The 144,179-nt window shown below is 43.9% G+C and overlaps 1 protein-coding gene across 1 annotated transcript; it reads left to right on the top strand.

Moving 5' to 3' along the window:
* The first annotated feature begins 34,223 nt into the window (after positions 1 to 34,223).
* Myocd (myocardin) lies at positions 34,224 to 141,267 on the top strand. Its single transcript, XM_045131503.1, has 14 exons — positions 34,224 to 34,308; positions 79,895 to 79,960; positions 88,514 to 88,569; positions 89,981 to 90,056; positions 94,030 to 94,191; positions 112,217 to 112,398; positions 116,230 to 116,355; positions 122,859 to 123,118; positions 124,151 to 124,304; positions 132,536 to 133,432; positions 135,476 to 135,619; positions 136,646 to 136,774; positions 138,155 to 138,212; positions 140,651 to 141,267. Exons 1-14 carry the CDS (start codon positions 34,254 to 34,256, stop codon positions 141,220 to 141,222), a joined length of 2,937 nt encoding a protein of 978 aa, XP_044987438.1. The 5' UTR covers positions 34,224 to 34,253; the 3' UTR covers positions 141,223 to 141,267.
* The last annotated feature ends 2,912 nt before the right edge of the window (positions 141,268 to 144,179 follow it).

Raw genomic sequence — 144,179 nt, 5'->3', positions numbered from 1 at the left:
ATTATAGAGGAAGTGGCAGTTTAAATATTAATGCTTCTGTCACTACTAGCCTGAGAATCATGTTCAGAGAGATGGCTGTAGACACTGAGGAGACTCAAAGCTCACAAAGCAAAACTTCAGTGGCTGCTGAGAGGTTTCCACTAATGGAGACTTCTAACATGTCCTCCAAAGCTCAGCGAATTTTGTGATGAGGGGTTGGGAAGAATGTAAGCACCATAGGGTTGGGAAAGTGTTCTGTGAGGCATTGTCCTACACACAAGGACGTACTGGTGAATTTATGATCCCTCATTGGTTATCAATAACCCCATTGAGAGCACTCAATGGAATGGGGGTGGGAAATAGGGGATATAAAAGGATAACCTCATAGTAGTAATATGACCAATTTGCAATGTGTTGTTGTTGTATTAAAGTTTCCAAAAAATAAAAAAAAAATCTCTAAAAACTTCTCCATAAGAAAATAGCCCAATGAAAAACCAGATGAAAGATTTGAGGAGATACCTGGCCAAAGAAGATATACTTATATCCAATAGGTATATGTCAAGAAACCTGGAGTCGTGCCATTGTAGAATTCCAAATATGAGAAGTACTATATTCTCTTATAGAGATAGGTACCAAATGACAAAATCTGAAGCATTGACACCACTTCTTGTGGGGATATGGAGTAAAAGGGGCCCTGGCTCACTGATACTGAAAATACACAACCAGCAGTCATATGGGCACAGCTGGGAAGTTGTTATTTGTTGTTGTTGTTCAAATGAACATGCTTTTAAAAACTATTTTATTAGAGAGAAAAGAAAAGGAAGATAGATAGAGATAATGGGCACACCAAGGCCTCCAGCCTCTGCAAATGAACTCCAGAAGTGAGTGCCACTTTGTGCATCTGGCTTACCTCGGTACTAGGGAATCAAATATGGGTCCTTAGGCTTTTTAGACAAATGCCTTAACCATTTAGCCATCTCTACAACCCCCAACAACCCCCTTTTTTTAATTAGTCCCCAACCACACTTTTAATGAATACTCCAGTAACTGCTCCTTGACGTCATCACTACCAAATTGTTTTTGTTTTGAAAATCCAGGTCTATATAAATGCCTACATACAAATATTTAGAGAAGTTTATTTTCATAATTATGAACATATGGAAAAAGCAAAGTTTTTCTTCAGTAGGTGAGCTGGTAAACTGACTGCTATATCTATATCCCTGAATGTCCAAACTTTCAAAAATGAGTTATGGGGCAGGAGAAATTGCTTACTGGTTAAGGCACTCGTCTGTGAAGCCTTCAACTCTCCAGGTCCCACGTAATCCAGATGCACAAGGTGATGCAAGCACCCAAGGTCTCCAATGCACAAGGTGGCACATGTTCTGGAGTTTGATTGCGGTGGCTAGAGGCCCTGGTGCACCAATTCTCTCTCTCTCTCTTTTTCACAAAAAAAATGTTGGGTTTGCCTCAAAAAATGACTTACTAATCCATGGAAATAATTATTGAAGACATGTTGTCAAATTAAGGAAGCCTGTCTAAAAGGTGACTTACTGTGTTGGCACAAATTACAACTTTAATGTCAAAGGGAATAAGACATACTTTCTCTTCAACTTCCCTTTGACTGAACTTAGCTGAGACTTGGGAATGGTCTGTCAAGATCTAGTATTTCTATTTCATAGGTAAAGAAATGAAGACCCAGGGTAGTAGAATAACTTCTTCAAACTTTTCAACATCATGGTAGAGCTTCTACATGACCTGCTTATTATAAAAGGCTATTTCTATGACTCACAATGGCTTGACACCAGAGCCTGTATTTTATCACCCTAGAACCCTCAGTGCCTAGCAAACAGCAAGTTCTGGTAAGCATCTGTTGAAGAAAGGACTTCCCCAGGCATGATGCTACCACACATGTATGCGAACAAACCCAGTCTTATGAATCACTTTCTTATCTCACATAGCATGACCTCAGAAAATCTCTATGATCACAAACTGAGCCAAGTGTAAGTCAGAGACACAAATATTTATTTAGCCATATTAAAGCCAATATTTTGGTACAAATGTTCTCACTTAACTGTACCTCATCAATCACTTAGAAATCAATTGTTTTGCCCAGTTTTAAACATAGTTGAGGGCCCTGCCTGAATTATAATTCTTATTGTGAAACTGAAGGAGGCTCAATGGTCTTTTTGGTTTAGTGGCATAAGTTTGATATCATTGGGGGTAGCAGACTGAGAAGTTGAACCCAGTTGGACTTTCTTTGGAATTACAAATGCTAATTTCAGAATTTCATCTGTGAATAGGACTACATCTAACATGTCATGTGTCTCTAAGATAGTGTACTTTGGACAAAAGCAGTACTTTGCAGTTTTTAAAGAGTTCTTTATTTCTTATATGAAAATGTCTGTCTCACTTTCTTCATCTTTGAACCTTATCCCTTGACCCCTGGCCTGCATTCTCATCTGCATGTGATTCTTCACCTCCTTCCTACCACTCATTCACTCCCTGACCTGACTGTGGACAAGACTCTCTGGGCAGGTGTGAGAAGACAGGCAGGGAGGCCCAGCCCTCTGGAGCTCTGAAGCAGGACTGACCAGCCCTTCGGCATGAGTTCTCAGCACCCTCAATTAAGTATGAACGTGGCAACCAGGGAGTGGTTTCACTCTCTGTCAGCACTACGGTGTAAAGAGCTGGAAAGCCCCTACTTGACGTTCCAGAAGGAAGGGAAAGGGAAAAGTCAACTATGAAAAGATACAGGATCACCAGCGAGGTCTGTTCACTTACTAAGGCTACTGTAACAAGACGCTGCAGGCTGATGGCTCAAAAAGCAGAAATTTTGTTTTTCTTTTAACAGTTGCAATGGATGAAAGCACGGGAACCACGTGATGGCAGGGTTGGGTTCTTGGGAGGCCTTCTGAACTTCAGTCACTTCCTGCTCTGTCCTTTAAGCATCTCACCTCTGGGCATGTGCAATCTCATCGCCTTTCGGTGTGTTCAAGTTTCTTCTCCTCATAAATACACCAGTAATACTGGATTGGGGGAGCCCTTAATAAAAAATTGTCTTAAGAGACACAGTTTAACAAAATCACCTCATTAAAAGCCCTGTGTCCACAATAGTCAATTCTGGTGAACAAGGGCTTCAGTGAACATGAGTTTGGGAAGGACACAATTTGATTCTTATCAAAGCAGAAGTGTAATGCTATGACTTCATCTTTATCAAAAATTTTCTAAGACATATTCAACACTGAACCCAAGAATATGGAAATCTGGGTACTGTGTTTAAGAGCAGTCACTTGCTGGCAGAGGTTTAACAGCTGCCAGGCAGCAGGGAAGAAGCCACAACTCATACTGTTTGTCAGGCTACAGTGCACAGAGATCCCCACCACCATAAACTCGAAGTTACTAATGTGTTTCTGACTATCACCACAGAGATAATTGAAAGGTGTGGATCTAATGGTGTCCTGGCCAGACCCCCCACCCACAGTATCTCCGCCAGTTTAAAAGCCTTCCCTAAAAGAAATCCACCCTCTAGCCTTCAGACTATAACTACAAGTCTAAACTTTTCCCTCCTCTTTCTATCTGGACTTGGCATACTTTAGTGTTGGTATTCAAAATCCTTCCTAGGTCCTGCTACAGTTTGGGCTGGATTTGTCCTCCAAGGCTCGCAAGTTGAATGTTAAGTGTGTTGGCACAAACGTGCAGGGAAACTTTAGGACTCGGGGGTCCAGTGGGAAGCCGTTAGGTCATTTGTGGGCACCACTTTTGGAAAAAAAAGTGTAGCTTCCTTTCTGGGCAATGTGATTTCTCTCTCTTGCATGTGCTTCTGACATATGCCATGTGCCCCTCTCCACAGCCATACCGATACTGGCATCATTCTTTTGTCTCAGTACTGGGAACATTACTTACCTATAAGAATGATAGTGGGTGAAGCAGTAAGCATATGAAAATATCACTCACCCTCAAAGGGGAGCAGATCTGATCAGTGCAAGGAAATGCCCTATATTTCAATAATGGGACATATAATTGTTCATTGGAACAATTGCAGGTGACCTAATCCCTATAACATGTTTGCAGACCATCTAGAGGATTCTTTTATTAACCTTGCCCTGTAAAGGAAAGAAAGTGATATCCGAAAATATTTACTAGCAATTTTAAAGTGACAAGTACCTTTTAAAATGAAATGAAAGTAGTTCCAAGTAAATGGATCTAAAAAGGGAATAATTTAATTACAGTACAAGATGATTTCCCATAACTCAGAGTGCAGTGTTAAAGAGATGAGAAGAAGAGAGAATGCTCCAGATGTAGCAGTTATGCATATCGAGAATCCCCAGGAGATCAAAATTTTCAAAAGAACAATAGTCAAAGAAAGAAAGAAAATTATTCTTGAGCCAAAAAAGAAAAAGAAAGAAAGAAAAGAAGAAAAGAAAAAAGATATGAGCCTTTGGTTTAAAAGCATTCCCAAGAACCAAACACATATTACTGAGACACTACATGGCATATCTTATTTGCTTTTCTTTTAAATAAGATTTTACTTTGTGGGGGTGGGGGGGTTCTTATGAACATTCAGGTATTTTTAAAACTTAAAAAAAAATCCTAGTGCTATACCCTGCGATGCTGGGAATCTTGGAATCAAATCTACAAATCTCAAGTGAAAAAAAAAAAAAAAACAGTGATGAGAGGGATGTTGGTGGCATGAGCACCTGCAGACCAGACCAGAGGGAGACCACGCACAGACACCAACAACCAGCAAAATCCGGGGAGGTAATGCATGATTGAAGAGGGTGAATGATATGAACAATAACATTTAGGCTAGAGTTACACTTCATACATTTAAAAATGTTTGGAGCCGGGCATGGTAGTGCTCGCCTTTAGTCCCAGTACTTGGGAGGAAGAGGAAGGTGGATCGCCGTCAGTTCGAGATCACCCTGAGACTACATAGTGAGTTCCAGGCCAGCCTGGACTAGAGTGAGACCCTACCTTGAAAAATCAAAACAAAAAAATGTTTGGAGACAAATGCTAATGTAATAACAATTCTTACTCAAAATACTGTATGTTGGAAAAATAAAAATAAAATTTTGAGCCTAGTTATTTTCTCCTTGGACTAATATGCTTGATCCTTTCAACAAAGACTTGAGAGATATTATTAACCAATTCCTTGAAGCCTTCTCTCTCCTCCCACTCCCTGTCCACTCCCTTTGCTACCACTTAAGTACCAACCCTTCATGATGTCGCTGCTGGATTGCAAAGACATTTTCCTGACTGCTCTCCCAATTTCCAATGTTATGTACTTCAATCTACCCTTCCCAGACTAATCTCAGAGAGCACTATTTTTAGTATGCCATTTCTTGGCTCAAAATACATATACAAGATGAAATCCAAAGCTGCCAGCATGCTGTTTATATCCTCTGAAGTCTGTCTTGGTCCCACCTTTATTTACAGACATAGCCCTGTAATGCTTCTAACAATGAACTCTCCAGTCCAATAAAAATCGACCTCAGTTAGCCCTGAAACTTAGTTTAATCAGATCTACATCTGCGTCTCTCTTTGCTCACACTTGAAAGCTCCTTTCTCTCATTTACACCCTCCTCTCCTCTGTTCCACCTCCAGTTCTAGCAACCTGCTCGTGTCTCCATCTGGAATGTTGTCGAGCCCAGTCCATGAAGAATCCCCCTCCTAACTGTCCCAAGAATCAGTGTTACGCATGGTTACTTAATAAACAAGTCTCACCTTGAGTCATTGCCTGTTAGCCATAAGATTCAACAATGCAGGTTCTCATATCAACCACTATTTGACATTGTACTAAAGAAAAACTACCAGTGGCAGAATGGATCAAGAGGTGTTTACTTTTCCAGTGACCATAAAGGATGGGAAATAAACATATTAGGTTTCCAAAACCTGGAGTAAGTGTCTCACCCACTCATATTAGTATACATGGCCACATACTAACATATCTGTATTATTTAAATGTATTATTTAAATGTATTATTGCCTTCCGTATCCAGCACTGTATACTTTGTCCCCTCACACTCGGCTCTGTGCTCTGCTGCACCAAGTTCATTACATGTGATGTTTTATCTCCCGTAGGATGCCTTGCCAGCACTGCACACTCTCAACAGTGGGTGAGTGTGGCCATGAATGGACAATGTGTGCACACATTGCTGAGTGTAGTTATGCTAAATGCAAGCTAAAAAAGAGTATGACCTAACAGTGAATTAGATCGGAGGCCTCGGAGTTACAGGAATGTATTTGTAGTACGTGGTGGAGCAGGAAGGAAGAAAGAGATTTGAGAAGTGTGATATGGGCAAAGGTGTCACCTCTCTGTGATCTGAGTGTTTTGAGTCATATCTGAGTGAAGCAAATGAGTACCTAGGATTATAATTAATACATTATTTTACACTCATGTATCAAAATTATTTTCTTCTCACTTAAATAGCTCAGCGGGTCCTTGCCCTGGGTGGATCTAAAATTATTGTTTTACTGATTTGGAGACTGAGTTCATGCTGTAACGAAATGTGCCTCTGTTCTTGGGAATTCTCCTGCCTGTAAAGTTGACATGGGTAAGCTGCTGGGCCAGAAGAGATGCAGGCCTCTGCCTCTCCGTGCTGCAGCGTCAGGAATTGGGAGAGTCTGGAGCTGGCTGGACACAGCCCTTGAAAACACGAAGCGCTTCCATCTCCTTGGCACAGATCTCGGAGGACAGCAGTGGAATTGTCGACAATCAAAGGAGACACCAAGGGCCCTGTGTGAGCTTGATCAGATGAAGCTCCTCACCGCAGACATCCGTCCCTTGACAGAGCCCATGCCTGACAGAACTGAACTGAATGATGGGAGAACCTCTTAAGCTGTTCATTCATTCAACCAGCAAACATCAAAACTGACTTTTGAAGCGCTGGGCTCAGGGTAAGATATCCGAGCATGTGCAACATAGGTGTAAGCTATTCACGGTGCTCCCTGAAATTAGGACTTTTATATTTTAAAATGTTCTGTATGTATATTTGTGGCTTGATTCCCACAATCGCTTGGTGTAACAGCTAGAGCATGCGTGTGTGTGCGTTTGTCTGTGTATGTGTGTGTGTGTGTGTGTGTGTGTGTGTGTGTGTGTGTGTATGTGTAAATCTTGTCATTTTTAAAGTTGGCCAAAGTTCACACATTATCTCCATGTCATACATCCTTTCTTAATGGAGTTCTGACTTCATACAATAAAGAAATAAATAATATTGTTCTTGCCTTGCTTCTTCCCATTATTTCAAAGGAGTGGTAAGATGTGATGCTGTGGGCTAGGTTTCCAATTTCACGCCCCTTGCTGAGGATGAACTGCACTTTTGACCCTAGTCTAGTCAGGACTCCTCCACAGCATCAGGGCCTCTGTACCTCCTGATTCTCAACAGAAACGACTGAAACCCCGCAGGAGTTAACGATTCTTCTCAGGGGCTTACAGACTGACAGGCAGGCTTGTGGTCACAGTGAGGGTGGCCACACCTCCACTCAGCCAACAAGGTACTCAGAGTCTTCATCTTCAGTCCTCGGACTCAGCTCTGGAGGCCGGAAGTCCAGTGCCAAGGTACATTCCTTATAGACGGTGCCTCCCATGAGCCCTCACTGGGAGAAGAGTGGGGTACACCTTATGGTACCCGTTCCTTTTTGCAGATGATAAACAGAGGCCCAAAGACATGAGGAGAAATGTACAAGTTCAAAGAGCATAAAGGTATCCCAAACTCAGGTCTCTTGCCTATAAACCCAATGCTCATTGCAGGATTGTGCATGTGGGGAGACAGCGGTTCAGTGGGCTGGATGGAATTTCAAAGTAAACCTAAATATATCCCCCATAGTGTGTTAGAAGCACCACCAATCTCCCCATTCCAAACACAAAAATCAGGGAATCAGGTCAAAGAGACCCAGCTGAACTGAACATCCGAAAGTTCAAATATACATTGTAGTGCAAAGTGGGGTGTGGTTGCCTGTACCTGTGACCCTACCCCTGAGGAGAAAAAAGCAGGACTGTGAATCTGAGGTCAACCTGGGCTCCAGAGTTAGACCTTGTCTCAAAAAAAAAAAAAAAAAAAAAAAAGAAAGTATGGCAGCATAGTTCAATGGAGGAGCGCCTGCTTAGCACACCCCGTACGAGGCCCTGGGTCTGAAGCACAGAAATATTGGTGCACAGTTAAATTACCAGTGGAAAATGATAAGGAGACTTTTATGTCCCCAAGTGTTCCATTTAACCCTCTGCTCTTGTCCGTTGCTAGATCCCAACACAAACTCCAGATGGAATGGATAGTGTGTCTGGGGTCAGCAGTGGGGTATGTTATGACAGGAAGCTGGCCTCCTGCCAGACTAGGCCTTCCCTCTGTCCTCCTGAGTGACCCGAGTCTACTTCGGCTGGCTGAATTATTTAAATGGTGTACATTGCTAGTCAATAGACACAACATATCGAAAGTTTTACAATCAAATATTTATGCTGCTAGAAAACATTTTACATTATCTTTAAACAGCCATGTCATCTATTTATTTTCATTCTCTGATCTTTCTGTTTTGTATCAGAATTGGATAATTTAGCCTATTTACTCAGAAGTAAATATTATGATGAAAGCATTGGGCATCTCAAGTCGACTTAGTCAATTGTAGAAGCTTTTTTTGTTTGTTTTGTTTTGTTTTGGTTAGTGTCAATTGCACAACAGCTGCCACATGGTGATAAGTTAATTTCTCCTGGATCTTTGTTGTATGAAGATTAAATACTTCATGGCTAGACCTTGTCTCTACCTGCCTGGATCCTGACTAAGCAGCCCCCTGATTAAGCAGCTCTGTCCTTCTTTCTGGCCATCAGTTCCTTTTCTGAGCTGGAGCAAACCTCTCCAGGACAAAGACGTAGCCTTTGCATGTGACGCCAGCCAGTAGAACACAGTGAACACCGACACACGGGTGTCAGGTAAGTTTGCAAGTGATGCTCTGAGACGCTGCCCAGCAGCCAGGCATCAGCAGGGCTTGGGCTTGGGTTCTTCCTCCTTTTGTGCCAGGTCCTTCTGACTCCCTCCTGTGTCTACCTAATGGCCCTGTGTCACTGCTTTATTGGGTATCCACAGCTGCCCACCATGCTTAGCAGTTAAGGTGCTTGCTACAAAGTCAAAGGATAGTGGTTCGATTCCTCAAGACCCAAGTAAGCCAGATGCACAAGGTGGAGCATGCATCTGGAGTTTGTTTGCAATGGCTAGAAGCCCTGGCATGCCCATTCTCTCTCTCTCTCTCTCTCTCTCTCTCTCTCTCTCTCTCACACACACACACACACACACACACACACATACACACACACACTACCTCTTTCCCTCTCTCAAATAAATAAAAATAATTTTTTTAAATGAGCTTGCAGCTTCAGCCTCTAGCAGGCAGACTCTCACTACAGGGGACATGTCACTGAGGGTGGATCTGAGTCCAGCCCAAAAGTATAGAGAGAAGTTTGAGCTCTGGCTAGGTTCATGCTACCTGTTGGTGTTGGATTTGCTTGCTTCAGTTGTTTCTCTGTGCTTGGATGTATGGAAGCAGCTTCTTCTGCCATTGATGGAGCTTCCCCCGGATCTTGAAATAAATCTTTTCCTCCCATAAACTGGTTGGAATGTTCATCCCAGGAATGTGGAATTGACTATAAGACCTATCAAGTATTCTTCTCTAAACCATTTCCAAGGAGGACTCTTAAAAACACAAATAAGGGGCCAGCGAGCCAGAAAATACCATTCCATGGTGGGCCTCAGTCCCTAATCTCTGATTTATAGTACTGGCTGTAGCCTGGACATGGTTGCCTTCTAGGCTGGAAGCCTGGTCCTCAGTGGTGTGATATGAGAGCTGACAGTACCTTTAAGAGGTAAGGCTTAGTGAGAGGTCCTGAAGTCATTGGGAGCACTGTTCTCTGAAGGGACTGTGCCACTCCAGCCTCGCTATGGTTTCATCTTTGCTCCCAAAAATGCCCCTGCAATTATCAGCTGTCATGAGATCCTCCCCAGAGCTGAGACCATGTTGGCATCATGCCCTGGATCCCCAGAGCAGTGAACTAAGTAATCTCTTTGCTTTATAAACTTAGCCTGCCTTAACAATTGCATTAAAGTATTTAAAAGGTGACTAACATAGGCAGAAGACCTAGTTTCTGCCTCTTGCCCCTTCAATTATTTCTGTTATGTTCTCTGTTCCTCAGACTCCCTTCTACCACTCATATCCAGTAGTCCAAAGCTCCAGATATGCTGATAATTGGAGTCTGCCTTCAGTGTTATCCCTCACTTGGAAGGACAGAAAGCATACAGTTCCTTCCTTTGCCTAACAAAGGCTCCAGTAAACTTGGGGAAAGTGGTAAATGAGTTTCAGGTGAGTGGCACATGTGTTGGAATCTATACCCCTTTCCCAGTAGCTCGAGAAATCTACTAACCTCGGTGAATGTCAGCTCTTCCTCTACAATAGGAGGATGACAGCCAGATCAGAGGGTTGATATGAAGAAAGAGGAAGACAAAAATTCCTCCTACTATGTGCAATCCTAAAAGAGTGCCCACAAATCATCGACAGTTAACAAGCATCAGTACTATTTATTGAATAGATGTGTTGACTCATTTAAAAACCTCTTCTGTCTTGATTTCCCTGTGTCTTTCTAATAATGAGTATTAACCCTTAGTGGTTCATAGCTACAATAACATACATAAGAGGTGAGAAAGAGAGAGAGATAGAAATATGAGAAAATCCATGTTACAGATGAAATTGTCATTATGATAAAATACATATTCAACAACTAGACAGTGAGGAAGAAAGACCTCTTTCTACAAAAGAAAAAGAACAAAAAACAAGAAACAAATGATTCTGGAACTTGCCGGTTAGAAAGTGCTTCCTGGGTCACGGAAACTCTGGTTCAGCCCCATGTGAGCCCATGGAAAGTTCTGCCCATCTTCCCAGGCCTCAGTTTTTGCGCCTGTAAAATGAGATAGTCCAGCCGGATTCCCTCACCCACTTCGCAAGCATGCACTGAGCAAGTGCAGCGTGCGAGGCTCAGCTTCAGGAAAGAGGTTAGAGAGGCACAGGAAAGAGGCGAGGTTCTGGCTCACATTCCAGTACTGGAGCCAGAAAAAGGAAGACCCAACTAGGTAAATGCCGAGATAGCTCCATATCATCACAAGAGGCTTGAAGGATATCGGGGAAGCAAGTATAAAGTGGGGGGACAGAGTAGGCTCCTTGAGGTAGAAAGGCCGAGGAAGGCCGTTCTGTGAAGCAGAGTTTGGGTGGGCAAGGACCTGGAGCGCTGCAGCCAGCAGTCAGGCAAGCAAGCGGCCACAGGGTGTGTGTGAGGGGCAGCAAGCAGGTGGCAGTGGGCAGGATTGGTGCAAGGCTAGTGGTATAGGCGGGCACTACACTGGGACGTTCAGGTAGATGAAAATGAGGCCAATAGATGAGATTTGCATAAAAGGAATGTTCATAAATATATGAGTGGTGGAGAGACCCCACAGAACACCAATACACTCACAGGTTCAGAGCAGCATTATACTTGACCATGCCAAGCACAGCAGGAAGAGGAAACCATGACAACCAGAACTCCCAAGGAAGAGCTAAATCACTATGAGGATGCGGCTGAGCTGGAGACCACAGTCTCTGCCTCCCTCCAATTCCTTCCATAATCCCCCATTATTTGGGCATACCCAGAAATCAAAGGGAAAATTGCCCATTTACGGAGTCATATTGGTTACCTTTTCCCAGCAGCCCTTGGGGCAGAGAGCTGCCTGGAAGAAGAATGGGGAAGAACACAAGGAAACCTTATAGAAGATACATCGGCCATGGTAGGAATTTGGTTTCAGTCTAAGGTACTGGGTAGAGCTCTAAGCAAGCACTGAGATACTTCTGTTGCAAAGGTCACTGTGGCCACTGTGGGTAGAACTAACTGATTTTGGAAGGATAAGGTGAGAAATAACAGATGACTTATGAAGTGATTATAGTGCCCATGTCACAAATGTATACTGAAATTTGTGACATAGCATGATGGCTACCAAAGAATGGAAATAAATGAATTTAGGATATGCATCCGGAAGACATTTTTTTTCTGCCACTGCCATGAGCTAAAAGAAAGTGTGACAGAAAAATAAGAACATACATATGCCATCCAGTGCAGACTTTGGAAATGTTGGGCTAAGGCCAATTCATGGTGATTTTACAGTACAAAGTGCATTAAGATAAATTTATCAGCTTGATGTTGTTTTTATTTATAAGAAGGAGACAGAAAATAAAAGAATTTTCCAAGCCTGGCATGTAGAAAAAAAAATGATTTGTCCAGTTGACCCAATAAATAACAAAGAGTAAAGTCTTCTAGTTTTATGGTTGGTGTTATCATAAAGAACATGCCGTGCTTATTAAAGGGGTTTCATTTTTGTGTGATGTTGAAGTGAGCTATCATCTTTAATAAACAGATAGCAGCTCATAGTCATGAATGTCTGTAGCATTCTTGCTCTTCCCTCCCTCCCTCCTTTGTCAAAATGCTTCTGCTGTGTCCCCAGACATGGTGTCGTTTCCAGCTAGAGAGCTGAGAAGCTATTTCTGAATTCTACCAGTGCCTCTTCAAGGATCAACCTGTACTCACAGGGGAGCAGCTTAATGGCTGGCATTACCAAACCAGCCCCCAGCCGTAACTCACTCCTGGGAAGCTCCATAGCCCCTGAAGAAATGTGTGCAGACCATTACATCCAATACTCTCACAGAGACAGGCCTACCATTAGAATATGGTCACAAAGCAAAGAAAATGAGAGAGGCCTGTGTGGTCACCCTGCACATATAAGGCTTAATGAACATTGTTTAAGAATGTGGTATTTGGGGGGACCTGGAGAGATGGCTTAGCAATTAAGGCATTTGTCTACAAAGCCTATGGACCCAGGTTCCATCCTCCAATACCCATATAAAGCCAGATGCACAATGTGGCACATTCATCCGGAATTCATTTACAGTGGCTAGAAGCCCTGGCTTGTCCATCTGTTCTCTCTCTCTCTCTCTCTCTCTTTCATTCTCACTGTTTCTTTCTCTTTGGCAAATAAATACATGAAATATTTTTTTTAAAAAAATAATGTGGTAGGGCTGGAGGTATGGCTTAGCAGTTAAGGTGTTTGCCTGCAAAGCCGAAGAACCCTCAATTCCCCAGGATGCACATTAGCCAGATGCACAATGGGTCTCACATGTCTGTCTCCAGCCCTGGTGTGCCCATTCTCCCTCTCTCTCTTTCTCTCTCTCTCCCCTCTTTCTCTGTCAAATAAATAAAAATAAATTAAAAAAAAAAAAAGAATGTGGTCATTTGAAAACTTATTCCCAGCTTGTAGAAATTTGGGACACAGAACCTTTCTAGAGATGATGCATCACAGGGGTGGACCTTGAGGTTTACTTGTCCAGCTCTACTGGGCATTTAGTAGCTCAGTCACTGTTGATACTACCTCCCAGCTCATGTGACAAGATGCAATGCCCAGCCTCTGCTCTGCCATGCTTTCTCTGCTATGATGAAACTTCTCTTTGAAGTTTGAAATTGAAATAAGCTCTTTTCCTCCAATCATCTGCTTTGGGTGGGGTGCTTTGTCCCAGCAACAAGAAGGTAACTTCTACAAACAATATTGGTACCAAGAAGTGAGATCATTGCTACAATGAACCAGACCATGTGGATTTTGGTCTTTGGTAACTTTTTCAGAAAGAACTTTGGACTAGAAAATCCCAGCTCAATGGGACTTTCTGGTGATAAATGCAGAAAGAACTGAGGACTGTGAAGGCTCAGCAAATGAGGTTTCATATGGAAAAGAACTTTGTTGGAACTGGGCTAGAGACGGTTTTGTGATGTTGTCTGTGTTATGTTCATGCCTGATAACTTGATCAAGTTGAATTTAAAAAATAGTAGACTGGTGTGTTTGGAAGAGGAAATGTACAGAGGAGAGGCATATGAAAAGTATGAGCATGTTCAGATCCTGGGCACAGAGACTATGGCCTTCAGGTGTGATTGTTTAAGAGAATTCCACCATTAATTGCTGGGCTATCTGATCTGCACTGGAACAGTAGGTGTGCTGATTCTTTTCTAAGAGTGAGGCATGAAAGAAGAATGCTGAAGGAGTATCTTGCTCCTCAGAGTTGCCTTTTATTCCCAGTAGATGTACAAATTTACTAGGTCCTCCTAGTATTGGTTTTGGAAGTATGACAAATGCAGGAATTATGATCAGGGAGGACAACCACAAACAGTGTGAAAACAGGCTTGAGGCCCCTGCAAGGAGATCGCTGAGGCCATTGTATGAGGTTGTGAGGGCGAACCCTGGGTTGTAATGGAGACCACTGGGTGTTGGAAATGCCATAACTATAGGATTGCCACCAATACTGTAAGGGCAAAGTTGTCAAGAAGTCTCCTGGAGTCCCAGAGACTAGAAATGGACCTGTAGGAGTTGATGTTTGCCCGGCTATTGTCAATCTTGTGTCAGTTTTCATTTCCTGGGCTCCAGTCCTCCCTATTGAAGTGGGAGTATTTATCCTGGGCCATTATGCATTGAAAGTATATTTTGTGTTTTAATTTTACTAGGCTCACACTTAAGAGGAAGTCCTGAGCTTTGAGGTAAGACTTTGGACTTTCAAACAGTGCTGGGAATGGTAGAGACTATGATGACTTCTAAAGTTGGACTGAATGCATTTCGTATGAAGGTCATCAGTCTCTGGAGACCAGGGGTAGAATATGGTGGTTTGAATGAAATAGGCTCACGTGTTTTGAATACCTGTCCCCAGCTGGTAATCCTCCGGTGGAGGCTTACTGGAGAATATTTGTCCCTGGGGATGGACCTTGCAGGCTATTTGTCCAGCCCTACTGGGTGTTAATTAGTTCACTCACTCTTGCTGCTACCACCAAGCTGACATGACAAGATGTGATGCCCAGCCTCTGCTCCACCACGTTTCATTTACTGTGATAAAACTTCTCCTCCAGACCGCAAGACAGAAGTAACTTGTTGCTCTCACCAGTTGCTTCTGGTTAGGTGTTTTGTCCCAGTAAAGGAAAAGTAACTGGTATAAGAGAGTGGAGCATTTTGGCAAAATTTATAGAAGGACCACAACTGGTATTATCTTTCAAAACAAAGGAAGACTACGTACTTCAGACATCACTGGGGCCAGATGCCAGCCCTGGAGCTCACCAACCTCGTGGCTTTGCTCACCTTCTACAACCTCTCTGGGCAGAGCTGCCCCAAGAAGGCTTAGTGGCTGTGACCAATAGTGTTTGCAGGGCTCCTGTCTGAAGAAGGCATAGCTCAGTCTTGCATGATCACACAGAGCAAACAGCACAAGGGCACCACCCCTGCAATCACATTGGGTCAAGGGGCCTGTTGCAGTCTGGGTCGCATTGCTATTAGAAATCACCCAACCAAGAGCAGCTTCTGGGAAAAAGAGATTTATTTTGGCTTACAGGCTCGAGGGGAAACTCCACGATGGCAGGGGAAAACGATGGCATGAGCAGAGGGTGGACATCACCCCCTGGCCAACATAAGGTGGACCACAGCAACAGGAGGGTGTGCCAAACACTGGCAAGGGGAAACTGGCTATAAAGCCCTTAAGCCCGCCCCCAACAATACACTCCCTCCAGGAGGCATTAATTCCCAAATATCCATCAGCTGGGAACCTAGCATTCAGAACACCTAAGTTTATGGGAGACACCTGAATCAAACCACCACATTCCGCCTCTGGCCCCCATAAACTGATATCCATACATGATGTAAAATACAATACATTCAGTCTGACTTTAAGAGTCCCCATAGTTTTTATCAATCCCAATGATGTTCATACATCCCCATAGTTCAAGATCTTTTAACTGAGCCATAATACCAAAATATAACCTCAAAAAACCCATAATGGCACAGAATAAATATTCACACTGCAAAAGATGGCATTGGGCATAGCAAAGAAACATTCAACCAATACAAGATTTAAAACAACCAGGGCAAATATCAAACTCTGTAGCTTCAAGTCCAGCAACTCTAGCCAGTGACAAATCTTCAAGTCTGATAATTCTAACCAGGAACAAGTCTCTGGCATTCCAATTCCGCCCTTCCAGCTAGGCTACTTACAGTCCTGGAAAACTTCATCAGGGCCGGCAGCTCCTCAGCAGCCATCTCATGGTCCCGGCATCTCCACTGGGTCTCCACTGCAAGCCACGATTCATCTTCATGGCCCCATGGGGTCTCTATGCAGGCAACCAGCAAACCCGCTTCACACTGCCCATAGCCATTTCCAAAACACAAGACCGTGTTGCAAACTCAATGACACTCTTTCCAGCATTTCTTATACTCCACGATACCAGGTAGGGTGCCAATTTGTTAATCCAGGGGGGAGTAAAGCAGACTTTGAAGAACAGGACACTCCTTGAGCACTCAGGCCCCTTCTAAAGAGTTGACATTCTTTCCATTGCCCCAGCGCAGGTCAGCTAGCCCAGTCTCAAAGGTTGTAATCTCTCAGTTGCAGCTGAACAGGCAACAGTTCACCCAAAGATTTTTCTCTCTGTGCCATATCCCTCTGCACATACCAGTTCATTTCTACGCTAAGCAACCCTGCACAACTTCTCAGGACACGGGCACAAGAACAAGCTTCTCACACAAACTGCTAGCCCAGTCCAGGCACAGCTCTTTCTCACCCTCATAAGCCAAACCTCACAGTCCATAGTTCTTACTGCATTCAGGTCTTAGAGCTCAGACCAGAATAGTCCATTAAGGTGTACTTACAGCACTGCAAGGCACCTCTTAGGCCAAGGTTTCAACTCCTTCCACTTTCCTCTTGAAAATCAGCTACAAAAGGCTGAAGCCACATAGTCAGGTGTTTAGCAGCAATCCCACTCCTTGGTACCACTTTACTGTTGCAGTCTGGGTCGCATTGCTATTAGAAATCACCCAACCAAGAGCAGCTTCTGGGAAAAAGAGATTTATTTTGGCTTACAGGCTCGAGGGGAAGCTCCACGATGGCAGGGGAAAACGATGGCATGAGCAGAGGATGGACATCACCCCCTGGCCAACATAAGGTGGACCACAGCAACAGGAGGGTGTGCCAAACACTGGCAAGGGGAAACTGGCTATAAAGCCCTTAAGCCCGCCCCCAACAATACACTCCCTCCAGGAGGCATTAATTCCCAAATATCCATCAGCTGGGAACCTAGCATTCAGAACACCTAAGTTTATGGGGGACACCTGAATCAAACCACCGCAGGGCCCAACAGCCCATCAGACGCCCATCCTGGCATCATCTGGGCATCTAGTCAACTCAATACAGGGCAGAGCATGGACAGCATCCCAAGGGAGAAGCACAAACCAGGAAGCAGAGTCTGTCATATCCACCTAGTCTCAGCACTAGTGGCAGGGGTCACCTCCGAACTCAGGCCCCACAAGACTTGGAAAATATCAGTAGAGGAGCTTTAAGGCTCTGGGATGTCCCTAAGACATGGTGTCAGGATGGAGGCCCTGTTGGCTCCCCTATCTTCAGGCAAAAGAACAAAAATTCTACCTACGTCCCAAATTGTGAGTATTAAATTAGATAACACAATTATTCAAGTTCCTAGCACACAAGGATCATTAATTTAATGTCAACTACTGCTTATACACATATGTATATATGTAAAACACCACACACCAACATGTGTATTATAGATCAAATTCAGAATTAAAAAAAAAAAATATTCTGCAGAGTCAAAAATGGGACCCTAGGTCTCCTATATAGTAGGCAATCTCTTTACCACTGAGCTATACTTCCTCGTTTCATTTTGATGACAGATGTGACTATCACCATTTAATACCTGGCTCTGCTCACTGGCAAGGATGGTCTTCCAAACTGTTGATCAGCAAGACTAAATTCAAAAGAGAGACAGAGATGCTGAGAATAAAACATTTTATTAGTGATTCTAAGTCCATATACTCCTACCCCAGAAAAATATTAGTATGCAGGATTTTTCTTTAAGATAGGCTGGTAACATTGCCAAAGCACTTGGCTATCCACCAAAGTGAAAGAGTAAAACCCTATTGCTAAAGACATCACAGAGACCATGTGGTAACTGAGAGGAAAGACAGTCCTCTCCTGACAAAATTTCATGGCACTGGAAAGTTCTATGGAAGATACTGGTGATAATGGTCGCCAGTAACATGAATAAGTAAGGGACCCTTACTTATGGGGGTTTGAATGGATATCCTTCAACAGATTCAGGGGTTTTATTCAAGCTTGTAACTTGGCTGGAAGGGGTGTTACTGGGCAAGGTGATCTGAATTCCAGGATAAGATATGTAAAATGCCTGAGTTCTGCCTGGAGTTCCCAAAATGTGCTTGCTTGCTCTTGGTGGTGGTTGCTTTTCTCTCTCAGCACAGATCTGTGAGGGCAGGGGTCCTGGGGCAACCTCTTCTGCCATTGTGGAACATCCCCTAGCTCTGCAAGCTTCAAACAAATTCCCTTCCTCCCGTAACCTGTGCTTAGTTTGGAAGTTCATCCCAGAAACTGGCTACTACACTATGCGATCAACCAGTGAAACAAGAAGAACATGTCTGTGCAATAGTGGCACACAGTTTTTGTGGTTAACAAACTGCCTTCCAACTGGACATGAGGTTCGCTCAGTGGGATGGAACTCACAACTGGTACTGGGTACCAAGTCAGAATACCATGACCAGGAAACTTGCAAACCCAAGAGAGAAGCCCCCATTGCTTTCTATGAAAGTACAGTGGGTATACACATCAAAATGTCTCTCAAGTTCTTATGAATCCCCCCTTCTTCACCAAAGATGCTTTCTCTCTCTCTCTGTCTGTCTGTCTATCTCTCAGAAACTCTTTTGTTTTACAGATAGCCAAAAATACTAGGGATATCCAAGATCTATCAATACAAAAGAAAAAACAGCTGACTGCTCACCATGAGATGTGCCACCTCTATCACATTTACTGTGGCTCAGGAGAAATTGCGGAGGAAGCTGCAACAAGGGCATTGCTCCCAATCCTAACCTGACAAACAGCTCCGGGGAAATGGCAACAAACACTATGGTGAATCAAAACACAAAGCAAAAATACAGAGGCTACAAGAAACTCAACATTCAAACTGCTAACTGACCTGCTGAGGCTCAGTATTATTGCAAATGAGGGGCAGAAAAATTGCAAGAGCCATGAGGTGGGTAGAAATATCCTGAGGCAGAGCCCCACGCTCAGAGTCTTACTGAGACCCTAATTATCCCACAGTGAATACCAATAACCCTACTGAGGAGGCCCTGCAGAAAATGGGAACCAGGGGAGAGAGGTACAAGACTATAACTTATGTAAATATAATAAAAATAGGGCAACAAAAATTTCCAGAGTCAATGCCTCAAAACTGAATGGCATTGCTTTAGTTATTATGACTAACTTGAGTGACTCACTACATATTTACATTTTCAGTGGAATCATTATGGAATTTTAAAAGGGTGGCTGGAGAAATGGCTTAGTGGTTAAGGCACTTGCCTACAAGGCCTAACAATCGGGGTTTGATTCCATAGTACCCACATAAAGCCAGATGCACAAAGTTGTGTGTGCATCTGGAGTTCATTTTCAATGGCTGGAGACCCTGGTATACCCATCCATATTCATTCTCTCTCTCTCTCTCCCCCTCCTTCCTATATCTCTCTGCTTGCAAATAAATAAATAAAAATTTAAAAATGAAATAAAAAGCTTTTTAGTCCCAAGTATAGCATTCCTGACAATGCCCCTGCCACACCTATTGTAACCTACTGTATCCCCACAGTGGTTATGAGGCACAACACTTTTGTATTCTGTAAGGACAGCCTGGCCTGATGTCTTAGAGACTGTCTAAAAGACTGCTCTTGAATTGCTCTGGCTTTTTTTTTTTTAACCATGGATAATAGTTATTTCCCAAAGGCTCTCTGTCTATAGACCCTAATATGTAGCTGTTTGCAGAGCACTTTAAGAGTCCCAAGGTCAAGGCTCCTCTTTGCACTTTAGCTCCACCTGTAAAGGAGTTGGTTGACAGACGTGGATTCTAGCATTACTGTGTTGGGGACTCTGGCTCCAGAACCCATGTCCCTGAACACAACTAGCCTTTGTGACAGTATCGTCTCTGCACAAGATAAGGAAGCACACCAGCAACTGCTTGATGTCTCAGTGACCCTCCTTCCAAACACAGCCCTGCTGAAGTCATGCAAGTTTTAATGGGTCTTCCAGAATTCTCCTCTGACTGTATTAAACAACTTTTCTGTCAAACACATGGATATATCCTAGACTCTTGTCTTGAAAGCCTTATATACACACTTACTGATCTGTAGTTTTAAATGATAATGTAACAAAATCTTTTTTTCCTTCCACTGAATGGGTCAGTACCAAGGTCAGTTCATAATAAAGAATTTTCCAGAAAAAAAAAAATACAGGAATTGGCAATGTACTCTTAAGAAAAGGCTACATGAGCCAGGAAACAAGCTAGAGATGTTTAATCTTCCTGACATGAGTACTGACCACCCAAGGGGATAAAGGAAACACCTGTCCATAGTGGGCAGCCATTCTGTGGGGCAGTGGACATGAGAGAGGAGACCTGTGGAGGACTCTTAGCGACCTTCCAAGTGAGAAGTAACTGTTCTTGTTGAAAGGGAAGTCACAGGGGCACTGGAGACCCCAGTGGTGGCCTTACTTGTGACTAGGGGCCATGGGATAACTGGTTAAGTCCTGCCTCTGCATCAGACTGTTCCACAGCAAAAAGTTACATCTCTTACAAGGTTTGCCATGAAGTTAACACCACAAAGGTAACAATACACAAAAGGCCTTGAAAGAGAGGGAAAATATTATTTTGGTTAAGAAAAGTATGATGAAATGCAATTATGAGATAGGAAATTCCTCATGGAGAGAGACACATGATGGCAGAAGTTTCAGGGCCTCCTGTAGGTTCCAGTGGGAAAGATGCCACCCAAAGAATTCCTGTAAAGTTAGTGCAGCATCTAAACCATATTCATAACAAGCAATTTTGCTGCAGAAGCATTCTCTGGATATAAACATCCCTTGGCTACTTGTTGAATTGAGTGACTTTTTAAAAAGTTCCCCCTGAGTAAACACTGGGTTCCCAAGACCAGCTTCCTGAGGGTATCTTGGTAAACAAGCCTCCCACCATGAATTTTCTTTGCTGTTATCATAGCTGGCTTTAATAGCACTTGGAATTTTTCCTTTTCAGACAGTTGCACTTGGAATGCACTAATTTTTTAATGGTCAGCTGTAGGATTGAATAAATGTGTTTTAACTCCCTGAATGGGCCATGCTGTTTTCAGAGAGAAGCAAATACCCATCTCAGAGAGTATCCGCTGGACCTGACAGCTCCCATACTCACAGCATCACAGCCCCTGGAAGAGGGGTGTAGTGAGGAAGGCGCTTGGCACACCTTGAGAGGTTGTGTCCACATGCCATCCCCTGGTCTTCTCCTGGTCACCATGGGCAGTGCTTGGCTGTTCTTCAGCCATAATAGGTGTCTAGGGTCAATGAGATGAGGCACACATGATTTGTAAGGTCACCTGACACAGGTCAGGGATTTATGGGCCTGCAGTCTGTTTTGTGGGGAGTGAGGGAAACGGCTGGAGGACGGCACACAGGGAGGAGTCGGGAGACAAAATGTGACCCGTTGCACACACAAAAAGTCTAAGAGAGAAAGCAGACTCTCTCACACTTTATGAACCACAAGTTCTTCCTTTATCTCTGGAAAGTGCAGGATGTTATACCAGGGCCTGAGTGTGGTGAGTCGCAGCAACACCAGCGCCCCCCCCCCCCCAAGCATCAACCAAGCCACCTTAGCTGGGCAATGCTTTCTAAGACCCTATTGCTGAAGACACCATATGCTGCTGACACAGAGCATGGAGAGACCTGGCTGGAATTCAGAAGAAAGCCAGTCTCCAGACAACTACCTGGTTAGCTGGAAAGTGCTACATGAGTTACTGAGGGAAAGTGGCCAAAAACTGTTTGAGTAACCAGATGTCTATGCTATTCAGAAGCAAACAGCCTGACAGGATGTACACAGCAGTGCAACAGCGACACAAAGCCTCAGTGGGTAAGCAATAGCTTTCTGATTGGTGAAGAGATCCACTCCGTGTAAAGGAACCCACATCTGGAATTGGGAACCAGATCAGAAGCCTACAGAGACAAAGATTATGCTCTCCAGTGTCAAGATCTCACTAGTCGTTGGCAATGCTTCCTGAAAGCATTGATAATACTTTGGTAGACTCAAAGAGAAGTCACACTATCATAAGCCACAAGCTTATGATCTATTTGCAGAAGGGGGCAGGAAATATTCAATATATAGTAATGAAAATGCAAATATATCAGAGGATAGTTTACATGAATAATATACAAAATTAAAATAAGATTAAGAGAAAAATAGATAGAAAATGAGTTGCCGATATCAGTGGAAGTCATATTGCTGCCCCCTAATAGCCCACAAACTAGTGAGGCATTTTCATGTTGGCAAAGATGTAGCTGGGAATGGTGGTACAAGCCTGATATCCAGCTACTTGGAAGGCTGAAGTGGGAAGACTGGTAGTCAGAGGCAAGCCTGGATTACCTACTGAGACCTTGTCTCAAGAAAAATATCATATAGTCTTTGACCTACACAGTGACATAAATATAAACAAGATTGAGGAGCAAAGGAAGATGCAATGGACTCTGCCAGAGGCTGTCAGGAGTAAGTTCCTGAACCAGACAAAGCCTGATATGGCTTCTGGTGAGGGAAGGTGGGCTTTCTGAGTCAGGGTCTCACACTAGCCCAGGGTGACCTGAAATTAAACCTATAGTCCTATCTGGCCTTGAACTCATGTCAATCATCCTACCTCAGCCTCCTGACTACTAAGATTACAGATGAAAGTCTCCATTGTTTCTGAATCATACATGGAGTCTCTAGACAGAGAGGGGAAGGAAGGCATTCTAGGACAGAGACACCTTGGGGTGGGGGGACAAAGAGAAAGGTTCTGCAGTGTTTTCAAAACTTTTTTTCTATTGCAGGTGTGTAAAGAGTGAAGTGGAGTGGAGAGGACAGGAAATAAAGTAGAAGGCAACGGGGACGAGGGAAGGAGCTTTCCACCGAGCAATTTTGTGTACTACTCAGAGGCCATGGGCACTAGAACAGGTTAGACAGAAGGCACGGTGCCCAGCTGACGATTCAGAAATATGACTTAGATGACGAGCGAGAAGATGGATTAGTGCAAGGAAGGGTGTCACCCGGGTGACCCTTGTAACAAACCAGACAAAAAGGGACTGGGAGATGGCCCTGCAGGTAAAGTGCTTGCTGAGCTAGCATGAAGACCTAAACTGAGACCCCGCAGCATGCAGGCAAATGCCAGGTGGCCATGGTGGCCTGTCTATGAGCCCGGTGCATAGGAGACGGGGGGGGGGGTGTCCCATGGGGAAATCTGGCTAGCTAGACTAGCAGAATTAGGGAATTCTGGATTCAGTGAGTTCTGTCTGGAAAAAGTAAAGATAAGAGTGATAGAGTGAGACAGATATCAACCTCTGGCCTCCACATGTAAGTGCACATATGAACAGTCTCACCCAGACACGGAAACATGCCTGCACATGTGAACGCATACACACTCACACCACACATGCTTGTACAGCTACACACATGAGAACATGCATACAATCATATCATGCATGCATGTATGTCTACATGCATGTGAACACACTCACACCACACATACATGTATGCCTGCACACATACGAACATGCATATACTCACAACGCACACACACACCCAGCAAACTAAATTAAAACAAACAGGGAAAAAGTCAACACGGGCTTGAGAAAGAGGCACCAGGAATAAATGGTAAGTAAGAGGGCCATCCACGAGGGATTTTTGGAGAGAAAGGATAGGACACAGATAGAGAGAATGCAGGGATGTGCATGAACCATCTGTTGCCCAAGCCAGAAACCAAGCACATTCTCTCCCATCCATTGGAAGGGCTGGAAATTGCAGGGAGGAAATACAGAGAACAGTAAGCTTATAGGGGATCCGAGTGGGAAGAAGTGGTGAATTTGGTTTTCTACCTGCGGTTTTCAAATAGTTTGGGGAAATGAAAATGGGAAACGTGTTTAGGCATGGTCCAGAGTAGGACTTCTTGAAATTTTATACTTTTAACCACATTTCATACAGAAATTTTATCTGACCCCAGCTATATAAAGTAAATACAGTGAGTCTATAAATCAAACATTTATTGGTAATACCTCATAAAGACATTAACATAAAAATTTCTTTGGTATACATTTAATTTTATCAATTATAAAGGTGGGAACAAATTTGCATATTAATGAGATAGAGGTACTTATTTTACATAATTAAATAAATCTTAGCTAATTATTTACAACTGAAGACTATACATCTTCAATGCTTTTTAGATTTGATTGACATTGTGATTTTATAATCACCAATGCTAAAAATGCTGCTCTGAATTAGTGACAAACAGAGATTTAAGACCATTTCATAAAATTTTGAAAATTCTGTCCTAATCCCAAGCCAAAAATTTCACTGAACAATTCTTCTATGAGCCAGTAACTCAAACAGCAACTTTTTAAAAATCAAACATTCTGGGCTGGAGAGATGGCTTAGTGGTTAAGCACTTGCCTGTGAAGTCTAAGGACACTGGTTGGAGGCTTGATTCCCCAAGACCCACGTTAGCCAGATGCAGAAGGGGGCACATGCGTCTGGAGTTCGTTTGCAGTGGCTGGAGTCCCTGGCGCGCTCATTCTCTCTCTCTATCTGCCTCTTTCTCTCTCTGTCTGTTGCTCTCAAATAAATACATAAAAACAAATAAAAAATTGTTTAAAAATCAAACATTCTAACATGATACAATCCAAAGATATACTGATTTGATATTTACATGCTATGAAATGATATTAGAAAATAAAGTGCTTACTGTAACTCAAATCATGTTTCTATAAAAGCAGAAAGTTTGTAAATACACTGAAACACTGAAGCTCGTAATATACAGTAGTTTCAGAGCTGAGCCAAGGTGTTTGCGGCACTGTTTGCTGGTGCTGTGTGGGCTGGCAGTGTGAACAGTGCAAAGCTGGCTTGTGTGTGCACAGCACAATGCAACATGGTGCAGAGCCTCCAGAAACGCTTTGGATTCATTACTCATTCAATTTTGAGTTGATCTTTGGTTGCTGCATGTATAGAAACCTTTTACAGTTATCAAATTTTGGTGAACCCCCACCCATATTCAGTCATGCCCCACCATATGAGGTCAAAGCACAATTTAAGATGCTGTGGTCTAGAGTTCAGGAGGAAAAACCCCACGTGGATATAGAGCTATGGGAAGACTATTAAGAGGAAGGAAGCAGTCAACAAAGTTCAATCCCCAGGAGATTCTACAGCGAGAAGCTCTCATACGTGTCCATTGGATGACTGGGCGATCTTTAGTCACTGTGACAGTTACCATTGATTGTCAGCTTGGCTCCATTTGTTATCACCTAGGAAACACACCTCTGGGTGTGTCTTTGAGGGTATGTCCAGATAAGTGTAACTGGGGAGGGAAGACCCATCCTGAATGCTGACAGCTGCATTCTACAGGCTGAAGGACCAGGACTGAATATAACAAAGAAAACAAGATGGCCGGCAGCATTTGCCCACTCCCCTTCTCTCTCTCTCTCTTCCTCTCTCTCTCTCTCATTCTTTCTCCTTCCTGACTGTGGATGTGGTGTGATCAGCGGCCATGTTCCTATCACCATAACTTCCCGGCCATGATGGAATGTATACACTCAAACCGAAAGCCAAAATAACTCCTGCCTTAAGTTCCTTTTGTGAGGTATGTTATCATAGCAACTAGGAAAGTGACTAATGTAGACATCTTGACAGTCTACAAGTACAGAATAGAGAAGAAGAATTCGTGCTATAGAAATCATACTTAGCCATAGTGATTTCACCTGCACAGTGTGCTTCCTCATCCAGGGCAGCGGAGGCTGAGGGGTGAGTCTTTGGGGATACGTCCTGCACTAAATGGCACTCTCATACCAGGACTCCAGTGAAAGTAGCTTGAGCAATGCTCCTATGCCCTACAACCTAAAAGCAAAGCAGGATCTGCCAGAGGTCTCTCTGCTGGTGCCTGCTCTACAGTCCTCTCTCCTCCTTACAGCCACACCAGGACAGAAAAACAGAGAAGACAACACACAAGGCCATGACCTCTCAACCAACTGCCGCTGCCCCACGGCTTTACTGTGACTAGTCAAATTGCATCCCCCGTGCTTGGACAAGGGCTGGGATAGAGGTGCAGTGAGAGATGAAGGGTTTTAGCAGGCAGGGGAAGAAAGCTTTGTGACAGATACTTTTAACTGAAACTACTTTGTGTTTTAACATTTGTTTAAATGTAAGTCTTTGTTTAAATTAGACCAAACTCTTTTTATATTCAATTTCATGAAAGGAAGGTTATATTAACAGTGTGGCTGACGCAAGTTCCAACTGAGATGTCATGCCATGAGCCAGTACTGTGTAGTAATGACATCGGTTTCGGGTTGGTTGGACTCTGTGGGTGAGCCCTCATGGTGTTCTAATCCCACTGTAGACTGGGCCCATGTTTTCCATCTTTCCATCCTTGATGGTATTTCTAGATGCGAAGTAAATAAGTGGCTGAGGCTGCATTCCTTAAATAAGTGACTTTGTAGCACATGCTTTGTCCTCCCCACTACAGTCTGGATAAAGGCTCTTGGGGATCAGAGGTTGTTTCATAGACAAGGCTGCAAGGTGGCATGTGGTTCTCACTCTATTCAGCTTGACTTCACAAAGCGCACGTGCTCATGTTGTTTGGCCCCTGGGATGAACCTGTCACACAGTTAAGGCAGCTTCAGTCTGGAGGCCTCCTCTCCCTGAATGGGCTCTGTGGGAGCTGGAAGTTTTAGCCCAGGCGTGTCTAACCCATGGCACCCTTCATGCTTGCAGCCAGGGGTTGCTATGAATGTGAAAGGCACCAAGTATAAAATCATAGACTTACTTTAAACATAATAAGGAGTTGGGGGGAAATAGCTTAGTTGTTGATGCGCTTGCCTCCCAAGCATAAGGATCTGAGTTCCGTCCCGCAAATCTCCATAAAAATGCCAGTTGTTGGGGGACATGCCTGTCGTCCCAGTGCTGAGGAGGTACGGACAGGAGGATCTCTGTGACTTACCAGTGTAGCCTAGTTAGTGAGTTCCAAGCCAATGACAGACTCTGTCTCAAAAAAATAAAAATAGACAGCATGCCTGAGGAACACCTGAGGTAGTCATCCGGCATGTGCACATGCTCACACACACACACACACACACACACACACACACACACATGTGCATACATGCAAACATCAAAAAGAAAACATGAGGTTTTCTCGGGGGTCTTTCCTTGTAACTGTTTGCATGGTGCTCAAGCATGAACCCTGTAGATGACAACATGGCGCCTCAAGGACAAGAGGGAGGGAAGCCCAAATGCAGTTAGCCCGCAACCTGGCAGCTGTGCTGCACTCCCTGCAAAGGCGCAGCTGCGTCTCCCTGGCTGCAGCCAGTTGGGCCCTTAGATGACATTCTATAAGAAGTATCACTCTTGGGCTGGAGAGATGGCTTAGCGGTTAAGCGCTTGCCTGCGAAGCCTAAGGACCCTGGTTTGAGGCTCGGTTCCCCAGGTCCCACTTTAGCCAGATGCACAAGGGGGCACACGCGTCTGGAGTTCGTTTGCAGAGGCTGGAAGCCCTGCCGCGCCCATTCTCTCTCTCTCCCTCTATCTGTCTTTCTCTCTATGTCTGTCGCTCTCAAATAAATAAAATAAAATAAAAGAAGTATCACTCTTGTTGAACACCGTATTTACCATTTCATACTCATCTTTTTATGAGAGAGAGAATTGGTGCACCAAGGCCTCAGCCACTGCAATCCAACTCCACATGCACGTGCCCCCCCCCCCCGTGCACATGTGTGACTCTGTGTCACTTTATGCACGTGGCTTACATGGGACCTGGCTTCACAGGCAAGCACCTTAACTGCTAAGCATATCTCCAGCCCACTAAAGCATTCTGCTTTTGTTTTCTGATAGCTAGTCACATTTTCAAAACATGACATTATACTCTGGATTTCCAGTTTTCTGAAAAATGGCGGGGCATGACATGAGGGTCTTTAATCCCTCCCATTTGGCATCAAGTCACCTGAATCAGGTTTATTGCTCCACCTAGACAGGCCGTCTGCCGCCCAGTTTGTTGCATACCACCTCTACTCATACATTTTCTCTCATGTCTGTCTCTCTCAACTCATCAGTTTTAAGGCCTGCCTGCCTGCCTGGGCACTTGCTGAAGCAACATGCAGATCCTGAAGTGAGTTTTCAGAGTAGATGAAAGAGGGCTGAATGGTCCTCTGGAGTTGCCAGCCCATTACATCTGTGAAAAATGTTTAAAGTAAGTCTATGATGCCAAGGACAGGGCTGGCTTCAAGAAGACAGAGACTGTGGGGACACAAGGGAACTATGCTAAGAAAAGGCCTATTGCATGGGGGAACTGAAGAAGCCACGTCTGCAAGGTGAAACATCCCTCTGCACTCCATCCTGTGCCCCTCCTCACTCAGTGTTTTGGAAAGGAAGTCTCTAAGGGATCAGAGTTCCAGCTAACTTCCCTAGCTGTGCTTTGGATTAGGCCTATAGAGACAACCACACCCATGCCAGCTGCAGGCAGAGGACACAGCTATGGAAGACAGAATTCCAAGCTGATGCCTCGCACGGACGGAACTGGCGAAATTGGCAGGTGGCACTGCTCGGATTCTGTGACATTACTGGGCAAAGATAAGGATTTTGCAGGTATAAAGTTTCCAAAGGTCATCACTTTAAGATAATCAAAGGGGAGATGAAGGCTGGAGAGATGGCTCAGTGGCTGAGGCCCTTGCCTGCAAAGCCTAATGGCCTGAGTTTGATTCCCCAGTGCCCAAGTAAAGCCAGATATGCATTCATGTGCAGCAGCTGGAGGCCCTGGTATGCCCATTCCCTTTCCTTCTCTCTCTTTCTCCCTCTCCCTCCCTCTCCCCTCTCCCTCTCTCTCTTGGATGTGGCGGCATATGCCTTAATCCCAACACATGGGAGGCAGAGTTGGGAGGGTCACTGTGGGTTCAAGGTCAGCCTGAGACTACACAGTGAATTCCAGGTCAGCCTGCGGTAGAGTGAGACCCTACCTGAGGAAAAACGAAAAAGGTGAGTTAATCAGGATGGGTCGGACATAATCATATGAGTCCTTAATGGGGGCTTTTTTTAAAGTCTAGGAAGATTTTATTATACCTTAGAACTTTCAGAAGGAGCACTTTAAGAGAAGGAGAGCTTAAGGGAAGGAAGGAAGGAAGACATAGTTCTTTCCTAAGGCAAAAGGGGGTTCGACAAAGCCACCTGAAGACTCAGGTTGAGATTTTTCTTCTAGCCAATCTAGTCAGGTGTCAGAGTTCAGGATTTCTGGGAAAGGACAATCCTCCCCCAAATCTTAATTGTCTAGAAAGGGCCTTCTCCAAAGAGGGTGGAAGGACTCCCTTCTGACATTCCCGAGCTGAAATGAAATGAAATGACCTGGATATTCCCCTACAGACCCTGGGACAATTCCCTTATTTAGCCAAGAAAAATCTATTCACTTTGGGGTCCTGCCATCCCTAAACTGCCACAACCCCACCCCCTCTGAAGAAGTAACCCTTATAGCTGTTAGGGCATTGGGGTGACAACTGATCTGGATTCATTGAGCTTAGTGGGTTCCTCAGATGTGGTAGTGGGAATAACTCTTCAGTGAGTCTATCTGAGGAACTCCAAAAGTGTATTGGGCTAGTGAGGGAAGGCAGTCCTTGAGGAAAATGTTGGAGAGAAAGAACAAAACAAGAGGAACCAAGGGGGAAGTGAGTACTGAGTAAATTAGGTCTCTTTAAAGTTCCCATTTCAGTAGGTAGACTTTTAAGTCTTATAGGGCAATGAGGGTGCCCAGGTAGATGGGGTTAGATGGTCAAGGATCATCTGAGTATGGGCTGACAGTGGGTGAGAGGAGATAAGGAGAAAACATTAGCCAAGCATAAAAGCTCTAAAAACTAACAGATTTACTATTAGCAGAACTGATGGCATAATTCTCTTCTACCATAAAGATCCAGAAAACCATTTCTAAAGCTGTTCCCCAAATGGCACGGTGGTGTCTATCATGGTCTATACCTGTTCTTGTAAAGCGTTTAAAGCAGAGGAGATGTTAACTGACTTATCAGGAAAATCTGTGTAGCATTTAATCTTGACAATGACACCGGTGTTGCTGTGCCTCACCATGAGCGCATCAAAAGTCGCATTGCCTGGTACACTTGTTCTTTTTATCATTTGGCTTAAACGGGGCTTTGTCTTCTTGGAAGGTTGGTATGCTCCTGATGGCCTTGAAGAAGAAACCTACTGAGACGTCTAAATGCAAAGAACAGAATCTGTCACCAAACACAGATCCTGCCATGAGGACCCAGTCTCACCAGCATCCTCAGGGCAGCCCTCAGCTGAAAGTGCAAATGTGACCACACAAGCCCGGGAGACAGCAAACATGCCTGCAGTTTTAACTGAGGAGCATTCACATGCCGCTTAGCCATGAGGATTCATTCTAATATATGTATCCCTAGAGGGTTGTTGCCTATGTGCAAACATCACAGCATTTACATAAACATGTGTAGATAGTCAATCACTCAACACAGCCTTCTGATGCAAATAAGAGACACGGTAAACACAAAATGTATGAGACGACAACATGGATGGCATGGAATATTGTTTTACAGAAAACTTTTCCTTTTTCTATTTATCCTTTCTTTTCCTTTCCTTTCCTCTTTCTTTCTTTCTTTCTTTCTCTTCCTTTCTTTTTCTTTATCTTTTTTTTTTTTTTTTAGACAAGCTCATTTTGTAGCCCAAGCTGGCCTAAATGTGTGATCCTCCTTCCTGAGCCTCCAGAATGCTGGAATTAGAGTACTCTACCATCCCACATGCCTCTGACACTAAAATTATTTGGGTTGTGACAAAGGTTGGTGCCGTAGAGGCAAGAGCAGCGGTCAAGACAAGCTAGTCCATAAGCCAAGTTTCACTCATTGTCTGGTTTTGCAAGGTACCTCAGGCTAGTCTTGAACTCAAAATCTTCCTGCTTCAGCCTCCTGAGCATTGGGATCACAGAAATGGGCCTCCATGTCTGGATTAAATAAAATAAAACAATAGGCCATACCAAAGGGGATGGATTGCAGTTTAACACGGCATCTGGGAAGTGCTGCGGAGGGTCCGACTGAAGACCAAGCCTGGTGGCAGCCATTGTTACAATCGCTCCCATAGCAGAGCTATCTGGGTTTCCATTCTCCTGGGGAACATCCTCTCCAAATTCTTATGAAATCATAAAAATTCTTGGCCATAAAGGGTGAAGGATGAGCTTCTATATGAACATATTTGTATCCATAGAGATGACAAGCCATAGGGTCTAGAAATCCCAGAGGACAGATGTCAGCAGCTCTGCACTATGATGGGAAAACTGAGAAGAACTGTTTGCCAGGATTTTTCAAATTCATAAAGGAGGGAGGGCGGGAGGGTGGGTGGAAAAGAGAGAGAGAGGACTCCTGAGTGGGCATGGTGCCGTTCACTTGTCATCTCAGCACTCCAGAAGCTGAGGCAGGAAGGTCAAGTGTTCCAGGGCAACCTGAGTTACACAAGGAAACCTCAATTCAATAAACAATAACAAAATTAAACAAGGAAACTAAACTGAACAGGAAACTGTGCTCCCCTCCACCAGCACTCGGTGTGTGCCCTCCCCCATTCTCCTGGCCTACAGAGGGAGAGCACCTGATTCCTCTCAGCACAGTTCTTGGCCACACAGACCTTCCACTGAATACAGGCTTCAACTCATGTCATCACAACTGACAATGTTCACTGGAAAAAAAATACCACCCCCAGGTTGTCATGGTGTCCTTTCAGTCCCAAGCCCTTAGAACAAAGATCTGTTCTGGTATTTTCTTTGATTCTTTCTCTTTCATGTGCTCAGAATATCTTTCTCCATGGGATAATTTTGCAATGTTCCTTAGATGACTAACTGCCTCTCTGGAATATCTCCCTCCACACTCATCTCAAGGCTGTTGAGTTTTTCCAGGCACCTGAAACCTACCTCTACTTTATATTAAGATCAGGAGGCTGGAGTTTGACTGAGGACAAGGCGATGCTGGGAAGAAAAGTTAGTCTGTCGTGAGACACCAGAAGTAACACATTCTTGTTCACATCCCAATTCCTGGCTTCTGTGATTTGTATTACATTATATGGCCAGGCTGGGGTGAGGGGGGGTGGAGTATTGAGGTAGCAGATGAAATTAAGACTGATGATCAGCTGGACTGACAAGACAGTTCATTCTTACACTAAGGTTAGCTGGAAAAGAGACACAGAGGGTGGGAGCCGACAACGCCAGATGACAAAGATGTAAGGAGAACTTGACCAGCTCATGCTGATTTGAAAGACAGAAGGAAAGGCCAGAAGCCAGAGAGCATGAGCGTCCTCTCCTAGCCAGAAAGGGAAAGGAAATGGACTCTCCCCTGGTGCTTCCAGAAAGGAAGGAAGCCCTGTCAACACCTTGATTTTAACTCTTGGAGGCCTATTTAGAACTCCCAGCCTCCGAAACTGCAAGATAATTCATTTTGCTTCAAGTCACCAACACGGTGGAGATCTGTTCCACAGAACAGTTACACGCTGTGTGTGCGAATGGTGCGTTGTCACCGCGAAGCTTCCCCAGGCTGAGGGGACAGCCTGTCATCAGACCAGGCCTGCCACTGTGCTAGGACACTTTGCCTAGAGGAACCTGAATAAGATAGGTGACCCCCTCCTCCCTGACAAGTAGGGACAAAAAAAGCTATGATGGAAACTTTGTTCACACCAACACCCTGGTGAGAAACACGGAGGGAAGAAAAAGAAGGTCTGGTGGCCCTCAGGTGTCCATGGGACCAGAAGCCCCAGACTGGTATCTACATTGTTACCGAGTGACTGACTTCATCCGTCAAGGATTCAGACAGAGAGCTGTGCCACAAAGGCGACTGTGTGTGGAATGACACCTGGGAGCCCACGTGCATATAGGATTGCAAATAAATGCAAAGCGCATATGTATGCAATTATAGTTTTATGTTCTATGGGGGTCAGCCACTAAGCCTGTTTCTTGAGGTGGGGACCTTGCTGCGTCTGTTCACGAGAGGGTAGCCCCTGGCGCACACGCACAAAGGAGTAATCCGGAGTTTAGAGCGCAGCGGATTTCCTGGGAGCAGCTTCTGCGAGTCCCACCTCAGTGCAAGCCCCGGCGCGAGCTCCTTGGCCAGCCCGAGCCCTTGGCCACCCGGCTGGAACCTCCACACAAACGTCTCCAATGTCTTCGCCAAAGAGCATCTCTCTCACAACGACGAAAGGCTTTCTCACTGTCTCCACATCCGATATAACGGGTGGCGAGGAGTCTCGCGGAGAAGGAAAGCGGGCGCGCCCCGCGACCCGTCCCCGGGGCTGCAGCGGAGGGACCGTGCAGCGGGCGCGCATCCCTGCCGCGAGCCCGGGCGGCGGGCTTGGCTGGAGATGCTTGCGTGCGTACGGCTCGGGGCTTTCTCTCTCGGGGTACGGACTGACCGACCGATGGACGGACGGACGCCCGGGGCCAGCGTGCACATCCCACCCGGGCCGCCCCGCGGGGCTCCCGCCGCCGCCGCCGCCGCCGCCGCGCCACCTGCCAGTTCCTGGGCGTCAGCGCGCCTGGGCTCGATCCCCGCGCGCCCGATCGCCCGATCGCGCGTCCGGGATCCCCGGCCCAGCCCTCCGCGCCTGGCCCGCGGCGACGAGTTCAGACAGCCCGGCAGCCGAGCTCCCCCGGGCGGCTCCGGGTCCCCGGGCCCCGCTCGCCGCTCCTGATTGGCTGAGCGCCTGTCAGTAGTAAAAAGTATCAGATAGCAAACTTGAGACCTTCATAAAGGCGTGCTTGGTGATTCTCTCGGCGACCGGCCGGCAAGCCTATGACATCAGCCAGGAACGCCTAGGATGCCTCGGCTCGCGGTCATCCTCGGAGGAGCAGCAGCAGCAGGAGGAGGAGGAGGGTCCTGCCTGCTGCGAGTTAATTAGCCCCGCACCAGTTGCGAGGGAGGGAGGGAGGCGCCAGTTTTCTGGGGACACTGGAGGCCGCCAGTCCGTCCTCCTGCCCAGGGGAGCTCCCAGAGAGTTGGATGAATTCTGGGTTGATAGCTGCTGTCATCTGTGCTCCCGGGGAGCCGGGTCCTGTTGGAAGAGAAAACAGGGGCGTCTGGTACCGGACCAGCGGCTTCCTGATCTCATCATGACACTTCTGGGATCTGAGCATTCTTTGCTGATTAGAAGCAAGTTCCGATCAGGTAGAGTAAGGCGGTCAGCATCCCTTCTCAAAACCTTTCCTCCTGTGCCGTTCTCCATGCTATGACTGCTTCCCAATACCGCCCGGGGCCCGCTGGGGCCGCCTCAACTGGGTTCCACCAAAGCGAAGAATGTTATATGACTTTGGGTGTCTTTCAGTGCCTTCCCTTTCACATGCCTGAGTTGAGTGTGGTTTTGTCTTACATATAGGCCAATGCTCTCGTTTTACTATATTTTTCTCTGTCTGCGAGTAGAAATTCTGGAGGGGAATATCCAAAATGAGCACCTTTGAAAACTGAGCAGAGAAGGGATTTGTCGTTGGGAACAGAGGCGTGCCAGTTACAATGTTGAGAAGATGGACCTGGGTTTGCGGGTACTGGGTACAAGGGTCACTTCAAATGTAGCTAATCCAAACAAATGTATTTCCCAAAAAAAAAAAAAAGTCACTTGGAGAAAGTAAAAATAGCAAATTTAGAGCACACCAAGAATTCAAAATGACATCACTGCAGGGGGAAAAAAAAAAAGCCCAGTGCCTCAAATATTTTTTTCCCAAACCATCTGATATTTATAAATGGAGACTTTTCCCCAAAATTTTTGTGTCAGTGGCACATAGAGAAACTTCCCAAAGGACGTTCAGGAGAGGTGAGTGGAAGGGAAAGATGGGGACTCCCACTGCTGCTTATGAAGGGCTTGTGTCTGGGCCCATGGAAGGTGGCCTTGTGTGAGTCCTCACAATCTCATAAGCCACAGTGACTGCTTCAGCTTCCTTGAGTCACTCTGAATTGTGTTGTGCTGCTTTTATGCCAGTAGTCATGGCTCACTCAACAAGGGTAGCGCACCTCCTTAGAAGAACGGTTGCTGTTGGGAGCTCTGATGCGAGCGTTTGGTGGAACAGGTGTTAGCTGGCTGCTGGTGTCCTAAACTCATCCATGTTTTCCTTAGTCCTTCTAAATGGGCCATGTAGCTGTTTTGCTTGGAAAGGGGCTTCAAAAATGAGAACAATGGCTGATGGGTGGTAAGGGTCCTCCATAACTTCCTTAGCTACGCCTGGTCCAGGTTCGGGATCTGCTGGGATTTTCTGAGGATCTTCTCATTGAATCACGTTAAAAACTCAAGAGTGTGGGCAGCCATAAGCCACAGTGCCCCAAAAGCTCTGGGGTGCTCCTCGCCTCCCAACCACCAATCACCAGGGTCAGTTGGGGGTGAAATCTTTCCTTTCCACGCTAAGGTGAGCCTTTGGTTTGTTAATGGACCTGAGCACTCACCACTGTTTGTAATTTGTTCAAAACCACAACGCAACACTGCCACCTTTCTGAAGGACAGAGGATGTCTCTTGTTTCTGCATGGAGCTGCTTTAACAATTCAAATGCTCCTGTGTGGTTTTAACTGTGGGGTGTGTGCATGTGTGTGTGGCTGGGGGGGCAGGTGGGAAGGGTAAGGTGGTGATGGGTTTCATCTAAAAGAATCCTATGAGTTCTTGATGGAGTAGCAAAACAGGTTTGTCACTTCAGCTAAAGTGAAATGGAAAGGAAAGACAGTTTGCGTACCGCTTGCATTTCCACCTGAGTGGATTTGTGGAGGTCTGAGGTCTCTCAGGTAGATCCTGCAGACCCTCGTCCTGGAGTTTTGGAGAAAGCCAGTCTCACTTGTTTTTTTTTTTTTTTTTTTTTTTTTTTTAAGCTTATTCAGCCTTTGAGTCCTAAGGAAGGGCTGATTTGGGAAAACATGAGCAGAACTAGCCAGGCTTAGTCCTCCGCCTTTGAGAATCATGGAAACGAGTGAACGAAGCAGCTTGGGCATCTGAGATACCAAGTTGGATAATACTGTGAGAGATAGAGAAGAAAAGCATGCAGCATGTAAACTTAGTGAGTGTCGTCTGAGGTGCTGATGAGTCTATCTGGACATCATGCGTATCATGCACTGGGTGGACAGCGGCAGGCCCATCTGGTGGTGGGTTATTTTAGAGGGTGTCTGTCTGAGAGAACATTTAATTTGTGGCTAACAGTGAATGGGGAGAAGTCCTCTTCATTTTGGCTTCTCTTTCTTCTTCTTTCTCCTTCTTTTCTCTCAGAAGTGACTCCTACTGCAAACTCATAAGGCTGTTTCTGTTACGCAGAATGTTTGCTTCAGTCATAGATCTTGGTGCTGTGTATTTTACCAAAAAATATTCAAAAAAATAAAGGCAACTAAATCTTTTTTTTTTTTAATTGTAGTAATGGAGTCCCTGTGACAGGGCTTTTCCACAGTGAGCAGACAGTTCCTTTTATTCTGAAATTGTTATGGAGGGCAATAGTATCCTACCAACTTCCCAGGAGTTGTCCAATGGCCGTGTGACTAGGTTCAAAATCTCTACAGAAGTGAGAAACTATGGAAGTTGGCATTTATGACAGGCAGCAGCGTGTCAAGGTTGAATGCTGGGTCCCCCGCAGTCACTTCCTCGTTTTGGCTACATAACCCTGACCCTTAATAAAACTACGTGACTCTCTGAGTCATGAAGAGGACGCTGTGGTCATTGTGAGAGTCAGATGAGCTGACCGCTGAAGGTTCTTGCCAGCACCTGGGAAACCTGTGTCTATACTGACACTCACGCACAGCGGGGCTCTTGTTCTCTGCTGCTCCTGTCTAGGTCATAACTACTTAATTTTCAAATGTTCACGGCAAATCAGAAGACTTCCCGGACCCTGCTAAAATCACCGTCTGGCTTTCTGAATATGAAAATTGCATGGAAACATACAAGGCTGCAACAGAGCTACATGGCAGTAGGGCATATGTGGGAGGCAGTTTATAATAACTTATAATAAGTTTCTTAAGTTAATAATGAGGGATTTTACTTTTCTCAGATTTCTTTTCTTTTTTCCAATTACCATACGAAGTAACAGGTTTCCTGGTGTCACGTTCATGAAAAGTTGTTTTAAGTTGACTTCCTCCCTCCCCTTCCCTCTCCCCTCTCTCCCTGGGCACCCCAGCCCCGGCCCCCCTCGTGTCCTGTTGCACCCCTGTACCCCATAACTCCCCTTCCACTTTCATGTCATGTGTGTCCTATTCCTCCTATTCCTCGGTCCTCTCTCTCTTAAAGCCTCTTTCCCCCTTCTCATGGGCTCCTTTCTGGTTTCCTAGCCTCTGCCCACGCTTACTCCTACATAATTATACGGACAACAGTTTGAAGTTAGAATCTGCATATGAGAAAGTGGACTTTTGTCTCTCTGAGGTTGGGTTACCTCACTTAATATTTTCAATGCTGTTTTGAAGCGGACCACATATTGCAGTTTTTACTTTTCTCGCTGTTGTCAATCAGCATCTCTGTCGGCAGCTTTCCGCAGTATCAGTCCACATGTCCCATGGAACACCAGGGCATAGACGGATATGCGCGCACACATGGATCCAAACTAGAAAGAGAAGCCATTAATGGATTTTGTTTGGAAAGAACCATTGCATTTCTCTTTTGTTCTTCTCTTTTCTCCCTCTCACCCATCAGATTGAACAAAGGCAAACTGGTACTCGTCCTTCCCTTCCCCCACGTAGGCTTGTCACCGTTAATAAATAGAAATTCAAAATTCCCAGTTCATCTGAACTTTTGACAAACAGTGATTAAATTCCACTATGTATCAATAGTTGAGACAAAGTTTTATCTGAAATGCTCATTTCATCCAGCCTTTAGTCCTCTCCTTGGTAACCTTGTCTTTGTTTCACACTGGCTGCTGCCCTGTCCAGTATCTTGTCAATTCCCTGAGAGTCTGGACCCTCAAATTGTGAAATTCATGTCTTAGCCTGAGGAGGGGGCATCGTGAGAGTGAAGCCTGGGTGCCTGGGGGCAGAGCCCGTGAGGGAGGGCAGGGAGGCATTGACCTGGCTTCCTGGCAAGAAGGAAAGAGCTGTTCAGCGTGCAGCCTGTGCCCAGGCCACAGGGGCCCCAGAAGTCAGAGCTGTGGCTCAAAGCAGCCAGGAGCGCGCCAAGCAGGCAGTGAAGACACTGTGCAGAGCCCGGGCGAGTGTCAGGTCAGAGACCACACCGGCTGTGCTCTTCCGCCCCAGCAGTGTCCAGGCTCCAGTGTCCCCCAGAGTCTCTAAGTGGTTTCTTGTGTTCCTCCTAAAGGAAGCCAGGAGCCTCCTGGTGGAACCCTGGGGTCAACCCTCTTCGTCCTCTTGCCACTGCTCAACCCTCCATCCTTCAGATAATGTAAAGTTTATTGCATTGCACCTGAAGCCAGATTCTTCATCTCTCTGAGCCCGAACTTTCTTTCTTAAGAATTGAGGTTGGTCCCTTGATTTTTACCATAGTAGATATGGTTTGATTTCTAAAGCAAGCTCAAAGTAAAACTGGCACTACCTTTACCATTAATTAGTTTTACAGCCTAAGAACAAATAATTTAACTAAATGAAAATAATGAATGCTTCCTCCATTATATGTAACATACATAGATCTAAAAAATACTTTTTCCAATACATGATCATGTATGTGATTGTACACATATGTGTGTGTGTGTGTGTGTATATATATATATATATATATATACACACACACACATATATGTGGGTCTAGCTTAATTGACCTCCTTAGATCTTGCATTTGTTATCTACAAAACAAAGAATTGTAACTGATTATTTCCTGAAGTTGCTCCCAGCCTGAAGACCTCATATTTTCCAAGTGAATTGCTTTAGCTATTTTTTACATAGCTTTTCATACTGAAAGCTTGATAAAGTATTACTATATAAGAATATATTAGTTGAACTTTTAAATGTCAAATTGTATTAAATTCTTAAATAAGAATTTTAAGTCTTTCAAAAACATCTTTTTAAACAGTCTTACTGTATAGTCCAGGCTATTCTGGAACTCACTCTGTAGCCAAAACCGGCCTCAAACTCATGTCAATCGTTCTGCGTGCTAGGATTATAGGCATGTGCATAATTTTAAAGCTTTTGTGAAAGGCAAAGATGCCTTCAGAGTTTGGCTGGAGTCGCCTCCTCAAAACCACTGGTCTTTCAGGTCTGACAGCAGGAGTTTACTCTTACACCACGTTCTCCTGCCTCACTGCCTGAGTTCCTGAAGAGGCAAGCTCCTCAACCCTCTGCCTTCCCCGCCCTATTTTTATCCACTATCCACTTAAAACTATGTCACAGACTAAACATTTTACTTGTTTATTGGTTTATTATTTGCCTTTGAGTGCAAGAAGAAATTTTTACTTGGTCGCTTTTTATTCACTGTTTTTATTCCCCAGCATCTACACCAGGGCTCAGCCTAGGAAGGCAGCCACTAAGCATGTGTGAAGGGCTGGGCTAGAGCTCAGCAGTACACTGTGTGCTCAGCGTGAGCAGGACCCAGGCTTCCATCCCCAGGAATGCAGGGGAAAGTCAAGTCTTACACACATACTGCTGTATGTCCCGCAAAGATAGTTCAGGAACAAGTGTAAAAAAATAATGATTTGGTGTTTAGGCAAATGCGTGTGTGTTGAAACTAGAAGAAAAGGGAGACAGATGAATGCAACATTGACAGCAGTAGTTATCGCTTGCCCTCATTTGTAAGCAATAGTAACACCCCAAATGAGGATGAGGTCATATACACACAACAGCCAGAGCGGTGGCAAAGACGGAGAGGCTGGGTGAGGAGATGGACACGGCCCAAAGGTAATAAGTAGGTTCTCGGGTCTGGAAGTCATTGTGCATATACTTATTACTAGGCAGGTTCACCGAATGGGGTGCTCATTTTGTGGGCCAGTGATGATGGTTTGGCAGTGTTAATTCGCACCAGGGGTTATGATCCATCCAATTCCTTCCTTAGTTTCTTTTAAAAAGTAAATAATGGGCTGGAGAGATGACTTAACAGTTAAGTTGTTTGCCTGTGACACCAAAGGACACGGTTTTGATTCCCCAGGACCCACTTAAGCAGAAGCACAAGGTGGCCTATGCATCTGGACTTCGTTTGCAGTGGCTAAAGGCCCTGGTGTACCCATTCCATTCCATTCTCTCTCCTCTCCTCTTCTCTCTCTCTCTCTCTCTCTCTCTCTCTCTCACACACACATATATATACATAAATAAAATAAACTTTTTTTAAAAAAAGTGAAAACTAGGTTTAACCAGTGCTAGAGGGCTTGACTACCATGAACAGGACCTCTGGGTTCAATGGCCAGTATTAATAGCAAAAAGTGTAATTTCTTTAAGATCAGGATTAATGACATTAATCTTATGTGTTCGAGTATATTATAGAAACAGTAAAACTTTTAGCACACTGGATAGAGCTAGTTTAATCTAATTGGATTAAACTGAAGAAAAACAGAAGTACACAGCAGAAGCAATGTGCTCAACACCAGGGTTAGAACGTTACATTCTCAAGGAATCCTAACCTGCAAAAGAGATGAGGAAGTGGAACTAGCTGCCAGCTTGCTCTTACATCCCTGCCCCGGAGGAGAGGGGGAGCCAGGAGGGAAATATCAGTGTCTGACTTCCCAGAAGCCCACCTCCTTCTCATGGGAGAGCCCCATGAAAATCTTCCTGTCTCTCAGATGCCCTGCTCTGGGCAAAGCAAACCTGCTTTCTGGCCCTATGTTTGCATGTTGGCAAAATGCTTCTTGGTCTTTATGACTCAGGACCCTGTGAGGGAAAGAACTCTGCTAGGTACTAAGGGTTTCTTTAACAGAAAAAAAAAAAATCAGATTCACTCTGCAATTTTATTAAGCAGGTACCAATTTTTTTCTAGAGTAGCTAATAAATTAAGTTTTACTTAACCAGTTTGGATCACTATTCCTAGGCAAAGTATTCCTAATAAAATATAAACTGTTTATCTCCAGAAATTTACAATAAATAAAGTAGATTATAATATTACTGCTATTATTAGATGCAATAAAGTACCCTCTGGAATCTTTGTAGGAAGAATAATGCCTTTTTTCCTGTAATGATGGAAATGTTGAGGGAAAATATTTTATTAAGTAGAAACTTGGTATGGATACAACATGTGTTGGTACCACCATTTCCATCCTCCCCGCACCCCTTTCACTGAGGACACTCCTCCGTGGGATTGCTGGTGTTCACCATGGAGCTGTGGGTTTTGAGATGTGAGAGCAGCAGTCAGTCATTGTGTATGGGGGGGTGGCGGGGGCAATGCCTCTGGAAATTCCCTCTCACCCTGTGTCTCTCACATTCTTTCTGTCCCCTGTTCTAGAAAACTCCCTGAGCTGTGACGGTTGTGTTTTAAGTCTACTTCAGTGTTGAGCTCTTAGCAGCTTCTGGAGTTTTGCTCTGGTATGTTTTTCGTATCCTCAGGGTCTGTTCCCATCATGCTGGCGCAGGGTGTCAGGTTCGCCGTGGAATTAGCACTCATGCTCATCTTGCCGGTGCCTCTGTGGTTTCACCTGGGCCCTAACTGATGTGCAAGGGGTGGTTCACCTCAACCAGTTCCCAGATGGTTAGTCCAATATGGTGCTGGAAAGTGCTACATGAGCTCCTGGGGGAAAACAGCCAACAATATTGGGAGCAGGCAGGGGACCGTGGCTATACAAAAGCAACCAGCCTGACAAGACATACACACCTGTGCAGTAGTGGAAAATATTTTTTTCATTTCTTTATTGGATGGTTTATGTTTTCAGTATACTCCCTGGTGTTTGCAATATTTAGCAATGTTAGTTCACTAGAGATGCTGTAGATTCAAAGCCACTGCACTACTGTAGCATCTGCTCCTTGAGAGCTCGTAAGTGTAGGAAGCTGGCTGGCTCACTATGTGATGAAGCTCTTACATGTATGAAGCTCTTACACAGAGCTCTTACGTGGAGGGTAGTGGCCAACTACACACAAACCCTTTTGTCTGGTGTAGCTTTGAATGAACATGTAAGTTTTCCACCGCTTGCTCTATACCTCCTTCCCCCTGAGTCTTTATTAACTAGCATAAAGTTATCAGCTATTTCTCATAAAACATAGTCAAAAGGATCCCCAGAGAACATCCCCATTTCACAGATAATGTGAGATGACTGGAAAATTCTTGGCAAGCTGTTCTGCTATGCTATTTCAAGAAACACTCTCCCCTTAGGAAGCCAGTCAGCTTTGTTCTCCTCGTGGCTCGTGGTGCTGGATTTTCAGTCCAAGGTAAAGTCCAAGTCCATGTGGAACGTTTTGAATCCCCAGTCTCCAGACAGGGCAGTAGAGCTCCAAAAAAAATTTGAACCTAAAACAAATGTGTTTAGCATTAATTGGATAGTAATTTCCTCAATACTTTATCTTTCTTCATAATTTGTGTTCCTTTCCTGAGTTTTTTTTTTATTTTATAATAAAAGTGCACAAGTTTACCTGCAGCCTTTTCATCTATAAATATTTCTTGCTGGCTGCTCTGTAGTAGCATAATTCTTTCTTTAAGACTGTATTGTATCTCAAGAAGTGGATGCATAGTTATTTACAAAGTCCTACCCATTTGTACCAGAAAATTAAGCTGGTTATATATTTATGGCATATATAACACTGCTCTGGAAATTATTGTATATAACCGTACAAAATTCTTTATACAAAGAAAGACTTTTTAACTGGGATGGCATGACAGGGTACTAATTAAAACAAATATCTAAGCATGAGTAATAAATACATCTGAATCCTGCAATCCATGCTGGTGAGTGGAACTTATGTGGTGTCAAACTTCTCCCTAGGCCTACCTCCCCAAGTGATAAATGCTTTCCCTACAGCAGAACTAGCTTAGTCATCTTGCTTACTTTTTCTCTGGCGTCTGGTGTTCAACAAGATTAGCATGTCTTTCAGTAGAGAAAGAATAGGAAGCTGATTGACAATTCATTTGGAACGTTCCAAACTACCTTCTGTTTAGAGACCGCCTCTTCCCAAGTAAGAAAAGTAGGAGTTACTGAACCTATTACCTCCATATCTTTACAGCAGCCCTTGAGACAGGAATAGCCATCCCTAGTTACAGGGGAAGAGGCTGAGGTGCATGATGTCCAGTGACTTGGAGAGAAGATAGGAATCTATGTCCACCTGCACCACCACAACTTCTGGCTCCTCACCTGCCCCTCATCTGCACACACTCTTGGCCCAATGGACTTAGTAGACCCATTCTGGGTCAACCCCAGGTTCAGATCAATTATTATGGTCATTGACTCCATAAATAGTGATGTATGAAGCTACTTGTTTTAGTACTAATAATTAAATTATACATGTTGCCTCCATCCAAGGATCCTAAAAGCCAAAGAAAAGAGAATAGATTTTTCCAAAGACACTAAATATGTACATAACTTGCCAACTATGATTCTGAGTAAAACAGAAAAATGCCAGTAGACTAAGACTGCTGTGTGTGTGTACACATATGTACTAGTCATACACATGTGTTTTATAGTGAAACATGCATAGACTTAACAGGGGATAGTGGCAGCTAGTCAGATTGACAACGAACTATGTAATGAAAAATTTCTGGGAAAAATAACAATACCTGGAAATAGATTAACTCCAATGTTTTACTGTAAACCCTCAAATAAATCCATAGAGATTAAAGAGAAAATGAAACAGAATGCATCAAAAGACAACAGAGAGGAGCAATTTTATAATATTGGTATGGAACAGTTTCCTCATACATGTGTCAAAGCCAGAGTAGAAATCAAACTGAGTACTCAGGCCCCTAAAAATTGAAAACTTTTCATGAAAAATCACCCAAAGAAACATAAAATTCATATAGCAGTAAGTTGAATAAAAATTCCAAAAAGTATATTCAAGACAATTATTGGAAGGATTCATATAAACAATATGAGTAAAGGTAATAAACCTTAATAAAAGAGAATTGGGGTCTAGAGAGATGGCTCAGTGGTTAAAGCCACTTGTTTGTAAAAAGGAGAGAGAGAATTCACTAAATTCACAAATGTTCAAGAATACACAAACTCAAATAACAGTATGCTACTTTCACATCTCAAAATTTAAAATAATGGTATCATCAAATATTGAATAAGTATGAAGACATGGCCACACATATTCTACTGGTGAACAAATATATCTGTTGAAAAAAATAAGCACTGACTCTAAATGCTAAACATAAGTGACTGCTGAGTGTTCAGCCCTATATGAGACATCTCGATCATCCTCCCCTAAGGTTCAGGGAACGTCATGGAAGAGGAAGTGGTAAGGATGTAAGGGCCAGAGATGGTGAGAAGGGCTGTGGAGCTCTCTCACCTTGATTTGATGAGGCTGTTGCACTCATGACCTCTCAGTGGCTATGGTGACCTGGATGGGGGAGGAGTTGATGAGTCCCTACCCTCTCTGCACACTAACTGGTAGTTATTGGTTGCTGGAGGAGGTGAAGTCATTATCTTCAATGACAGATCTACCCGTATGTGAGGAAAGGAGGAATTCAGTGAAAATGGTTAAAGTAGAAGAGATAAGGGATCCTGTATGATCAAATTGCAATATATATGTATGAAATTGTCAAAGAACAAATAAAACACACACACAAAAAAAAAAAAATTCCACTCTTTTGACCAACTTTTATTTATAAGAGCCTGGCCATCAGAGATGAAACTTCAAAGTATAGACCCTAAAGACATGCATACACATTTGTACAGCTACTAGGATTTTGTTTTTGTTCTCTGAGACAGGATCTTGCTGTGTTGCCTGGATTGACCTCTGCTTTCAAAACTTCCTACTTTAGTCTCTAAAGCAGTGAACTATAGACATAACCCCACACCTGGCTAGGTACTTTCACTATACCATACTTTAAAAGCCAGGCATGGTGTCGCATCTCTGTAATCCAAGTCTTGGGAAGATGAGGCAGGAAGATCAGGAATTAAAATCTGGCTTGGGCTACAAAGCAAGTTGAAGGATAATCTGGGCTACATAGGAAAATCTTGTCTCAAACAAACAACAACATCATGCTTTATATTATCTAATCGAAAACAGAAACAATATAACCACCCACCTACAGAGACATGATTAATTAAATTGTGATAAATGGGGCTGGAGAGATGGCTTAGCGGTTAAGCGCTCGCCTGTGAAGCCTAAGGACCCTGGTTCAAGGCTCGGTTCCCCAGGTCCCACGTTAGCCAGATGCACAAGGGGGCACACGCGTCTGGAGTTCATTTGCAGAGGCTGGAAGCCCTGGCGCGCCCATTCTCTCTCTCTCTCCCTCTATCTGTCTTTCTCTCTGTGTCTGTCGCTCTCAAATAAATAAATAAATAATTTAAAAATAAATTGTGATAAATTATATGTAAATTAAATTATGATAAATTCATAACATGATGCAAAACAAAATGAAATGCTATAAACAGCACAGGAATATCTTTTTTTAAATATTTTATTTATTTATTTGAGAGTGACAGAGACAGAGAGAAAGCTAGATAGAGGGAGAGAGAGAGAGAATGGGCGCGCCAGGGCTTCCAGCCTCTGCAAACGAACTCCAGATGCGTGCGCCCCCTTGTGCATCTGGCTAACATGGGACCTGGGGAACCGATCCTCAAACCGGGGTCCTTAGGCTTCACAGGCGAGCGCTTAACCGCTAAGCCATCTCTCCAGCCCAGCACAGGAATATCTTTAAGACACAATTTTTATTGGCAGTTTTCATATATGTTTATAATATATTTTGATCATAATCCCTTCCCATTATTTTCTTCTGCCTCTTCTTCTACTGGACCCCTTCATCTCAGCTACTTGTCCCTCTTCTATTGTGACATCATTTTTTCCCCATGTCCTATGATGACATGTTGATGGACCCATGATATGCCACAACTATTTTGTGTCTAGAAGACAGTATTCTAGAGCATCCCTCTCCTTCTTTTAGCTCTTAGTTCTTTACGCACCATCCTCTGTGGTGTTCCTGAGCCTTAGAGGGTATGATAGAGATGTCCCATTGAGTGCTGAACACTCCACTGTCACTTCTTCTTAGAACTCTGAGGAGTTTTGGGTCATCACAGTAGTCACCACCATCAGCAAAAGGAAGGCTCTCTGGCCAAAAGTAAGAGCCAGACATGGTGGCACACACCTTTAATCCTAGTGCTAAAGAGGCAGAGGTAGGAGAATTACTGTGAGCTCGAGAACAGCCTGAGACTACAAAGTGAGTTCCAAGTCAGCCTGGGCTAGAGTGAGACCCTACCTCAAAATAAATAAATAAATAAATAAATAAATAAATAAAAGGAAAACAGTGAGAGCAGCACTACGCTGTGGGCATAAGCATAAATATTTAGAGGGCAACTTGATGGATACAATATATCCAGTTAGTCAAACAACAGAAGAAGCTTCCCCTCTGGGGTTTATGTACCTCCAAGCCATCGGCATCTGACTAGGTTGTCAGTAGCAGGCATGAATTCCCTCCCATGGAGTGGACCTCACATCAAACCAGAGAGCAGTTGGGTAACCCCACAACAGGCATGCCACTATTGTATCTCCTTGTCCAGTTGGCTGGTTGTGTAGCTTGCAGGGTACAATGCTGGTTAAGACTGGTGATGACTTCTCTTCCCCAGTAGCCTACACAGCACACTCCAGCACTGCAATAGCTGGCCGTCAAGGAGAAGGCTTTCAGCTCAGTTCCAGCTTGATTTCTCAGTGACCTGCAAAACACATTTTTTAAAGTCAGTTATGAAACAATCGGGAATTTTTTTAAAGTGCATGTTAAAAGGCTAAAGAATGTGTGTTAAATTATTCAGAGTGGTACCAGAGTTCAGACAGAGCAAGGTCATTTCTTTCCTGTTTGAACCTCTTAAGATAAGAATGTATATGCATTTATGTAATTTTTAAATATACCTAAAGCATAAAGGAAAAGTCATACCAAAATAATGATAGGAAATGATACATTTCTACAAGACTTCAATCATGGTTGCGGTCAGCTTTGCATTGCTGGTAGAAAGCACCCAACCAAGAGCAGTTTGTGGGGGGAAAAGAAGAGGTTTATTTTGGCTTACAGACTCAAGGGGGAAGCTCCATGATGGCACGGGGAAACAATGGCATGAGCAAAGGGCAGACATCACCCCCTAGCCAATGTAAGGTGGACAACAGGAACAGGAGAGTGTGCCAAACACTGGCATGGGGAAACTAGCTATAATACTCATAAGCCCGCCCCAGCAATACACCACCTTCAGGAGGCGTTAATTCCCAAATCTCTATCAGCTGGGAACCTAACATTCATAACACCTAAGTTTATGAGGGAAACCTGAATCAAACCACTACACTTCACCCCTGGCCCCCATAAACTCTTAACCATCCATGATGTAAAAAGAAATGCATTCAGTCCAACTTTCAAAGCCTACATTTTATTTTTGTCAATCATAATGATGTTCAAACATTCCCATAATCCACCGTCTTCTAACTGAACCATAATAAAAAAAAAACTATGATGGCACAGAATTAACTCTCATACTGCAAAAGATGGCACTGGGCATAGCAAAGAAATATTCAACTAATGCAAGATTTAAACAGGACAAACATCAAACTCTATAGTTCCAAGACCAACAATTCCAGCCAGTGACAAATCTCCAAGTCCGATAGTCCTAACCAGCAACAAGTCTCTGGTATTGCAGTTCACCCCTCTAGCTAGGCTACTCACAGTCCTGGAAAACTTTATCTCAGGCTGGGAGCTTTCCTTAGCAGCCATCTTGAGGTCCCAGCATCTCCAATGGGTCTCCACTGCAACCCATGGTTCATCCTCATGGCTTCATGAGGTCTCCATGCAGGCATCCAGCAAACCTGCTTCACACTGCCCATGGCCATTTCCAAAACATAAGACTGCATTGCAAACTCAATGACCCTCTCTTTCCTACATTTCTTATACTCCACAGTACCAGGTAGTGTGCCAATTTGTTAATCCAGGGGGGGAATAAAGCAGACTTTGAAGAACAGGACACTCCTTGAGCACTCAGGCCCCTTCAGAAGAGTATACATTCTTCCTGTTGCTCCATTCCAGGATGGCTGGCCCAATTTCAAAGGTTATAATCTCTCAATTGCAGCTGAACAGGCATCAGTTTGGGCCTAAAGATTTCTTTCTATGCCATATCCCTCTGCACACACACACCAGTCCGCTTCTATTCAAAGCAACCCTGAACAACTTCTCAGGACACAGCCATAACTGCAAGCTTCTCATAAACTGCTCCTAGCCAAGTCCAAGCAAAGCCCTTTCTCACCCTCATAGTTCATAGTTCTTTTTTTAAATTTTTTTAAATTTTTTAAAATTATTTATTTATTTATTTGAGAGCGACAGACACAGAGAGAAAGACAGATAGAGGGAGAGAGAGAGAATGGGCGCGCCAGGGCTTCCAGCCTCTGCAAACGAACTCCAGACACGTGTGCCCCCTTGTGCATCTGGCTAACGTGGGACCTGGGGAACCAAGCCTCGAACCAGGGTCCTTAGGCTTCACAGGCAAGCGCTTAACCACTAAGCCATCTCTCCAGCCCACAGTTCATAGTTCTTAATGCATTCAGGTCTTTGAACTCTGACCACAGTTGTTCATTAAGCTGTGCTTACAGCACTGCAAGGTGTCTCTTAGGCCAAGTTTCAAATCCTTCCACATTCCTCTTGAAAATCAGCTTCGAAAGGTCAAAGCCACACAGTCAGGTGTCTAGCAGCAATCCCACTCCTTGATACCACTTTACTTCTGCAGTCAGGTTAACATTTCTGGTAGAAATCACCCAACCAAGAGCAGCTTGTGGGAAAAAGAGGTTTATTTTGGCTTACAGACTTGGGGGGAAGCTCCATGATGGCAGGGGAAAACGATGGCATGAGCAGAGGGTGAACATAACCCCCTGGCCAACATTAGGTGAACCATAGCACCAGGAGAGTGTGCCAAACACTGGCATGGAGAAACTGGCTATAATACCCATAAGTCCATCCCCAGCAATACACTGCCTCCAGGAGGCATTAATTCCCAAATTTCCATCAGCTGTGAACCTAGCATTCAGAACACCTGAATCAAACCACCACTATCATGTTGACAAAACTTCAAGTGAGGGGATGTAGAGATGGCTTAACAGTTAAGCCAATTGCCTGTAAAGCCTAAGTACCCAGGTTCAATACCCCAGTACCCACGTAAGCCAGACACACAAGGTGGCACCTGTGTCTGGAGTTTGTTTGCAGTGGCTAGAGTCCCTGGCATGCCCATTCTCTCTCTCTCTCCCTGTCTATTTATCCGACTGTCTCTCTTTCTCTCTCAAATAAATAAATAACATATTTTAAATGAAAACTTCAAGTGTGAGTGTAGGAAATATAAGTACTCAAGTTAATTTTAAACCTCTGCCTTAACATAGAATATAAGGTGACACAGATATTAAAATATGCATTTTTAACTTAATACTCTCTGGCCGTACACACAGGAATGTCAATAAATTCTAAATATTAGGTTTATTTCTCAACTACCAGTCATCAAAAAAAAAAGAAAACAAGTTGGTAGTCAAAGGTAGTAAGACACAACCAGAAACATAATTTTATTTCTTTCTTAAGTTATTTTGATCATTTATTCAGTATCTCCTATACCTTTTATAATATACAGGAATAACTTTGGTAAGAAGTCAATTGGCCCTGGGCATTATCTGTTGGTTTATTTTAAGGTCGTGGAGTGACATGTGGGGAGAGGGGAGGAACGCCCTGTCTCAGAAGAGCAGCTAATGGGGAGTTGGCTGGGTACCTGGAAGATTTTGCTGCTCTCAAATTCCCATTGACCCCAGAGCATGTTCCCCTCACACCGTGACCAGTAAGACCATTCCTCAAACAAGAGACTCGAAACCCACAGCCCCTAGTGTAAATGTTCAGTCCCTCTCCTCATCTTACCCACCGTTACCCATTCTCTAGTTTCAGTTAGCTGTGATCAACCCCAGTCTGCAAATATTAAATGTAAAAGTCCAAAACCTGGAAAATTCATCCTCTTTAGACAGCTTTCAACAAATTGTACTAAGAAGTTTCTGTCTTACTGAGTTGTTATTAGTCTCTTACTATTAAATTTTACTATAGACTTGTATACATAGAAATATAGGATAAATATAGGATTTTGCCCTACCAGAAGTTGTAGGCACTGAAGCATCTGATATGGGTCTGCTGGGAATTGCTGTATGCTGAAGCTTTTGGATTTTAAATTTAAGGCAGTTCTTCTGTCAGTCTGTCTGGCTTGGATAAAAATTCCAGTTCCTCCTTTCTTTTTGTGTGTCTTAAGGAAGCTCTGCAGCCTCTTATATTTCCATTTGCAAACATAGGAACCTCTCATTGGAAACTATGGGAAGTTTCAGTGATTAAAGCCTGTAAATAGTGCTGAGAGAGAGAGAGAGAGAGAGCTTCTGTATTCAAATAAGTTGCAACCATTTCCTTAGCACATGAATCCTACTAATTACCATATCCATGAGCCATGTTATATGACTGTGCTATGTCATAGTCATTTGTATTTTTTTTAATAACTTATATCAGGCTGGAGCGATGGCTTAGCAGTTAAGACACTATCCTACTAAGCCTAAGGTCCTAGTTCCCAGTACCCATGCAAGCTAGATGCACAAGGAGGCACATGCATCTGGAGTTTGTTTGCAGTGGCAGGAGGCCCTGGCACACCCATTAACTGTCTCTCTCTTTCTCTCTTTGCTTCTTTCTCTCTTAAATAAATAAACAAGATAAACAATTTATATCATCATAAAACATCATACTGATTCTAAATTAGCAATGGATCCTTCATGATTATTTCTTAAGATTTGCTATCTAGCCATGCTCATTTCTTTTCACCCTTGATCATGTTTTTTGTTGGGTTTTGATCTGGCGTGTGTGTGAGTGTGTGTGGTGTGCACATATGTGTGTACAGATGCACACTTCCCTCAGACACACATATGGAGGCCAGAGGAGAATGTTGGGTGTCCTATATTGCTTTTGCACCTAATTTTCTGTAGACAGTTTCTCTTACTGAACTTGGAGCTCACAGGTCGTTTTTCAGCTAGAATGGCTAAAGAGGAAGCAGTCAATCCTCCTGTCTCCACCCCCCACCCGCACTGGAGTTATAGGCCTGCCCAGCCATTTCCAACTACTTTTTTTAACACGGGTGCTGGAATGGCACCTAGGTCCTCATGCTTATGCAGCAAGTATCCCTATCCACTGAGCCATCTCCCCTGCCCCTCTGTCATGTTTAATAGCAATGAAGACAACTCTTGTCATCCCTGAACTTACATTGTATTCTGTAAGATGCTTGAAATCACTTATTCTGTCCCTGTCAAAATACGTTTGAAGAAGGCTATGCTCCTCTAAGTCTATGGGGGTGGTTTCACTCTAGATTGGTGTGGGCTGCTACAGAGAGCGCCACGCCTGCCCAGGTTCCCCCAAGGTCACTGCTGGCTATCACGATAAGCAAAGACTGTTTCTCAGGCACTTCTGAGAGCCAAAGCCTCCTCTGTTATATTTGAAAATATTGTTTGATCTAAAAATAAAGCCAAAGGGAAGAGCTCTGTACAGAAAGAATCAAGTTTTAGCCACGGCCTGCTGAATGTAAAGACCTGGATTTCTATGATGCATTTAGCCTCCCTTCCTTCACCACAGCTGGTCATGTCAGTTAGTATGCTTCGCCACCTAGCAACTCTGTGAGCTCCCTCACTGGTGATAGATGACAGCGATGTTCAGAGGCATTACGACACTGGCCTACAGCCACCACCAGTACAGGTGTAATCAGAACTGGAGTCTCCCAGTTCACAGAACCAAGCTCACCACACAGCTAGCCTAAGAAAAGGCAGGGCAGGAGAAACGCAGTTGTGTGAGGAAGGCAGATGAGATGTCCGGCATTCAACCCAGCCTCTTTCCAGCGAAGGGTCCTTTTGGCCTCTACCATACATCAGCCGTCTACGAGGCATCAAGGTTGAGAGAAGATGAGGTGGAATGTCGGCAAGTCGAACTCATCAGTCTCCGGGAGAGAACGTGATGAGGCAGTGAGCCAGCGAAGGAACCCTTGCTGAGGAAAATTTGGCTCTTGCCAAGGGTTCTGTTCTTACACATGGATTAGAACCTGGCACCACAGAATGTTCTAGACAGAAAATATTCAGAAGTGTCTGGTTGCTTCAAAACCTTGTGCCTAACAGGGGAGATAAATTTTTTTTCATTATAGTATTATTATCATATATATACTAAATACATACTAAATTTATGATTGTTTCCTACATTAAAAATTTAACATACTTATATATGCATATGCACTTCTGTGCATACAACATGTATGCTATGTATATATAGCATACAATCTACTTATTTATATTTGTGTAGAATGAGGGAGTTTAGGATTTATTTTTTAAATGCTCTTTAAAACACTATTTATACTTCAGACACAAATGAGGGAAATTTTTGAGCTGTCCAACAAAAGAAAAACATTCAAATACATTGAAAATGGTATCTAATGGCATATAACATTGTACATTAAATTGGTTTTCATGGGGCAAGGGGGATAGCTCAGCACTTAAAGATCCTTGCTTATAAACTTATTTTCAAAGAATAATAAAATGCAATGATGTTTAGAATGCATGATCAAGATTTCAAAGTCGCATATATAGTACAATCGAGTTCTTGGGAGATTGTGGCATGCATACATACACATACATGTGAGTCAGAAGAAAAAAAATGCAAAATAAACTGGGCGTGGTGGTGCACGCCTTTAATTCCAGCACTTGGGAGACAGAGGTAGGAGGATTGCCATCAGTTTGAGACAACCCTGACACTATATAATGAATTCCATCCAGGTCAGCCTGCACTAGAAGGAGACCCTAACTTGTAAAAACCAAAAAAAAAAGGAAAAGAAAAATGCAAATATTAGCAGATACTGCTTGTCCCTACAGACTTGAATCACCATTAATTTCACTTTCAATTTTTAAACCTACTTATTTTTCAAATTTTCTATGAGTATGCATTTGTATTATCATAAGAAAAGTTAATATGTGATGTAAAAATCAGGGTAGACTATAACACAAGTATGAGTTAGAATTTTAGTCAAAGTAAAGTCTGTATTTAAGAATGACCGCCACTTGCAATGCAGAATCTTTTTCTACCTTGAGGAATATGTCTTTGCAAGCTCTAATTCCCTTCAGTACCAATTTTCGCTCGCTCTTCAGTGATTTCCCTACATTAGCCACATTAGCATCTGTGTAGTGATTTATCATGGATCACAAGGTCGGATCAATTCAATGGCCCCATAAGGTGAGCAGAATGACAGCCTCCTTTAGAGGATGGGAAATAGAGCAGAAAGCAGTGAGAATTTGCCCAAATTCATGGACAGACCTTGGTGGGGCTGGACTTGAATTCCCATCTCCTAGCGGCGGATCGCTGAAGGACCTCTCCCAGTGATAGCTTTCAAGGAAAGCGGGTCAAATGGCAGGTGCTCCCCCACCCCGCCTTTCCTGCTGTCCTCGTGAGGCGTGTGCAGCCTGTCTGCTTAATTCACTCATGGCTGCACGCCATCGCGTACATAAACAAGAGGGGAAAGCCTCCGAGAGGAATCTTGGTGCCCAAATGGAGCAATCTGTCTTCTGAAATTATTGTTTGAAGTTGTTTATGTCAGTTGCCGAGTTTCTGTTCTGTACTTCAGGGACCTGTTTGTGATGGAAGAAAAGAAAATCTCCTGCAGTTGAGCTGTCCTCCCTTAGCCCCACAGTTTGGGTGAGTGGGATCCGCTGCCTGTCTGTCCCCCCTACCCACACAGAAGGCAATCAATGAGCTTTCCCGCAGCCCCAGCAGAGGGTCCCGAAACTCTCCAGGTGCTCAGGATTTGCTGTGTCCTACGCCAAGCCAAGCCTACAGCATGTGCTTGCTAATCCTCAGGACAGTCCTGTAAGGAGGGGCTAACGGTACACCCATTACCAAGGTGAAACGCAAGCCCAGAACAAGGAAAGAAGGACACCATGAGCAGCCAGTGGTAAAGCTAGGGATTGAACACGTGTGTTCTTGGCTGCAGAAACAGCACTTTCCACCACTACTCTGGGGGCTTCCCGCAGGTACCTGAACTGGTCAGGACAGGCAGGGAGTCACCTGAATTTCCCCTCCATCCCCTGGGAGGGAAGCATGTTGTGAATTCCGCCCCCTCGGTGACACGCACTCCCCGCATCTCTGCTGAGGCTCTCTCCTCCCTCGAGAGCCTCGAGATGTTTTAACATGAAAGCCCTAAGCTCACAAACCTGGCAGCTTTGTCAGTGAGAGAGAATTCCTTTTGAGGCATGAATTAGTCTTCTTCAAATGTTTTGACAAACTCGGAGTGTGGTGCTTAAGGAAAGAACAGCTTCACAGTGTTTGTGTGAACAGACATCTTTTTGAAACAGCTTGTGCCTGTGTGTGAGGCTGGGTCATTGAAGGAATGGTTTGGGTGTTTGGAGTCTGACCCTTCCAATGCCTGTCCTGGAAGCCGGCCTGAACTCATGTCCCCTAATCTCCTTAAAGGAAGCAAACAGGACACCTACGAACATGAGGAAGGAACAGCCTGTGCCTGCTCTCAAACCTTCCTGCACGTGTGTGCATCTGTGTCGGCCCCTCAGCCCAGCCCGGCACCCTCTGGCTCCTCTTCTCCCTGGAGACTAACGGGGGGTTCCAAGAGTGACCTGTCACCATGCTCACTCCCTTGGCTTTGGATATGCCCAGCAATAGATGGTGGACAGTCCTGCCCAGGTCATCTGTGGTCAGTGTCACAGCTTAGCTGTGCAGGAGCAGACATGGCAGGGTTTGGCAGGAAACGGTGAGCGGAGGTGTCTGGTATCAGATGGCCGTGGGCTGTGCCTGCTGGGTGTTAGCACTGTATACAGAAATAACCTCTGGCTCTCAGCCTCCGTGAGAACCATGGCGAGGATAGGAACAGGAATTCCCAAATAACCTAGCTGATCATTCCACAATACCCCCACTTAATACCCCACCTTCTCTCTGCCAGACAATTTGATGTTTCTGTGCCTCACGGCCCCACACGGCAGATCTGCAAGCGATGCTGTAACTTTGTCTCAGAGTCAGAGAATGGCAAGTAGAGGGAGGAAGCTGGTGGGGGTCTACCCATAGGGTAAGGAGAGGAGAATTCTCTCAGGGAGCTGAAACCTCCAGTGGTACTCCTGCTGCATTCTTTCCAAGGACCACCCGTCCTTCAGCCAATAGTTTTTCTAACGGCTGCAGTGTACTTGAAGGCTATAATGTAAGGGCAGGAGTGCAAAAAGATACACCCATCTCAACCCAGGGTAGCATCAGCACAAAGGCTAGGTTACAGTTACTTCTGTCCTTTCTAGGTGAGACTCTTTGAAGGTCTAAATTCTTGTCAGTTGTGTTGAGTTAAGGGCTGGTGATCTTTCTGTGCGCTACAAGAGGGGCTGCATCAGAAGGCCACTCAAAGTGCTGGCTGTATTGCTTACCCCAGGTCCCTAAGTGAGCCATGCCCTTGCATGTCATGTCAGGTATGTGTGCTTTGGTTGCCTTTACAAGCGCTAAGTCCACACACGGAGGTGTCTTTGGTAAATAGAACAGAATTTAAAAGTTCGTTTCAACTTGGCATGGGGGACAGATCCCGCTAATGTCAGCACTCATGAGTCAGAGGCAGGAAGATCATGAAGTTAAGGTCCTCCTGGGCTACACAGTGAGTTCAAGGGCTTTATAGTGTGTTCAAGGCCACCTTTAGCTGTGTAATGAGATGCTGTCTCAAAAAATATAATAAGATAGTAAAAGAAGAGATCTCACAGCTGTCCTTGGTCATAAAGATGCTTCTGCCAACACCAGCGCCTCTCTCAGCACTAACCCTGGAAATCTCTGCTTGCAAATAATAGAGAAGCAAATAATAGAAATCTTGAGCAAGATTCAAGAGAAGGGAATGTCTATCATAATTATACTGGCTTGTCTTGTGGAACTCAAGGAATGTGACTAAGGCTTGGGTGAAAATAAGCCAGAATTAGAGAGCTAGTACGGCTGAGACTGAAGCTTTCATCTATTCCGTGAGTCATCTCCCCACTCGGTCCTGAAGCTCCTGAGTGTTCTGTCGGTCAACTCCCAGATCAGCAAGAACTGAACAGCTCCACCTTTCTCAATTCTCACGGTTGGAAATGGTCATCTCCAACAGGTACCACATGCGCTCTTCTAATTCCCATTTCTAAAATGCTAAAGTTCCTAAAGAAACCCAGTCATGCTAATTAGCTACCCATCCTCCGAACACAAAGCATGACCAGGAAGACAGGACACCAGGAGGACTTTGAGTTATATCAAAACCACGTGGGTAGCAGAGGAGAAAAGCATTTCCTAATAAACCCAGAGGGGATACCCACTCACATCTTTTTCTTTCTGTCCACAACTTTACATCGCAGAGCCTTGGAGATCATCAGCTCATCTCACTCCCTTTAGGAGAAAACTGGAAGGAAAGGCTGGAGGGGTGAGGTGTCTCAGCTGAGGTCACGTGGCTGTGGAACAGGGAATGACCTCTTGAATGCTTGTGTGGCTTGCCTGGCACATCCCTGCTGATGTACTGAGGCACATGGAACTTTAGAACCTTCTTTAATCACTATATATAAATGAAAAATTAAGTATATGTGTGATTTATTTTAAAAATATGTGCCATTCACCTGTATTTTTCTATAAAATTTTAGAATTTAGCATTTAATTAGTCAAACTAAAGATTATAAAGAGGATTTATATGTTAGGTCATAGGCATTTGGCCTGTGTACAGAACATAGAGAAGGTGAAAAGATGATGTGCCTCATGAATGGATGGCTACATAGTTGTCTAGGGGTGTGGGTTGCTAGGATACAGAGATCCTATCTAACAAAGCGCTGTGCAAGTCACACAGCGCACACCACTGGCAGATGCAGAAACCCTTCAACATATTGGTCTTGGCAAAGACTTTCTGAATATAACCCTAATTGCTCAGGCCATAAAACCACAGATTAACCACTGGGACCCCAAGAAATTACAAAGCTTTTATACAGCAAAGGACACTGTGAATAGAGCAAAGAGGCAACCTACAGAATGGGAGAAAATCTTTGCCAGCTATACATCTGATAGAGGATTAATATCTAGGATACACAAAGAACTCAAAAAATTAAATAAGAAATCAAACAACCCAATTAAAAATGGGCTATGGAACTAACTAGAGAGTTCTCAAATGAAGAAATACAGATGGCATATAAATGTCTAAAACATTGTTCTACATCCCTAGTCATCAGGGAAATACAGATTAAAACTATGTTGAGATTCCATCTCACTCCTGTCAGATTGGCTACCATCATGAAAACAAATGACCATAAATGCTGGCGAGGATGCGGAAAAAGAACCCTTCTACACTATTGGTGGGAATGCAGTCTGGTCCAGCCATTGTGGAAATCTGTGTAGAGGATCCTGAGACAGCTAAAAATAGATCTACCATATGGCCCAGAAAGGAAGCTCCCCACTTCTCCTAAGGTAGTTGACTCCCTCCCAGGTATGGCAGCTCGTCAAGGCCCTAGAGGAGTCACTGTCCTGCAAAGGAGGGTTCAGAAACCAAGATGAGTTTGGGGAACACGGATGCGTTGGTTCAATGGTACCATAATCGACCCCCCACTCATTGTTCCTGGATAAAATCATTCTTCTAATCCCAGTATATCTGAGGATGTCAGAGATATTTTGAGTCAAATCATAAATACTGAGATTAGGCTGAAAGTACATCGATTTCTTACATTATTATTTTGAAGAATTATTGGAATGTTTGGATTTTCTCAGTAAAATTCAAGGATTATTTTTTCACCTTCCTACATTGTCAAGGAAAAGCCATTCCTATAGAGATTACAATTTGTGGAATATTCGGAGGAAAGGGTAAAATGTGACTTTGTGAATGATGGATCTGTGCTTGGTACAGTAAGCAACCTCTTCTATTTATCAGTCACCCTGTTTTCTGTGACTTTATACTTTTCTGTCCCATTAGACGATTAGTTAAATATATGATAAATATGATTTTATCGAATGTTTTTAAAGTTTAAACATATTACAATTTATGGGTCATAAAAACCATCTTATCAGACCATACATTCTGGTGTTTCTTTAGAAAATAAGCCCATTCTCAGAGTTTGTAGAGGTTGTGATAACTAGGTTGTGCAATTAGGCCAAGCAAGGCTAAAGAGAATTTACAACAGAGAGATTGAGTGGGAAAAAGTGAAAATATATCAGTCAAATATTAATCAGATAAGAATAATATTATGGTGCTAAGGAAGCCATGTATCCATGGCAACATGGAGGAAGGATTCAGCAAGGGAGATACTCTTAGCAACGGTGGTTTATTTGGATTGATGAAACATAGAGATTCTGGTAACTTTTGTGATTATTTTAATGATGAAATTTCATGAGCCCATGCTATATACTGGATAGAAAACAAACAACCACAAACAATTGCCAGAGTTGGGAAATCCTGATGCCCACCATCATTGTTTGAGAATAATAGCACTGTGAGCAACCTTGCAAAGGCTCGTACCCTGACAGAGAAAGGCAGCTCTCTCCACCTTGGATGTTAGGAGAGACTTCCCAGATTCTATTAAACCTCTCAGCTTTGCCACTGCAGCTAAAACTAAGGTGTGGGTGGTGAATATCCCTGCATTTACTTGAATAACTCTCACCTTCTTTGCTGCATCCAGATTATCTAAAAAGTTGGGCAAATGTCAAATTCATCCTAAAATTCTTACAGCAAATTGCTGATGTAGAAGCAGTTGTTTTTCCCCCCTTTTGTCAAAGTCAAACAAAATTCTAGCAATGAATTTCCAATAAAGAGACACACTTTCACTGATTTAGGTGGGAGCAAAGGGAATCTGGGGCTTGCTAGGACAGAGCTCTAGGCAGGGTGTTTTGGATGAAAGTTTATTGTCACTTCTGTGTCCTCACGGGTCTGTCTGGCAAGCTGTGAAAGCACTGTATAATGCTAGTTCTAACTTTGTGGTTGGCAATTCCATCATCAGTTACTAAGTAAAAGTCATCTTTGTGACCTCAGCACTTCCTTTCCTGTTCCATAGTCCCTTAACCCCATTGTACTGGACAGTGACAGAAATGACTGCTACACTTTGTATATTGAATTGTCACAAGTTCCCTTTGTCTCCTTCTTTCTCTCTTTCCTTCTCTTCTTCTTTTCCTCCTTCCATTCCTCCCTCTGTCTCTCCCTGTCTTCCTCCTGCCCTCCTTCCTTTCTTCTTTCTATGAGATTCCAAGATTTGAGTATGATGGTGCATACCTATAGTCTCAGCTACTATGGAAGCTAAGGCAGGAGGATTGCTTGAGCTCTGGATGTCAGGGCCAAATGGACAATGTGAGACCTCTGTCTCAAAAAAGGAGAGAAAGAGAGAGAGAGGACTGAGTTCATCGCTCTATTGGAGGGAGACAACTCATGATGTAAGTCTTACAAACCCAGTCTTCTGCCAGGACACCTGGTCTGCCTTATTTCCCTCCTGCGGGAGGAACTGGTGTGCTCCTCATTTAACACACCCTTTATTATCTATATGCACACAGACCAACAGTCATCACTGTAAGAGAAAGACACACAGACTTTATTCTTACATGTAAAAAATTAAACATTTAGTCCCAATTCTCATCCTTTCTCTACTTCCTCTGTCCACATTTCCTCCATCCCTGATTTCCATTTATCTCTTCTTTTTTCTCTAAAATCCTCAGAACACTCATAACTAATTATATGCAGATTTAACTCCATTAAAATTTAGAAACACGGAGTACTACTGTCTTCTCCTAAGCTTGCCTCTGTTGCTGGAATGAAGATAACTACTGTTACTTTTGGATTCCCTGAAGTTGTATTACTGGTTAGCTACTGTCATGAAGCAGTAGTTTCAGAAATCTAAATAAGATTATGCAACCGCAGTGGGGGAGGGAGGTTCAGGCTATCCCAAACTTGACTGCCACACCCTGAAAAGTATACATTTAAGTCAGGTATAAACTCTCCTTGCTGTCTTAAAAAAAACAACACATTAGGTCAGAATGTAAAGAAAGAAGAGTTGCAGGGCAGAAGTTGTAGAAATGTGCATCAAATGATCAATATGATATCTAGCATGAAAATCATATAGAAATGAATGATACTGAAATAATTAGATAACAATTGGAAAATAGAGTTTGATAGTACTATATGCTAAAATAAATTCCCAACACAAAGCCAAAAGCCAACACCATAAAAAATGTGAGAATATTTAAGAAATCCCTGGAAATGGAGCAGATCTCTCTGTCTGTATCAAATATAAAAATCATAGAAGTTTTCAAAGATTGCATACAGAAGTGCTCAGTGTTGAAAAGCAAACTGAAAACCAGGGGAAATTTATTACCTAGTTGACTATGTTTAATGTGCTTTGAATATAAATAGCTTCCCCAGATATGAAAAAATATTCCCAACAGAAAATTTACCAAAGAATGTTATCATACAATTTGCCAAAAAAGAAAAAATAATAATTATGGTCCACAAATATATGAAAAGATGTTTGAGGGCTGGGAGTGATAACTTAGTGGCTAAGGCTTTTGCCTGTGAAGCTGGAGGAACCAGGTTCGATTCCCCAATATATATAAAGTTAAATGCAAAAGATGATGCAGGCATCTGAAGTCCATTTTCAATGGCTACAGGCCCTAGCGTGCACATTCTCTCTTCCTCTTTCTCTCTCTCTCTCATAAAAAAATAAATAACATATTTTTAAAAAGATGTTTGGGGCTGGAGAGATGGCTTAGCGGTTAAGCGCTTACCTGTGAAGCCTAAGGACCCTGGTTTGAGGCTCCATTCCCTAGGACCCACGTTAGCCAGATGCACAAGGAAGTGCATGCATCTGGAGTTCGTTTGCAGTGGCTGGAGGCCCTGGCACACTCATTCTCTCTATCTACCTCTTTCTCTCTCTGTCACTCTCAAATAAATTTAAATTGTTTTTTTTTTAAATTTAAAAAGATGTTTGACTCATTAGAAAATGTTGCAATGAAATGCCACCATTTCTTATAACACCAGCCATGGTTTTTCCTTCAACCATATCTTTGTCTAATAATGTAACAGGTGATAGGAAACTCCTATAGCTCCTCCTGTAAGTACAAATGCCACACCGTTACTGGATGGAAAAAGCTAAATCTACAATAAAATTAATTAAGAATTCAGTGAAATACTAAGTAGTCATTAAAAACTGAGAAAAATATCATATCATATACATATCATATCATATACATATACATATCATAAACATACCCATACAAAAAGCAACAATGTGTTGTAAGTAAAAAGTGTAAATAGGGGTTGAAGAGGTGGTTTAGCACTTAAGCATTTTGCCTACAAAGCCAAAGGATCCCACTTCAATTCTCCAGGACCCATGTAAGCCAAATACACAAGGAGGTGCATTCATCTAGAGTTCGTTTGCAGTTGTTGGAGGCCCTGGCACACCCATTTTTTTTTCTCTCTCTCCCACTTTCTCTCTCAAATAAATAAATAAATAAAATATATTTTTTTAAAATGTAAATAAAGCTGAGTGTGGTGGCATACACCTTTAATCCCAGCACTCGGGAGGCAGAGGTAGGAGGATTGCCATGAGTTCGAGTCCAGCCTGAGACTATATAGTGAATTCCAGGTCAGACTGAACTAGAGTGAGACCCTATCTCAAAAAAACAAAAAAAAAAAAATGTAAATAGTGTGAAACTAATAGTGGTGATAGGCTGGACTATAGCTCAGTGACGGAGCACTTGCCTACCGTATTGATAGTACGGGGTTCCATCCTCCCAAACGACAAAAAGCAAAGTTCCATTTTTGTGTATAGCATATTTTTTATGTATGCATGTACAGATGAATGCATGGATGGATGGATCATGCTGGGGATAAAACCCAGGGCCTTTGCATGCTAGGCAAGCCTGCTCTACCACTGAACTATATTATCCTCCAGTATGTCTGTTTCCAAATATGATTGTTCACTGAGTTTCTTGGACTGTGTTAAAATGTATTCCCATTTGATCCCAGACCTACTAGGCACAGTCCACAGGAAGTGGACCAGGGAGCCTGCTTCTGTCAGAAGACCAGGTGTTTCTTCGTGCTGGCTGGGGAAGGCTTGATGGGACCTCTCCTCTTCAGTCAGTGTTGATTGAAACAGGTCCTGCAAGACAGGGACCTGTCTTAGGTCACAGCAAGAAGGGGTTCCAGAGCTGCGCATGTTGTATTCCAAAACAGCATTGCCTCCTGGGAGGAGTGAGTCTATTCAGACTGATTCTCAAACTCCCAACAGCCTCCTCTCTTCCTTCTGCCACACAGGTAACTGACCTTCTCCAGCCCATTGTTTTGCATTAGGAACGATTTCTCTTTGTTGATAGCAAGTGGAAAGTTTTCCATTTCCACTGTTCCCTAGCAATGTGACATTTTCAAACAGTAGCACAAAACTCTTTAAATAGCAAAGATCCATTTCCACTCTATCGTGACTCAGTAACAGCCACGGGATTCTTCTCAAACTTTCCTAAAAATGTCATCTTTGGGCTGGACTCAAGAGGAACATTTCAGCCAGAGAGGCACATTTTCCACTCTGTCAGGAACGAGCGAGCATGGGCTTGGAACATGAAGTGTTTTGCCATCCTCAGAAAAGCAACACTTCTCACCAAAACCATAGCAACCACTCTGTGTGATGTTATCACAGCCTGCTATCATTCAGGAGCCTGGTCCTATGAGCCACTCTGCAGGAAGCATCACTGGGCCCGTGGCAGCAGCTACCCAGCTGCCTGTTGGCTCTACAGGGAAAATGGCACCCTTCATGACCATTGCCACAGAGACCGCTTGAGTGGTCACTCTGGACTGAGAGTTCTTATGCTGTCATCTAGGGAGCCTTCCATGAAACAGGGCTGGTGCACTGGAGGCGCCTGGTTATTTGAAGGACCTGCTCTGGCCCATTGAGAAGTGTACATAAAAACACAAAGTACAGTGCACTAATAAAAGGGGGGGTGGGTATTTTCACCCTCATCCAGATGGTTCCATGTGAAACTGGCACTCATGAGGGAGAACTTGGGAGTCCAAAATCAAAGACTGAAAATTTATTACCCTCCTTTCATCATTGCACAGCCACCTTGGTTGAGCTATTTCTAACCTCGGCCTCAGGAGCCATAAATAAGGATGGAAATACATGTTCCTATATGACTATTAGAGGACGTCAGTGAGGTGGTTTACATGAAAAACTGACACTGTCAAATTCTCAGTAACAATCAGACTCCTTAACTTCCTTATCAGAAATTGTCAATACCTGAGAGGCTTTGCGGGGGATGGGGGGGGGGAATTAAAGCAGGCTAGGTATGGTGTCACATGCCTTTAATTTCAGCACTCGGGAAGCAGAGGTAGGAGGATCGCCATGAGTTCAAGGCCACTCTGAGACTGCATTATGAATTCCAGGTCAGTCTGGGCTAGAGTGAAATGCTACATCAGGGTGGGGTGGGGTGGGGAAGGCAAAGAAAAGAAATTAAAGCAGGGAACTATAAGACAAAGAAGCTGATACACGAGGAATAAATGACCCCTCCCATCATATTCTCCCCATTCTCTGCCTTTCTCACCGCACTGTGTTTGCCCAGTGGCCCCTGCTGTGTCCTCTTTCCTCCCAGGAGCCAGCAGCCCTGGGCAAGGCTAAGGTTTTCAGCAGCCAGAATTTTTAAAGGGCACCTGTTAGTGTCCACATTGTGTTCCCTTTTGTCAGGATCAAGCATCTGGCCTTATTCAGGAAGCCACCTGTTGTTTTGTTGTGTTTATCTGCTGAGATAGAGTCTCATATATCCCAAGCCAGACTCAAACACTCCATCCTGCTGCCTCAGCATCCTGAGTGCTAGGATTACAGACCTGCACCACCACACCTATAAAGGGGTGTTGTTTAACATAATGAATGTTAGATAACCTTGCAGAATTCAGAAATCGGTTAACTCCTCCTTCTGTCCCCATCATCCTAGGAAGCTGGTAATTATCGTTGTTCATATTGTAATGTTATTGCTATAGAGAAAGATGAGAAAATTCAATGCTCTAGACGTGATTTGCCTAAGGTAATTGTGGTGGTTTGAATGAAATGTCCCCCCCCAGAGGTTCATAAGTTGTGAATACTCAGCTCATGGTAATTTGGGAAGTGAAGCCTTGCTGGAGTGTGTCGTGGGGTCAGACCTTCAGGTTTATTAGCCCAGCCCCGGGGTGTTCAGGGCCAGTTCACGTGAACTACTTCCATTTTATTGATATGTGAGGACATGAGCCAGCTTCCTGCTCATGCCATGCTTTTCCCACCATGATGCAACTTCCCCTCAAAACTGAAAGCCAAAATAAGCCCTTCCCTCCCATGAGCTACTTCTGGTCAGGTGTTTTGTCCTGGCAACAAGAAGGTCACTTCAGTAGCAGCAGTTCAGCCAGGTGAGCAAGGGCGATCGATCTGTCCTCCATTCCATTGTTTTGCCCCACCACACTGCTTCCCTGGTCAGAAGCACTGTGTCCATGGCAGAGAGGACTGCCAACTTTATGTGACAAGAGAATGCACAATGTCCATCACTCCTGACATTTCCCTCTTCTTCACCCTGAAACTCTCAGACACTGGCACAACCTCTTCCTCGTCTGGGCACAGGCAAGTGTTAGCTCTCACACTATAACTTCGGGGAAAATGCAGAGATTTTTTTGATCTCTTTCTTAACTTGTGTCCCCCACCCCAGCCCCTGGCTACAGGCTAGGAGACTAGTTCTGATCCTTTACTTAACCTATGTGTTTCCATGTATTACTTATTATTATCCAACAGGAAACTGCTTCTGTGACTAGGGTCAATGCCTGTTCGTGTGTGTGTGTGTGTGTGTGTGTGTGTGTGTGTGTGTGTGTTCAGGTACATGTGTGTTAGTGCACGTGCATAGTTGTTTGTGAATTTGTACCTATTTTTAAAAATATTTTTATTTATTTATTTGCAAGCAGTAAGAGAGAGAGTATGGGTACACTGGGGAATCTTGCCACTGCAAATGAACTCCAGATGCATGCACCTCTTTACACATCTGGCTTTACATGGGTGGCTGGAGAATAAAACCATCAGACTTCGCAAACAAGCACTTTAACCACTGTGCCATCTCTCCAGCACTGTACCTAATATGGATGCTAAAATATTAAAGGAACTGTGGTCTCTTTTCATGGGGAGCTAGATGCTTGGGAGTGAGCTAGAACTTGATATTCTGCTCCTGAAGTTCATTTGGGGGAGAAACACAAGGGATACTTGGGAGAAAAAAAAATGCTTAAAAGGATAATATGAAAATCTCCCCTGCCAGATATGAAATTATTAGTCATTGGGCTAGTATTATCTAAATAATGTAGTACCAGGACAAGACTAGCCAGACAGATATGGAAAGCCCCATAATTCTGAGTGTGAAGCAACCTGAACCCCCACAAGTGACTCCCAGTTCTGATGACAAGGCAAATTACATGAGCAATGGTATTAGTTCTGAAAGTCGGGACAGCCTGGCACCCAACAATCAGTGCCAAAGAAGAGGCAGATCTCTGCCAGCTATAGATTAAGGGTAGAGTACGTATCCAGCAAGCACAAGACGCTGTTCAAAATCCAGCACAAAACATGCTCTCAGATGATTCACTGTGTGACACAAATACGACACCAAGAACTCACTTTCCATCATCTCCAGAAAATAACAATCTGGCCTCAATGGAGGTGAAGCAAGAACTCGGCGAACACCTCTCCTTCACAGGTGGTTAGAACCTGCGGTGGCGAAAAACGTGGGACAAAAATATCTCTGTCTGAAGAGAGCATTGTCAGCTGCAGCGGATCAGTGGGGGCTTCCCTGGAGCTCCGGGGATAAAAGTGGCTGTAGCGAGCTGGAAGGAGGGAGGGGAGCAAAAGAGGACTCGGGAAGGGGACCAACTCATAGCTGTGCCCAGAGGGAAAGCTGACTTCTCAAATGGGCCCAAGGGAGCTGTTTCTGCCTCCATTCCCCATGGAAAGCCATAGCAGGGAAGGATGTAGTCACTCAGGCTTGACTTGTGGCCTCCAGGCTTGCCATGCCAGGAGAAAGAGCCCCTCTGCAAGGACAGACTCTCTGTAGGTTCACCCTGGACGTGGCTCTGCTGCGCCCGGCGGGTGTGAGACCTTCCCGGAGGAAGATCTTAATGACTGAACAAGGAGAGGGCAGTGACCCTGAGAGAAGCAGGAAGTCAGAAGAACCTTTAGAGAAACCTACTTGTCGTATCTACCTAAGGGTTTCAAATATTCCATTTCCTGGGACCGTATCTGACTCCACTTCTAGGCTCACTTCAAGAAATATTTTTAAGTAATACCAAAATGAGTCTCATGCACAAGCCACAGCAGAAACTTCCAGTGCCACAAAAAAAAAGAAAAAAATTATGCCAAAAACTGTAACTACAAAACAATGTTTATTGCTGGTTTTAGTGACAAAAGCTTGGAAACAAGCCAACAATGGCCATTTTGTTCGATGACTTAGGTAGTAACCAGAAAGTCAGTGATCAAGGAAGAAAAATAGCATGCAGCTACCAAGCAGTATATTTTGAAGCGTGTTAAATGTCATGGGAAAAGGTCTGTGATATAGTAATAATAAAAGCACGCAATGAATTAGAATTTACAATGCATGCACTGTTTATCGCATAAAAACTCAAAGGTAGAAAACAACCTCAACTTCACAAATCTAATATTAAGAAATCTGTCCAAACTCGGTGGGGTGGGGGGAGGACATGGCCCAGGAATTATAGAAACTAAACCTTGAAGTCATTTACCCAAGAGTGGGCTGCCTGCATCGACAGCAGAGCCTGGGAGAAGAGAAGGGAAGCTGACCCTTGGAGGTGTTTGAACCTACCTCGCCTGTCCTCACTACTGCTCTCATGTTCCCGTGGCCATAGCCTTTGCTCACATCGCTCACTGCTATTTTTAGTGGGCCATCAAATAACTGCAAAACGTAAACGAGTTGAACATTGTATGAGCAAAGGGCAAGGAACTTTTGACTTTGCATAATCCTTAACCATTTGTTAAAGGAAGGGATTTAGTGTATGACCTATTGGACTCTGATGATCCACAGCATGTGCACGTGTGCAAGTGAGCACACACACACACACACACACACACACCATGAACAAATGTAATCACACTAACGCCACCTGTTCCCTTCAACAGATCCGTGGCAGTTCTGTAGGCAGATTGTTACCGGCTGCCTTATCTTCATAATTGTGGTCAGCATTTCTCCCACATGCATACTTGCTATGGGTTGAGAGTCTAAACAGGTCACTGAGGAAGTAGAACGAAAAGAACAAACTGTAACGTCAGTTAGCATCTCTCAGCATTGCTTGTCAATGTTGGTCATCTGTGCTGTTTAGGCCAAAGGCACAGCAAAGCAGAGGAAACCTAGTCACATTGCTTTAAATAAGTGGGTTACGTGGTTGTCAGATTAATCTCAGGGTAAGTTACAAGTCAGGAACTTAGCAAACAAAACATTTCTCAGAAGAAAAAAAAAAGTTATTTGTAAGGCCCATAAGAAATATTCCCATAGTTTCTATTTAATATAGTTTTGGAAGTCTTAGCCATAGCAATAAGGCAAGAGACACACATAAAAGGGATACAAATTGGAAAGGAAGAAATCAAGTTATCACTATTTGCAGATGACATGATTCTATACATAAAGGACCCTAAAGACTCTACTAGCAAGCTGTTAGAGCTAATCAAAACCTACAGCAATGTAGCAGGATACAAAATAAATACACAGAAATCAGTAGCCTTCATATATGCTAACAACAAACACATAGAGGATGAAATCAGAGAATCACTCCCATTCACAATTGCATCAAAAAAAATAAAATACCTTGGAATAAACCTAACTAAGGAAGTAAAGAAACTATACAATGAGAACTTTAAGACACTCAAGCGAGAAATTGCAGAAGACACTAGAAAGTGGAGAAACATCCCTTGTTCCTGGCTTGGAAGAATCAATATCGTGAAAATGGCAATCTTACCTAAAGCAATCTACACATTTAATGCAATCCCTATCAAAATTCCAAAGGCTTTCTTCATGGAAATAGAAAAAACAATCCAAAAATTCATTTGGAATCATAAAAAACCTCGAATATCTAAAATAATACTGAGCAACAAAAAAGAGGCTGGTGGTATCACCATACCTGATTTTAACCTATACTACAGAGCCATAGTAACAAAAACAGCATGGTACTGGCACAAAAACAGACATGTAGATCAGTGGAACAGAATAGAGGACCCAGATGTAAGCCCAAGTAGCTATAGCCACCTGATATTCGATAAAAATGCCAAAAATACTCATTGGAGAAGAGACAGCCTCTTCAGCAAATGGTGTTTTGAAAACTGGATAAATATCTGCAGAAGGATGAAAATAGATTCTTCTATCTCGCCATGCACAAGAATTAAGTCCAAATGGATTAAAGACCTTAACATCAGACCGGAAACTTTGAAACTGCTAGAGGAAAAAGTAGGGGAAACCCTCCAACATATTGGTCTTGGCAAAGACTTTCTAAATACAACCCCAATTGCTCAGGCAATAAAACCACAGATTAACCACTGGGACCTAATGAAATTACAAAGATTTTGCACCGCAAAGGACACAGTGAAAAAAGCAAAGAGGCAACCTACAGAATGGGAAAAAATCTTCGCCAGCTATATATCTGATAAAGGATTAATATCTAGGATATACAAAGAACTCAAAAAGTTAACTAATAAGGAATCAAACAGGCCAATCAAAAAATGGGCTAAGGAGCTAAATAGAGAGTTCTCAAAGGAAGAAATACGAATGGCATATAAGCACCTAAAAAAATGTTCTACGTCACTAGTCATCAGGGAAATGCAGATTAAAACTACATTGAGATTCCATCTCACTCCTGTCAGATTGGCCACCATCATGAAAACAAATGATCATAAATGTTGGCGGGGATGTGGAAAAAAAGGAACCCTTCTGCACTGCTGGTGGGAATGCAATCTGGTCCAGCCATTGTGGAAAACAGTGTGGAGGTTCCTAAAGCAGCTAGAGATTGATCTACCATATGACCCAGCTATAGCACTCCTAGGCATATATCCAAAGGACTCATCTCATTTCCTTAGAAGTACATGCTCAACCATGTTTATTGCTGCTCAATTTATAATAGCTGGGAAATGGAACCAGCCTAGATGTCCCTCAACAGATGAGTGGATAATGAAGATGTGGTACATTTATACAATGGAGTTCTACTCAGCGGTAAAGAAAAATGAAGTTATGAAATTTGCAGAAAAATGGATGGACCTGGAAAGTATTATACTAAGTCAGGTAACCCAGGCCCAGAAAGCCAAGCGCCACATGTTCTCCCTCATATGGGGATCCTAGCTACAGATGACTGGGCTTCTGTGTGAGAATGAAAATACTTAGTAGCAGAGGCCAGTAAGTTGAAAAGGAGACATAAAGGGTGGAGAAAGGAAGGGAGGAGGATACTTAATAGGTTGATATTGTATATATGTAATTACAATGATTGTAATGGGGAGGTAATATGATTGAGAATGGAATTTCAAACGGGAAAGTGTGGGGGTGGGGAGGGAGGGAATTACCATGGGATATATTTTATAATCATGGAAAATGTTAATAAAAATTTAAAAAAAAAAAAAAAAAAGAAATATTCCCATAGTTCATTCCTATATTTTATTCTTAGAGAGTTCATCCCCACAGAAATCTCTAATCTATGTAGACTGCTATAACAAAGTTCCACAAACTAGTTAACTTGTTGCCCACAGGAATTTATCCCTCACAGTTCTAGAGGGTCCTAGAGCAAGGGGCAGCATCTTCATTAGCTGGTGAGGACTCCTTTCCAAGGTCACGAATCATACCCTCTCCCTGCTTATTCAGAAGGTAGAAAGGAGAAAGCAGCTTTCTTGGACCTCAGTGGTCATGGAGGCCCTGAGAACCCCCAAACAATACAGGCTATTGCCAGAACTCTTGTATGCTTATCAAAAACTAGATAACAAGACCATGTTACTAAAGATAAGACATGCGCTGGTAGCAGGACAAGGAAGAATCAAGCTGAAATGGAGCTGGAAGCCTCCTCCCTCCTGGGCAGCTACCATAGTGCTAGCAAGTGTATCTGGGCTGCTGTGGGAGAAAAGCTGTCAGTAGTCTCACACAGCAGTGGACCCTTCCTGCTGCACAACTGACTGGCCAGCCAAGAGGGAGCCCCTGGTGTTATAGTGCTGGGATGTTATGGGGATAACAAACTGGTCTCGATTGGATCTGAGACCTGGTCTATGAGAGAAAACCTACTGAAAAACCTATGGTTACAAAGGTCATGGACCCTGGGGTTGGGGGTAGGGGCAGCCACAACTGTTGACTAAATGGATATTCTGAGCCAAACTGCCTCCTAAATATATATATATTTATATATATATTAATATATATATATTATATATATATAGTGTATATATATATATATTATATATATATAGTGTATATATATATATATACTAAATATATATATATATACTAAATATATATATATATATATATATATATATATATATATATACATACATGATGTTTATCCCCATGCCCCAGTACCAAATCTTGGGTGAGAGAAGCTTCTTTTTTCAAGATGGTGGTGTCTACTGGAAACATTCAACTTGCCACAGTGCTGACAACAAGTGAAGGTTGAGCGCTCAGCACTAATGGAGACATTTTTAACGGCCCCTCCAAGGCTCAGGGAGAGCTGTGAAAGAGTGGGAAGAAAGAATGTAAGAGCCAGAGGATGGGGAGGAGTACTTTGGATGCTATCTTCCAGACGTGAAGTGACCATTACGTCACCACCACATAGCATCTTTCACTGCCTCCACAAAGCTGAGCTCATCAACATTTTCACACGGACAATGGAGGAGGAAGAAAAAAAACGTCATTAAAATAGAAAAATAGAAAAGGATCTATTTGGAAAGAAGAAGGAGTTCAACGAAGAGTGAGGGAGGAACAAATGAAGGTATTGGAAGGGGATTATGACCAAATTGCATTATGTCTCTTGTATGAAAATTATCAGTAAAGAGTTTTTAAATTTGTTTATGATTTCAGACATGTATAGAATGTATTTTGATCATACTCACCCCAATTGTCCTCTCGTATCACCCTGCCGCTCTTCTGACCCCCTCTTGTTCCCACCTAGTACCCCTTTTACGTCCACATCTTTTAGTTTAACCCACTGAGTTTAATTCGGGCTACTGCACGAGGTGGGGCTTGTTCACTGGAGCACAGGCAGCTTCCCCGCGGCGGCCCCACTGAAGAGAATGACTTCTCCTCCCTGGGGGACGGGTTTGACCACCAATAGCTCCTCAGGGAGGGGTGGGGCGGCATGAGACCGTCCCTACCTGTGATGGGATTCTGAGAGGTCTGGTGGAGATGATCATGAGTGAAGGGTCTTGACAGTCCAGAAGACGACGGCCCACAGAAGAGCTGCCCATTCTCTGGCTCTCACATTCTTTCCACCTCCTGTTCCACGATGCTTCCTTAGCTTTGGAGGAGTTAAGACAGATGTCTCATTTAGGGCTGAGGGCTCAACAGTCACTTATTCTCAACACTTTGACCTGTAATAGTCGACATCTTGGGCCTCTTTTCTCAAAGGCAAAAATCCCTCACATGCAGGCTCTACACTCCTGAACTAATCACCTCATAATACTATCACCTTCATGGGCTGAGAGTCAACATGGGAATTTGAGAATAGGGAACACAAATATTCAGATATAGGGGCTAAGTACTTTAGTTCTCTGAAGCATTTTTACACATCCTAGTGTTTCTGCATTTATTCATGTTGTTTTTGCTTTCTACTCATGTCTCCTTTTATGCCACATACTGACAGAGTATTTCTCTTTATAGCTTACTGATAGATATTTAGCTATATTCATTCTGATATCTGTACATTCATTTGGATTGAGTTTTATAAGTTAAATTTTACATTGAGCTTTATTTTTGAAACTGATGTTATTTAATTGTAGTAAAATATATATAACATGAAATTTACCACCTTAATAATTTTAGGTGTGCAACTGAGTGATATTAAATATATTTGCATCATGGTACAGCCATTATCACCATCCATGTGAAGTCTTTTCTTTTTGAAAAAATAATATTTATTTAAGAGAGATTGAGAGACAAAGGCAGATACAAAGAGAGAGAATAGATGCACCAGGGACTATAGCCATTGCAAATGAACTCCATATGCCTACACCACCTTGTTCATCTGGCTTTATTGGGTACTGGGGAACCGAACACCATTCCTTAGGCTTTGCAGGCAAACACCTCAATCACTGAGCCATCTCTCCAGCCTGTGAACTCTTTTCTTTTCGAAACTAAAACTGTATCCATTAAATAACCCCCTGTGCCCTCTGTCTCGATCCCTGGCAACCAACATTCTGATTTCCTCTGTATAGATTGACTATCCTAAAAATGAAATCATACAGTGTTTGTAGTTTTGTGACTGGCTTATTTCACTCAGGATGACATTCCTCAAGGTCCATTCCGGTGGTGTCATATTTCAAAATTTTCTTCCTGTGTAAGACTGAATAATGTTCCATTATACTGATTTACCACATTCATTCATTCACGCATCCATCCATCCATCCATCCATCTGTCCACTGAAGAACACTTGGCATTGTTCTACCTTTTGGAGGTTGTGAGGAATATGGCTATGTACATGGATGTGAAATTACCTCTCTTTAAGTGTCCACCTTCAATTCTTTGAGTATATGACCTGAATTAGCATTTCTGGACCACATGGTAGTTCTATGTTTAAGGTTTTGAGGAATTGCCACGCTGTCTTCTAAGATAAGCTGCAGCCATACCTAACTTTACACTCCCGCCAACAATACAGAAGCTCCTCCTTCTTGCTACCACTGTTCCGATTGTATTGACAGTAGTCACCCTAATGGGTGAGAGGGGATGGCTTTGTTCCCTTTCTGTGGGCGAGAATCTTCTTGTCTGTCTCTTAGAGAGGACTCTTCCTTTGGTTCACAGTTACCTCCAGTCTAAGCTCTTCCCTTTGGTAAGCGTGGAGTCTTCCTTTCCTGATGCTGACATTCCTCCAAGTGGGGTCGTTCTCACAGAGCTCAACTCTCACAGTGGGCCCTCATGTATATGCTAGACTTTCTGATGCAGACATGAGCACAGCATGCACAGCAAAGACATGCCACTCAGACTTGTGTTTGAGGATTCTGAGAATGTAAGGGTAGGGAGAGACATGATGAGTCATTAGCTTGATTCAGACAATGGATTTCTGACCCTATGGGGTATTACCAACAATCTAGGGCCTACCTGTGCCTCCAGAGATAGCAGATGTGCTCCCAACTATAAACAGAGTCTTATTCCTTATACCCAGTGCCTTGTCACTTGCAAAGAAGGGCACGGCCCAGGGTACAGGCTAACCTCCTGCTTCAGATCCTCAACCAGCAATCCTGTTAAAGTTAAGCCAATTCTGCACGGAGGATCCTTGGCAAGCTTTCAAGGGCTCATCTGCATATGGTGGAACGCTGCTTTCAGATTCCATGTTCTCTTCCTCCTTGCAGATTACTTAGTGTCCATGCGCAGAGGGACCTCCTGCTTTTCCACAGTGGATGTTGACTTTTTTCTCATTTCTTTTCTGGTTTTATTTATTTATTTATGTGAGAGTGACAGACAGAGAGAGAAAGAGGCAGAGAGAAAGAGAGGAGAGTGGGCGTGCCAGGGCTTCCAGCCACTGCAAACAAACTCCAGATGCGTGCGCCCCCTTGTGCATCTGGCTAACGTGGGTCCTGGGGAATTGAGCCTTGAACCGGGGTCTTTAGGCTTCACAGGCAAGAGCTTAGCTGCTAAGCCATCTCTCCAGCCCTCATTTCTTTTCTTTAGAGGAATCAAGTATGTGATCAATTTACTACCAGAGCACAGAAAATGTTCACTATATTTGTGAATAAAAAGGACTAAATGATACAAAATGTAAATTATCTCAAGTTATAATTTAGCTCCTAAAAACACATCCTGACCCATATTAGAGCCCTTCCCTATTCATTGTGTACTAACAACAAGAAATGCCTTCCAAGCCAGGTGTAGTGGTGCACGCCTTTAATCCCAGCCCTTGGGAGGCAGAGGTGGAAGGATCTCCATGAGTTCAAGGCCACCCTGAGACTACATAGTGAATTCCAGGTCAGCCTGAACTAGAGTGAGACCCTACCTCGAAAACCACACCCCCTTCCCCAAAAAAGAAATGCCTTCCACACAGTAGGCAATCAAATATTGTTAGAATGGGTCAATGTAGGTAATGAATGAATGCCTGGAATCTTTGCAAATGTTAAAATCTGTAAATGCATTTTTAAAAGGAAAATAAGGGAACAGCAATGAATGAATTTCTGCTTTCATGGTCTTAAATTTTGGAGGCCTTGGTTCTCTTTGGGGATCTGATGGATGCCATGTCCTATTCCCAAGGAAAAACTGTACATATGTGGAAATAATTTCACATATCAAAATTGTTTTTATTTATTGCAGTACACCAAACAATCCCAAACTAACCCCTTTGAGAGGTAGTAAGGTATATTTCCTCCTTCATATCACCAACTTTCTTTTGTTCTAAATTTCCTCGGGTTTTTATCATTTGTTTCTTTATCCAGTTCAACCTAAGTCAAAATTGCTCAATGTCAGAGAGCTGAAACAGACTTCAAAGTTGTGGGTTATTACAACAGGAAATCTCTGCGCTTCTCCTTGTTACATTAAGATCCATAATATTGAAAGACAAATCATTGAAGATTCTTATTTACAAATAATGAAATGTGTACAGTAGGGAGGTTGTTTGGTAGAGACCTTGGAAAATAAATTATTCTTACCACAACATTTTAGTAGAATTCACTAGTAAAGCACTTTAAGTCTGGAGGTGTTTATCAGTGTATTAAAGGGGGAGGGTTTTGATGATTAACATATTTTATAAATATATTAATATTTGAACTTTATTTCTTGAGCAAGTTTCATCAGCTGTAGTTTTTATGAAATTTGTCCATTCATTTGAGTTTGTTAAAATTATTGGCACAGATTGTATTAAAGGTATTATTATCTTTTTAATGTCTAGGGTATATAGTTATAATGCATGTGTTGATTCCTAGCATACAAATTCTCTCTCTTTCTTTCTTGATCAGTCAAGTTAGAGATTTTTCAGTTTTGTTGGTATTTACAAGCTTGTTGGTATTTAACACTGTTAATCTTTTCTACTATACTGCTGTTTACTCCGTTTTCTTTTGTGAAGATTTCTGCCTTAATCTTTATCATTATTACTATTGCTGCTTCTTATGTTGAATGTTGGCTTATTGACTTGAAGCTTTTCTTCTCCTTCAATGTAAGAATGTAAAGCTATAAGTATCCATCCACCCATGTTATTTGATATATTCCAGAAATTGCAATATGTCACCTATTTATTAGTATTCAGATAAAAACACTTTTTTTAAAAAAATTTTTTATTTATTTATTTGAGAGAGACAGACACAGAGAGAAAGACAGGTAGAGGGAGAGAGAGAATGGGCGCGCCAGGGCTTCCAGCCTCTGCAAACGAACTCCAGACGTGTGCGCCCCCTTGTGCATCTGGCTAACGTGGGACCTGGGGAACCGAGCCTCGAACCGGGGTCCTTAGGCTTCATAGGCAAGCGCTTAAATGCTAAGCCATCTCTCCAGCCCAGATAAAAACACTTTTAACTTCCTTTATGGTTTCTTCTTTGGCCCATAAATTGTGTTGCCCAGTATTTTCCCTGTATCATATTGCTTTTGATTGCTAATTGATTCTGATCATGATCAGAGAACACCCACTGCAGAAGTTCTGTTCTTCTGTACTTTCTAGAACCTGACCTATGGCCTAGCACATCTTGGTGAACATGCCACATGCATGTCAATGAGCATTTATTCTGCGGTTGTAGTTGTTGAATGAGGATTTAAATTAATTAACATTAAATGGCTGGAATCTGCACATCCTATGTTGTCTTAAGTAATTTTTTTTTCATCTAGTCAGTCAAATGTTGAGGAAGGAATCTTAAAATCTCCTTCTATGATTTTGAATTTCTATATTCCTGTAAGTTTGTCAAATATGGCTTAATGTATTTTAGGATTTTGTTATTAGACTAATGTCCATTTACAATTGCTAAGTATTTCTAGAGAATTGCCCCTTTCATAATTATAAAATGTCACTCATCTCTGGTAATGCATTTTAACTTGAAATCTACTTTATTATGATAGTCAAATCATCATTCTAGTTTTTCTACACTTACTGCTTGGGTTACATGTGTTTTTTTAAATTTACTTTACAAAATATGCCTTTTGTAGACAGCATATATATGACTATTGCTCTTTTAAATTCACTGATAGTCTCTATTTTTAAGTGTTACCATTAAAATTGAATCTAACTCAATGTGGTGGTATTTAGAACTATCAGTTTATTACTTTCTATCCATTTGTTTTTCTATCATTTTCCCCATATTCCTTCTTCCTCATCCCTTTTTGGGTAATCTTAATCATTTTAGTGTTATATTTTAATTTACTGGCTATTAAACCTATGTTTCTTATTTTTCATTGCATGGTCTAAGGCTTACATTAATTTTTTTAGTTGAAATGACACCACTGACTGCATGAAAAGGGTAGAAACATGTAGTCATTATTTTTATTCAGCTTTCCAGTATCTCAGGTTGTTGATTTGTAAAAAGCAAAGGTTATCTTGGATTACAGTTTCAAAGGTTCTAACACATGACCATTGGCTCTAGTGCTTTGGGCCTGTGGGAAGGTACAATGTCATGACATGTGTGGCAGAGGATATAACTTCATGATAGCAAGAAGCAAAAGAGATAAGAAGGGACCAAGGGCCGAATATCGCCTTCAGCAGCACACACCAAATGGACTAGCTTCCTTCTTCCGGACTCCATTGTCCAATGATTTTAATGTTTCCCAGCTCTAAGATTGCAAGCCAAATAACCTTCACGTAGCTCCTCCAAATGATAGTCAGGCTCCTGGATACTATCACTGGCATCTGTACTGCCTTCAGCTGCCTTTGGTATACCAAAGGCAAAGCTTCACTTTTCCTCCAACTTTCATACATTTCACGATTGAGACAAAAAACTAAATCGGTCATATTTACTAATATAGCATTTCTGATAGTCTTTATTACTGAATACTCAGGTTTCCTTCCAGCATCGTTTCCTCTCACCTTGACAAACTTCCTTAAGCAATTCTTGCATATTATATTTACTTTGCTTTATCTAACATATCTCCATTTCACCTTCATTCCTTTAACCACTGAGCCCTCTCTGCAGCCCATATTTCACACTCATTCCTGTAGAACACTCTATTGTAGGCTGAATTATACAACTTCAAAGCCAGGCTGGAGAGATGGCTTAGTGATTAGTGTGCTTACCTAAAAAGCCAAAGGACCCAGGTTCAGCTCCCCAGGACCCATGTAAGCCTGATGCACAAGGAGGCACATGCATCTGGAGTTCTTTTGCAGTGACTGGAGGCCTTGGTGCACCCATTCTATCCCTCTCTCTCTCTCCTTGCCTATTTCTGTATCTCTCTCTCTCTCTCTCAAATAAGTAAATAAAAATAAAATATTTTTTAAAAACTTCACCATTGACACATCTCCTCTAGCAAGGCTACATCTCCAAAAGTTTCCACAACCTTACCAAGCAGGCAGTCAGCAGAGGATCGAGTGCTTAAACAAATGAGCCGGTGAGGGAAATTTGACATTCAAGCCAGAACAGATAGCTAAATAATACAAGACTTTTCATTTTCATTTATCCACAAGTGTATTCATCAGGGTTCTCTACATCAACAGATGAATAGAATGAATTGTATTAAAAGGGAATTTGTTGGATTAGCTTACAGCAGTCCAAAAATAGCAGTCTGCAGGTCCGAGAGTCAAGGAACCTGGTAGCAGCTGCTCAGTCCACAAGGCTGGGCGCCTCAGCAGTCCCGGTCTAGCACTGAAGGCCTGGAGGCTTCCGGGAGAGCCACTGGTCTTCAGTCCACACTGGTCTTTAGTCCACACTGGCCTTCAGTCCACACTGGCCTTCAGTCCGAGCAAGCTGAAAGTCAGCCAGTAGCATCCACAGCCAGGTGGGGGAAAAGATTCTTTTCTCCCAGAGCTTCCTTAGATTAAAACCTTAATTCCAAGAGGGGTCACCCATTCTGAGGGAAGGGTTCACCCTGCGGGAGAAACTTCCTCCTTCAGTTAATCATACTTGGAAGCAACCTCAGAGACCTAATCAAGAGGAATGTCTGTGGATCCCTAAACAGATTAAGTTAATAACAAAACTTCACCATCACAACAAGATAAAATATTTCTATCTTCTCTGCTATCCTGTCTTAACATGGAGTCCCAGGGACTTATTTCAGTGAAACCCAGGGACGGATGCCGAGCAACAAAGATCGACTAAAAGTGATTTAAATAATACTGTTCTCCATAAAAAATGTTGACAAGAATCCAGTTCAAAATATGCAGCAATGCTTTCTTTAAATTGTCTTTCTCTGTTACCTCAGCTTTCATTTTATCTTATGGCTGGATTTGCTTTAAATATTCTGAAATACCAAATAAATGTGCAACTATACTCGCATAGCCTATTTTCTTTGCTTCTTCCCCTTCTCCAACTTTCCCTTTATAAAACTAGTGCTTGATTGCCTGTTTTGTTGTTCTTTTTTTTTTTTTAAGGTGAAAGTTGACTAAACTAATCCTACTCATTGGAACCTTCTGTTGCTTGCATCCTAACAGGTTCTGAATGCGAAATGTCCCCCACAGTCTTATGCTTTGAAACCTAGTAATTCAGATGATACACTGGGTATATCAGTCAGAAGTAGGTCACCTGGGGTGACTCCTTAGGACTGTGTCTTGACTGATTCCTTCCTGCCCCTCTCATCTCTGCTTCCTGGACCACATAGTCTGAGCCATGTTGTGCTCCACCGCAGTCCCCATAACAGTAGAGCAGCCTACCATGAAGCCTGTGAAACTATGGCACAAATGAATCCTTCTTCCCTAAGTTGTTTGTCTCAGACATTTTGTTACACTGATGGAGACTGACTTAATACACATTCTTATTCTCAACAACTTAAACCCAAGAACCAAGATGGCTATCTCAGAATCTCCCTAAGAAAATGGAATATTGAATTTCACAAGACAGAAAGTGTTCGAGGGGGAGAAAAGGAGAAAATTGCAAATATCCCACTCAAAATTTCGTACTATTTAATGTTTAATATTTTACAGCTATGTTCTATTTATGTTTGTGTTATAGGTACCTAACATATACAAATATCTGTATATAATGTAGCATTTGGATTGTTTTATAGTTTTATTTGTTCAAGGTAAAGCATAATTGTGATAGACCTTCTCTGAATGTCCAAACCAATTTTATATTCTCATAATGTTGGCATTTATGATCACACTGTAAGTGCCAGGCACTGTGCTAAGCATGCCCTCAGTCTCTCCTTTGAAATCACGGGCAGAATCTCCCAGCAGTCAACACTGAAATAGCGTTGTAGAGGGAAGGAGAGGGGAGGTTGCGGGGAAAACAGCATTCTCCTCCAAGGGGAGATATTCTTACCCTCTCCTACCCTTGGCTCCTCTCACAACTTCTTTCTCTGGGTCCACAACGGAGCTGAAAACGTACTTCACAATAACTTCAGAACTGTTCTAGGAAGAATATGAAAAGCTCTAGGAAAGTAAGGTGAAATTGTAAGTGACCATAATCATAGCTGGACCAACTGTCAAATGAATGCTTCCTTTTCTAAGTTTTACAGTTGCGACTTCAGCAGAGAAGGACCCAGGAGCAGCTGGCTAACCGAGGCATAATACCACGTGAGTACCTGCATCTCTCATCCACATACCACCCTAGGACTGGGCTCCGTGGGTGGGTGGGGGGGGAGTCCCTAGAGCTCACTTAGCCCACTGTAATGAATGGCTCTCCTGTGATCCTTCAAGGAATCTATGTCAGCGGAAACCAGCCTTTGGAGGCTTTACCACTAATTACCTACAATAGATTGTGCCTAAAATCCCAATATGCTGGGTTTGTTCTTATTGTAAACTGAGTCCATGGGCATCCCTCAGCCTTCCTCGACTTTTGAAATGGGATATAATCACTGCTCTTTCCACAGATATAAATCAGATTATCTTTTCTTTTTCTCATCTTCTTGATTTCAGCTGTTTAAAGTGTTTAAGATTACAATTATTTCATATCGTTGAATATTTATTTTCTTTCTAGAAGATTTAGTAGCAACACCATTCTAGCACAAACAGTATAATATTGAATTGCTGACCAATGTCTGTCTCAAAGAAGAGTTATCATTTCTTTTAGAAGTTAAGGTTTTCTAACTGGACAATTCAATGTAATTCTTGGTTATCTATGAAAATACAAGAAAGGGAGCCTCAGTTGAAGGAAACCACTATTTAGGCGTCTCTAAATCATAGCAACTTACTATCCCAATAAGTCAAAAATCAAGGCGACACTGTAGAAAGTCAGGTCCTTGTGTAATACTGTAGAATTGTTATTTCTGCATTTAATACATAATGGGCAAAGGTTACCCTTGACAGATGGTCCTGTGTTTGTGATCTCTGAGCCCTGTGACCATGGCCTGTGCATTGTGAAGCTGATTCCCTGCTTCAGGGTTGAAACAGAACAAAGAATTTTTAAGACTTTTCTTTTGTAATTCAAAAGTAACTTTCTTAATGGCTGAACCTTGCAAGCAGCACACTAAAGGAAGAATTAGAACAGAACAACTCTTCAAGAGAATTACTATCCACAGTCTAGACAGACAGCTCCCCTGTAATTTCAAGGCCATCTCAACAAGTCCTGCTGGGTTGAGGAGCCAAGGGACCAAGTTTCTGGGTAGTGTGTTTCCACTCAGCCAGACCTCCTGAGAGAGAGGGACCCAAAGACGTGCGAACAAACAGGTCAAGTAACTGCACCTCCACTCAAAGCTGGTAACTTGCATCTTCACCAGTGATTCTTTCTCCATAGTTCTGAAAAGGCAAATGGGGATGAAGCTTACAAGTTCACTATTGACTTAAAGTTCAACTCAAGTGTCTGAGAGCCTGAGCTAGGGTCTTCTTAGAGCTTGCATTTGCATTAGAATAAACATGTTTAGGAATGTGGAGTTAAGTCTGGTAATCAGTAAAAACAATCAATAAAGACAGGAATTAGTCCCATCATACATTTTTTGGTGTGTGTGTGTATGTGTGGTGGTTTTTTGTTTTTTGTTGTTTGTTTGTTTGTTTGGGGGTTTGGGGTTGTTTTTTTGTTTGTTTGTTTGTTTTTTGTTGTTTTGTTTTTTTTTTTTTTTTTTGAGGTATGGTCTCACTGTAGCCCAGGCTGACCAGGAATTCACTATGTAGTCTCAGGATGGCCTTGAACTCACTGTGGTCCTCCTACCTCTGCCTCCCGAGTGCTGGGAATAAAGGCATGTGCCACCACACCCAGCTTACCATCACACATTTTAAAATAACATCTTTGTTATTGTCTTCTCCAGGATAGTCAGTGTAGATGCGAACAAAATACTGTGCAAATATAGACAGCAAATTTACAACTGTACTCTGTTGTATCATGAAGATCACTTCTAATGGGAAAAGTCCTGTAAAGAATGGAATGATTTCTTTTTAACCCAGCCAATCAAAAAAAAGGTTTTCATCTTCAGCCACCTCCTCTCATCCAGGGTTTCTGTGGGTGCACACCCTGCTGTGGAAATGTGCGCTCATGTCTGGCACACATTGTAGGTCCTGCCTGGACAGACCTGCTCTCCTTAGCTCTTCTCAGAAAGCTAGGGCGGAACAACCCTTTTCACCTGCTGATGAGACTAATGAGACAAGACTTCCACCCACAGAGACTAAACACACAACTCCCACAAGACACAGGGCAGAGGGAAATGCAAACGGTGGGGAGGTGGAAAGAGGAACCAGAGTCTCAGGGTCTTCTGAATGCAGCGTAATTCAACACAATGTATTATAAGCTAGAGAACGTATAGGGTTTTGGGCCAGGCACTGAAGAGACACCAGTTAATGAGCAAGACGGTGCTCCAGGGGGGGCTCAAAATGATAGGGGAAATGTGACAAGATAAGAATGATTCATGAGACTCCATTACTTCCCAGGGGACTTTGTTTTCTTATTTAAATGTTGGAAATGAAGGAAGAAAAGGCAGAGGAACGGAGAGAACAAGGAAGGAAGAAAAGCTAGCCATCTCAGAGATCAGTTAATTCTGTGATCTTTAAATTATTTTAGTTATTAAGGAAATTACCTATTCACACACACACACATGCATGTATGTTGACTGAGATAGTGTTGGGGGTCCACAGCCTGCTTCCCTGACAACTCTTCAATGCTCCCACAGTCTTCACTGGAAAGCTGATTCTCTTCAGAACAAAGGTTGAGAACTTGGCCTTCACCAAACCTTTTTTTGTCTTTTATGTTCATGAAACTGAAGCTGGAGGCTAAAGAAAGTTTTTAAATATTCCAAAGCCAACTCCAAAGTGTTCCAATATTTTGGCATTTTGGCTTAAAAATTTTGAATGTATGCAAAGTAAGATTATTTGTAATATGACACTCTACCCCTGAAATGTGAAATAATTGCAATCCTCCCTCAAATTTTATAACTTGCCAAAAGTGCTGAAATTTGAAGCTAATGACCAGTGAGTGAGTTGTTCCGAGGTCATCCACAGCTTGTCACAAGTTGTCCCGCCAACCTTTGGCAGAATTGGTCATAGGTTTACACTGAGTTGTGTCCAGTGCCTGTCTACTGCAGAAGTTCAAAGGCTTCTTGCTGTGGCAGAGCTGAAGCCAGAGCCTGAGATTCCCACTTACCATGTAAGCCCTATTTCTCAAATGGTCAAGAGGTATCACTTGCTTTGTGGTGACCTAATAATAGTAGTAGTAGTAGTAGCAATAATGATAATAAGATAAAATTTTAGAAATTAAAAAACACAGAAAATGTGAAGTCTGAACCAATGGTCTCAATGAAATCGTTTCAGGTGCTAATGACAATCTACATTTTGCAACAACCATTATTTAGTGACAAACTCCCCTGACCCATCCCGTTTCTATTATACTCCAAAATGATGATTAAACCTGGGTGTGGTAGTGCATGTCTTTAATCCCAGCACTTGGGAGGCAGAGGTATGAGGATCACTGTGAGTTCGAGGTGACCCTGAGCCTACATAGTGAATTCCAGGTCAGCCTGAGCTACAGTGAGACACTACCTTGAAAAACAACAACAAAACAAAAGACTAAACTACAATGTTCCCCCTCTGACTCTAATGGGTCATGTGCTTTCAAGCTGACTAATACAGTGATTTCAATGGAATTCATTTCCTTCCTTCCTTCCTTCTCTCCCTCTTTGCTTATGAAGAGAGTCTAATGGAGTTGAGCTCAGGGAAGACAGGAAGGAAAATGTTCCTCCTCCTACACAGAAGAGGAAAGAAGAGAAGAAAGAGAGAGGAAAGAGCTGTAAGGATCTAGAGGACCTGGGCCCAGAGAGCAGGCTACTTGCCATTAACTGGAGGGAAATCTCTGGGCAGCTTCAGTCCATGAACTGATCAATGTGAATGAATTTCAAGATACAACGAGCTGTCTATGAATGGTGCTGCCTTTATTTGTTTTGCAGACTAATCCAAGCTACAGCAGCCACATACTTACGGCAAAGCCTTGGTAAATCCCTGAACTCTGTGGCATTCCTGAATAGCCAGAAGAATGACGGGCTATTCCCGCACCCACACCCCACGCAGCTGCACCATAGTTTGGGACTGGACAGTCTCTTTCTCCGCCCTCAGTGCATCATCTCACTCGGCTTCTCCCTACGGCACCCTACCACACCCTGCTGGCTGTCTGAGCAGAACACAGCTTCCCTTCTTCCTAACACTCCCACCTCAGACATAGTGAAAGATGCCCTGGATTTTCTTGCCAAGGCCTCTTGGGTCAATAATCCTAACTTCCCTCTTTCACCCATTTCTTCTTCAGTTTCTCAGTTCCCTGGTCCTTACGAAGTAGAAGAGCAGTCACTTGCAGACACACTCTGAATTTGTCTTCGTATCCTTTAGAAGACAAATTGCACAGGACTCACATACGTCCCATCAACATTGCACAAGTGTGCAAACTAGGTCTTAGAAACCACAAGCTATTCATTGTTTTTAGACCTCTAAGGCTATCTGTCATTTGGGTACAGAAGAAGCCATTTATTACCAATCAAAAAGACAAATTATTTCCAAATTGTTACCACCTATGCTGAGCGTCTTCCTGACTGCTCAAAAGGCAGGGCAGTGAGAACAAACACTACTAAGCTCATTTTTTAAAATATTTTTTAAGTATTTATTTATTTACTTTAAGAGAGAGAGAAAGAGACAGAAGTAGAGAGGGAGGATGGGAGCACCACAACCTCCAGCCACTGCAAATGAACTCCAGGTGCACGTGCCCCTTGTGCATCTCGCTTACGTGGGTCCTGGGGAATTGAACCTGTGTCCTTTGGCATTGCAGGCAAGTACCTTAACTGCTAAGCCATCTCTCCAGCCCCTAAGCTCATTTTTTAAGTGGAAAACTAAGCAATAGGCAACTCTGTTGGAGTAGTTCAAGGTTATACCAAACACAGATGGAAAACAAGGAAATATCTCAAATAGATGGTGCCTAAATTCTCAGTTACCCAAGAGGTCTTATGTCTGAAATAACATATCTCCCAGCCCTTAAGAATCTTGTATACACTCATTATTAATCTATATTAATTAATGGCATAATAATTTACCAGCTAATTTTTTTTTAATTAAAACAAGCATTTATAAACTATTGCTCCTACCCCAGGCCACAATAGCAAAATTTTTCATTTGCCTGGGCTTGCTTTCTCTGGGCAGACATGCCCTCTCCCTTCAGCTCTTGCTATACTGAAACTCAATCCTGGCAGCCCATCACACTCCTTTTTAACACAGTTTGTGAAGGACCCTACATCAGAGCGTGCTGGCCTTACAAACTCCTGGCCATCATATGCATGTGGGCCTGTTAGAGCCCAGGCCCCTATGTCTGCCCCCTAGAACTTTGGTTTTATAGTTCTAAGGGGAGGCTCGCTCAAGAACTGAGATTTCTAACAAGTTCCCAATTTGTGATGAAGATGCTGGACCAGAGATCACACTAGGAACCAAGCTTCTGGCTGTCCCTGGTCTCCGGCTCTTTGAGTCTGCCCCTCGGTCCTTGTCCAGCAGTTTTATGAAGTATCAATAGAGCCCATTTCTCTCTGAGTGAGGGGTTCTCTGGAGGGGGGCTATAAAGTACCTCAACAGCTGCTGCCCCAAAGCCACACCCATTCCTGCCCAGAGGAGTCTGTCCTCAGCCTCAAATGTGTTCTTAGCCTCCCAACGGCCCATTTTCTCCATTGTCTGGGATCCCATTGGAGGCCTGAGGTCGTAATAGAGAGAAGACTGCAGGAGGCCTGCTCTTATCTACAGATCTTTTTTCTGAACTCTAAGTAAGCAAATGTTTATACACACAGCTGACCCAAATTAGCTGGAGCTGTAGGGACAGAAATAGGAATAGCTTGCAACTAGACTCCGAGGCGAGAACATGAATTCCCCTGTGAGGAGTGATTAATCTTCCTCCAGGGGGAGCGAGTCAGATGTGTGGCTGACTGGATTTATAACTGTATTTTAATTTGAAATCACATGGACTTATTTTTTTAATTTAGAAATTCAAATTCCTTTTCAATCTTAAATGTCAGTGTCCTTGAAATACAGAATTTTGCCATTTGATACTCCCCAGGCTGGCACCAGAAGTGGTCCTTTGTGTATTTTTCAAAAAAAAAGAAAGAAAAGAGAAGAAAATTAACTGTGGTGGGGGTCCATTACATTCTCTAGAGTCACAGGGAAGGCAAAGCTCAACCCAGGGGCCACAGCAGGGGACTTTTCCATTGTGTGACCCTCCTCAGCTGTATGTAAGAAGAGCTGTATGTACGTAGAAGCAGCCTGTGAACCTCGGTTTTCTTCCCGAGCTCCTGCAAAATGGACCTAGACTCCCAGCCAGTGGTAGAGGGTTCTAGCGACCCTGTGCTCCTCACATCAGAGATCAGAGAACTGAGCTGTGTGAATCATTTCACGGGGAAGTTGTTGATATAAATAAGCTTCATGAAGCTAAGCTTCGGGAAATACAGTTTCTTAGCATAATGAATAAGAAGTGAAGAAGTTTGGGAATGATAGAATCAAATATATTTCCCCTTAAGTCCCAAGTGCAATTAAAACCAATTGTGTTGGGAATGCATGAGCTATACAGAGATCTATTCATCTATTCCCTTTGGGGAACTTTTTTGAGGGAAGTGTTACACTTTTTAACTACTTATCAGTTGAAAACCCAGTTCCTTTACTAGATGATGAAAGTAATTCAACCACACCAATATGCAATGCTGAGTTAAACCTGACCTCCGGGTGACGGGACACGTGCAGAGCAACAGGTGCTCAGAGCCACGGGGCTTCAAGCAGACTGTGACCTCCAGACGTCCTCAGGACAAATTCCACCTGTGACCAAGCACAGGGAGAGGCAAGGCTTCTTGCTAAACGTCCCCAGAACCAAGTGAAGGAAAGTGCTTGAACCATAGTAGCGGTCCATGTATCTCTCAGTCTGAGTGGGGAAATGAGGAAGAGAGGGAACACCTACCGTGGCAGGCATGGCCGAGATCCCACTTTAAGACTGAAAATGAATATCAGCTGCATATAAACATTTGCTTACTTAGAGCTCCAGGACCATGGGAAATGTAATATCCAACCAAAATATTCATATTTTCCTATGAGAAAAAAACCCTCCTGATTGCTAGTCATGGTGAGGAGGAGGGAGTCTGTCAGCTGTGTTGAGAACAAGGCAGCCATGGGACTCTAATGCCATGGCCTCTGGTCAACACTGTGTTGGGATGAGACAGGGAGATTGATCGAGAGCGCACCATGGTGGTACCCACCATGCCTCCAACTGTGTCAGCTTGGTGTTCAATAAGCTGACAAAAACTGTGCTCAAGGAGCTGGAGAGATGGCTTGGCAGTTAAGGCATTTGCCTGGGAAGCCTAAGGGCCCTGGTTCAATTCTCCAGGACCCACATAAGCCAAATGCACAAAGGGACACATGTATCTGCCGTTCATTTTCAGTAACTGAAGGCCCTGGTGCACCCATCCTCTCTTTCTCTCTCTCAAATAAATAAATAAAATATATTTTAAAAAACTGTGCTCAAGTTGAGTGTGATCTTGCACACACACACGCTGATCTGGCCAGGAATTTCATTTTTATGTTGGCCAAGACTTGGAAGACAACTTCATTGTTGCAACTTAAGAATGAACATCTGTTGGAGGATTCGAAGAATCTCGATCTTGTGTTTCAGAAATTTATCCAGATTGACTTAAATTATAGATAGATAGATAGATAGATAGATAGATAGATAGATAGATAGATAGATAGAAAACAATTTTGTAACCTGTGATCAACCTCTTCACTTACAATGAACAGTGATTGTGATTGCAGAATGGGATTGTTCCAGACCAGAAAAAGCAATACAAATACAGGCGTTTGTTGAAGGCGGAGCCACAGCTTTGCTACATGGAGAGAGTTGACAGAACCAGGGTAAAGAGGTGCTCTGGAGAGGGCTGTGGAGGATGCAGAGAAGAGTGAAAGTGGTATACCTGCTAGGCTGTCTGTACTGCTCTGTGTTAGGTATGACTGTCCAGGGCCTGTGTCCACTGCTTGTGGACAGTATGAGTGTCACTCTAGGAGAGAGAGCAGGATACCAGAAGACTTAGGATCCAAACCCTAGTTGTGTAGAACCTGGGCAAGTCCATAGATTTATATGGGCCTAGGCTTTCCCACGGCATTGAGGGCCGCAGTTGGACTTCACTGTTTCCAAGGTCTCTTCCGGCCTTTGTATTCTGTTTCTCTGCTTCTCTCACGTAGCACCCTTGGCTGCATGTTCCTGACCAACCAGCCACATTCTGCATCGAAAGTGTAGTCTCTTCCTACAGTATGCCTCCACTCACCCCAGCCCACAACCATCCAGGCAGATTGTTTTTGAACCAAAAAGCAGAGCAAAGTCAATGAGGGTGCCGGTATCCCACACACCCCTCTGTTACACCTGGCCCTTCTGTTTCCTCAAGAATTTGGAATGCCTGCCCGCCACAGCTCTTCCCGCTGCGTACTCGGCCTCTGCTGGGCCTGCTGGTGTAGGCTTCAGTTCCACCTTCCTCTGTCCCCTGTGACTTCTGCGATGCTGGCGTCCTCCAGGCCTTTCTTCTTCTGTTGCTTGTGGCCTAATAACGGGCATCACTTCCAGACTGTGCGTAGCTCAGCAAGCACACAGCACCCTGCAAGCCTGACCCAGGCCCTGAGCCATCCTCTGCTCACCTCTTTATCTTTCTGTTGCAGCACTGAAAAGTCCAACTGAATTCCATGAGCAAAGAAAAAAATTGGATAGTGACAAGGTAATTTTTGCAAGCTGCCTTTCCTGAACTCGGGCTAGTGGTTGTAGATATCTGAATGCTCAGTGTAGCTAAAGCATGTGGAATTTCTAAGGCAAATTCCAGCTGGCCACTTCCCACACCGTCTTCATACTATGTGAACCAAAAATCTATGAAAATGGGACCAGCTATGTTAGCACTGAAACTGATGTTTTCAGCTTTTAGAAAATGTTCTGGATCTTTCTGATGTTGGGGGAAGTCATATTGAGCATGCGCTAGACGTCAAAAGTCCTGGTGAAGGAAAGCGAGGTGGTTTGCAGCTGCCTTGCCTGTCACTACAGTGCTTCCTTGGCAAAAGACAGATTTCCTTTGCCATGCCTCAGTGGAAAGGCAAGGTCTGTGGGCAGAGTTTATTGGTAGCCACGTAAAAGAAAAAGTAAGGATGTTCATTTTCTTTTCTGGATCAGGGAGTTGTTTTACTTTTTCATTTAAAAAGAAAAAAAAAATCCACGTATTTGGCACCTTTATAACAAAGGCAACCTGAATTTACCACTGGTATAAATACAATTTAGGAGCCATCAGCACTTTGAGTGCGGCAGGAATAAAAAGCGACGTCTGTTTCTTTGCCTGAGAGTTGCAGCAGCTTCGTAAGTTATCTGTGAGGGGACAGGGAAAGCGGGACTCTGCAAACCATCCAAGCGGCTTGTGAGTGGCTGAGATCCCTGCTGCCGGAGAATAAGCAAGAGGCGCAGACTGTCTTTTTGTCAGAACCGGTGAGCGGACAAGCCTAGAAACCAAGGCCTGGAGTCCTCCGCTGGCCCCACCCCCACCTGCGTCACCCCGACCCCTGGGGTGCTTCTGTTGACCTCAGTATGCCTCATCCCTCAGACCACTCCCCCAGCAGTGACAATGCCTTCCATTGTTTGGATCTGCAAGCCTCACATTGCCCCAGGCCAGACATCGTGGGAGAGGGCCTTCGGGCATCATGTTATAGCAGATGGGCTCTGGGGTGCTTTGTCACTAAACTTGGTTACTTTTGTGACTGTTTTAAGAGACAACAGAATAGGATTGATCACAGTACAGCAACTCTGCAATGTAACTACCATGTAGGAATTATTAACATACACCACCTGCCCTTGAAGGCATTCTGACCACCATGTTGGTGGTGTGGACCTGGGCTGCCTGGCCCTTACCGGCTCTCGCATTTGCAGCTCTTGACTTGGACCCAAGCTCTTTACCTATATTTTACTTTCCCCATGCTATTTCTTAGAAGGACCTTTGTTAATATCTTTTCACCAAAACATGGGAAAACAGGGATAGAGCAGTCCCATTTTCCATTTTCATTTTAAAAAGTGCTTTTCCCTTTCAGAGAAATTGAGGGTTTTTTTTTGTTTTAAGTTAAAACGTGGTGATTCTCCATGTTTGTGTTCCACAGACTGAGGAGGCCCTGAAGCGCAAGACCAGAAACAGGTCCGACTGCGCCAGCGTGGTTAATATGCACATACTCCAAGGTAAGGCTGCAGGAAATAATAAACTAGAAGATGCCTACCAAATGCCGGGCTGTTTTTCCAGTGTTCCCTGTCTCTTTGCACTTCCTTTCCTGGTCACATGAAAACATTTGGGCAGTCATCGAATCATTCACAGCCCCATAGGAGACTGACGTGGAAAGCCACACACTCGTGTCAGACTTGGACTCCAATCTCACATGTGCCCCGTGGTGACTCTAAGGTGTGGGTAGTTTGCATGAACCCTCTGAGCACATCAGAGATGCCCAGCATGTGGTGCTAACCATTGTCAGGGTGGATCTGTCATTGTGAATGTGACGGAGGCTCTCTAGTTGCTTCTGTAGCTGTCTAGGTAGCCATTCGATCCCATCTTATGGATGCATTTGTGTACTAGTGTGCGGGAATAGCAATCTCGGGAAATCAGTGCTGATCTATGCAGACCCAATTCTGTCTCCGGGTGCTGCCACCATGCCAGGGAAAGAGAGACAGAGCAACCAGCTAGTGGCCGCCATATTCCCGACAGCTGGGCAAGGCAGGTGAGGCCTCGTCTGCTCCTGTTGCATGAGTTACTTCCCTGAGGCGGAAAACCTCCAGACCACTGGAGCCCCGCTTCAGAGAGATACAGCTCCCCCATTGAGCAAAGACTGCACTGGTGTTTACTTGAGCTGGCAAACCCTGGAGTACAGAGATGAGGAAGACAAAGGTTCATGCCCTTACAGGACCCTCACGGGTAATAGAGGAGGCAGACATGAGACCAGCATTCACAGTCCAGAACTAGAGATAAGATGAACCGTGATGTGGGTGCACAGAGGAGCATTGCAGTCAGAAGGGACTGAAGAGGAGGTGGGACAGGGACTGGCGTGTGAAGTGTGAACCATGGATGAGAAGACGGAGGAGACTTTCAGGCGTAGTCTGCAGCATGCACACGGCACTGCCCTCCCTCCCTCTCTCTCTCTCTCTCTCTCTCTCTCTCTCTCTCTCTCTCTCTCTCACCAATTTCCTTCCAAAACTGGATGCCAGCTTTAATGGCCACAAAACGTCCCAAAATTGAGTGCATGTGATGAGTCTTCATTCTTCGTACAGCATCTTTTCTCATTCATACCGGCTTCCCAAAGCTGACTTTTGTCCAATCGTGGAATAAATGGGATGTTTGGAGGTGGAGGACTGTTTCTGGGTAGGGAGTAGAGAAAGGGACAACATAGAATTCAGGGAAACCTTGTGTGGTGCCAGACTTTGACCTGGACGAGGCAGCAAAGAATACCAAAGGCCTAGGTGACAAGAGCCTCACCACTTTTGCTCAGTGATATCATTGCAAAGACCTTGAAACAGCCTCTGCATGGGCACAAAATTGTAGCTACACAAGTAATCCAAGAAATGCCATTTCAAATGAGATACAGACTTCTCAGTGACCAAGTTAGCAAATAAAAATAAATATTCTGTGTGGCAAGAGAAAGGGAAATGCACTCATTCTCACACACAGTGCAACAGGGTCAGTGTTTCCAGAGGGCAACTTGGCAATGTGTATCAAATGGCTGGAAAATACATCTGCCCTTTAGCCTTGTAGCCTAACTCCTGATGTCTTATTTAAAGGAAATGATCAGATATGCAAAGAACTGTGTATTGTGATGCTTATCAAGGAGTTACTTTAGATGGTAAAACATCGAAACTGGTGAACTGCCCAACACTAGGGAATTCGCCTAATGAAGTTGTGGGTCATCCTTAAGGTTGAATGCCACATAGCCAACACAAGCACGGGATGCAAAGGAAAGTGACTTAATGAGAAAAGGCTTATAAGAGTCTTTCAGTGAAAAATGGCAGAGCACAAAACTGTATTTATAGCCAAGTTCTTGGAAGAAAAAAAAAAATCAAGCACATAAACAACCACATTCATGGCCCAATTCTTGGGAAGAAAAAGTATAGATCTAAGAATAAACATAAATAACTCAAAAAGACACCCAAGTACTAAAATTTACTGGCTGTAGGTGCAGATTCCCACAGCTTGCATTTTCTTTCACGTGCTTGTGTGGCAGCGATCACATTCATGATAATTATGAGGGCATAGTAGTGCTGTCATCAAAAAAAGCATGGAAGGATGGTATTGTAGCTCAACAGTAGAGCGCTTGCCCAGCACGCATGAGTCCCTGGCTCCTATTGCCAGCACCTCAAAAATAGGAAGAAGAAAAAAAGGCATGCTTCTTTCATCATCAAATGAAAGTATCAGCAGTGGGGGGAGGGGCGCTGGGTATTTAGCCCAGTGGTAGAGTTCTTGTCTAACAAGCACAAGACCCTAGATCCAGTTCCTAGCACCAGAAAAATAACAGACAGATAGATAGATATATCTCAGTGAATAATAGGTTTGCCACATGTCTCTGGCGGCATCTATGGAAGCCTCTCTTCTCTCCAACAGAAATTTGGAAGTAGCTTCATGGAGTACAAAACATCTACTAGAGGGCTGGAGAGATGGCTTAGCGGTTAGGTGCTTGCCTGTGAAGCCTAAGGACCCCGGTTCGAGGCTCGGATCCCCAGGTCCCACGTTAGCCAGATGCACAAGGGGGCGCACGCATCTGGAGTTCGTTTGCAGAGGCTGGAAGTCCTGGCGCGCCCATTCTCTCTCTCTCCCTCTATCTGTCTTTCTCTCTGTGTCTGTTGCTCTCAAATAAATAAATAAAAAATATTTAAAAAAAAAAAAAACATCTACTAGATGCTAGATGCAAAATGACCCCTGCTCTCCAAGGGCCATTGCTTACAGTAACTGCTACAGGAAAGCTACAGGGGGCTGTGAGAAAAGAGAGACTTAGGTAGGCATTCCAATAGAACCTAGAAGAGGAGCAGAAGCGTGCAGGTTGGGGAAAGAAAGAAGAAGGCTAGTGCGGAGAGGTGAACTCAGTAGGACATGGAGGAAGGAATGTGAGAGAGTCAAAAGGGATAAATAAGACCAGGCTTGCTAGGGTGGCAAGTTTAAAATGGAGAGCTCCAGGCCCTGGAGAGAAGGGGATTTCTCTGTAAGGCCTGTGAGCGACTGACTGAGAGGCTGTATGCAGGATAGACTGGAGAGCCCTGAGACCTGGAGTCCAGCAAGAAGCCCCCACTATGGCTTCTAAGTAATGGTTTGGGGGTTTCAGGCTGAGACACTCCCATTCTCTGATGTAGTGCTTCTGGACAAGCCCGGCGTGGTGCAGCCAATCAGGCAGCCTTCTGCTCCCTCAGCCGCCAGACATCAGGTCCAATAATGACAGAACAACCGGGCTGGGTGACCTTTGTATGAATGCCTCATCTTCTAGATTTGGCAAGTTAAAGGGGAAGCTGGAAACTCCTTACCTTACATTTCTCCTCCATGTTCTAGTGCAGAAATCTGTCAGTGTGCTGTGCAGAGCAAGGCTGGTGTCGGCTCCGTAGGGAAGGCCTTAGGGATTTATACTTGACCTTTCCCATCTTCCAAATGATAAGAAACTGTTGGATGAATTCAATTCAAAACGGAAAATCCCTCTGTTTAATTAAATAGCAGTTTCAAAGGAATTTTTTTCCCTTTTATAACATATCTGGACATTTCCCTCTCAGTATCACAACATTGGCAAGTTTAAAACCCTTGAAAAGTTACACTGATCACCAGGACATGATATTTACTGCAGGCTCGGCCAGTGCCAGTCATTCTCCAAAGCCTAGTGCTTAGGGTCAGGCAAGCAACACACAGACCCCATGGACTGCTTGCTTACAAAATTGCCAAATTGCATTAAAAAAAAAAAACAAAAACAAATCCTCGCAAGGCGAGTTTCTCTAACTTTTCTGTGTGCTTCTCTATTTGCCTTTATTTGGAAGTGTCTGGTCCTTGGTGCTAATCCCTGTGAAGTGATGATGATTGCATTGAGAAATTATTAGGATGGTGGAGAATGGCATGACACAGTGTTTTGTAACCGTGAGCCAAAAAAAAAAAAAAAACTTGAAATTCTAAAACCGATCCTTTTGTGTTTCAATCCCGCAGCCTCCACTGCAGAAAGATCCATTCCAACTGCTCAGATGAAGCTGAAGAGAGCCCGCCTCGCCGATGACCTCAACGAGAAGATTGCTCTCCGACCAGGGCCCTTGGAACTGGTGGAGAAGAACATACTCCCTGTGGATTCAGCAATGAAACAAGCCATAAAAGGTAGTTGGTGTGAAAAATGTCATGCCTGTCCCTAACGCGTAAGCCCTGAAGGTAGCTACAGTGTTAGCACGCTGGAACTTTCAGAAACAACGTCTCCCCCTGATGCTCCATGCTCCGTGCCACGTGCTGTCCCTCAGCACGATCCCAGTCCCGGAGGTCCACATGCACTATGGCCCAGCCACCTTCTCACTTCTTAAGCAGGTTAAGGGCTGGAGAAATGGCTTAGCAGTTAAGGCACTTACCTACAAAGCGAAAAGACCCGGGTTTGATTCCCCAGGACCCACGTAAGCCATAGGCACAAGGTAGTACGTGTACCTGGAGTTTGTTTGCAGTGGCTAGAGGCTCTGGCACACCCGTTCTCTCTATCTGCCTCATACTGTCTCTCTATTTCTCTCAAATGAATAAAGAAAATGGACTTAAGCAGGTGAAGAGCCTGCCCAGCCATGATCCTTAAAATAGCTCCCAGGCATGGTCCCATCTGTATAAATCACGCTCAGCCTCTTCAGCTTCCCATGATAAAGAGGGGGAAAGGCTAGAGTGTTGGCTCATGCCCTGCACTTATGAGGCTGGAGCAGGAGGATGGCAGCAAATTAGGGGCCAACCTGGGCTCCATGAGTTCCAGCCATCCTGGGCTACCGAGTGAGACCTGTCCTAAACAAGGAAACAGGGGCCTGGAGAGATGGCTCCGCCACTAAGGGTGCTTGCTTGCGAAGATTAATAGCCCAGGTTGGAGTCCCCAGTGCCCACATAAAGCCAGATGCATAAAGTGGCACGTGTGTCTGAAAGTTCACTTGTAGAAGCAGGGGGCTCTGATGCCCCCATAGCTACTCTTTTCTTTCTCTCTCTCTCTCATACACACACACATAAATACATAAATAATTTTAAAATAAGAGAATAGAGTAAGTCAGGGAAAAAAAATGGAGTGGGCCCACACAGTGGAAAGAACACTAGCCTTGAGCCAGAACAGCTGCACCCCAGATTGGCTGCAGTTACCGAGGCTGATCCCAAGTCACTTCGCCTCCTGGAGATGGACATGGCAAAGCCAACCCTGCCTGGGCTGTCAGGATTGAGGCCCACCCTATAGGAAGCACGTGAGACTCTTGGGTAGCTGTCATGCGTGCTGTGGGATCAAAATACAAACACTTGGGGAGGACTCGTTAGTTCTGTCATAAACTGCATAAAGACATTTTGTAGACTTTTGACCCAAATAGCCTGCAAGTACTAAATCCATTCAGGAAGGCTATGAGCTGGGCCCTGGGAAGACAGGATAGAGAGGAGAAAGGGGAGGTTAACATTCCCATAGGCAAATTGGCTTTTCCTCCAACTAAGCCACAAGCAGCTCCTGAGGGCTATTGAAAGACAGATATAATTAACTTAGTTTTTCTAATTTATTTGTATTTGATAATTTCCTACATGTATATAATGTATTTTAATCATAGTCCCGCTCCATTACCTTTTCTTGTCTCCTTCCTACTTCTACGGAACCCATTCTTCCCACCTAGTCCTTCTACTTTCACGTCGTCTTCTTGTCACTCAGTGAGTTTAACCAGGATCACTTATATCTTACAGAGCTTGGCTACTCACAGGTAGCTACACCACTGAAGAAAAGGTCTCCCTTTCCTCCACCAATCATTAGATGCCACTAACTCCTCAAAAGAGGTAGGGCCTAGGCGAGCCCCTCCCTCCTAGCAACTACTAATTGCCAATAACTTCTCAGGGAGGAGGAGAGGAAGCCTTGTGAGCCCATCCACTATCCATAACTAACAGCTGATGGGCCCCATCTTGTGCAGGTTTTGCGAAGGCGACCACAGCTGCTACAAATTTATGACCACGATAGCCATGTCCTGTAGGGAAGACAGTGTTCAACAACAGTCTTCCCCTCCCACCAGCCCCTACATTCTTTCCACCCCTCTTTCATGATGTTCCTGAGCCTTGGAGCATGTGATATGAATGTCCCATTTAGGGCTCAGTAATCAACAGTCACTTATCTTCATCACTCTGACCAGTTAAGAGTCTCCGCAGTAACTTCCACCCATTGTAAAAAGAAGCTTTTCGGACCAAAGCTGAGAGCAGAACTAAGCTAAGGGCGCAAACCTAAGAAGTCAGTGCGATGGGCACAATGTGTTTATTAAGTAAAATAGCAGAGGTGGCTTCCCCACTAGGACCTGTGACATCCCCAGCCATGGGCTTCCTGGCAGGATTCCAGCGCCAGAAGCAAATTCCCTCCTATGAAGCAGGCCTCAAATCCTATCAGAACACAGGTGCGCGCATCCTGACAGTCACCAGTGGGTGGGCCCATCTTTCCTGGAAGGTTGGTAGGACAGTAATAAATGTTTCAAAATGTTGTGAAAAGTATGTGTAAGGACACTATGCTAAGCTAAGCTTACTATGGAAATTATTTTGTTAATCCACATTTTGGTCTCACCTATCCATTCAGCATGTGAATGTTGCCTTTAGGACTTGTAAGTGTAGAAATAGGAATTCTGGGAGGGTGTGTTCTCATCTGCCAGTGCCCTCTCACATAGGCCACAGCGGTCTTCTCTCTTCAGACCATCCCTTCACACTGCATGCCTTGTGCTTTGAACTTAGCCTTCAGTTCTAAAGAGTACACTCTCTCCATCACTACTCGGATACAATGTCAGACAGGAAAAAAAAAAATCTACATTTAGCATCTCTTACCATTTCTTAAAACATTCCAGCCCATGCTCTTAAAATTAATATTTATCGGCTAGAGAGATTGCTTAATGGTTAAAGTACTTGCCTGCAAAGCCTAAAAGTCCAGGTTCTATTCCCCAGTACCCAGGAAGCCAGATGCACAAGGTGGCATGTGCAGTTGGAGTTTGTTTGCAGTGTCTAGAGGCCCTGGCGTGCCCATTCCCTCCCCCCCCCTTTTTCTCTCTCTCTCTCTCTCTCTCTGTCTCTCTCTCTCTCTCTCGCATGCACGCGCACACGCGCTCTCGCTCTCGCTCTCTTTATCTCTCTCTTTCTCTCTCTCCCTCTCTAGTAAATAAATAAAAAATTAATTAATTAAATTAAGTGTTTAAACATTAAATTTATTTCTCTATTGTGGGTAAAATAGTTTCAGTTTGATCCTTACACTTACAGTAAGACTATTCATTGACACTTGGTGTCTCTTTCCTTCTGTGCTGCCTTGTCTCTGCTACTTACACAGAAGAACATTCCATCCATCACCAATATCCTCATTCTTGCCCTTTACTATTTGATTTTATGCCTAATGATTTCACATACAGCAGCTTCAAACTTCTGTATAATTAGGTCTTTTCATCTTTTTCTTCATAGCTTCTTGATTTGTTATTATTGAAAATATTTCCCAGCTCAAGAATATAAAGTTTTTTCATCTGGTTTATCTTCTACCACTTCTCTATGGTACCCTGTATTTACACTTAAACCCTGAGTGCCACTGAAAATATTTAAGGACTGACACATCTACTTTCTTTTTTTTTCTACAAATGATGTATATTATAGGCATGATGTATATTATAATCTTCAAAAGCTTCTTTTTTTAAAATTATTTATTTATTTATTTGAGAGCGACAGACACAGAGAGAAAGACAGATAGAGGGAGAGAGAGAGAATGGGCGCACCAGGGCTTCCAGCCTCTGCAAACGAACTCCAGACGCGTGCACCCCTTTGTGCATCTGGCTAACGTGGGACCTGGGGAACCGAGCCTCGAACCGGGGTCCTTAGGCTTCACAGGCAAGCACTTAACTGCTAAGCCATCTCTCCAGCCCTTCAAAAGCTTCTTTAACTTAGTCTGATTTTTCTATTGACTCTTGGCCACTTCCAGGAGTGCATTAGAGATAAATTTATGGTTAGCTTTTCATATGCCAACTTCAGAATTCTGTTAGAATTCTGTTTGGGATTACAAAAGTTTATAGATTACTTTGAGGTGAATGCATATGTTTAAAATATATGTATCCTTCCTTCCAAGTTAAAAATATGTTTGTAGCCACTTAGCCAAATATTTTCTTTCCCTTAGTCTAGTGCATTGTTGTTGTTTGAAGTCAAACCTTCTGGATCACTGTGACATATTGGAAACCTTTTAATTTTGCCCATTAATTAATTTTTCTTGCAATCTTTAAGATTTTCTTAATATTGTTTTTGGTTTGGGTCTTGCTGTAGTGCTGGCTGGCCTGAAATTCTCTCTCTCTCTCTCTCTCTCTCTCTCTCTCTATACATATATATATATATTGTGGTCATTTAGCTTGAACTCTGGGCCTTGTGCATGCTAGGCAACCTTCGATCACTGAGCTATACACCCAGCCCTTACAATTTTCCTAATAATTCTAATAACTTTCTCAGGTTACCTTAAGTTGTTTAGGTGAAAAGTCATGTATCTACAAGTGACTGAAATGTATTTCCTATTTCCTATTTTATTCTGCCTTGGTGTACTCACTGATACTGGAAAGACATGTATTTCATAATGCATAATAGATAAGATTTACAAGTTTATGTGGGGCTGGGGGTGTCTCTGAGGATAAAGTGTTTGCCACAGAAGCATGAGCACCTGAATTTAGACGCTCAGAGCCCACAAAACTCCAGAGGCCATGACAGGCTCTGGACGATGAGGAGGGAGGTGGAAACAGAACTTCCCAGAAGCTGGCTGGTCAGCTAGCTTGGCAAAAGCAACAGGAAACAAGAGATCCTGCATTAAATGACCTGAAAGGCAAGTACTGACGCCATACATGCATGGTGGAACATGTGCAACTCCCCTCACACACATGAAAGTGTACATACACGTACATCATGCACACATAAAGGTATATATAGATATTGGTTGCAGATTTAATTTTTCTGTAGTTTATTTCTGAATTATCTTATATACTTACATCTACAAATTATATGAATTTTATTTTAAAATTACATAGAAGCCGGGCGTGGTGGCGCAAGCCTTTAATCCCAGCACTCGGGAGGCAGAGATAGGAGGATCACCGTGAGTTCGAGGCCACCCTAAGACACCATAGTGAATTCCAGGTCAGCCTGGGCTATAGTGAGACCCTACCTCGAAAAACCAAAATAAATAAATAAATAAAATTACATAGATAATACACTGTCCTTAGTATATTACATAAGTCAATGTATTTTATGGCATATATACTATATATGAAATATCTTCATCTTATGTGAATATATTCACATCATGCATATACAATTTATACAGATGTAATAAACAACAGGTTAATATACAACAAATTTAATAGTCATATATATATATATATATATATATATATATATATATACACACACACACACATATATATACATACATATATATATATACATATATATATATATGCATAGAATGCATACTGCGGTTTTTTATTTATTTGAATTATCAATATATTGACATTGCTTTGCATGAGCCAGGAGGGTGGTAAGCTTGAGGCCTGCCTGGGCTTTTTATATAGCCTGGCTATATAGCAAGACTCTATCTCAAAAAAAGTGATAGTATATCATGGTGTTATATTTTATTTCACATTATATTGATGATAACAGTTTCATTTTGTTTCTCTTAAATGGGAATCAGTAGTCATTCACACTCATATATATTTTTTTTCACACACACATTATATATATGGTTTTGATGTAGGAAATGTTCTACTAAAAGTTTAGATATTCTAAGGAAATGATCTACTAAAAGTATTTTACATAACATATGCAATGCTTAAAATCTTTCCAAAACATGTGAAAAGACAATGGCATAGATTTCCTCATTAATTAGTCATGTGGGATTGTTTCCTTTCTAATAATCCTTAAATTCTCAATAATAAGCTTTTATGAATTTTGTCATTAGAAAATGCTAGCCTTTCGTTTGGGGTTTTGCATGCCCAGGCAGGACAGCTCTTCTTAATGGACCAGATAGTAAACTTTAGTCTCAATCTGTTGTAACGGTCTAGCAATCACAGCAATAAGTGAACAAATGAGCATGACTATGTACCAATAAAACTTTATTTAGAGACAAAAGCACCAGGCCAGTTTGCCTGCCTATAGAGCTTTGTCATCTTCTGACTGTAACCAGTGAAAGAGGGGAAGAAGAATGAAAGTCCTTACCCACTTATTAAAACAGGCACAGTGTAGATCTGAACATGTGAACACATTTCTTCTATTGACCTGCTTTCCACTGGATGGCTGAGAAATGTCTTCTGGCTGAGTATCATTTCCCAGAAATAACTGTGTACTGTGGAAGAAGGAGCACAGAATTTGACAGGTCGCTAGTTCTGTCATAGTACTCCATAGAGAGCATTGACTTAGCTTCTTGTTTTATCAGAGAAAGTAGGAGTTTGGTGGTTCACACCTTTAATCCCAGCACTTGGGAGGCTGAGGTAGGAGAATCACTATGAGTCTGAGGCCAGCCTGGACTAGAGTGAGATCTTATCTCAAAAGAAGGAGGAAGAGGAAGGAAAAAAAGAAGGAGAAGAAGAAAGCAGTGGAGAGACATGGGAAGGGTTCTCCAGTGAGCCAGAGCTGAGTTTATGTGCGAGCAGAGTCATGTATGTAGAAAACCTTGTCTGGTTGCTGTGAGGAGTGGACTCACGAGAGGCAGAAATGAGCCAGAGCTCTAATGGCAGGTGGCTCCACTTTATTTAAAGAGAGCTGATCAAAGCTGAACAGGGGTCCTGAGTGTGAGTGTTCAAGAAAGAGCCAAGAAAGTAGCTGATTTCCCATGAGTTGATCATAGATCACCCACTGATACCCAGATTTCTCTCTTGGCCAATTAAGTAAATGGTACTTCCCTTTATCAAGTGAGATATAGGAGTGGAAGGGAAGGGTGAGGAGAGATGACTTGTCAAGTTCTTGTTTAATGGTTGAATTTGGAGGGCTCAGATGATGCAAAAGTAGATGGTTAGTAGGCAATGAATTCTTTGAAGTCAGAGTTTATAAAGTATTGGTCTACCACTACAATCTTGGAAGTCTTCAATGTATATGTTATAATTTAAATTGATGGAAAGATAAAGAAAAAAAGATAAGATTGCCCTTCCATGAATTTTCTTCATCTAATATTTAAGGAATATCTTCTATATGCCAGACCCTACTCTAAGTACTTGGAATATAAAAATGATCAAAACACACAAAGAGGACTGGGGAGATGCTCAGTGGGTGAAGTGCTTGCCAAGCAAACATGAGGACCTGGGTTTAAATTTCCATGTAAAAATCCAGTTATGGTGGCATGCGCCTATAATCCCAGTGCTGGCAAGACAGAGATAGCAGGATCCCTAGAGTTAACTGGATAACTAGTCTAGCCAAATTGGTGAAAACAGAGTTCAGTAAGACATCTTGTCTCAAAAAACGGGGGCTGGAGAGATGGCTCAGCAGTTTAGGTGCTTGCCTACAAAGCCTAGTGACTCATGTTCAATTCTCCATTATCCACATAATGCCAGATGCACAAAGTGGCACATGCATCTGGAGTTTGTTTGCAATGGCTGGAGGCCCTGGTGCACCCATTCTTTCTCTATCTATCTATCTATCTATCTATCTATCTATCTACCTACCTACCTACCTATCTATCTATCTCTCATTCAATCTCTCTCTCTCCCTGTCTCTTTCTGCTTGCAACTAAGTAAAAAATAATCTTAAAAATAAGGCAAAGAAGCCAGGCATGGTGGCGCACATCTTTAATTCCAGCACTCAGGAGGCAGAGGTAGGAGGATCATCAAGAGTTCGAAGCCACCCTGAGAGTACATTGTGGATTCCAGGTCAGTCTGAGCTAGCATGAGACCCTACCTCAAAAAAACACAATAAATAATAAATAAATAAATAAATAAATAAATAAAAATAAGGCAAAGAACAATTGAGAGGAAGATACCTTATGTCAATCTTTGGCCTACATAGATACACACACAAGTGCACACACACACACTCACATGCCCACACACATGTGGACATACATACACACACATACACACATGTAAAAATAACACAAGTATTTCTGGTCTGACACCTCTGACATTCCTGTGGAAAACATAAACAGTAAGCAAAGTCAAAATAAATAAGGACATTAGATCCCCTGACAAAAGGTAACAACTGCTATACACACAGAAGTAGCTAGGGTACAAAGACTCACGTATGAAAAGAGAACAGAGGGCAAGAGAGCTGACTCAGCATTAAGCGCACTTCCAGGGCAAACAAGAGGCCCGAGGGGGCGTGCAACTATGAGCTCCAGTCTCCAGAGCCGCGCAGCACAGATTTGCATGGCCACGCGCACCTGTAACCCTAGTCCTGCAGGGGAGCAGAGCACTGAGAATCACCGGGGCCCCACTAGCTCCAGAACTAGTAAATGGAGATGCTCACTCAAAACAAGACCAGGAAGAGCGATGGCGCAGGACACCCCAAGTTCCACTCTGGCCTCCGCAGGTGAGCAACCCCCACCACAGACAAGGGTGTGAGGCTCTGCAAGGGCCCCGGCACAAGCACATGCACACCACCCCCCCACACACACACACACACACACACGCACGAAGAGAAAGAGGGAAGAGAACTGAACGTGGGCTCTTAGGCAGTAATACGTAAGACAAACCGAATCTGTGTCAAATAAAAAAGGAATGGCTGTCTTAATCCAGGAAAATTCCAGAAGTGGACATCAGTCCTGGGGAATTGGCCCTTATTCTTCAGTCCTTGCATCCACTTCTATTTTTTTAAACTAATTTATTTATTTGAGAGAGAGAGAGGCAGATAGAGAGAAAGAGAGAATGGGTGCACTAGGGCCTTTAGCTACTGTAAATGAACTCAGACGCATGCACGCCCTGCATCTGGCTTACATGGGTCCTAGGGAATCGAACCGGGGTACTTAGGCTTCTCAGGCAAATAACCGCTAAGCCATTTCACCAGCCCCTGCATCCACTTCTTTAGCAGTGCTCTTCCTTACGCAGGTATGAGTTATATGACAAATGACCACATACTGTGAAGTATCATAAGGCAGAGGAGCTACTGAGAGACCAGCTAGAGACACAGCAGTTGTGGCCCTCCCAGTGACAAAGAGGACCCAGCTGGCCCTTCTACTTGTCACTCTGGTGATTACACCTCCTCCGGGTGAGGCGGCGGTGAGAGCCGTGGGGGGACTTTGCATCATCCGCATGGCCTCTGTGTATTTTGTCTTCCCCATCCACGCGCCGTTCCAGTGGTGTTTACATTTCCCAACTCTTCCCAGCTGTGTCTATGTTTCTGTCTGGCTTGAGAGGCCCACTCCATCATTGTCAGACCTCCCTCCAAGCTTCATGAAGGACTAACAACTCTCCAACTCCGAGATGGAATGGTCTAGATCTTCTCCTGATACCAGGCATGACTTTGACAGCCAACCTGCCTACCTGGGAGCATTCCTCTTATTTCTGGATGTGATTCCTCTTGCAGTCAGTTGAATAACCCCACTATGCAATCTTTTCCTCCCAGGCTTTTCTGCCCCAAACTTGCCTTTCTCTTACGATGCCAGTTGCCGATCCCACTTCCAACCTATGAGTTTCTTCTCTGAACCCTTAGCTCTCCAGACATCAGACGATGGAAACTCCACCACTGCTCTGGGATGACGCAGTGTGCAGGAACACAGGCCCGGATTTCCTTGTGGCCATCTTTCAAAGTTCACACCTGACTGCTTGTCTTTTTTTTTTGTAGAAAATGCATGTCTGATCAGAACACTGCATATAACCACCATTACATTGCATGAGAGTGGTTATTTATATGCATGATTTTAGGATGGCCTTATTCGGTTGATGAGTGCTCGTTTTTATTAAAATGTTTCTATCTTGAGGCGCCTGAGGTCTACTCTTAGCTTGTGAATTCTCTCACTGATCATCAGATAGTCTCTTCACTGGACATGAACATCTCTTATCTCCTGAGGAAGCCATGTGCTTCCCAGATGCCTGACTTCTGACATGAATAAGACAAAATGCAGCTGGATTTCCCACCTTCTCAAACAGTAGGAAGATCCTCCCAAACAGTTTTTACGCTGTCCTTGGACTAGGTCAGGTTTCCCCACTGGAGTCAGTTACTATTCAACCAGTGGTTTAGAGAGTGTAGCATTGTCAAAGATAAAATGCATACTTTTTATCACCAAACCCTATAATATTGAGAGCAATATGCCTGACTCCCCCCCCCACACACACACACACAGACCTGGTGCAGAAGTCACCCATCTCTAGCTACACTTACATTTCTGGAAGACTCTGTAGTTACCTGTGCTCATCTGTGACTGCCAGGTTCACACCTCAAAATAAAATTCTCTTACTCACTAAGAATCCAGTCAGTGTCCAAAGACGAAGCTTTGACACTGACTATCCATTTTAAAGGCAGATATACAATAACCATGGAGCTATGCCAAGTGGCAGGGGTGTTTGTTTTGGCATAAAAAGGAAAGAGTTTGCTTTGGCATAACTTTCTCATGAACAAAACTCTATCATTCCTCAATGAGAAATCACTTCCAAAGTACAAATGATCCTTAGGGGAAAGAAATGTATGAAGGCATACATGACAAATGCTTTTCTGAGGAAAAGTTCTGGGAAAGGAGGTGGTATCGGAGAATTGGGGAGCAGGAAGCTCTGGGAGGAAGGGAGAATGCTGAGAGAGGAAGGCACTGGCTGGTGACCTGCATGGCTTTGATCCTACAGAAGCCATCTCAACATTATGGGGATGTGTGTAGGACATACCCAAAGAGGCCTGGAGTTGGGGACAGCTTGCTGGACCCTGAGGGGCAGCCCGAGGTACCAGGAGGGGCTGAGTGGTGTCCCGTGAAAGAAGAAGGAAAGACAGGGCTGAGTAGCTCATGCTCAGGATTTAATCTTCAGAGTTGACACATATTAATACTCACCCCGGTGAGCTGCTTTCCTCAGTCTATGAAGTCCCAGAAACAAGTCAAAAGAGTTCAGGCAGGTTCTGGAGAGATGGTTCAGTGGTTAAGGTGCTTGCCTGTAAATCCTAATGACCCAGGTTCAATTCCCCAGTACCCACGTAAAGCCAGATGTCCAAAGTGGCGCATGCATCTGGAGTTCATTTTCCAGCAGCTAGAGTCCCTTGGCTTGCCCATTCTTTCCCTGTCTATGTGTCTGTCTCTCTTCTCTCTGTCTCTCCCTGCTTATAAATAAAATAAATTATAAATAAATAAATAGAAAGAGTGCAGGCAAATTTCTGAGGTGTCAAAGATCTGAGGACAAGGAATTCCTATTCATTCCAACTCACATACACCCATTTCTACAGTGGAGTTATTGATCTTCTTCAGCCAATGTCCCACTTTGGTAGGAGGATAGAGTCTGCAGGCCCCTGTGTGCTGTGACATAGACTCGAGTGTCTTCAGGCAAGAGCTATGTAAACCACAGCTACGTTTACATGTGTGACGAATGATGTTCTACCTCAGGAAACTGGTCATGCTTTACTTGCTTTCGGGAGGTTGTTGGGGTGGTTAGTCTGTCCTCCTGCCACGCACTGGACTAACTTGCAAATAAGAAAAGCAAGAGGTACATTTTCACATCCCATGTCTCCCTTCCCAGTGCTTAGTGGGGGTCCTAGTGGGATGGTAACCAGGATTTCACCATCTCACTCTAATCTTGGAGTTTAAATGTTGATGCAGAGGAGATTACAGATGACTCAGTCATAATCACTTCTGGGGAGATGGCGAGCTCAGATTCAGTTGCCAGTCCAAGGTCCCCAAGGGGCCAGTGCCTAGAGTCAGCCCTGAGGACATAGCCAGGAGATGATGTCAGAGCTTCCCAAAGTGCATCCTTGTCATTGCACAGCTTGATGTGTCTGCAGGGACAATGGCCAGTAACTCTGGTCTCCCGGTCAGCCTCTTGCCATAGGAGATTGGAGCAGAGGCCCAAGTCACAGACAGGTACAAGAGAGAGATATGGATGTGCTTAGGGGAGAGCTGGGTAAGGTGACCTTTTTCCTTCTCTGCATGAGCCTGGCTTGAACCAGGAAGGACAGGGTGTAACTGGTGATCTTTCCAGGACAGGCACTCATCCTGCCTTAGGGGAGCTTGGCTTTCCCAGAATGAGCCTCTCAGGACAGACGGAATTATCTGGCCCTGGAGCTGTGCTGACCTTTGCAAAACTGACCACAGACTAAACTGCCTCCCGGGTGGTCTCTTTATTTGTGATCATGTTAAAATTGAGACCAACAGATGCTCTGAACAGAAACAATAACAATACTCATAGGAGCTAGAAGGGATTGGACATTCACATTATCAGGGACCGGGCTCAGTGCTATTCAAATGTGATTTCTTGAAGCCCCAAGACGTAGCTGCTGTTATGATTCCCATTTTCTCTAGATGAGGACACTGGAGCCCACAAAGATTAAGTTGCCAATATTCCTAGTGCCCCTGACTTGATAGAGCCAAGAAGAGAAAAGCCCAGGTGTCTGGCTCCAGAATCTAAATCCGTAAGGACCGCGTGGATCACGTGCAAAGGAAGACACAGGCTTTAGTTCTGGGGGCTCCTCCGCTGACTCCACTCCGGCCGTCAGCAGGACCTGAGTGAGCGTGCAGCTGTGTGTGGACTCTGCTCTTTCCCGCCTCTTCTGCCCTGGCAATGGCAGATCCAAACCACTTGTTGACCTGAAGGCATAGTGATTGGTGGGGCCCACGTGGTGGGACAGTCCTGAGTGGTCCTTAGTGCACCTGTCAGTGTGTTCTGACCTGGCACAACATGCTTCTTTTGTAGATGCCAAATAAGAACTGTATTTAGGAACTTGACGCTCACCCTTCTTGTTCGTGTAAGTGTAAACAACCTCCTAGTGTTTTGGTTGCATATGCTCCTATCTCCCCAGATGCGTTGGCTTAAGCCAGGTGCCTATAAATGATTGACATCATTTGATGAAGTTATCTCCTAAGGCTAAGTGTCTGCAGGAACTGGCTCCCAAAAATAATTCTCTGCCCCAGAGGAAAGAGTTTCTTCCTCGACGCCCTTCCCCACCCTCCTGCAGCCCCAACTCTGCTAACCAACACTCTGATTTCCCTTCCAGTCTCTGCATCTTCAATAACACCCACCCCCGGCTGTCGTACTTTACAGAGCTGAAGGTCATTTCAGGCCCCATTCAAGCCCGCCTCCTCTGGGAGACAGATTTCTTGGACGAGTTTGCATGCGCTGTCTCCTCTGCCTAACTGCCACCAACACTCCCCAGGCAGGGCCTCCTGGACTGTCTCTGATTATCTCATGGCGACACACGCGATAACCTCCTTCTCATGGCTCTCTGTCTCGTTGCATATCTTATCTGATTAGGCTTCAGCTCACCTCCTCTTAATGTGTGAAGGGTGGAAGTGGGTAAAGTAATTAGGAATGCTCCCTTTAGCCCTGGGAAAATGGAACAGATTATCAAAAGCTGTTCCGTAGTGTCAGCAGGGGATTAGTTCCAGGACCCCCCAAGGACACCAAAACTCAAGACACTCAAGTTCCCTCACAGAAAATGAAATGGCATTTGCATATACCCTGCACACATCTTCCATTATACCTAAATCTTCCATACACCTGATCGTCTCTAGATTATCATACTTAATTCCATGTAATGGTATGTAGAACATGAATATATTTATTTTCCAGGGAGTAATAAGGAGAAAAAAAAAAGTCTGAACATATCCAGTACAGATGCAATTTTTTCCTGAATATTTCCATTCAGAGTTAGTGAAATCCATGGATACTGAACATGGAGATATGAACATGCAGCTATGGAAAACTGAGTTTACCCTTTATTCCAAACGTGCCACATGTCAGAGTGGAGGGGCGCACTGATTGAGAGCTCCCGCAGTCTTTCTAACTCTTCCCTGAGGCTAGTCCAAATACAATTCATCGTGATCTCCCTTCCTAGTATATCCCCGTCTTTTTTGTGGCTCGCAATTCAGACCTTCACATCGTAAAACATTAGATCAAAGATGGGGCTGGAGAGATGGCTTAGCAGTTAAGGTGCTTGCCTGCAAAGGCCCAGGTTCAATTCCCCAGGACCCATGTAAGCCAGATGCACAAGGTGGAGCATGCATCCGGAGTTCGTTTGCAGTGGCTCAAGGCCCTGATGTGCCTGTTCTCTCTCGCATGCATGCACTCTCTCTCCAGCAAATAAATAAATAAAATATTTTTTAAAAAGATTTTTCTGGAGGTGTCCTCAGTATGCGATGTATATAGATGTTGCTCATTTTCTGGTCTACACCTGCCTGCATTCCCTGACCTCCAGTCAACCAGGTTGACCATGTGCCCTAAACATCTAGTCACTTATTACTATTGGTGTTAGAGGGCTCTCAATCTCAAGTTCTCTGTGTCTCTCCTATTCCCTTCTCCTCTCCCTTCTCTCTGTCTTTCTTCTCTCCTCCTACTGGAAAGTCAAAGTGAGGGGCTGGAGAGATTGTTCAGTGCTGACGCAGGTGCTCTTCCTGTACAAGCCTGAGGGCCTGATGGGGCTTGAGACTGCATGAGTTCAAATCTCCAGATCCCATGTCAAACAGCTGGGCATAACCCCATGGGCTTGTAACACCAGCCATGCAGGGAAGCAGAGACCCAAGAATTGATGGGGCCTTGCAAACTCTGGAGATGGCAAAAGGAGACCCCAGCTCATAAACAAGATCAGGCAGAGCAGCAACAGAGCGGAACACCTGACGTTCCACTTCAACCACCGTAGGTGGGTGAACCATGCCACGGGCAAGCTTACGGACAGCCGCGAAGACACACACAAGTTCACACAGCACACATCATAGATACACACACACACACATACACATGCATCCACCACACATATACACACAAGCAAAAAAGTAAAATAAAATAAAGAAAATCAAAGTGAGTGTTGTTGGGAAATAAAGGCAGAAACCGTTCTCCCTCTCTCTCTCTCTCTCTCTCTCTCTCCTTCTTCTAACCTTTCTACCCACATGTTAAAATATGGAACTATTTTGCAATTCAGTTCATTTCTCCGGAATTTTTATCCACTGGCAATGTAATGATCCAGGGGAGTTAGGTGGACAGCTTTGTGACATGAAGCATCAGATCACGCAGAGAAGGCCTATCCCATTATGCTGAAGGAAGTGCAGAGGGAAATGAGACCATGAGCTCCCTGAGGATCCTGGTGGAGGAGGAAAAGACTGGCTTCCCTGAGGAGCTACCAAGGCCACAAACAGGCCTCGGTGAGATGGTGAATAATCTCTGTACAATGTTGTCATCTTTGAGGTAGGCAACAGCAAACACCTGTCCTCTCCCCTCAGTAACACATGTAACTAGCAGGGGCAAACCCGTTAGTTATACAAATAAATTAGGAGGCTAAAATTCCAATGAAAGCATAGTTTATCAAGTTTAAAAAAAAAATGAATTGTCAAAGGTAGACATATTCGTGGAGGAAAATGAAAGTCCTTCCTTTGGGGGCTCGTGAAAAAAATGGTTCAGCGCCACTGAGAGTGCCTGCACGTGGGGTACAGAGGTTGTTTGCTGAACACAGATTTTGCTCAGAGAAAAGGAAAAAGAGAAGATTATGCACTAACTCTGGACTCTTAAAGAGAGGAGTTTGGGAAGAGTTAAAAGGGGAAGGGAGACCCCCTGGGGGCAAAGAAAAACTCATCTGTATCAAATACCCAACCAACCCTTCTAGCTAAGGTATAAACAGGGTCCTGACAGAATTGTGAGAAAATACTAACATTTATTTATTTCATATTTGAAGTAAAATATATTTTCTATAATTATCTGTACTCTTCTAATGTTTCTCATTTTTAGTCTTTACAAAAGCACAAGAATGAGCTCGGGATAGAATTCCTAGCATGTTCAAGATTCAATCCCCAATACCACCACACACACAAAAATGAAATCTTTTTTCAAGGTAGAGTCTTGTTCTAGCCCAGGATAACCTGGAATTCACTATATAATCTCAGGCTGGCCTCGAACTCACACCCATCCTCCTACCTCTGCCTCCCAAGTGCTAAGATAAAGGCTTATGCCACCACACCAGAGAGAAAGAAAAGAGTGAATTGTGCCAGAGCCTCAGCCACTGCAATCGAACTCCAGACGCTTGCGCCACCTAGTGGGCATGTGCGACCTTGCGCTTGTTTCACCTTCGTGCATCTGGCTAATGTGGGATATGGAGAGTCGAACATAAGTCCATATCCTCTAAGCCATCTCTCCAGCCCAAGAATTAAAATTTTTATGTGTTCCTATTAGAAGCCCTCAGTGGGATGAGGTTGGGGAGAGGAAACTTAAACAGTATAACCCAAGGGAATATGACCAGATTGCAAGAAGTTCCTATGTTAAAGTTCTCAATTTTCAAAAGTTTTTCCTTCAATACAATGAAATACTGTACAACTATGTTTTTCTAATGAGGAAGGTGCCATGCTATCACATGTAAAGAGATACTCCAAAAAATACTGTGGAGTTAAAAAAAAGCAAGTTTTGGACAGATGGATAGATACAGAGATGATAAATGATAGATAGATGATTGATAGAAAGATAGACTCACACACACACACACACACACACACACACTCACATGCAGAATTGTTTTCAATGCTAGGGATGGAATTCAGGGTCTCATGAATACCAGGCAATCACTTACCACTGGGGTACACCCTTAGTCCTTGAATAATGTATTTTACCCAGCCTGATCAACATGAAGAAACACTTTTTAGTGTGTTTGCATATAACTTTGTAGACCCATACAATTAAATCTGAAAGGGGTAGCAAAGCTCTAACAAGAGGTAGATTAAAGACATTAGTCATTTTTGTACAATGTGAATTTTGGTCATGACCCTTAGCACTTTGATAATCACAGCGAAGCAATGACGTTCCACAAATGACTGCAAACAGGCATGGCGCTGGTGTCCCAGCCCGTCCAGTCAGTGGACTTGCCACAGGTCCAGTCACTGGCGTTTCCACTTTGCCCTGTCCTTGCCGGGCCCCTTTCCTGATCTGACACTTGGATGTCTGTGCAAGGGTCCATGACACAGGCCAGCCGTGGCGGTGCTGACAAGCCCCAAACCACATTTGTTCCATTCCTTCCAGCTGCTTGCTGCCTTTCCACTCGCCACAGTGAGAGCTCCTTTCTCTTATCTGCGTCAAGCAAGAGTCGAAGTGAGTGAGATTGCAGAATGGGGGGGGGGGGGGCTGGAAAGCATCCTGATAATACGGAAATTCCTTTCACAGCTCAGGGCTTGGAAGCGGGTCAGGAAAGCTCCGTGGCCTCAGCACACCGTGTGCCGTGCAGATGGACAATAAGCTGGAGCAGAGTGGGTGACACAGAGTACACGGGGCATGTTCAGATGTCATTATAGTCCCATCTGGTCCAACAACTTCTCTCCCCAACACAATTTCTCTGCTGCCCTGGAAAGAGCGTGCAGGCAATGGGGGGGGGGGGGAGGCCTCTGCAGATAGGAGCCACCGAGGACTTGCAAAACTGACACAAAGACAGAATAAAAAGGAAACCCAAGTCATAAAAATGAGACCTATCTTTTGGCTTCTCTAATCAGTGATGCTTTCATGGAGTGGTTATTTGGGACGATTCAGTGACTTTAACTAAAACTGCCATTCGGGAATTGAAATGGTAGCTGCCTCTCCCTTTTCCTTACCAACAAAATTTGCTAAACGTTTTGTGCTGAGTGCCCCCATTTCATGTTCGAAGATGATGCAACTGGCAAGCTATCACCCCAGCTTTCTCTCATCCTAAAATGGAAAGAAGGGGGCAGCTCCCCTGCTACTGCGGCCTCACTGTGTGCCCTCCTCCCCTTTGCTCACCTGGGCCTTCCCCAGTTTAGCTTCAGAAAGATGTAGGTTTCCATAAGAAAGGTAAAGAAATTATTAAAGCTGAAAATAGAGGTAGGCAAGTGATGATAATCTTGAAACCTATCTTGTTCACTGCCAACAGACCAGCTCATAAACATAATTCTCGTACCTATTCACCTGAAGTGCATCTCCACTTGCGTCTGGACCTGAACCACATCGGGCAAGCAAGCTGTGTGTTTCATGATGCTCAGATTTATTTCTGCTGATTCCTCCCATGCCACTCAGCCTCTGATCTTGGTGTTGGTTTTTGGTTTTATTTGTTTGTTTGTTTGTTTTTACTCGCGCAGGCACGCAGGCGGGTTTCTCCAAATCAGCAGATGCATTTGCCTTTGAGGATGACAGCAGCAGCGATGGGCTTTCTCCAGACCAGACACGAAATGAAGAACCCCCGGGCTCCGCGGGGTCCCCCCCAGATGTCAAAGTTAAAGTCACAGAGACTCCTGTCGCAGGCCCTCTGGGGACAGTCCAGGTAAGACAAAACCCGAGTCACAGTGTCATGATACCCTCAGTCTCTAGTCAGCACCACCACGGCTGGTGTGAAGTGCCCCGAAGCTGTGGGCTGATGTTTTGTCCTCCTTGAGATATGCTCTCCCCGTAGAGCCCAGGCTGCTCTCAAACTCATCATTCTCCTGCCCCAGTCGCATGCACCACCAAACCCAGATTTCCTGATGATTTTTCTTCTTCTTCTTTTGATTTTTTAGAATGAAATTTTTATTTAAAAAAAAAACAAGAATATTGTTTTACTATTAAAATAAAAAAAACCTCTGTATAAAAGCATTACAAATCAAAGTTGGATTTGCACTTAATCGTTCAAGGTCCAGTTGTTAACATGTAACCTCTGCCATTTCTATGACAGCCTATGGCATTGAACATGTTTCTTTTAGAGGGAAAAAAAATAAACACAATGAAAACCTATATGGCACAATGAACACCGGACTTAAAGCTCTGCATGCTAGTCACCTAACCCTGAGAGTTACTCTAGTCTTTTTATTTATTGACAACTTCCATAATTGTAAACAATATCCCATGGTGATTCCTTCCCTCCTCCCACTTTCCCCTTTGAAACTCCACTCTCCACCATGTCCCCTCCCCCTTCTCAATCAGTCTTTATTTATTTTGATGTCATGATATTTTCTTCCTATTATGATGGTCTTGTGTAGGTAGTGTTAGGCACTGTATGGTCATAGAGAGTTACTCTAGTCTTAATGTCCCTTCTTACCTTATTCAACTCCGGGACCTGTGTGTCATGACAAAACTTGTAGAAAACACTAGAAGGAAACTCCCAAAAGTTTATTCTTTTACGTTCCTTGTGAGAAGCTACTTTGCCAAATAGATATCACTCATCTACATTTTTATGCAGCAACTGTGACTCGGTAAGGTAACAAGATTTGTCAACAGTGTCCTGACTCAAAGTGTCACAACAGACCCTTTGTCAAAGTCCACGCTCTCTGCATAGGCTACCGAAGGCTGGGAAGACAGGAGTGCTGTCTATAAGGCAGAAGGCCAATACTGCTTCTACCATTAACCGATGTCTAACTGCATGCGAGTATGAAGCCGGTTTCCAGGCCCCACCCAAGCACAGCCCTCACCTCTACAAATCCTCTGGAGTGCGGGGCGGCGCGGGGGGGGGGGGGGGGCACCTTGAAAACATTAATGCCGCACACCTGTACAGTGATGATGAGTTCATACACCAGTCCCTGCCATGACACTAATGTGGGACTTGAGGCACTGCTGGGCACTTGAGGCCTCCTTCAGACAGGTGTCATGAATGCCAATTATGGTAGAGGGGTTACTGAAGCTCCAGGAGGTTCAGAAATTGTGTGGGTCCCAGAGCCACCACAGAATGCCACCCCCTCCAGAAGCCACATATAGCCTTGATGGGGACCTCCTCAGCCCAGCATGATAGCCTCATGGAGCCCCTACGAGGAGATGTAGGGGGCAGACATGATGAGGAAGGAAATATGCCGCTAGGGACATGCGATGTCAAAGCATTTTCTACCCGGGTTCTTCAAATCCCACTCTGGAGAAAACACTCCAGAGGACTCCTTCATCATCAGAAGAGTTCATCCCTCCCTCCCTCAAAGAGATTGTGCCGTGGACAGAAGTTAAATACCTAGAATGAATACCCTTTATCCCAGATGCTTTCAGTTTTGTTTAACAGTTTAGATCCTTTTAGATTTTGGAATCTTCTCATGATCATATATCCTGGAGTAGGACCCAAGTCTAAACACAAAATTCATTGATATCTTATGAAAACACATATACCCATAGTCTCAGATAATTTTATACAATATATTCAAAATTGGCACATGAAAATGAGTTTTATGGTATGGAATTTTGAAGCATATTGTCAGCTTCAAAATGTTTCAGATTTTAAAGCATTTCAGATTTTGGAATTTGGAATTAGGGATGCTCAACACATATTTGAGATTATTTTCCTACTGAAAAGTACCAAACAAATATGAGACAGTTACAGTAATTATCATCCCAGGCTCTGTTTCCTGAAGCCATGGCAGTCACTGGTCACTGTCATTTCTATCTTCACTCAATCAGAGCAAACGTAGAGTGGGCGACAAGAAGAAAATGTGAAATGGGCATGAGGGGAAGCAGGAGAAGCAGAGCTGAAATATTCATGCATTATGCATTCACTGTGGCGAGAGTTCGTAATCAAAGCCCTTTTCCTTACCCTGCGTGCTATTTGCAGCCAAACTTCTTTGATAACATCAAACGGTGTATCAGACCATTTGTACTATCCTTCCGACAGCAAACTCCTCAGCTTCTGATTTAAGAGTGGCTTGAGGAGAAAACAACTTCTTTTCTGCTTAATCGTACAAGAGGGAAAGAAGGGAACACACACTGAGCGATGCTGAGAAAACACAAAAGTTGTCTCATGTTGTTGCTCCCAACAACCACATTCGACATGTAAGGACACGGAGTTCTGAGAGGAAAACATCCCAGAAGCCTGTGGCAGGTGCCCAGGTCCCAGGGAGAACTGACAAACTCAGTCCTGCCCTGATGGGGAGTGGAGGTTTGAGCAGCCCCTGCCCCTTTGTGTCAGAGTCACCGCATAAGAATGCGGGAGAGGAAGAGATTATTCCTTTTATGGAATCCCCAGCAGACAGAAATATGCCTCTCAAAGACTTTCATGACCCTACATATGCTTATCCACACGTCATGTATATTCACACCCTCATACATGCTCATTCTCTTCTTCCCCTTCCTAGGGTTAAACAGAAATGATATATATGCACACATATGTAAGCATGTATGTGCTCAGATAGACATGTTTATAAGCACTCAGATGTACTCACGCATGCACACATGAGGATATCACATAAGTGTCCCCACCTTTGTACACAAGCAGGCAAATAAGTACATATATACACACACATACATAACCAAAACACATGTGTATGCACATGTCTGTATACATGTACACACTCAGACATGTATTAATACTTATTCCTGCATACACATATCTGTCCATCTGTATATGCACTAATATCTGCACAGATGCATATATTTACATACAGACATGGATGCATATGTGTGCACAGAGACAAATATACGAAACACACAGATATGCCCAAATATACATATGTACTTATAGATGTGTGTTATTCACACATATCTATACACATATACACACTGAGACACACATACGTAGTCCTGCATGTGCATATATACACATGTACATACCAGGCACGCAGTCATACTTATTCATGTGCACACATGCACATACACCCTTTTCCTCCACTTTTCTTGCTAATCTTCTTTGTTCAAAAATCCCTACTCCTGAGCTGGAGGGATGGCTTAATGGTTAAGGCATATGCCTGTAATGCCAAAGGACCCAGGTTCAATTCCCCAGGACCCACATTAGCCAGATGCACAAGGGAGCGCACACATCTGGAGTTTGTTGCAGTGGCTAGAGGCCCTGGTACACCCATTCATTCCTTCCCCCCCCATGTCAAATGAATAAATAAAATTAAAATTAAAAAATCTCTACTCCTGCTCTTCCCTCCTCCTTTCTTTCTCAATGTCAGTGTTGAATTAAAAGCTCTCCCTTAATGTGACCAGATGCTCCAGTTTGCTTAGATCAAGGCAGGCATTTGCCCAGTGTATAGCCCACCTTCTGCAATTAAAACTCCCCCTTGGTCTCTCAGAACTACCCCCAGTGAGAGACAGATTGGTATTGACCTCCTAGACAAGAAGCCAGGATGGAAGTAGCAGAGCTCTGGAGTTCTACGTTATCATTGCTACCTAGCATGCCTCTTGAGTAATGCTGAAATTTGTATTTCAGGACCTTGCATCTAGCTCAGAAAGCGACAAGAACAACTCGGCCTCCCAGCCTGGCCAGCAACCGGACTCCGGGAAGCAGAGTCACGGCCCGCTCAGCACCTCCATCCCTGTGCACGCTGCTGTAAAGGTACGGGCGGGCCGGCCTCCAGCCAACGTCTGAGAGCTAGTGCCAAGCAGAGCTTCCCAAGCCAGGTCTGAGTGGGTACACAGGCATGTATGTATACATGGACTCTCCACGAAGGGAAGCCGGCCTGCTAGGATTGTCTTGAGATCACAGCTCAGCCGGCATCTTCTTGCCTCAGGTCTCATGAGCCAGGCATGGTGGCATATGGCTGTATCCCACTAGTCAGGAGGCAAAAGCAGGAGGCCAGGGACTTTTCTGAGATCAGCATGGATTGCATAGCAAGACCTTATCTTGGAAAAATACAAGAAGACATAAATATTTCCTGAGCTCATCCCTAAAATAGACGCAGATGATGGTACTATGCATAGGATATGCAAGTGTCAAAAACAGGTATAACGACAGTTAAATTGTACAAAAGGGTTGCAGCTGTGAAACCTTGTATATTTCTAAAGCTCTGTCACTCAAGTGGATCTCCATAGGCAAAGCAGACCCAGGGAGAAGGACCGTACTCACAGCATGCAGGCAGCTGTGGTGACAATATTTCTTTATTTAAGTTTCCCAGCAGTCTATCTAGTAGCTCTCAGAGTGTCCTCTCCCAACTAGCTGCTCGATAGTTATTTGGCCTCCTTCATAATATTTTATACCAACTGACTTCTGCTTTCATCAGCTCTAGTGACACCCTCAAGTGCATACTGACATGACTCTGATGGAATTGTTTCAAAGGTTATAAATCAGAGTCAATGACAAAGTAACCATTTCATGTTCTAAATAGATGGCAGGCATCTTACTATCCCAGTGAAGCTACACACACACACAAAGAAAACAGATTGCAAACTATTCATGTAAAAGCTATGAAAATATGTGACAATTAATGAATCTTGTATACTGCATGAGAAGGAGGAGGAGGAAATGGTTCACATCATTTGTAAGGTTGTATATAAGGAGAAATTATGTTAATATTTCTTTAAGAGTACTTAATGGCTGCATAATTCAAATAGGTAAAGCTGACAATCTCTATGTCCAGAGTAGATGGGCGAAGAGTGCAGACCATTCACAGAAAATCCAGGCAAACTTACCTGGCCCATGAGGGCTTTCTATTTATAAATAAGTTCCCATCCTTTCTGAACAAGCAATCGCTACACGTTCTAATAGTCAAAACTTCATCATCTTCAGGTTAACAAAGGACTGTTACAGGGCTTCTCTGAGAAGGAGGCAACAGAGCTGGGGCAAATGTTTCAACCCCGTTAGCTTGATAAGACTCTCATGAGGCCGGTTAGAGAATGCAGTTCTGTCTCTGAAACCATAAAGTCCTATGTGAGGCAGGGGAAGGGCTCAGTGGAAAACACTTGCTTCTCAATCAGAAGTCTGTGAGTTGTTTGGGGTTTTTTGCTTTTTGTTTTAACATGGCATCTCCAGTCCACACATTTAAAAAGCTGCAAGTCAAAAGCCATAAATTGTGATAGGTTTGTGTAATTCCTACCAACCTGATGGCAAGATGGGAGGTAGACAGAGAAGTTCCCAGGTCAGTGGGGAGCTCACAACAGCAGACTGAGAATCCAGAGAGAGAAATGAGGTGGAAAGATGAGGACCAACCCAGTTGTCCTCCAACCTCCACGGGCACACCACGGCAACCGTGCACACCAAGGCAACCGTGCACACCACGGCAACCGTGCACACGAACATGCACAGACATGAACACACACATATTTTTACTCTTTGCTTTTTAAAATTTTTATTAATTACAAACTTTGCTGTCCCATTCCCTTCCTCCCAGCACCCATTCCACTAAGGGCCCACCTCAGGAGGGTTACTGATATTCACCACAGGATTATGGGTTATGTGTTATGAGAACACGCACAAAAGTGTTAATTAAAAACAAGTCCTGGGCTGGAGAGATGGCTTAGCAGCTAAGTGCTTGCCTGTGAAGCCTAAGGACCCCGGTTCAAGGCTTGATTCTCCAGGACCCATGTTAGCCAGATGCACAAGGGGGCGCACGCGTCTGGAGTTCGTTTGCAGTGGCTGGAAGCCCCGGCGTGCCCATTCTCTCTCTCTGTCTGTTGCTCTGAAATAAATAAATAAAATAAACAAAAAAAAATTTAAAAAAAAATCCTATGGAAGAAGATACTATGCAGTCTCTGAAAAGATGCATCACAGATCAGAGTGAACCTTGCTCCTGTCCTCAAGGAGCCTACAGTCCAGTTGAATTTTAGGCCTTGTGTCCTGTGCAAGTGAAAAAGATATGCCAAAAGATGTAAACAGATACTTCTCTGTAGATATAAAAATTGTAAATAAGCACACGAAAAGTTTCTCAGTACCATTAGTCATTAGAAAAGGACCAATCAAAACCATAATGAAATGCCTTTCCATGTGCAAAAGAATAGCTTCCCCACCTCATCCAACAAAGATCTGAATGGGCCAGGCAGATTGTTAGCAGATAAAACACTTGCCGTGCAAGCATGAGGACCTGAGTTCAAGTCCCAACACCCACATTAAAAAAAGCAGCCGGCCATGGCGTCTCATGCCTGTGACCCCAGCCCTGAGGGAGTCAGAGACAGAAGGATCACTGGGACTTGGTCAATCAGACTAAGCAAAGAAAAAAAAAAAAAAAAGGCAAGCTCCAAGGTCATTGAGAAACTGTCTCAAGGAAATAAGGTGAAGATAGAGACATACAACCACTGCCTTCCTCTGGCCTCCACACATATGTGCATCTGTGTATACACATCTACACACATGACATATACTACAAACACATGCATACCACATCCTACACCCCACATACACATGCCAAAAAATATGTGGCTATGGAAATAACAAAAGTTGTTGCTGTGGAAAAATGGGAAATGCCACACACTATTAGTGGGGATGTAAAATGCTGAACCTGTTGTGGAAGAGGCTGGTTCTCAATAAATGAAACAGATTTCCTACGTCACCCAGTGACGCCACTCCTGGTAATATACCTAAAAGAGTTCCTAAGAGAATTGAAAATCATGTACACAAATCATCACAACACTATTTGCAATGATTATATTTAATTTTTTTTATTTGCAAGCAGAGAGACAGAGAAAAGAAACAAACTTAGGGAATGGGCACGTCAAGGCCTCCAGCTACTGCAAATGAGCTCCACATGCATGTACCACTTTGTGCATCTCATTTTACACGGGTACTGGAGGATGGAAGCTGAGTCATTAGGCTTTGCAGGCAAACAACCATCTCTCCAACCTGTACTGATTATAACTTAGAAACAACTCAAACATCCATCAACTGACAAATGAATAAATAAATTTTGCTTATGTCCAGACCACTGAATATTTTTCAGCCATAAAAACAAATGTCAGGACTGGAGAGAGTGATCAGTGATTAAGGGTGCTTGGTTGTAAAGTCTAACAGCCCAGGCTCAATTCCCCAATATGCACGTAAAGCCAGATGCACAAAGTGGCACATGCATCTGGAGTTTGTTTACAATGCTGCCACTGCATAGCATTCCTCATATTCACTCTCCTTGCCCCTCTGTCTCTCTCAGTCTCAAATAAATTGAAATATTGTTTAAAACTGTCATTCTGACACTACCTGCTGTAACATGAATAATCTTGAAAATATTCTATCAATTGCAAGAAGCAAGACACAAAAGGCAAATTCCATGATCCCCAGGCACATGAAATGGCCAGAATAGGCACATTGATGAAGACAGAGCAGATTAGCAAGTGGGCTTGGGAGAGAGGAGAATGGAGAGACTTCATAATGGTAGGGAGTTCCTCTTGGATTAATGAGAATTTTCCGGAACTAGACAGAGGTGATGGTTGCACCATACTGTGAATGTACTGACATGTTGCTTGGAATTTACTTCTCAAAGAGACTCTTCCCTCCCCATGCTAGGGCCTAAGAAGGTGGATTGGGACTTGGTTCAGTCTTCTGCATCCCTCACACATGATGTGACCATTGACCTCAAAAACACCACATGAGAAGAGAATACTAGGCACATCCTTCACTTAGAAGAATTCCCCAAGCTTGAGCCAGTTTTTAAGGTCACGCAACAAGTTACAGGTGGCAATAAGTTGCAAAGCAAAGAGGCAGGAATTGTGCCCTCCTGGACAGGAGACTTGGGCAGTCAGCTGAGCTATCTAGTTTCAGTAAAGCGTCACCGGCCACTGGTGTGTGTGTGCTATTTGGCAAAGTCGAGGCGGGGAGTACATGCGTGCGTGCATGTGCAGGTCTGGCCATTAGAAAGTCATGCATCGGCAAGCCACGGTGTTCCCCTCTTCTCTGTCCTTCACACTCCCCAGCCTTGAAGCCCAGGGGATTCACCCTCTTCTGATCCATCTCTAGGAAAAACTGCACGTGCCCTGCTTCCACGGGTCAGGCAACTGTAGAGAGAGAAGTAACACAACCTCAGTATTCTCTGAGTTCAAAAGACAATGAAACTATGCACTCGCATCAAGTCAGTAGCATTTGTCTCCCACTATTCAGAGAATAATCTAACTTCAGTATCTTCTGATACGTTCACGGTCCCTGTTCTGGGGCAATACAGAGGGACAATTTTTTTTCCTTGATCCCCGCCCCCTCCCCGCCCCTGTCCCTGCCCGGTGCAGGCTGGAGCTCCTGCTGGTCCCATCAGGGCAAGCAGAGACTGCACTGGGCCAGGCAGGGCCCTCGGGAACCTCTCCAAGCAGAGAAGGCTGACTACCTGGATTAAATGAGCACGGACAAACGAAGCCACCACACAAATGCTGGTGCTCGCCACCCGTTAGTCCCCGGGAAAAGAATGGAGAAAACAAAAGCGCCTTTGGTGGTGGGATGCGCTGAGTCAGAGAGGCAAGCCGCGGGCTCCCTGGACAAGGTCACATTGAGAGGTGGAGTGTGTGGTTGAAGCAGGGCGGCTGCCAGGGGAGGATGTCTGCCAGCTATTCAGGAGCGCCCTCTTCTGGACACTTCTGATATCACACGTTCCCTGCAGTTCTTCCTCTTTCGGAACCTTGGCTCTAGCACCCATGTTCTTCATTTCCAGTAATGAGGTCAGAACTTAAAAGTTGTATTTCCTACCTGATGAAAATATTCACCTACTGCTTCCTCATACAGGGAAGTCTTTTGATTTCCAGAGGTTACCTTGAGTACCTGTTGTTACTACTATCACCTTTTATTTTATTTATTTGTTTTATTTATTTATATATTTATTTATTTTTTATTTATTTATTTTTTTTGGTTTTTCAAGGTAGGGTCTCACTCAAGCCCAAGCTGACCTGGAACTCACTATGTAATCTCAGGGTGGCCTCGATCTCACGGAGATCCTCCCACCTCTGCCTCCCGAGTGCTGGGATTAAAGGCATGAGCCACCATGCCCGGCTCTACTATCTTAATCTTTTATAGTCTTAATACTTACTGATCACTGAGACATAAAAGAAAGACTTACGTTCCTCAACTTGTGGATGGTGGACTTTATATGAAGTAGACATAAATAATCGTATCACATTAAAAACTTTCTCTTAGGGCTGAGGAGATGGCTCAGAGGTTAAAGGCACTTGCTTGCCAAAAATAAATAAATAAAAATGCCAGGATTCAATTCCCTACTACTTACCTAAAGCCAGATACACAAAGGGGTGCATGTGTCTGGAGTGGCACATTATCAGTGGTAGGAGCCCTGGTGTGCCCAGTCTCTCTCTCTTTCTCTCTCTCCGCCCTCCTTTCTTCCCTCACAAATAAAAAATAGAAAATACTTTTTTAAAAACTTTTCTCTTAGTCAGGCGTGGTGGCACACGCCTTTAATCCCAGCACTCGGGAGGCAGAGGTAGGAGGATCACTGTGAGTTCGAGGCCACCCTGAGACTCCATAGTGAATTCCAGGTCAGCCTAGTCTAGAGTGAGACCCTACCTTGAAAAACCACAAAAAGAAAAAGAAAAAAAAACTTTTCTCTTAATTTCCCTTAACTTTCTCTTTAACTTTCTTCAGTGGGTCAAAATCATAGCCTACAATTGGAAGGCTTCCAGTGGGCAAATAACCTTTCCCATACATATGTAAAGAAACATTATTTCAGAGGTCCCATTTCCTGATCATATATGGGGATCTGGTAAGAGAGAAGGCAGAGCAAGTGGCGAGGTCTATCTTGGCTTTGGCCCGAAAGGATTTACAAAGGCAGTCCACCGCCTAATTTTATATCATTAATAAGTCACCTTACTCCATGCCTGACTAAAGATGATTGCACATACATGTGAAAACCCTCAGGAGTAATCCCCAGATTTGAACACTACGCTATCCTTAGCCCTGTGTGAGCCACTGAAATTCAGGCTCACATGTGATTCCATTCCCAGAAGGAAAACCTCCAGGAGCCTCTTCTAAGATGTACAGTCCCGTGTGCTCCCGGGGCGGCGCATTTGCGCCAGGTCCTCTCGTCCCATACACCTGCCTCACGGGCAGTATGCACACCCCGTCTTTGCTGTGTGGTGTACTTCTGGGATTTGAGGAAAGGCCCCTCACCGGGACCTCAAGCGCTTGCTGCTCCCCCTTCCCCTTTGCAGTCCAAGTCACTGAGTGACAGTAAGAACCGCCACAAGAAGCCCAAGGACCCCAAGCCAAAGGTGAAGAAACTCAAGTACCACCAGTACATCCCCCCGGACCAGAAGGCCGAGAAGTCCCCGCCACCCATGGACACGGCCTACGCCCGGCTACTCCAGCAGCAGCAGCTCTTCCTGCAGCTGCAGATCCTCAGCCAGCAGCAGCAACAGCAGCAGCAGCAGCAGCGATTCAGCTACCCCAGCATGCACCAAGCACAGCTCAAGTGAGTCCAGTGAGCCTCGGTGGGGGGGGAGGGGGAGGCTGCGGGCAGAGGTGGGGCCAGCTCCTTGTGACCAGCAAGTCCTGTGTTACATCGTGTCCATCTGTCATGTTTGGACCAGCTCTCTCCTTAGAAACTAGGCACACCTTGCCAGCACTAGAAGATGGAATAAAGGAAATAAATCAGTGCTCTTTGGAGAAAAAGGAAACCATGAGCATTTCCAAGTCGAACCTGGCATGTCTAAGGATGGGATGCTGGCATTGCTCACAATTTCAGGACACTTCCACCTGGGGAGGCACCACAGCTCAGTAGCTGAGTGACAGCCTCAGAGATTGACTTCTGCCCAGGCAGTGTGACCCTATCACTAGGTCTTATTCTATTTTATTTTATTTTTGTTTGTTGATTTATTTATTATTTGAGCAAGAGTAAGAGAGAGAGAGAGAAGAACCTAGAGAGAGAGAAAGAGGCAGAGAGAGAGAGAGAGAGAATGGGCACTCCAGGGCCTCCAGCCACTGCAAACAAACTCCAGACATATGTGCCACCTTGTGCATCTGGCTTTACCTGGGTACTAAGGAAGCAAACCTAGGTCATTAAGCATTGCAGGCAGGTGCCTTAGCCACTGAGCCATCTCTCCAGATCTCATCTTAAATGGTCAATATCCTCACCTCCACAGCTGGCATGTGGGGTCTGTCATCCGTCCCTGGCCATCCTCAGGTCACAGATGCAATCATGCTGAATGCTGGGGCACAACCAAACTTCCCGGCACGCTCAAGCCTCCCCCAGCATGATGCCTCAGCCACTCCCCAGATGGGCCTGTATGTTCCACGACCCCCACATCGCCACCACACCCCGCTGCTGGAGGGGTTTCTGCAACATACCATCTAGCTCATGCCGCTGCTTTCTTCTCCCTCTGTCTCCTCCTGTTGACTTGCTACCTGCCTGACCCTTATAGGCTCTAACTCTGGGATCTGATCCAGGGCAAGCTACCCACACATATGCGATTGTATTCTAAGTGCCTCTTTGTTTGTTTTTTAGAGAACCAAATGAACAGATGGTCAGAAATTCAAACTCTTCTTCAACACCACTGAGCAATACCCCTCTGTCCCCTGGCAAAAACAGCTTCTCTGGACAAACTGGTGTCTCTTCTCTCAAACCAGGCCCCCTCCCACCTAACCTGGATGATCTCAAGGTATAGGATGTGATGGGGTTGTCTTTTAATATTTTTTTAAAGAAATGCATCAATATTTTGTTGCCAGCATCTTTGTCACCTGATCTCTTGAGTAAAAGAGTAGGGAAGGAAGAAGAGTGTGGGGAAGACGGAGGTTGGTAGAATTGATGCTGTGATGGACAGACACAAACCTGTAGGCTCTGGCTCCACTGGCCCCGGGCTGTACCACCTTTCGGTACTCTTCTTTTTCGTAAGAGTCAAGTGGTATAATATGTATTATAGAGCTCAGCTTAGACTGTAGGAGTGTAACTCATGTCAGAATGTTCCAGAATGTTCTAAACCAATTGCCAATTGCACGATGAACTTCTACCAATCTCTGCTGAAATAAGAAGAATGAAAAGTGCTTTTCATATATCTAATTGCAGTCCATATATCTGAATGATATTTATTCAAATGGTAATGGATGTAAGTTGGGTGTTTTGGTAGGGCTGTATGGTGCCTTTTTATCAAATAAGGATGTTATTAAATAAGGATTTTATTTCTCACTGAATATGAAATAATGTTGGCAACCTACTGTCAGCAATATAACTTAAAATGATGTCCTGTTCTATTATATTACTGACCCTAGGAAACTCATCCCGAAAGTGACCTGTTGTTATAAATGATATGCTCATGGCAGCCGTTTATCCCAGGCAGGGTGCAGGGATCTCAGTTCACTGAAATGACCTTGATCTTGAGCTTGAGTTGAGCCTGGTGGGTTTCAAAGCAACCCTCGGGACTGACATGTTCATCCACCTACCCAGCACTTCCAGCAGAGCTGAGCAGGAGGAATGCAGCCTCTCCTGGGTGTGGATGCAACTCAGTCTCTGCCCCATTTTCAGCAATTACACTTGTTTTCCTAGTTGCTACCCACTCTGCTCCTCACAAGCCATATTGTGATTTGTTTTCCCTCTAAAATAATGCACTCTTAAGGGTCCTCATTGTCATTCATCATGCCAGCCTCGTAGCCCGTCCTCTGTCCTCAGCCTTTACCATTGCTCTTTTCCACGTTGAGTCCTCAGTCATCATTTTCTTGTGGGGAAAACAGGATTGAGATTATTCCATGTGTAGGAAATCCCACGGCTACAAAGTGTCAATAAGACCCCTTGTGGGTCCCGATATGGACGATACCTTTGTTCCTTTCACTTGGGATCAAAATGCTCGGGTCTCAGTGAGCTTATTTCAGATGTGCATCCACACACATAGAAGCCTAGGCTTAAGCTCGCTATGATTTCTGGAGCTGGGGCTCACCTACCCTCCACTGCCCAAGTCACAAATCTATACAAGTAACAGGATACCGCCTTACCTTGAAAACATTATGTTAAGTGAAATAAGCCAGACACAGAGGGTCAAATACTTTGCAAGTTCCCTACAACAGGAGGCATCTTGAATAAACAAGTTCAGAGACATATAATGTAGAATAAAGTTTCCAGGACAAGTCCAGAAAGGGACTTATTGTTTCAACTTGAGATGATGCTTTAAAAACTGGTTATGTTTATTATTACCACAATGACTTGTTTTGCAACTAGACAATCTCAGCCTAGGATTCCTGAGTCAAGTAGGACTGGAGAGATCTTGACCACAAAGAAAAGGCACTCTGGATGTGATAGAGGCATTCACCAGAGCTGAGTCCCCAAAGCTGGTTTCTTGCAGATGCACATGCCCAGAACCAGTAGTTGTTGAGATTGGTCAAAGAGGTGATGGTGATGATGAAGGCAGCTTCCATGGAGTAGCCAACCATTCCTTACAGATATTATCAGCCTAATTTGACAAAATTAAAATAAAAACCAGAATCTTAAAGAGGTTCAATTATAGGCACATTTGACTCTATCTTCAGTAGCTGATTGCAAGGGCTTTTCTGACTGTGAGAGATGGCAATGGAAAGAGAGAGGTGAAGGGGAGGGCTCTTGGCTGAATTTGACTTCTCACCGTGCAGGGGGAGCGCATCCCTAAATTCTGGACAAGTTAAGCCCAGGGCAGAATAGGGAGGGGAGGCTGAAAAAGGAGGATCAGAGACAAGTTCATTCAGGTTGGGGATACTGACTGGCCTTAAGAGCACACAAACAAGAGAAAGCCTGATCAGTTTCTAGGGATAAGAAACAAACAGTATCAGTTACCTCCTCACTGCTGTGAACAAATACCTGACCAGAAGCAACTTAGGGAAAGAAACTGTTCATCCTGACTTATAGTTCTAGAAAAGTGCCACCAGCTGGGGGTTAGGTATTCCAACACAAGTCTATGAGGGGCATTTTACCTTCAAACCACCACATATAACCAACTGAGCTCAGGCCAGATGTGTCTTAGCGAACGGGGACAGAAAGTCTAGAAACCTGTTCACAGTGAAGAAACTTGAAACTAGAAAAGTGAATGAGGGGCTCAGAGGCAAAGAGCCCTTGCTACACAAACATGAGGGCCTGATTCACCCTGAGTTCAATCCTCCAGGACCCACCTAAACACCTGGGTGTGGCCATGCATGCCTGAAAGCCCAATTCTGTGTGGAATGGAGGCTTGGAGAATTACTAGGGCTTGTGGAAACAACATCTCTGGGTTCAGAGAGACTCCATCTCAAGGAAGCGTGCAGATGAGTGTTGGAGGAGGGTACCCAACATGCTCCTCTGGCTTCTGCACATGTGCACATAGGACACATGCATCTGCACACACATATGCGTGCATTACACAGCATTACACATACACACACCATACCACACATACTGCTCATGCACGCACACCCTCCAAAAAAGTGAACGAGATTGTGGACAGAGGAAATAATGGGAGAAAAAGGAGGAAGGGAGGAAGGGAAGGGCAAGAAAGGAAGTTCATGACCCAGCCATGCCTGAAAAGAGAGGTTCATGAAGGTGACCCCCACAATGTAACTCAAAAGATTTGATAGTGAAGGTGCCTTTTCCAGCACATGTTTTCCCACATATGAGTAAAGACCACTGAGAAGAGCTTGATTTCTTTTTAGAATTATTCATGGCTGTGTCGTAGTGTGTAGGTTTGTTCATCCGATTTCTAAAACACTGGAGTGTGAAGGCGAGTGAGGCAGAGCCAGGGGGAGGAACAGAGAAGTCTGAAGACTAGAGGAAACATCTGAGGAATATGAAGAAACAACTACTCATTTAAGGTGTGAGGCTCCCATTGTATATAGAGTATTTATCTCTTAGAGATGGATACAAAACTATTTACAGGTTACATTATATGAGTTGCTTCAGAATAACTTAAGAAAGGTAGAGAAATGGGGAAATAAGTTTGTCATAAATTGACAATTATTGTTTTCTGATGGTATGGGTCCCTTATGCTTCTCAAACTACTTTTGTGTATGTGTGAATTTTTCCATAATAAACACTGTTAAAGTTTCCAGCGATGAAGACATGAGTAGATATAGGAAAAAGGGGTGTGTAAGCCTTTGTTCCAAACAAGCCCTTACAGCATAGTATTCTGAAATGTTAAGGTAAGTGGACTTCCACAAGTATTAATTTTATGTTAGCATATGACCTGCATTACTTAATAATGTAATCTAAATTATTCACTTCAAGGACAGATTCTAAAAATATGTGTAGAAGTCATTAGTTTTCAGTCACTCAAAATTAAAACAAAATGAGCTGCCATCTTTCACTTTTTCAAACCAAAAATTTCTAAAAGAAAAAAAGACAAAACCTTTTTTGCAACAAGACTATATGGAGTAAAAGCATATTTTGTGCTAGTGTAAGTTGATGTGATACTTTTTTGATAGCTATTATTTGATTACAAAGTTATATCTTCAGAGTTGAAATACAACAGTATATAGAAAAGTAAATGGTATTTTAATAAACAAGTAAGTTAGAGAAAATACGACAGATTATATGTCCTCCTAATATGAACTGAATATGAGCATATTTTGTTTTACAACTATTTCTAAATGGTTATGTGTCTATAAATTTCTGACATGCTTTCTTTAACACATCATGAACATTTTCCATAACTTTTAATATTCAATAAAAGTTTTATTTTAATAGCAGCATATCAGTCCACCACCTAGTTAGCATTCCACACTTGAACATCTCACTGGCTGCCAACTTTTATTGTTCAGATATTATTTCACTGACCTCTGTACACACATATTTTTTTTAGTATCTCTGATTATTTCCTCGGGCCAACTACATAGGAGTGAAATTCCTGGACTAAAATAATTAATATATTAAATAGTTCTTTAAAAATACTACCAAATGTCTGTCCTGCTCTTTGGTTCAGTCTGCTCCCAGAAGCAGCATGCTGAAACTTTTACTGATGCAGCTCTGTGTCCATGGACTGACTGCACACTTACCCATGCAGACTGCCTCTTCTGCATAAGTGCACAGATACTGTCCCATTGCAGGGCACAGGACACATTTTCAATAGGAAGCAATGAAAGATGCTTTTCCTTTTAACATTTAACATATTAACATTTCCTTTTAACATTTTTGTAGCAACTTTATAAATGAAAGGGCTAGTACTGATTTCTTTGTTCATTTAATACAAATGAAAATACAAATATGTGTTTGCATTTATTTTGGTTGCTTTTTTTGAATTACTATAATACACATATATTATTGGACTTTTTGTTTGTTTGTTTGTTTTGTGAGGTAGGGTCTCACTCTAGCACAGGCTGACCTAGAATTCACTATGTAGTCTCAGGATGGCCTCAAACTCTCAGTGATCCTCCTCCCTCTGCCTCCCAAGTGGTGTGATTAAAGGCATACGCCACCATGCCCGGCCTTATTGGAAATTTTTCACATTTTTGTTTATAAAGGTCTGGATTGGGTCCCTTACCCATTTTTATATTAGGTATCAACCTTTTTCTTACACACTCGATCTGTTTGACACTTTTTACTGGTGCTTGGCTTTTTGTCTGAGATTCTATGCGGATTTGCTTTTTATGTTCAGCATTCCGACTTGCACGTGGTCTTATCACCACATTCTCTCTCCAGTGTGTGGTTATGCTTCAGCCAGTCATTGAAAACGACACAGGTTCATCATATCGTTGTATTGCCTCAGTGCTCACAAGGCTAGGGCAGGAGGGTCATGAATGTGAGGTCAGCCTAAGCAAACTAGCATGAACCTATACCACCCAAACAAAACAGAATGGAACACAACAAAAAACTCCGGGGCCAAGGGATAACTTCAGAGCAGCCCGGGTGAGGGCTGGGGAGACAGCTCAGCAGTTCAGTATGCTTGCCCAAAAGACTGCCTGTCAGCGCTCATCTCCCAGCAACCACATAAAGCTGGACACACCAAGTGGCACGTGTGCCTGTGATCTCAGTGTGCCAGAGGCATGGGAGGCAGAGCCAGGAGAAACGTGCAGCTTCTGGGGTAGCTAGGCTGAAACACATGAAGCAAAGAGGCAAAACAAAAATAATAACAAGAGAGACCCTGTTTCAATAATAAACAAATAACAAAGGGACAAACACCCTGAGGATGACCTCCGCACATGCGCTATGGCACGCACACACAGACAGAGAGTAGATGGAGTTCCTGGCCCATGCACAGCCCTAGATTCCGTCTCTTGTGCAGATGCACACTTATGTCCAGGCACACACTTACATGCGCGTGTGCACACATACCTCAAAAACTAGGACATAAACAATTTGGAACATTGTTCTCAAAGGCTGGTCTAGTACCAGGGACAAAATTAAGAGCTTGTTGGAAATGGAAGATTTTGGTCCCCACTCCAGAGCTACTGAGGCAGAACTCTGTGGCAAATCCACAGTAGGTGTTGCCACACCCTCCAGGGAGTCAGGCGCATGCTCAGAAATGAGAAAGGGAGGAGGAGATGGACCTCAGGAGCCACAAGTCCTGCAGGCTGAGCCAGGCCTGGGATTACTGTTGAACTTAAGACTGCTGGGCATGCCCTGCTTTTTAATATTGCAACACAACATTGCTCCCACAAAGTTCCCAGTCCAGCACCACACAGTGAAGCTATAAACAATAAATGTCATAATGTTTTAAATAAGGCTATGGTGTTGTATTGGGCCACATTCATTGCTGTCCTGGGCAACATGAGGCCCCACAGGCTGCCGGTTGGACAGGTCTAGACCCAGACAGACACGTTTCCTCATCCACAAAATGGAAACAGGGATTATGTGGGGGTTGGAGCACAGTGGTTTAAATGACCCCCACCATTCATTTAAGCTTGACCTTCCTGTGACTGACTAAGGCCATGAAAACATGGCACAGATGGCCCTTACTAAACCAGCTCATGTTGATTTTAGTTTGGCTAATAGTGGTTCAGTATTAATGCACAATCAATATGTATCACACTTGATTTTTCTTTTTACCTCCTGGGTGAGTAATTTGCTGCGCATGCCTCTCTCACAAGGTTGGACAGTAGCTGTGGCCTCCGTTGGTTCCCAATACCCCTGGGGCCACAAGAATGACTGAGGCTAAACGCACACCATGTGGTTCAGCTAGCGTGTTCAGCCAGTTGGGTGTAGACCATGCAACTTTGTGATAGTTTCAGGATATTATGGGCTTATTGGGACATGTAGCAGTTAGTTTCTCATTGCTAGGACAAAACACCCAAGCAGAGGTAGTTGATGGAAGGCAGGGGTTCATTTTGACTTATAGTTTTAAGGGGAATGTTCATCGGGACAGAGAAAACCCCTGCAGAGCAGAATGCTGGGGGATCACATCTTGTCATATCAGCCGGGAGGAAGCAGCCAGAGTGAGCAAGCTCTGAACACCGGATGAACGGAACCCCAGTGAGACACCTCCTGGAACAGAGCTCCACCAGCTGGGTATTAAATGTGGAGCTGAATAACAAACACAAAAGCGCATGGGGGACATTTCACATTCAAACCACCACAGGCCATAACCTCATGATAAGTGGAAGATTATCTGTATGTGATAAAGTTAAATAACTGTTAAAACTATGCAGAACTGACATATACCAGAGGCAGCAGAGGAGGTTACAGAGAAGTATGAACAGAGAAAGTGGAACCTGGGCTGGGGAGATAATCATTCAGTCAAGTGCTAGCCTTGCAAGTATGAGCACCTGATTTGGAGTCACTTAAAAAAGTAAATAGGGCTGGAGGGATGGCTTAGCGGTTAAGGCATTTGCCAGCAAAGCCAAAGGACCCAGGCTCGATTCCCCAGGGCCCATGTTAGCGAGATGCACAAGGGGGCGCACATGTCTGGTGTTCGTTTGCAGTGGCTGGAGGCCCTGGCATACCCATTTTCTCTCCCTCTCCCTCTTTCTCTGTCAAATAAATAAATAAAATAAAAAGTATTTTAAAAGTAAATAAATAAAAGTCAGATGGGGCGGTGGTGGTGCTGGTGGTGGTGTGTATTTGTAAGCGCAGCAGAGAGACACTGATCCCTGGGGCTTGTTTGACAACCAGTTCATCCTACTTGGTGAAGTCCATGCCAGTGAGACCCTTTCTCACAAAAAGGTAGACCCAGAAAGAGGGCGATGGCTCAGTGGATAAATCACTCAAGTGTGAGAACTGAAGTTCGAATCCCAGCAGCACACAAATGTCAGGCTGTGCTGAGGAAGCAAAGATCGGGGATCTCTGGAGCAAGCCGGCTAGACTGGCCAAATCTGCAAGCCCCGGGCTCAAGTGAGAGACCTCGCCTCAGCATGTAAGACAGACAGCCATGGAGGAAGACACCCAATGTCAACCTCTGGCTTCCACAAGCGTGCAAGTGCGCGCGTGTGTGTGCGTGTTTTCACACGCATGTGCATGACACAGAGATTTTTAATTCTTAAAAATTACGAAAAAGTAATCCAGGCATGGTGGTGCGTTCCTTTAATCCCAGCACTCGGGAGTCAGAGGTAGGAAGATCACCATGAGTTTGAGCACATAGTGTATTCCAGGTCAGCCTGAGCTAGAGCAAGACCCTACCTCAAAAATAAATAAATAAATAAATAAATAAAATAAGAGGGCTGGAGACACAGCTTAGTTGTTAAAGCATTTGACTGAGGAGCCTAAGGGACCCAGGTTCAATTCCCCAACACCCATGTAAGCCAGGTGCACAAGGTGGTGCATGAGTGTTCCTTTGCAGTGGCCAGAGGCCCTGGCATGCCCATTCTCTCTCTCCCTTTCTCTCTCTCTCTCTCTCAATTAAATTAATCTTCAAAATATTCTATGTGTGAAAAAAAAAATTCTATGTGTGGCATTTAAAAATCCACTTAATAAGCACGCTTTAAAAGTAGCTGCCATCAGACGGCGCACTAACAACAGTCCCGGTGTCTTTAGGTCTCCGAGTTGAGACAGCAGCTCCGAATACGGGGCTTGCCCGTGTCGGGCACCAAGACGGCGCTGGTGGACCGGCTTCGCCCCTTCCAGGACTGTACTGGCACCCCTGCGGCCAACTTCGGGGACATCACGACGGTCACTTTCCCCGTGACGCCCAACGCGCTGCCCAGTTACCAGTCGTCCCCTTCCGGCTTCTACCACCTGGGCAGCACCAGCTCCAGCCCCCCGATCTCGCCCGCCTCGTCCGACCTGTCCGCGGCCGGGTCGCTGCCCGACGCCTTCCACGACGCGGGCACCGAGGAGAGCCTCCTGGGCAGCCTGGCCGCGGGCTCGGGGCCCGCGGAGCCCGACGGGCTGGACTCGGAGAAGGACAAGATGCTGGTGGAAAAGCAGAAGGTGATCAACGAGCTCACGTGGAAGCTGCGGCAGGAGCAGCGGCAGGTGGAGGAGCTGCGGATGCAGCTGCGCAGGCAGAAGGGCGACCATCCCATGCACGTGGCCGTCAAGCAGGAGGTCGTGGCCAGCTGTCCTTTCGCAGGCCAGGCGTTGTCCTCCTCCTCGTCGTCGTCGTCGTCGTCGTCGTCGTCATCGTCGTCGGTGACAGGCCAGCCGCACAGCTCGGACAGCCCCCCGCCCGCGGCCTGCGAGGCTGCCCAGCTCCTGCCCCTGGCCAGCGCCCACCGCGTGGAGTCCTCGGGCCAAGGCCACGTACTCTCGCCCGCCTTCCTCAGCCCGCAGTGTTCCCCTCAGCACTCCCCACTCGGGGGCGTCAAGAGCCCCCGGCACATCAGCCTGCCCCCCTCGCCCAACAACCATTACTTCCTGCCCTCTTCGGGGGCTCAGGGAGACGGCCACAGGGTCTGCTCACCCAACAGCGGCCAGGGCTGCCCTGCGCAGGTAAGCACGCCTGGCATCCTCGCCCTCTGGGAGATGGTGTTGATGCTCATGCGGGAAGGGCTCCCCAGCACTCAGGAGGCAGAGACAGGTTGTTGTGAGTTCAAGGCCAGCCAAGACGACAGAGCAAGATTGTCTTAAAGAGAGAAGAAGAGGGCTGGAGAGATGGCTTAGAGGTTAAGGCACTTGCCTGCAGAGCCAAAGGATCTTGGCTCCATGCTCCAAGACCCACATAAGGCAGATGCACAAGGGGTGCATGCATGGGGAGTTTGCTTGTAGTGGCTGGAGGCCCTGGTGCACCCATTCTCTCTCTCTCTCTCTCTCTCTCTCTCTCTCTCTCTCTCTCTCCCCTTTCTTTCTCAAATAAATAAAATAAAATATAAAGAGAAGAAGAGAGTGAGCACATGTGAAAGAGAGAGCACTTTTCTCGCCCATACTGGTGTGCATATCCTGGCTTCTACTACATGACATGCCAAATAAAAATCTGCATTCCCATACCGGGACACAGAACAAAATGAAAGAGTAATGACAGTGTGATAGATAATGGAACATCTTGTGGATAAAGCAGAGAGGGTTCGGACTTGTGTGAGAAGTCTGGATGTTTACAGCCTTGACACTGAAGCAAAACCCCGAGAGAGAGGTGAGAGAGAAAACACAGTAAATGTTTGGGATACAGGCATGGAAACCAAGAGACAGACCCGCTGCAAGGACCCCGGGCTTGGAGCATGGAAGGAAGGCCCAAATATCAGAAAGAAGGCCTGTGTGGCTGGAGCAGAATGAAAGAAAAAGTTGTCATGATTTAGAATAACAATTCAAAGACTAGGCCAAGATGGTCAGTGGACTTCCCCTTGGTCCATATGTGAAGGGATATTAAGAGAGTCTGAATAAATCTGCTGAACCCAAAAAGCAATGATGTCAAAAGGTGATGAAAATCTAAGAAACCCCATATTGATTCCATACAGGCCAAGTGTCTAGAATTAAGAGGCGTGTTATGTAACTCATCTCATTCATTGTCGTGGCAACCTTGTGAATGCCAGTTTAGTATTCCTTATTCGCCATTGAGAAAAAAATGAGTCAGGGAAATTAAAAACCATTGCCTAGAATCGTAGGCGCACAAGATTGGGTGATTCTAAAGTCCATGCCTTTTTCACATTGAATATCTCTACCCTGGGAGTATAAAATGTAGTTAATGGTGTTGAGAGTACACTTTACAACTCTGCAAGAATAATATGTTCAAAGGAATGATAACTATTTCTGAGGAGATATTATGAAAGGAATGGGGACCAAAATAAATTATCAAACACTTGTTGCATGAATTGTGTCCTAGGCAGCAAACATAAAAATAACTCTGGGCCATAAATTTTTATGTTGAGGATATCAGCACTATCAAGTAGCATTATGCAGTGACTTATGATTTACAAAGACTTTATACAGCATTTAAAAATTTATGATGAAAAGATAAAGAACTATAGATAACTTTCCCAATCTATGCTTATGTCATTAAATTGTGCTGCACAAAATGTAGGAAAGGGAGGATTATTTTTTTTTTAATCACAAAGGGCTAGAAAAAGTCCAGCAAGGTTCTGTGAAGGATTGGAATATTCAGGTAACATTGAGAAGGAGCAGATCAAGGAATCGACAGACTTGTCCTTTGTCCATAAAGCTAAAGATTAGGAAAGACTAAATGAAAAGGGGGATTCTTATTTTTTTTTTAAAGTAGATATACAGTGGTTGATCACAAAGGGAAAAGTCAAGCTTTTAAAAAGAAATGACCCCAAACCATATAAACTGGTGAATTTAACATAGGTTAGACATACAGATTCTATGCTGTGGATATGTGGAGGCTGTCAGTAGTTTGTAAGCAATCAATGTTGTGTACAAGGCCAGATTTCCTACAAGTTCATCTGCTGATGGAATTTAGGAAGCTTTATAGAGATAAGAGACCACATGGTACAGGGTACAGGGCACAGGACCAAGGCCAAAGTGTCAGCAAAGGCCATACTCAAATGTGCTGCCGGCCATTTAACGTGTCACTTCTGTCTACAGAACTCAGGAGCCCACGAAGGCCATCCTCCTAGCTTCTCTCCCCCATCTTCCATTCTCCACCCTCCCTTCTCTGGAGTGCCTGCAGACAGTAGTCACGGTGCTGGGGCCAACTCTTGTCCCAAAAGCCCAGGTGTTCGTCCAAAGGTAAGTACCCAGGCAAAGGTTTAAACCAAGGGTCCACGTAGTCTTTTCCCTCTTCCATGGCCCCCATGCTACAAAAGCAAATAATGGGGTTCAAAAGCAGAAAAAAACCTCATTCCAGAAAGAATCAAGTTCATATGAAATGATTTGAAATGGATGCACAGATATGCATGAGGAAGAATCTCAGTGGATCATTTCTGAGGGTCATCCCTGAGACCATCATGACCAAAATGACCACTGCATGTCTATAAAACAACACTGACAACAGATCGGTTTCTGTGAAGTAGGACATCGAAATAGGAGTGCAGAGGGAAAGTGTGTGGATGAAATGGGGAGGTATGTAAGGAATCTGTGGAGAGGGCTGGAGAGATGCAGAAAATTGAGGCTGAGTGCCACGTCACTGGGGAAGAAGCAAGAAATGACATTTATCAGCAAGGCGGGAAAATCAACGTGTGAAGGTTCAAAATTTCAGGGACCCCCAGGGGCAAAGAGGTGATGCACATAAGATAGTCATGGCATAACAGAGCTCCAAGGTGACAGAAGCCCTGAGCCAAGTGCCACAGAGAACCACGTTCTCAGTGAGTGCCTGAGAATCACCCCAGCTTGAGTGAATTGAGATAGAGAATGAACTGCTCAGGAAATCCTTGGGTTGGAGAACTTCTGTGTATTGGACTGGACTCGTATCCTTGCCTCGCCTTGTTTTCTCCTAACAGAAGAGGGTGCACTTTCGGGAGAGTGGCAGACCTGTGAGGATACCATGCTAAGATGTCACCAGCAATAAATCCATAGTGACATGATAGGAGTGGTTGTTAATATGTCACAGTGGTTTGTTGTCTTCTTATCAGTGACTTTTATTATTATTACTTGGTCTTCGGTGGTTATTGTTGGTGGTGGTGGTGCCAGTGGTGTGTGTGTGTGTGTGTGTGTGTGTGTGTGTGTGTGTGTGTTGCCTGTACTTTCTAGAATGGAAGCAGTTCCTATTCTGACCTATGAATTGAATGCTTTTCTCTGCATTTTGCCCACTTGCAGGTGACTGGTTTACAATCTCCTGATAATGTGGGGCCAAAGTTTTCAATTCCATCCCCAACATTTTCTAAGTCAAGTTCAACAGTTTCAGAGATAACGCAGCCCCCGTCCTATGAAGATGCAGTAAAGCAGGTAACACCATGGATGTGGCTCTGTAGTAAGCATTAAGCTCTGTTCAGTGGACAAGGCTCTGTAGTAAGCATTAAGCTCCATGCAGTGGACAAGGCTCTGTAGTATTAAGCTCCATGCAGTGGACAAGGCTCTGTATTAAGCATTAAGCTGCATGCAGTGGACAAGGCTCTGTAGTAAACATTAAGCTTCGTGCAGTGGACAAAGCTCTGTAGTATTAAGCTCCGTGCAGTGGACAAGGCTCTATAGTAAATATTAAATTCTGTGTACTAGACAAGGCTCTGTAGTAAGCATTAAGCTCTGTGCAGTGGACAAGGCTCTGTAGTAAACATTAAGCTCCGTGCAGTGGACAAGGCTCTGTAGTATTAAGCTCCGTGCAGTGGACAAGGCTCTGTAGTAAGCATTAAGCTCCATGCAGTGGACAAAGCTCTGTAGTATTAAGCTCCGTGCAGTGGACAAGGCTCTGTAGCATTAAGCCGAGCGCAGTTTGTAGATTCTGATAGGGAGCGGGTTGGGAGCCTCCCGAACAAACTGAGCAAAGCTTCTCCATACTAGAGGTAGACAGTATGTGTGCATGGATGATTGCAGTTTCAGATGGTTCAATTTATGACTTTTCAATTTTATGATGGGACAAAATGATATGGGAAAAGCTGTACTTGAGTCTGGGCCTTTTCATGGGCTGTCAATTATTCTGCAGTGGAATCTTCTGGGTGCTGCTCCAAGTGAGCCACAAAGACACAAGCAGAAACAACTGGTGCTGTCTCCAGCTTGCTATGTGGCTGAGTTAGGGCGTCCAGTAGGCTGGGTGTGTTCAATGCACTTCCAACTTATGGTATTATTAATTTAAGGTACTTTTTGTCTCAAAATAACCTCACCATGAGTTGGGAATATTTTTAACAGCTGAGTGATGCAGGGAGCACAGGCAGAGATGACTTTCAGGATACCTGGACTTGATGCCAGCTCTGCCATCTGCCACCTATCACTAAGGTTGGGCATATACTCAACTTCCCTTCTTGAAAACAAAGAGGTATTTCTTCTTCTTTGTAAGGATTCTTGATAATCTGGCACTTAACTTCTTTGTTTGGGCATACAATAGGTACAATAGCATATGAGAGCTGTGATCAAGGTCTTACTTAACAAGGTTTTTGTTACTTCGTGGTGGTGGTCACAGTTGCACAAAATGTGAATTACTCAGTGCCACTGAGCTGTATACCTAAAAATGACTAAGCTGGTAGATTTAATGTCATGTATAAACATCACTACATTTTTTTTCTTTAAAAGTCCTTAAGCCTAGTTCAAAAACCTATAGGGCTGATTGTACTGATTTCCTGCACAGTAACTACTTTCTAACCTTTCTGTTCTCTTTTGATTTATTTGCAATAGCAAATGACCAGGAGTCAGCAAATGGATGAACTCCTGGATGTTCTCATTGAAAGTGGAGGTAAGCCTGCCTGGCCTCCTATACACCAGGATCCTCTGTGCTTGTGGTCCTCCAGGACTCTACCTCTTAAGACCACAGGCACAGGGTCAGGTACATCAGGTACATCAGGTGGTCTACTGATAGTGAATCACTTCCTCTGAAACTCAGCTACACTTTGGGAGCAAGGAAAAGAAACCCAGTGGGCCATCCCTTGCTGCCTTCACCCAGGAACACTTTGCATCAATCATTTTAACAGTTTCAGGTTTCAGTCCACTCAAGTTTTCTCTCACCACACCTTTTCTTTCTACAATTCTACTCCCTGTCTTAACTATAAGAATTTTTTTTTTTTTTTTTTTTTTTTTTTTTTTTTTTTTTTGGTTTTTCGAGGTAGGGTCTCACTCTGGTCCAGGCTGACCTGGAATTAACTCTGTCATCTCAGGGTGGCCTTGAACTCATGGCAATCCTCCTACCTCTGCCTTCTGAGTGCTGGGATTAAAGGCATGCACCACCACACCAGGCGAACTATAAGAAATTTTTTTAAAAAATCAGCAAATAATGCAAGATTGGTGCTCCGTCCTCAAACTGAAATCAAACGAGTCCTCTTCCGCTGGATGGTCTGCCCATGCTTACAGGATATTAAACTTAGCAGCATGAAGTAATCAGCATGCTCTTTTGGCCTCCTTTTAACCCATTCATTTCATTATTTACAAAATATTACACAGCATGTGCCTAGAATTTGTGAACACACAAATGAATCAGAGAACCTGAGATGGATGGACATAGGTTACAAGAGAGCACCAAGCAGCATTCTTAAACACCAGCATTTGAGTTTTCACAGGAGACAGAAAAGGACTTGCCAGGCATCATGCTAAGCTCAATTCTCCACCAGACAATTCCTCACTTCTATGGAATGTACGGTCTGGTAAGAGGAATACACAATAAGCAAGTGAACTGGTATTTCCTATCACAGCAAGAAAAAAGAAGAAAGCATTATAAAGGTGCATGTGTGTGTTTAAGGTTTGTGATGGAAAGATGCGAGTTTTTATTGACTGCCCTCTTTTTTAATGAAGTGTGCGACAAGGTAAAGGAATACTGAAGATATGGAGGTAGATGGGGGACCATGAGGATAAAACAGCTATGAGTTAATCACGAACTAGTTGAGTTTCCCAGAAAAATGCAGAATGATTGTGAGGTGGAATTATATGCCACTTGGGGACTTGACACCCTAAGCTTGAAGTGGAACTGGTCAGCTCAGTTGTATTATTACTATTATTTTCAATGTTCAGGTAGTTTGTGGGCAGCTGAAAGAAAGCAGATTGTATCTTATCAAGACTAGACTAGGACAGGAAAAGGAGAGAAAAGTCACAAGGTGGAGGGCATTTGGACGAGAGAAACTAGTACAGTGGACCAGGGGATGTGGGCTCGACAAGCCCCGGGGTGAAACAGGAGCTGATGAGCCGTGGTGGCACAGTATACTCAGTGGATTGGGTAACACAGGGTGGCTGAGATATTATTGGCCTGGAAGAAGGGAAGGGGAAGGGACAAAAGAGTGGGAAATTCTACTTGAAAGGGAGCTCCCAGAGACGCGCAATAGGTAGAGACACGCACTAAGGTGCCATCAGAATGGGGATGCCAGCACAGCATCACTGACAGGGAAGGGAGTGACAAGGACCTGTGTGTCCTCATGAACAGTGTACACTTTCTGCGGCTGCTGGAGTCACGTAGAACGAAACATTGAAGGGATAAATTATCTCCCAATATGAGGAGGTGTGACCAGAAGACTGGGAGTAGGGAGAATGATGCAGCCTCAAAAATCCCTGAGGAGGGGCTGGAGAGATTGCTCAGTGGTTAGGCCCTCGTCCACAAAACCTAAGGCCCTGGGTTCAATTCCCTAGTACCCTCGGAAAGCCAGATACACAAGATGTCACATGTGTCTGGAGCTTAATTTCAGTGGCTAGAGGCACTGGTACATCTATTCTCTCTCTCTCTCTCCCCTTCTCTCTCTCTCTCTCTAATAAGTTAATGAATAAAATATGTTTAAAATATTAAAAATAAAACACTTCAAAAATTTCACTGAGGAGTGATGAGAAGGGGGAAGAGTAACCATGACACAATGGCAATGTGGCATGACCCTTCCTCCACTGGTCCCACGGAGCGGATGACAGATGGTGTCCTCCGAGAAGAGCTCGTGGTCAGAGGAAGAGCCAGCAAAGAAGCCAGCAGAGCAGAGAATTTGACCACCGAGTGGAAGTTCCAGGACAAAGGAGTTTATGGCAGACCCTTGGGAAAAAAGTAAAGGCAGAAAATAGTTTAGGGGTGGAGACAGGGGATGAGTGGTGAGCAGCAGAGCATCCCATCCTCTGAGTTTCTCTGAGTATGACTCACTCATTCCAAAGACTCATATCATGTGATGTCTTCAATTTGAAGTGATTTAACAATTCACTGTGCTTTGCCAACAGAAATGCCAGCTGATGCCAGAGAGGATCATTCGTGTCTCCAGAAAGGCCCAAAGATACCAGGGTCCTCCCGCAGCCCAACCACAGGTCTCCCCAAGCCCCCGGCTCCCTTTGAACAGGCATCTTCACGAGGCCAGCTTTCCTTCGATCACTATGCCACTGACAGTGATGAACACTTGGAAGTCTTACTGAATTCCCACAGCCCCATGGGAAAGGCAAGCGACGTCGCTTTACTCAAAATGGGGAGTGAGGAGCCTCCTTTCGAAGGAATCATGGATAGTTTCCCAGGAAAGACTGCAGAAGACCTCTTCAACACTCATGAGATCTTGCCTGGGCCTCTCTCCCCAATGCATACGCAGTTGTCACCCTCTTCAGTGGACAGCAATGGGCTGCAGCTGAGCTTCACGGAATCTCCCTGGGAAACCATGGAATGGCTAGACCTTACTCCACCTAGTTCCATTCCTGGCTTCAGCAACCTTGCCACCAGTGGCCCTAGCATCTTCAACATTGATTTCTTGGATGTCACAGATCTCAATTTGAATTCTCCCATGGACCTTCACTTGCAGCAGTGGTAAAATGCTGAAGGCACCAGTGCTTAAAATAAAAAGTCCATGGGGAAGGTACCCAACCAGAAACACTCACGTGATTCAAGAAAAGTTGGTGAAGAAAGTTGAAAGAACAGCAACAAAGCTCTCTATAACAATTACCATGAACAAATAGGACTCGGTCTTTAAAATACATAACAATGTGATTTTTACCAGCATCCAGTAACTGTTCATAATTTCAGCAATGTATTCAAAAATGTCCTTTCTCAGATTAAGGATGCCAGAGGTTTTTCACTGCCTTTTCTAATATCAATATTTTTATAGCCCATAGTTTATTTTTTCCCCCCTCAGGCATTGCTGGGTCATGAGCTCACATGATAAGCTTTTGTTATAAATTTCCTAGGCATACTATGGAAGGAAAACAAAGCCTTTGTGAGAAGTACAGGGAAGCCAGTCCCTCAAAGGTCTGGAAGACATACCCATGGTTTAAGCTACTTCTTATGTCTGTTACCTATCTTCCAGAAGAGCGGCTAGGCCCAGCTTCAGTTTATGGAGTCCTTGAGGCAGAATAGAGGGACAGAACCAATCCATTCCCAGGCAAGCAAAATCAATGCAATGTCCCTCAACCCCAAAACTGCCCAACTGGACTGGTTGATCACTAATAACAGCAAACTTGCACTGAATCCAGAGAATCTACCCCAAAACATGTTTCTTTTCAACCAAGAGCCCAATCATTCCCTCCATCTCTGTGCCAATAAGTGACATATAATAGGTGATAGCCTTGATGCAAGAAAACTTTGTGCCATAGAAGGACATTTCCTGAGGCTCTCCAACATAACTCCTTCAAGTTCCAAAGACTAGAGAGCAGTAGACAGAAAGATACTTGTCAGCACAGGAGAAGTTAGATAGGATTAGAGAATAATGCCATCCATTCCACATCTCCTGGAAAGAAATTCCATATATTACTACTATAGGACTATGATCAAGGGCCAATTTCTTTTCTTTGGTTTCTTATTGTGGACAGAGGAGGCTCTCCTCACATCTTCTTCCCTCTCTTCTTTCAAGACATATAGATCTTTGTTGGCTGTCTCTCTTGGTGATGTTTCTCTCCCCAACATCGGGAGGAAAGACTTCAGTTTTAATGAGCTGCCACACTCCTGATAAAGCCTTTTTTTTTTTTTTTTTTTTTGGAAGTTGAAAGTCCAAGTTCTCTTGCAGAACCCATTCTTCACATGCACAGTTGGCTGCAAAAGGAATTCACAAGCATTTCCTTAGGAGGAACCTGGGGACGTGGCCCATCAGTCACAAAGCTTGTTCTACCCTGGCTTGATTTATGGGCAGTCTTTAATTTGCATTGCTCTGGGAAATTGGGAATCTTTATATTGCAGAGATGAATGTGGGTGATATCCACAGGAGAGTGTTTCAGGTCCAGTTTCTGAAGAAAAGCACAAATGCACATTGAAAACGATGCAAGGATAAAAGACCATGGTTTGATGAGCATTCCTCATTTCCCCCTGTGCTTTAGCAGTGAGTCGGTGGGGGGAGAAAAGAAAACAACTCAAATTACAGGAGTCTCTCTAATGCTCACCGTGGCTCCAGATCACCGTTTTATAATGCTGCATGCTGTAGAAAGTAGCTATTGCTGTTTTGTTTTGTTTTAATTTAAATCACCAAAGCACTGTTTTCTTCTTTTGTAAAAAAAAAAAAAAATTGTTCACTGTGCACATGTAGAGCAAAATAATCAAAACATGATTTTTTTTAGAAGTTCTCTTTCTGATAAACCAAAGATTTAGAAGTCATTCCATTGTTAACTTGTGAAAATGTGTGAACACTGAGTGCTTTTGGTGACTGGTACTCTGAAAGCTGTCAGATCTTATTCTGGGGAAAGAAGTATAGATGCACACACATATGATTAGATCTATGTGTGTGTGTGTGTGTGTTCTGTGTGTAGATGCACACATACACACAGACACACATATGTACATGTGTGTGTGCATGTGTATTAAAAAGCGGTGTTCAGAGTTCTATGCCAAAAGCCTTGAGCCTTCAATCTGCTGTGAATGATGCTTGGCCTTTCTCACTACGAGTTCAGACTACACGTTGCCTCTCTGTGTATGACTAAGGGCTCCAGCCCCATGACTCAGCCACTTGCTTGCCATGTCCAGGCTCCTCCTGGCACCAGTGGCTGCCAAGGGTAGTGCCTAGTGCTGTCGCTTAGAGACCAGGTAAAGGGAGCGTGGAAATCCATTTTTACATTCCCTGATCTGCGCTGTGCTCAAGAAGATCTGCGTGGTAAATGTTTTATTTTGTTCGTCTGTCCTTCACCGGAACCAAAAAAGCTAGAAGGAAAACTTAGCGTACAGATGAGGCTGTGGAGAAGAAACCTTGATGACACATTCCAAACATGGCTTTGTCCCTCAGATGGTGACATTTCATTTGAGTCCTGACAAAGCTCGCTGGTCAGTGCGTTTGCTGGACCCCGGCGTACACGCTCATGGTAACCTCCACCCTCACACCCTTTGGCAAACAAGCTCACATGATGTTCCTTGTTCTGAGACCTTGTCTGAGTATTAGTGATTCTTCCCTTTGGGAATTCCTGCCTAAGAGATTAGACCTGGTAAGGCTCTCTCTGTCCTTGGCTAGATTGTGCCTTTTTAAGGGGGATTTATTTTTAATATTACCCAAGACTAAGACACACACCTCACCTCAGACATGATAAGATGGCTCTGTTTGGATACTGGAAGCCATCATAGCTCAAGGTGCAGGAAGCCGGATAACTTTCCTCACCCTCCTTGCATGTTCTCCACACCTCATACTCACCCTGTCTTCCCAGCTCAGGTGGGAGGCTGGAGACAACTGGGAGAGGATTGATGAAGGGGCATCAGGTGATTTATGTTCATTTTGTCTATCTCCTACTGGAGGTTTTAATTTAAAAATCGTTAAAGCAGTCTTAAGGTGACACTGTGAACAGGACTAAATGTGTGCAG

The sequence above is a fragment of the Jaculus jaculus genome, chromosome 12 (assembly GCF_020740685.1).
Source record: "Jaculus jaculus isolate mJacJac1 chromosome 12, mJacJac1.mat.Y.cur, whole genome shotgun sequence".
NCBI lineage: Eukaryota > Metazoa > Chordata > Mammalia > Rodentia > Dipodidae > Jaculus > Jaculus jaculus.
The sequence above is the reverse complement of the archived record's forward strand: the minus strand, read 5'-3'. Positions and strand labels throughout refer to the sequence as shown.

Coding starts and splice junctions, on each gene's coding strand:
- Myocd (XM_045131503.1), top strand. CDS start 34,254: ATGACACTTCTGGGATCTGAGCATTCTTTGCTGATTAGAAGCAAGTTC. Junction 116,356..122,858: donor CTGTGCACGCTGCTGTAAAG/GTACGGGCGGGC, acceptor TCCCCTTTGCAG/TCCAAGTCACTGAGTGACAG. Junction 138,213..140,650: donor TGTTCTCATTGAAAGTGGAG/GTAAGCCTGCCT, acceptor CTTTGCCAACAG/AAATGCCAGCTGATGCCAGA.